General features: G+C 38.0%; 6 protein-coding genes and 1 long non-coding RNA gene across 14 annotated transcripts; 3 read left to right on the plus strand and 4 right to left on the minus strand.

The window, feature by feature from the left end:
- Positions 1-15,170: 15,170 nt before the first annotated feature.
- On the minus strand, positions 15,171-62,848 carry LOC139117250 (heat shock cognate 71 kDa protein-like). Of its 2 annotated transcripts, none has more exons than XM_070680195.1 (10): positions 62,700-62,848; positions 30,799-31,018; positions 29,887-30,092; positions 29,344-29,496; positions 27,648-27,925; positions 26,863-27,140; positions 26,389-26,627; positions 17,803-17,965; positions 16,874-17,106; positions 15,171-16,563 (listed from the first exon to the last, which is right to left on the minus strand). In XM_070680195.1, the coding sequence occupies exons 2-10, from the start codon at positions 31,004-31,006 to the stop codon at positions 16,360-16,362; spliced, it is 1,962 nt and encodes a 653-aa protein (XP_070536296.1). In that variant the 5' UTR covers positions 31,007-31,018; positions 62,700-62,848; the 3' UTR covers positions 15,171-16,359. The 2 variants fall into 2 exon arrangements, with proteins under 2 accessions (XP_070536296.1, XP_070536295.1); XM_070680194.1 differs by lacking the exon at positions 62,700-62,848 and adding an exon at positions 32,426-32,618.
- LOC139117251 (uncharacterized) lies at positions 38,160-73,490 on the plus strand. 7 transcript variants are annotated; one of them, XR_011548483.1, is made up of 10 exons: positions 38,160-38,337; positions 45,839-45,911; positions 46,229-46,369; positions 52,358-53,112; positions 53,654-53,847; positions 65,017-65,763; positions 66,380-66,551; positions 68,376-69,297; positions 69,763-69,924; positions 72,706-73,490. XR_011548483.1 is itself a non-coding variant. In XM_070680197.1 (5 exons), the coding sequence occupies exons 2-4, from the start codon at positions 53,750-53,752 to the stop codon at positions 65,142-65,144; spliced, it is 387 nt and encodes a 128-aa protein (XP_070536298.1). In that variant the 5' UTR covers positions 52,961-53,112; positions 53,678-53,749; the 3' UTR covers positions 65,145-65,763; positions 66,380-66,516. The 7 variants fall into 7 exon arrangements, 4 of the variants coding, with proteins under 4 accessions (XP_070536298.1, XP_070536297.1, XP_070536299.1 ...); XR_011548485.1 differs by lacking the exons at positions 65,017-65,763; positions 66,380-66,551; XR_011548484.1 differs by lacking the exons at positions 53,654-53,847; positions 65,017-65,763.
- Positions 47,183-69,663, minus strand: LOC139117254 (heat shock cognate 71 kDa protein-like). Its single transcript, XM_070680201.1, has 9 exons — positions 69,456-69,663; positions 68,635-68,840; positions 68,085-68,237; positions 66,257-66,534; positions 52,807-53,084; positions 52,324-52,562; positions 51,190-51,352; positions 49,993-50,225; positions 47,183-47,441 (listed from the first exon to the last, which is right to left on the minus strand). The coding sequence occupies exons 1-9, from the start codon at positions 69,661-69,663 to the stop codon at positions 47,238-47,240; spliced, it is 1,962 nt and encodes a 653-aa protein (XP_070536302.1). The 3' UTR covers positions 47,183-47,237.
- Positions 73,491-84,335: 10,845 nt separating the features above from the next.
- Positions 84,336-111,533, plus strand: LOC139117255 (zygotic DNA replication licensing factor mcm6-like). Its single transcript, XM_070680202.1, has 18 exons — positions 84,336-84,732; positions 85,057-85,200; positions 95,112-95,222; positions 95,603-95,765; positions 96,298-96,437; positions 96,579-96,691; positions 97,205-97,350; positions 97,770-97,920; positions 98,286-98,427; positions 103,682-103,823; positions 104,790-104,897; positions 106,461-106,616; positions 106,825-106,953; positions 107,150-107,311; positions 107,439-107,550; positions 108,470-108,634; positions 109,719-109,864; positions 110,590-111,533. Exons 1-18 carry the CDS (start codon positions 84,641-84,643, stop codon positions 110,716-110,718), a joined length of 2,451 nt encoding a protein of 816 aa, XP_070536303.1. The 5' UTR covers positions 84,336-84,640; the 3' UTR covers positions 110,719-111,533.
- On the plus strand, positions 86,200-90,428 carry LOC139117256 (uncharacterized). The gene is made up of 5 exons (XM_070680203.1): positions 86,200-86,538; positions 87,195-87,399; positions 87,931-88,088; positions 88,623-88,730; positions 89,213-90,428. Exons 1-5 carry the CDS (start codon positions 86,478-86,480, stop codon positions 89,314-89,316), a joined length of 636 nt encoding a protein of 211 aa, XP_070536304.1. The 5' UTR covers positions 86,200-86,477; the 3' UTR covers positions 89,317-90,428.
- Positions 90,349-94,018, minus strand: LOC139117257 (uncharacterized). The gene is made up of 4 exons (XM_070680204.1): positions 93,000-94,018; positions 91,508-91,631; positions 91,138-91,242; positions 90,349-90,544 (listed from the first exon to the last, which is right to left on the minus strand). The coding sequence occupies exons 1-4, from the start codon at positions 93,059-93,061 to the stop codon at positions 90,488-90,490; spliced, it is 348 nt and encodes a 115-aa protein (XP_070536305.1). The 5' UTR covers positions 93,062-94,018; the 3' UTR covers positions 90,349-90,487.
- Positions 111,534-125,936: 14,403 nt separating the features above from the next.
- On the minus strand, positions 125,937-130,715 carry LOC139117258 (uncharacterized). Its single transcript, XR_011548486.1, has 2 exons — positions 130,503-130,715; positions 125,937-126,508 (listed from the first exon to the last, which is right to left on the minus strand). It is a non-coding gene; the product is annotated as an uncharacterized lncRNA (long non-coding RNA).
- Between the last annotated feature and the right edge of the window lie 13,464 nt (positions 130,716-144,179).

The raw sequence follows: 144,179 nt of genomic DNA on the forward strand, positions 1-144,179 counted from the left end.
CTTATAGGTTTGGTCATGTCCGTGCGTGTGTGTGTCCGTGCGTCCGTCCGTCCGTTCACGCAGATATCTCAGAGATGCAAGAAGCGATTTCATTCAAACTTGGTACAAGGATTACTTCATATGTCATACAGATGCACGTCGATTTGTTTTGTGATACGATCCAATATGGCCGCCAGGCGGCCATTTTATTACGATTTTTTCATGTACAGAGCCATAACTCAGACATGTTTCAACCGATTTTATTCAAAGTTTGTACAAGGACATTGACCAATGTCATAGATATGCACGTCAATTTGTTTTGTGATACGATCCAATATCGCTGCTGTGTGGCCATTTTGTTACGATTTTTTCATATACAGAGGCATAACCCAGGCATATCTCAACCGATTTTATTCAAAGTTGGTACAAGGACATTGACCTATGTCATACATATGTACGTTGATTTGTTATGTGATACGATCCAATATGGCCGCTAGGCAGCCATTTTATTACGATTTTTTCATGTACAGAGCAATAACTCAGGCATGTTTCAACCGATTTTATTCAAACTTGGTACAAGCACATTGACCAATGTCATAGATAAGCACACTAATTTGTTTTGTGATACGATCCAATATGGCCGCCAGGCGGCCATTTTGTAACGATTTTTTCATGTACAGAGCCATAACTCAGGCATGTATCAACCGATTTTATTCAAAGTTGGTACAAGGAGATTGACTAATGTCATACATATGCATGTCAATTTGTTATGTGATACAATCCAATATGGCTGCCTTGCGGCCGTTTGTTACGATTTTTTCATATACATAGGCATAACTCTGGCATGTTTCGACTGATTTTATTCAAAGTTGGTACAAGGACATTGACCTATGTCATACATATGTACGTTGATTTGTTATGTGATACGATCCAATATGGCTGCTAGGCAGCCATTTTATTACGATGTTTTCATGTACAGAGCCATAACTCAGACATGTTTCAACCGATTTTATTCAAAGTTGGTACAAGGAGATTGACTAATGTCATACATATGCATGTCAATTTGTTATGTGATACGATCCAATATGGCTGCCTTGCGGCCATTTTGTTACGATTTTTTCATGTACAGAGCCATAATACTCTCAGGCATATCTCAACCGATTTTATTCAAAGTTGGTACAAGGACATTAACCTATGTCATACATATGTATGTCAATTTGTTTCATGATATGATCCAATATGGCTGCATGGCAGCCATTTTGTTACAATTTTTTCGTGTCCTTAGCCAAAACTTGGGCATGTCTCAACTAATTTTATTCACCGATTTTATTCAAACTTAGTACAAGGACATTGACCTATGTCATACATATGCACATTGATTTGTTTTATGATACAATCCAATATGGCCGCCGTGTGGCCATTTTTTCCGATTTTTTCATGTCCGGAACCATAACTCAGACATTTTTCAAGCAAATTTATTCAAAGTTGGTACAAGGATATTGACTTATTTATGCATATGTATGTCGATTGGTTTCACGAGATGATCCAATATGGCCACATGGTAGCAATTTTGTTATGGTTGTTTCATGTCGAGAGCCATAACTCTGGCAAGTCTCAACTGATCTTATTCAAAGTTGGTACATGTACATTGACTTATGTCATACATATACATGTTGATTTTTTAAACAGATGGATCAAATATCGCTGCATGGCGGTGATTTTGTTACAATTTTCAAATGTACAGAGCCATAACTCAGACATATTTCCACCAGTATCATTCAAAGTTAGTACAAGGACATTGACCTATTTCATACATATGCTCGTCAATTTGTTCACGTCATGTAGCAGTAACATGTCAATATTGAAGTTTTGTAAGTAGGCTGATATGTCAAGAAATACGTACTGCATCAAATTCATGAAACTTTATACAGATGTTAACTGATGTTAAGCTCACATTGCTTTAACATTGAAAAAGACATTTATCAGTGTCATTTTAACTAATTTGTAATTGCATAAGTAATGAACTTTCCTAATTAGGGTGATAAAGCCACAAATTAATACAATGTCAAATGTGATGAAACTTGATACAGATGTTGATCTCATAGTGTTGTAAATACTGCATCAAACTTTATAAAATATGGTACCAGTGATAATCTGTCAAGTGTTAGAATTGTATGCAAAAATGTTTAGCAACATCCTGTTGATTAATTCCTAGTTTACTCATTTTATTAACTTTAGGATGGTGGCTACACTGGTTTTATGTTTTCATCACCATGGAACTCATTCTTGGCCATTGAGCGCCATCTGTATCAAAGTATTTTTATCACAGACCTAATTAATGAAGAGGACTCTATCCTCTCTGAGGACATGTAATCAAAGTACCCATTAACAAGTGGGGACTGTGTCATCAACGATGACTTGTTCCAACATAAAACTAGCAATATTTGTTCATTTAGACGTTGGATATTTGACATAAATGTACTTGATGAAAATAGGGTGGTTACAAGAGATTTGATTTTCGAGTTTCACTTATACAAATTTCACTATACATTGTACTCTATGAATAGACTACAATGAGAAATGGGGAGGCACCGTGGGACACTGGTTAGGGTGCCGGACTCACTATCGGAGGATGGTTAGTTCGAGACCCGGTAGGTCCAGGGTAACGGACTCACTGTCAAAGCACTTCACTTATGGGTACCTCATCCTGTAATTTTATTCGTCTCTTGGATGAGTAATATATAAAAAAACTATATAATGTATTAACATTACTCAGCTACCTAAATTTGTGCTTTAATTTGTATGTGTTTGACAATTGATACAAATGTTCTTGATTAGGATAGGGTGTTTCAAAGTGCAGATTTGAACAACAAATATTGGAAATTAACTCAAAAATATCAATTCACCTCTCATGGTAGTCTAGTCCCCAACACATCGTGTTATATCTGTTCATTTATAGGTCAATGTTTTTCAATAGTTATGTTGCTATACCGTTCTTGACAAACAATAATATTGCTCTCTCTACAGTTACAAGCGAAACTGTAACTTAAGGTAAACATTACAATAATTGTCCCTTTTAATGTTGCATAGCCAATTGTACTGTAAGTAGTTGATAGAATTATTTATTGTGAAATGTGATCATTTTTTTTAAATTACTTGAAAAAAAACTTACATAAAAGGGATAAAAAGTGAAGGCTAAGAAGTATATTTTTAATTTCAAAGGTCAAATGAGAAATTATATTTAAATTAAGACATTATTGATATGTAATGTGACACGCAGGGGAGGGTCACTTTCTTCCGCTTGGAAATTTGGGAGAGTTACTATTTTTGCACAAACGCTTTTGAAGGGTCACTACTTTTCCCGTAGCGTCGTTTTGAAAAACACTGGCCTCACCCGCCCCCACCCCCCCCCAACCCCGTAGTTTCTGTCCAGTCCCTAGGGTATATTATCTTTTGCATCAAGCTCCATTTCCACTGCTGGTTTAGAATTGAAGCGAAATCCCCGGTTTCCCGGATACCCCATATACAGACCACTCTGTCTTATCATTGTGGGTAGCCCTTCTGTTTGTGCTGACCGCAACAAAAATGGCAACACCAGTAAATTTATGATGATGCTTATCTTTGGCACAGACCGTGCACATTAGCGTTTCAATCCTGGTAGACATACCTGAACAAAATTTGACCATATTGAAGTTACGATTAACAATTTGAACATGTGAAACTTCATATCGGGCAAACTTCAGATGGGGCTGCTTGGTTAGTCAGCGAAAATCTTCGTGTAGCTGACATCTCTAGTTATTTGGATATCACTGGTTTTGTGCGTTGGTGTAAGTTTTGTAATTTTTACCAGTCAACGTAAGTTCGCAAATTAGTATATTGCTGGTACATTAACAATGGCAGTGATGGAAGCGACTCACCCGAACCAGGGATACACTACCAACGGACGAGATGTCTCATGATCGTGAGTGGCTCCACTATTCATTTTTCACAGGTCACAAACAACAGGGGGCCAGTAAGTTTACAAATGCAATGTTGATCTGCATTCTCAATCATTGCTTATTATTCACAACAGTTTGTCACCCTATAGCTTGTAGCTTTAATATCACTTTTTTTTCGGGTGTTTTTGTAGACATTTAACATGGGTGCCAGCCTCATTGGTGAGGTCAGTTTGCGTTTAGAAGTTGCGAGATCACCGCTCACGTGACTTTAGTGACATGCAGCACTGAGCCTCGTCCATCACTTATACGGCAGGAAAAGGACGGTTTCTGGGTAGTTATGTCGGAAAACGCTAGAAAAAACGGTGATAGTTTGTTGAATTTTGAACGAATTTCTGGTTGTAGGTCCCTAATAACCAAGCTGTCGACGAATGGTGGTAATTTGTAATTTGGATGGAAAATTTTCGAAATGTCGTAGGACAAAGTTGCGAAAAGCGTGTTGTCGGGCGGATTGTGGACGTTTGTCTACGGAGATTCCCATAACTGTGGTGGAGGGGTTAAAAGTCGTAAAAGTCAAAACCAGCCCGTAAAAGGCAGAAACCTCGTCCGAAAACACCACACCCTATGGACCCACAGCTACCAAAGATGCTAGTATAGTCGCTGGTTTGAATGTGCTCCATATTTCATCAATGACCTCACAGCTGCCGCCATTGCCTACGCTTTCCAAAAGTGGCAGATTGTCAAAATTTGAGGTTTATAGCAATAAGTTATTACGGTATGAAAAGTGCACAGTCACGAGACGAAGAAATACGCATTTTTTTACCATTTACTCTGCTGGTACAGTTATCATTGTCGCAGGCGGTAGTGCTGGAGGCAAACTCGCCCGAGCCGACATATACAATACCGACGGATGCTCTGTCTCGAGGTCGTGAATGGTTTTACTGCTCATTTTACATACATTAGCCTGGAAAGCTACAGTGACCAAGTAATGAATTTCTGTTCGTGATGATGATCTACGTTCCCAACCAGTGCTATTTATAGCACTTTTTCAACTTTTCTGCACTTATTATACACCGTTCATATCAGTTTTCAGCCCTCGTGGGCAAACCCGAGCTACATTTTTGAACCTTGTAAATCATGCTCAACAATGGGGACATTGTAACTGGACAAACTGGAGGTAGGGCTGCTCAGTTGTGGGGAGAAAATCAGCGTGGGAAAGACATCTCCAGTTATGTTAGATGTCGTTGGTTTTTGTGCGTGGGCGTACGTTTTACAGTTTCGCTGCTCTTTTCAAGAGGTTATGAAAAGTTAACAGTCCGGTGACTAAGGATTTATAGTGCAATATTTTTAACGAACTGATTTACACTCGTGTAGATATGGAGTGATTAGGCGAACTCACAGAAGCTGGAATGTCATACCCATTGACGCTATATGTCGTCATCTTGGGTGATGTTTACTGATGGTTACAGCCACGAGAACGATGGCTACGCTAGTTTTTAGTAATAATGTTGATTGGCATTTTCAAAAAGCACTGACTGATCCTTTAAGTGTTTCGCCGCTTATCTACATAACTGAATCAGATCAACATTCTCCTACCTGTAGATCATGTTTATAATCTGCAAATTACATTGCAAATATTACATTGGGCAAACGTCAGGCAAGTTTCCTCCGTTCTGGGGCAAAGATCGCTAAGCGTTGAGGTGCTGATCTCCAGTAATCCGACCGTAATGCCCTTCCCTCCACATGTCCTTCACAACAGGAGTACATATGAAAGTCAATCATCAGAAAGCAAAATTTTTTCAGACACTTCAATATTGCTCTTTTTATATCATTTTATCTCAATTTTCACTCTGTCAATGATTAAATTGTCAATATGTCAAAGATAGTATCCTCTGATTACAGTCTCTGTGTCAAAATCAAAACGATTTTATTTTTACCGTATTTTACAAAGAAATCTGCTGAGGGAATTGCTGACAAATTTTGTTTATTGAATTTAAACTTAAATTTGCGAAAATTCACCATCAAAAGTAATATACAAAACTTACAACATATGACGATTATTATGCGCGAGTCTGTACGTCGTGTGTAATCTCGATCGTCAATAATGTACTAGTATAAATCAATATTCCACTCTGAGCTTACAATATCCCAATTATTTCGAAGACACTGAGCCCCTCTTCTTCAATGGAGCCACTGCAACCAATGATCTTGAACTGTCCACTGCAAAGTTCGGAACTCCTTCACATCCTTGCAAGACGAACAGATAATAATGGTACGGAGTTTTTCGTGCATGGCCAAATGCTAGTGTGCCCTCTAGTGGCACCTCACTGTTTTCAGTTTATTCCGTTGTTTATTTTGTCCAGTTTCCCGGTCCAAAATTGTTTTCTTGGTTGCCTCTACACTTTATTGTTTTAGTGCTGCCTTTCTATGCCCTTGACGCGAAAATTACCTATGGTATGGAACTCCTCATTAAAGTGTATAGCTACAGGTTCAGTTTTGTGGTGATTTCTGGTAAGTGAATTGATAGACGGTTCTGTATACGTTTGCAAAGAGTGTCACTTGTTTCTCTTTGTAGATTATTTTCTCATACAAGCTGCATAAAATTGCGTACACCAGGTCGGTGGATTGACAACTGATGTCGTGGCCTATACTGTAATACAAGTTGTCTTATCATCTAAATGTGCTGTTTTCTCCCCTATGTGCACGTGGGCAGATAGTGCACTTCTTGCTGGCACCCTGTGCTGATCACGGGTTTGCGATTGTCCTAAGGTCGCGGTCGTTTCATCGCTCGGGATTTTGTCAGTCTCGATGCTATGTCCCTCCCTTTTCTCCAGGCTACAATTGGCGGTTGTGGAAAAGCTTTTTTACATTTTTCTGATCTGTGAAAGACTTTTATACTTCTGGCGAGGATTTTGGGTACTTGGGTGATGTCCTATTGTACGTCATAGGAAATACCTCACGATTTTTATTGTCCTGCTTGCTTTGATTGTATTGCATGGCAAGTAAATCTGTCTGTCTTTTTGTCAATCTGGCTGATTTGTTTCTGGATATCCATGTTGTTGGATGATTTTTTTTCGTTGTCTCTTTCTTTCTTGACGAGTGTATAAAATAATTTGGAATTAAACGGGCATTAGCCGTTATCTGAGAATTTATTTTGGTTCGGTCATTGCCTTAACTATATCAGAGAATTAGCATACGTTAGCCGGACTGTCTGAAACGTGTCTAATACTGTGCTCATCTCAGGCTGGGAAAAATTGGAAACGTTTCAGCGACACCATTTGTGATGTGCAAACTCAGAGGATGAATACTTTGAGTCCGTTGTGTCTACAGGCAAAGTTAAGTCTTTGTTTTGGTGTTTTAACTGGCTTAATGCGCCCTCGCGCCTCTAAAGTTGTATAAAGAAAAAATGACTTCACACATCATCCGTGTTTTCTTATATGTGTTTCAATGTGTTTGCGTCTAAGTCGTGTTGTGGCTGTTAGTGTGAAAATTAACAACTGGATTTAAAAGTAAGCAATGGCGAGACGTGGACGTTATCGAGCGAATTCTGAGTCAACAGTGACTCTTTGACCCAAAATTTAAATCAGTTGAAAACCAGAAAGCGGTTTCTTCCTCAGTCGCTTCTAGATATAACTAGATATTCTTCTTATATCTATATTGTTTCTACCGGTATGTTGTTGATCTCTTTCAGCGCGGAAGCTAGAATACAGGACAACTAGAATAATTATGTATGGATCGTTTGTGTTCGTTCATTTGTGCCTGAACTTTGGCGTTAGTCAATGTATCGCTGATGTTTGGATTTCTTTGTATGCGATGATCGGCTGTATGGGGAATGAATTACTCAGTGTTTAGTCCTTTTCTATGTGTTTTATAGCTTGTGTTTTTGTGTATGCGCTATATTTGTTGTAAACACAAGTGTATACTTTATTTTGTCGTTTGTTCACTGGTTTTCTAGTTGCATCAAGTTCTTCGTATAGCAAACTTGTTTCAAATGTGATTTGAGACGTTACCCATTGTTTGTAGCCACGTTCGATTAATGTTGCATTAAATCACGGTCCCTCTAGAGGGACTTTTATTACATGTAGTGACTTTAGAGAGATAAAGTCATTTTCATTGTTGCAAGTTCTGATGTACCTTAGTGTTCTGCCTTTGACCGGGCTATAAAGGTATATTTCGGGTGGCATGATGTTCTACGTAGGAACTTCAAAACATTTCAGGGCCAGTCAGGAGCGTCCACACGTAACTTTTTATGCTAGAATTGGATTTGAGCCATTCAGGTGCGTTTTAATGTGCTGTGTGTGAAGAGGGACTTAAAAGCATCGATGAAGATTGCACATATGAGTACCAATTGAATAGGGAACATTTTTTATATATAGTATCATGATTGTTGAATTCATTCATGATAAACACCACAATCATACAACCTTGTAAGTTTGAAACACATAGCTATATTTAGGCAAGAGAGGATGCGGTTGCTACAGCTAAGGATACACTTACAGACAAATATGAGAGGTGTTAAACGAACTTCTCTTTCAAGTGAAAGGTGCAAAATGATCTGACGCCTCCTCTTAACATCACCATAGCTGTTGACAACAAATGCACAATACTAATATCGATGACGCAATAAAATGCCTTTAGTTCTCTTCAAGTAGGAGCATGAGGAGAGTGGATTTTGGAAGACTATAAAGTATGTTACAGTTTACATGTTGAAATAATGCACTGAGTCTTTGTAATAATCATGTCTGATGTCAAGAAATTATCATTCAGCTCGTTCTTTGTGAGTGTCATCCAAGTCCACTGAAATGCAGAACTGCAAGGAAACGCCATTGCTGATTTGACATTTTCTTGATATTTTCATGAAAGACTTGGTACAAGACGCCAGTTTAAATTATTCAAAAACTGGTGTCACTATGTCTGTGCTGGATTATTATATTATAATCAGATGTGGACTAGAAATTCTCCTGTGTTTTGGTATATAAGTTTAGTCAAGATCTAGATCCAGATCAAGATAGACATCCCTAATGAAGAAAGATCATTAAATATGCAAATTAGTAATTACTTGAAATAAAACGCTAAATGACTTTCAATAATGTTATATCACAGTATCTTTAATGTACATAGCAAGTTTCGTCAATTTGATCAAGTCTATTCAGATATACATCCTTGATAAGGAAAGTTCATTATGCCTTAATATAATATTGTTCACGGCTGACATATCCTACAAGTGACCAGCATTTGTAGCCAATCTCATCAAAGTGTGTGCAGCCGTTCTAAATGTATATACGTATTTTTTAGGAATCATTACTTATGCAAATGAGCAAAAATATGCAAGTCAAATTCACCAAAAACTAGCCATTTGCAAACTGAATACCATACCAGGTTCGATTCTGATCCGTTGAGCCGTTTCTGAGATATCTCGCCAGCAGACAGACAGACACACAGACACACAGACATCACTGCGACATGAGCCTTCTTGTGAACACGTGAACCAGAAAGGCAAGATTGTCGTTTTCTGAGTGCTTTCAATGATTTAAGGGAGCCGTCATTATTTACGGAGGAATGTGAGGGGGGGTCACTCAAAATATTGAAAACTTCAAGCGGGTGGCTAAAAATGTGTAGAAATGACATAAGAAGGTCGCAGATTTTCCATTCCTGCGTATTCTTTGGTCTTCAATCACTGGCAAACTGAGAACTGTTTTTCACAAAATGTACTGTCATTTTTTGGTTGTTGAATATTGTGACTCAAACACTGATCATGCAAAAAGTTTAATAAAAATATTAGTGTTCAATGTCATTTTTAAACAGTTTTACCGAGTGCAAAATAAATTGAAACACCTCTCAGTTTGCACCATTACACATATCAATTTCTCAAAATTTTCGATACGAGGGGGGAACTTCGTGCTCTCCCCTTTGGGGTGACAGATCTACTTAGTAAAAAACAAATTAAAAACACCTCTCAGATTGCAACAGTGCAGACTGCACCATTGCACACATCAATTTTTCAAAATATCCATGCAAGAGAGGGAACAGCCCCTTGTAACGCTTTACTCCTCAGCCTCTCGCGTGTCCCCCCCCCCCCCAGTACTTTCAAATTCTGCCCAGTTACTTGGTGAAAACTGTCATAATACCCAATCTGGTTATACAATCCACCACTCAACGCCAATGTTGGAAAATATGAGATCCCACCCATCTATGGTGACATCCTGAGAGTCAGTGGACAATTCCATGTCCACACTTAACACATTTTCTGTGACAATGAAACGTTTTCACACCTCAAGTTTGTTCACAGCTCCAGCTGTTTAAATGCCTGCATTTGGATCTTTCTGTCAGATCAAGTGTCGACACTGATGAAGAACAAGCGATTTGTTCGAAACATGTCTGTTTTGCTAATTCACAGTGGAAGAAGAGAACTGTTCTGTGTCTTTACTATTGCTGTATTTTTGTAAATTTTACAAATACATGCATTGGTATCGGAACTTTTATAAGGGGGTAAGTTAAAATTTCTAAGTTAGAGAGGAGGGGTTACTCAAATTCATCATGGTTGGCAGTTGAGGTTACAGTCTTGCTTATCATATGAAATGCAGATTTCATAACGGTACACTTTTACTTAGCAAACATCAAGATATTCGGGGCATATATCTCTGGGCGCGGAGAAAAATATGAAACATCCTGATATCTCTGATCTATATGTCTCGTATATTAAAGTCATGCACAGGAAGGGTGTGCTGAAAAATGTCTGATATATTAAAGTAATTTAGAAGAGCATGCTGAAAAATATTGAACATACAGATATCTCTGATATATGTATGCTTGATATGTTAAAGTTGGGCGTGCTGAAAAATGTCTGATTATTAAAGTTACGCGCCCGAAGGGCAACTGAATGATGAAATTTGAGGCTGACACGATGCATTTTAGGCAATGATGAGCCTGATGATGAGCCTGTGTCGAAATTCAAAAACACACTGACCCCCCCCCCCCGCCTATTGGGCATTTCAAAAACATGGTGACCCCCTATCACCAAAGTCAAAAAACAGCGTGACCCCCCCCCCCCCTGAATCCACCGGCCCCCCAGGCCGAAGAAACTGACCAGTCCCTAAGCTCTGACTGGCTCCGTGCGCAAAATGTTATCCAATGGTGCGATGAGTGGCACATGAACCAGAACTACAAAGTCACCTGTCACATTGCAATGGCATACGACAGCGTTGTGACGATTTGGATAATGTTGTACCGTACGTCATTGATGAAAGACTCACAAAAGACAGTCAAATTTTCCATATAACAAGTGAACGCAGGCCACTTGGAAAATATCAACAATTTTTCCTGATGGATATCTTGTCCAGAGTAGAAGTTGAAATATCGGCAGTGAAACTCGCCACGGAGTTCGTGTTAATGGCACAGAATAATGCATATAGCAACGAAGTAGAATAGTCACCAAATAGTTAAAATAATCATTCAATGTTTCCGCTGAGAATTTAATGCATTTTGTGGTCATGTGAGAATAGAATCTCACAACCAATGACCTGGCATCAGATTTCTCACACTCCTTGGGGATAGTTTTGTCTCGTTCTCACCTGCTAATCTCGTGAGACAAAATACCCCCAACTCCTGTGTGAGAAATTGATCCTGAGTCCTCGGGGGTGTGAGACCACTGTTCCTTGTCTGCTCTTCTTTGTTTACATTACCAAAGCTTGCACTATATGTAAATATTATTTTTGCATCTGATCAGTCATCTAATGCAAGATATTGTTTCTATACTCTGCGGATGAGCTGTGAAAAGCAGCGCGACATGAGTATGTGTCTTTTGTGACAGATCCATACCCAATATACTTGTAAACAATACATTTACCTTGATGATATAGAGAAGAGAGGCAATTAGTTGGAATATTGGTGTTTTTGCGAGGTATACCCTGGTAACTAATATACCTTGATTTGATGGTACATCATGTTCCCGTAGGAGTAGGGTACTCCCATAAAATAGTTCACGGGTATTAACCCCCCCCCCCCACACACACACAACACACACTACCAATAAAAATAGCGTCAATGACACTGTAGCTCCCATCCTGGACTATTTAGTGTTTGTTCTCTGGTCAGATATTTGAACATGTGTGAAAGGGATAAAGTGCATGAAGTGAAAATACTTAAATGAAATGTACTGGAGACAGTGAAATATGTTTAATGTAATTATTCAGAATATAAAATGGAAAAAATACAGAATTAGATATATCGAATACTGTGATACAACCATTAACTCAACAAGTCATTTACAATGACATAGTCCCCACTTGTAATAGGAGTATTAGTCTTGATGGGGCAGGAAAATGTGGTCATTAAGAAGTATCACTGGAGTGTATATGTTGAGATCTATGGGCACATAGGTCTATGTCGTTGTTCCCAATTTGAAACACATGAGGCATGTCTAAGTTATGGTTCTAAATCGGGAAAAAAGATCAGACCTCTAGCAGTATTGGCCAGCCAAGAAATACATATGCGCATTATAAATGAGGTACAAGATGTGACATCTTAAGGTCTAATATCCTATCAAAATTGGAGGGTATAGAACTTGTGGTTACTGAAATATGCATATATATGTATAATCAAGGTCAAAGGTCATCAAGGTCACATGAAATTATATTGCTAATTAATCCCTATATGCCAAAAAATCAGATCTCTAGCTCTATTCGCTTGCCCAGAATTAGATGTTTAATGAGGTAAAGCGTGTGTTGTCATAAGGTCTCCCATCCTACTAAATACAAAGGACATAGCACTTGTGGTTACTTATTTATTGACATAAACATATATTTTAGGTAAAAGGTCATCGAAATCACATGACATTTGGTCAAAAAATTTCTCTCCTATAGTTATCCCTATATACCAAAAATCAGACATCCAGCTCTTGGCTCGCTCAAAATTAGATATGTGCATAATTAATGATGTACAATATGTGGCGTCATAAGGTGTCCAATCATACCAAACATGAAGGCTGTAGCACTTGTGGTTACCGAGTTATGGAAAAATATGTATATTTGAGGTCAAAGGTCACCGAGGTCACGTGACATTTTGTCAAAAAAATTGTTTTGCTAAGTTATCCCTATATACCAAAAATCAGACCTCTACCTCTATTGGCTCGCTCAAAATTAGATATGCGCATAATTAATGAGGTACAATATGTGGCGTCATAAGGTGTCCCATCATACCATACATGAAGGCTGTAGCACTTGTGGTTACTGAGTTATGGACAAATATGTATATTTGAGGTCAAAGGTCACCGAGGTCACGTGACATTTTGTCAAAAAAATTGTATTGCTAAGTTATCCCTATATACCAAAAATCAGACCTCCAGCTCTATTGGCTCGCTCAAAATTAGATATGCGCATAATTAATGAGGTACAATATGTGGCGTCATAAGGTGTCCCATCATACCATACATGAAGGCTGTAGCACTTGTGGTTACCTAGTTATGGACAAATATGTATATTTGAGGTCAAAGGTCACCGAGGTCACGTGACATTTTGTCAAAAAAATTGTTTTGCTAAGTTATCTCTAGCTCTATTGGCTAGCTCAAAATTAGATATGTGCATAATTAATGAGGTACACTTTGTTGCATCATAGCTGTCCCATCATACCATACATGAAGGGTGGTAGCACTTGTGGTTGCTGAGTTATGGACAAATATGTATATTTGAGATCAAAGGTCATCAAGGTCACATGACATTTTGTCAAAATATCCGAGATATCTGCGTGAACGGATGGACTCACGGATGGACGAACAGACGGACATGACCCAATCTTTAAGCTCACTGGACTTCATCCGTGGAGACTAAAAATTGTGTCACTGCATCCTTTTTGCAATATGAATATGATGAGAAACTAAATTTTTATTTTTCGTGGCCTTATACATGGGAGTCTATGGAGATCTGCCTTATACATGGGAGTCTATGGACGTGTAAACTAAAAATATGCAAATTTCACCACGATTTGCCCAAATTTGGGAAAGGTCACTCCTATGCACTTCCATACCAAGTTTCAAATCAATCAGACTTGTGGTTTCAGAGCAGGAGATTTTTTGACCAAAATAGGGAGAAAATTACAAAAAAATTCATGAAAAATAGCAAGTCCAAGATACTGACCCAAGATGTGCACAATCATTTCATGTCAGCCAAAAGTACTTACATGCTAATTTTTCATGTAATCTGCTCAGTGGTTATTGAGTTTTTTCAATTTGACTGTTTTTACATTTTTTCACTTAATTTGCATATTTTTGGCAATGACAACTTCATTTGAACAAAATCTCATCTACAGCCCATCATCCATGTACACACCAAATATCAAGATGAAATGTACAGCGGTTTTGGAGTTTTTGATGTTGACAGACAGACATACAGACATACAGACATACAGACATACAGACATACAGACATACATACATACAGACATTTCCCTAGCCTATAAGAATAGCTTCCATTGCCATATATACATATGGCTATGGGAGCTAAAAAAAATCTGAAAGGAGCAAACATTTTATCGGGTAAGAGTCGTGGGTTAATGACATAGGAAATGTCCAATATGGAAGACCTTCACCCAATTTGTCGAGAAGTCTCTAACAATGGGTCTTATTTCTGGAAATCCACGAGTTTGAAATGCTTGAATATATTTGGAGTAAACCTCTTTTCCCCTTTTCCAGGCGATGTTGACCCTAGAGTAAAGTCCACGTAAATTTATGGGAATACCTGGAACTGACAAGGCGACCTTTTAAGGTATTATACAACTTAACATGTATGTTCTTCATAGTCGACACTTCAAATACATTTTCTCGGTCTCCTTCGTAAGTCATTTTAGTTCACCTGAATGTTGCTGCAGTAGACAGCGCCCTCTACTGGCAGAAACTGCAAGTGGACAACAATCAGAACAATGGAAAGAGTAAAAGTTATCAAACTAGACATGTTATGTGGAAAGACTACCCTTTCAGGTAATTTGTTTCTTTTTTATTCTGCCGGATATTCTTCAGTCGGAATATTGACTACATTACGACAAATTTTAAACTATTTCAGTACTGTTGGCTGACAACTAGTGGATTAATGACCACATTCACTGGAAGAAAATATGGGGAGAGTCAATGCTTAGTATTTGTCAATGCAGGTATGGAACATGATATTTCACTTTTCATTTTTCGCCTCTACCACATTAACACCCTTCAGATGAATGCTATATTTTCAGCGAAAAGTGTGCTCAACACAAACACGTTCACAACACACAAGCTTTTCAACATATTTCTTTATTGGCTTTCAAATATTACAGTGTTTGCAGTACTGTGAAATACAAAGATACCAGATGCTTGCATGCTTTTCTGATATAAATATGCTTCTGTGGTACAAAAAGTCTATTACTTGCCTAGATGCATTCACATTTAGCACAAGTGAGGGTTTTCTTCGATGCAAGGACCTTAACTTTGGCATGCAAATATCGGTTGTTTGTCATTGAACTTCTGCTAAGCAACTAGCTGTAGAGTACATGTACACATTCATTGACCATAACATGGCTTTGTATGCTGCATGGCCAAACACGATGGAATTCTGGAAATGGCAAATGGATGTATGATAACAGAACTGGAACAATTATTGCTGCACGGACAGTAACATTACAATAGTGGATGTTTTGTCATGGATATTTTTTCATCAAAATCAGTGTTTTTCTTTCACTGATAATATATGTTCATCAGCTGCATACGATGTAATACAAGTTTCAATTGCGTGTAACTTACAGATAGGCTATCAATTGAGTAGTTTTGTAACAAAACACTTATCAAAAAATGCTCTTGTAAGTAGTCTAGAAAAAGATGTTATACTCAATGGTTGTAAACTGTAAAACGTTGTCCATGTATTTTCGTCTAGGTGTAAAAACAATGGGAGGGGGCTGGCTTCTAAAATACGGAATGGACATAATCATATAAGTATATATTGCTGCCATGATACAAAAGGGACCACAATCCTAAAGTTTGGTTCTGTAGCATGCTTACAAGCACTGTTTACTGTTGTGCTCCTTGTTTTCCCATCCAGTGTTTCTACTGGTCCCACAAAAATACTTCAACATTTTCCACAACTTGCAGCCACTGAATATTCTTAAGTATGGACGTTTAGGAAATAATTTCATAGCATCACTGCAGGCTGCAGTTTGTGTTTCTGTGTACAGCTGCTTCATGGAATTAAAGCTGGAAATGACAAGGTCACATTTTGACGTTTTTGTAAAAAACAAAGCAAATGTGGTAATTTTCAACACTTTGACTACTTTGAGTCTCTGGAAATTGCTGTAACTCTATTTCCTTTTGTAAATTACTAATTGAATAGTTTATCAATCTCATAACATAAGGCTCGCTTTGATCTAGTTACTACTACTGTGAGCTGGAAACGGACATCTCTCGGGTATCAGAGGATGTATTTTTCATATTTTAGTCAACTTCTTCAATTGTTGGGCCGGCACTGCCACCTTCATTGGCACCAGCGTTAGCGCCACTGAAGTCGCCAGGCATACCGCCAGGCATACCACCTGGCATTCCCTGGCCACCTGTAGCCTGGTATAGCTTAGTGATGATGGGTTTGCATATGCCTTCAATTTCTTTGAGCCTGTCTTCATATTCATCCTTTTCTGCAGTCTGTGGGAGGGAATCAGAAATGCATGTTATTTGCTTGTCCTGAATATACGTCTTTTCCAAACATAAATGTAACAACAAATTTGGTCAATCATCTCGCCATAGCTATCAGTGGGGTCATACTAACATTGTGTACTCTTGATGAATTTTGTTGCGTCCTGAAGCTGTAACGAAGCTGAGCCCAGTGGCAACATCATCCATGATTGTTGATATATATGTAACTCTAAGCCTGTTAATTCAGTAAGTCACTGCACTCCCTTTACTGTCACTATGCACCTTAGATTATCACGTGACCTGTGAAAAATTCACATACCTGGTTGCTGTCTAGCCAAGTGATGACTTCTTGACACTTTTCAATTATCTTTGTCTTATCTTCTTCGCTGATCTTGTCTTTCAGCTTCTCGTCTTCAACAGTGTTCTTCATGTTGAAACAATAGCTTTCAAGATTGTTCTTGGCTGAAATTCTGTCCCTTTGAGCTTCATCTTCGTTCTTGTACTTCTCGGCATCCTGCACCATGCGTTCAATCTCTTCCTTGGACAGACGTCCTGTAAGACGATAGCAGTGTAATTGAAAGTCATTGGTATTATACAACGTCCATGCCACAATATATATTATAGCCCAAACATGGGACTATGTGCTCGAGGGTAGGTGACCATTTGCCCGACGTAAGGAGGGCAAATGGTCTCCTGCCCTGAGGGTACATAGTCCCTTGTTTGGGCTATAATGTTTTTATTACATGCCTCTCTTACTCAGTTTGCACCAAAAATATTTACGTTTATTGGCAAATTATAGTCAAATGCTTTATTTTCATTTTAGACGAAAAACGGTTAAAAATAGAACAATTTTCATCATCGAATGGCGCATTGATATAAACTACTGTTATGTGGTTTATCAATATTTTTATGCGAAATTTTCCAAAAACTGGATTTTCTGTGCAAAACATGAAATTTCGAGACTTTTACATCCAAAAGTTTTCAAGTTGAAAATAGTTCCGGTTCACTTTCAGTCCAGTGATGACTATGCGGCCCGCGACGTCATCGGCGAGTTTACCATTGAATCCTATGGAGCGCGCGACGTTCGATATACGAGGCATGTAATAATGTCCTTTGCCTGCATCAACACATACTATGTGCTAAAATGATACCAAGGAAAAAAAATATTTTTCTGCAACAAAATATACAAGAGGTTAAACAGATCAGAGTAAACCAAAGCAGACTGCCTAAAGGCTTACAAATACTCACCTTTTTCATTCGTGATGGTGATCTTATTTCCTTTGCCTGTGCTCTTGTCTACAGCAGACACATTCAGGATACCGTTGGCATCTACGTCAAATGTTACTTTGATCTGCGGTACACCACGGGGTGCTGGAGGGATACCAGTCAGTTCAAATTTTCCCAAAATATTCTGTTAGGAATAAGAAACAAGGTTTCTGTAATAAGTTGGCACGAAAGAAACTAGTCTTGTGACCTGGAACGTCAATTCTGCAATAGCATATTCTCAAGGCATTGGTTTACCAGAGGGTTCATACATTCACATCACCCAAATTACAGGATGTGAGTGATTTTTGAGGACTTTTTAAGTTTCAAAATATCATTTTCCGTACCGTACCAAATCGTTTTATGATTTCATCACTTATCACCTAATCAATTTTTGATAACGGGGGGGGTGGTTATCAGTTTCCGAGGACTTTCCAGGAGGTTTTAAATTCAAGGACTATCCAGAAGTGTCACACCTTGTTATGTCTTACTCTGTGAGAATTTATATTTACATATCACCCATATCCATACCACTATGGACTCTCTACTCTTCATTTGTAAGCCTTGAATTGCAATTTCACGAATTTTTTGTAAGAGAAATGATTCCCTCAGAAAGATATTTCAAGAACGACATGCAAAATGTGGTGATTATTTCACACACTAGGCAGACACTCAGAGGAAATAGATGACGAGTGTAGCTTGAACAATAACTTTTATTTAGCAGTGCAGTGTATGACATCATCCACAGTATTATTACTATGTTTATTATTCTGAATCCCCTGTTGTAACAAGCAGCCACACCTATAATGAATTAAACTAGGTATACCAGACCAAAATTTTAAAATCAGAATTGCAATAAATATTCTTTATTAACAGCAGAACTGTGCAAGGGATGGTTAAAATTGAAAACCTGATGAAAATTGCTTGATCGGTTCAGTTGTTATGAGCCTCTAAAGGTTGCTCAAAAAGCCTACATCAACCGTCATAGGTGAAAAAATATGAAATATTGAATAAATTCCAATATTTGGAATGATTTTTTTCAATAATTTGTACTTCCAAAACAAATTATGTAGTCCTTTGAGGAGAAAAGGAATATATTCACAGAGAAAAAGTGTTCCTGACACTATAACTTGGCCTCTGTACTGGAAAAACTAGGTTAAAAATGGCAATTTTTACCAAAATTCTGACTGAAGTAAGGCTCAAAATAGTTATTTTAGACAAATTGCAAGTTTCAAGGGTGGATTAATACAGAAAATCAATACATCATGAAGTTTTTTTTGGTAAAGTTACAAAATATGACAACTTTCTAATTTGTTTATAGTATAATGATTTCAAATGTTTGCTTTGATGTAGAAAAAATTGGGTCATAAACATTTAAATATTGCTATTTTTGGTTTAAAATCTTGAAAAATTCAGATCCGCCCTAATTAAATATGCAAAACCAACGTAGTTTTGGTTCTCAATGTCATATCACCGTGAAATTTTGGCAGTCAATGTTTTTAAGGAAACTCTATACATTAATAAAAGTGACTTGTAAATTTATGCAAAAACCACTGGTTTCCATGGCAACAGTGCAACGTTTTGCATATACAGTACAAAGCTTTACTTCTTTATGATCTGTCGTTGGAACACTAATTTTAACATGAAGGAAATAGGTGATTTCAACGAGCTCACTATTATTGCCAATGTTTATGTAATTGCATTTATGTCTCAAAATGATGGTTTTAATGTTATCATCAATTCAAGGGACAGTCACTGTGACTTCTGCTGATATTTATGAAGTATTTTTGTTCAGCAGTGTGAAGTACAATTTTGGGTTCTGTTCCCTTAAGTATGTTGAAATGCCCAGTATTTGGCTTGTAAATCATGCCTGTAAACGTATACACTGCTGAATTTTAGTCTGCTCTAAAATTCAAAAATTGTTACACAATAACAGTGTAATTTACATTATGAACACACTGTTTTGACAAGCTACAAACTTGGCATTTCAACAAACTTAACAAGTAGAACAACAAACTGTAGTTTGCACACTGAACAAAAATATTGAAATATACACTGAGGGAAATCTGTAAAAGTTACAGCTAACGTCCCTTTTACCGCTACATTACTTTTTCACAGTTACTATGTTTTTGTGTGTACAACTTACAAGTAGGCCAATATGTGGCTGCATGGCCATGAATTTGTATATAACTGTATATCATATTCTGAGAGTGAACAATCTATTTCAAACTTTAGAAGTTTTATGTATACAGAACTACCTTTTGAAAATCTAAAAATCTGAAGGCTAATTGGCAAATTATACATCATTATTCACTTGAATAAATTTGAAATTTTAAACTGAAACATGTAGATTTCTTATTTACATATTTACCTGACAGTTTTACATGGCAGCACATTCAGAAATACTTTTGACAGAATTTTTTATACAGGCCTGACACATGACCCACTTCTGGAACATGCCATATGCGGCCACCAGCAGTTGGTATCAGTGATATTTTGCACAGAACAAATTTTCTGCTGATAGGAGCTACATCATCTGGAGAGGGCCATTTAAATTTATCATGGGTTGTATAGGAACAGGGATGCATGAATTTGACAATCAAGTTTTCATTCTCTGTATTCATGATCTGTCCTGGAAACCAGACGTCTTTTCCACTGCCATCCTTCTCATATGCCACCGCAATGAAATCTCCACTTGCACACTGTATTTCACACTGTTCCTGCTCTGTCTCACTGTCACTATCTCTTTCAAGTCTACGTCGTTTTGTTTTGCTTTCTTTCTTCTTTTTCTTTTGTCTTTTCTTCATGTTCTGCTGTCCTGTCTCATGTGTCCTTGCAGTCTTTGTATTACTTGTGCTGCCGTGTTGTGCTTTTCCTGCTGTCACTTCTGCCTTGTCTAAGAAACACTGCTTGATATCCTCAAAGTGTGCCTTCCTTCTGGGATCTTGGAAATTCCATTCTGGGGTCTTTTGTGTATAGGTATCTGTTGTTGTATTGTTCAAAATGATCTTTTTCAGGTTCTCTGTGAGTGTAGCGCTGCTGTATGCCTTGCCATCTTTACTTGCTTGGAATAATTCCTTATTTCCTTTCACCTGTAGCACTTTATGGTAATATTTTATTCTGTTAGCAGAATATCACGTTTTCCACTTTCATTACTGATGTTTGACAGCATACGCTCTACGTCTGTGTCTGATCTGCATGGTCCATTGTGTGCATGAACTTTATCTATCAATATCTGCCTTTCTTCTATCTTTCTTTGTTCTGCCATTTTGTTCTTCTGTGCATGTTGTTGGATGATTTTCTGTTTCTTTTCCTTTACATTTTGGACATACTCTTGATGTTTTGACCTCACAAGTTTACCATACTTGCGTGCTTCTGTCATTAGAGCTGACTTATTTCTGTACTCTTATCTTTCAACCATTCCATAGTTTTGTTCTTTTTTATCATGATCACACTTGAATGATGTCTGGTACTGGCATTAGGCTTCTGATGTTTTGAATAATCATAGTCACCGAAGTCATTTTCACAATCAAATTATCCTTTTTGGTATGTGCAGTGCAAGCAGAGAGCAAAGGTGAACTTTCCTGTCCATATTTCCCACCAGGGAGATATTCCTGCAGCTGTTTGACAGTGACAGAGAGACTTGCTGCACAGATAAGTTCAAGAACTTCTCTAGTCAGCTCACTGCTTTCAGCATCAGATGTTGCAAATAGGCTGTCAGATACTTCATCATCTTTGGCCTGGAAATCGGGGAATAATATCTCATCCATTGACAAGAGTGTAGATGCATCATTGGTCCATTGCTGCAACTTGTCTCTCAAAGGTATGATGTACTCGTAAAGCTTGGTCACAGGTACCTTACTCTTGATCAACAACCAGAGTGGTGTAGTGACCTTACGGCTGAAGATTCCAAGTGCTCTCAATCCACAGAGTAAAGCTTTACTATTTATGTCTGCTTTAACAGATGTCAGAAGTCGATTCCCTTTGGTGAGATAGCCTTCACTAAAAAACTCCTGTATATCTTTTGCATGATGATATAGCACTGCTGCTCCCTCAAACAGACAGTTGAATCGATTACCACGGTAACTGAGGACTTCTGATTTTTTTTCCTTTAGCTCCATGGAACTCAACCACTCAGATCGACATCCATTCTTTTGGTCTCCACGTTGACCCAAGACTTTGGATGCGGTTCTCAGCAAACGGTGTCGGCTGATTCTGTACAGGACCACATTTTGAACTCTGGTAGCCCATCTCTCCCCAGTTTCCCATACACTTTCTCAAGGCAAGGTTGCAGCTGTTTCAATGCTGTTTCACACTGTGTGCTGAGGCCTAGAAGAAAATGGGCTGAGCAATAGAAGTAATTTAGATGAGCATTACGTTCATCTAGGTCAGGAACAAACTGCTGCCGCCATTCATCTAGCTTGTTATGGTACGCTTTCATGATACTTGATCTGTCTGATACAACATTGGTTAGTTTCCTCACCAGTTCTTTCATTGCACCCTGACTGTCTGTTTCATTTGCATATTCTGAAAGTTCCTCCATCAGTTTTATTGTTGTATCCAAGACAGTCTGTGAATTTTCCTCTGCCACATCCAAATATCCCAGAGTGAGACTCTCTCCACTGTCCAATGTGACCTCAAAGTCTAGCACTTTATCTCCATCGCGAGATGTTCCATCAGTGTGCATGTCATAATGCTTTGATTGCATTATTTTTTCACTGACATGTTTTTGGCCAGGTAGTGAGCTTCGTCTGCAATGTTAGTGGTGGTTGTTCTTTTCGGTAGATCTTTCTTGTCAATCTTAGCATGGTGGATGGTTCTTGATACAATTTCAATGACGTCAGGAATTTTACTTGAACCAATCTGTTTTCCCTGAAGCTCCATCACACAGGTTCGAAGATCATCACTGAAAGGTGCATTGGTACAGTCATTTGTCCTCAGATATACAACTCCCTCATTAGCATTGTCAAGCTGACTGGTTAAAACATTGATGTTGTCTTATAGTGCTTTTACTTTCTCTGTTAGACTTGCAATAGTTGATGTATTTTCTTTTATGACATTTTTGTATGAGATTGAAGATTTCTTGTGTTGTTCCACTGTTGTTTGTAGTAGTTTTTATCATGCTTTAGATCGTTAACAACTTTCTGATAATCTTCTTTCAGCTGACCTTCTCTTATTTCACTTTTTTTCATGGTTGGGTTGGCAAGACATAACTTTGCTTTCAATTTTCCAATTTTTGCATCTGCTTTAGTACATTATTACACTTTACTTCCCTCTGTTTGATTTCTTTATCCCATCGTTTTAGTCGCCTGTTGTAGTTGTTTTCTTTCACTGATTTCATTTGTTTTTGAGTGAGTATGAGTCGTTGTGACAGCTCATTGTACTTGTTTTTCAGTTTGTTGTACTTGATTGAATACACAGTCTCAGTTTGCAGCTCACTATATAGAGATTCTAACTCTGCTACAATTTCTTTTCTAGCTTCCAACTGTTCCACTGCCACTTTCAGTTGTACATCAAGTTCTGCTACTCTGCATTTCAGCTCTCTCTTTTCTTTTTCAAGTACTTTGTTTTTCACTGTAGCTACTCTCAGCTCTTCACAAAGTTGTTGTTGTTGTTGTTTTTGTTGTTGTTGTTGTTTCTGTGGATTTTTATTTCGTTCCTCTTGTGATATATTTTTAACGTAAAGTTCATGTTTGAATGTTGTTGCTGTTACTCTGTTTGTCTTGTTCATCTGTGCATGCTTGTAGGCTGTTACACCCCACATCTGTCGGAGACACTGTGGTGAAATGCCATTTAGAGCTGGAAGGAGTTTGCTGGCCCACTCAGTTGCATTTATCCATGTAAAAAGTCCCTTTAAGATCAGTGACCTCAATTCAATAACTGCCCCATTAGTGAGCCTATCTGTCATGTCATCAAGGCCGTTGAGAGTATACAATGATGGTAAAGTAATCCCCAGATCACAGCAGTATTCACCAATAAAATCTCCGGTGTTACACTGGTACAGCTCTGACATTGACTTATTTAAGTACTCTATTTGTTGTTGTCTGTTCATTTTCTTTAATTCTCTTTCTTGCTTTCTCTTCATGTTTGACAAACGTTTAGGTTCTTTTGGTAAATTTGTTGCTCCCATTTGTTTCAAACAATCATATAGAGTTACAAAACTTCCTGCTTCCATCGACAGAAGAAGAAAAATTGCCGTTTGTGATTTTTTTCCCATCTGCAATGAAAATGAATAAAACCATATTACTATATTTTCTTAACTTTTATTAAAGTTTGCCATGATATTTCCTGAATTCCTGTGAGATCTAGGACAAAAAATTGACAGAGCTAAACTTCTAAAGTCAAGCATCTTACAATTTGGGTTTAGTGGGCAGGCTAAGTTGTTTGTACATAAACAAACTCAAATTTTGTTTCTGTCATTTTCTTGCAGAATTATTTTGTTGAAATTAAATACAGTAACTAAAATATAAATTTTAAATATGAAAAATTAAACAAAGAGTTGACATCAGAAGAGCAAGCAAAACAAAGGCCGGTGTCAACTAGAAAGACAGAACTTATTTTTTTTTATTGAAAAATTGGGCATAGGTTTCCCCTGCATGGGCACCTGGCCCATGGCAGCTGCTGTTCAGCAGATTAAACCCAGACAATCAGCATCAACTCAAGAAAAAATTTATGAAATATTAGAAAAAAATTTTGAGGGGCAAAATGGAAATGTACTTTACTCAAAAATTTAACGTTTACCTGAATTTATTGCTTCAAAAACCAAATGTCAAAATAACGGGATTACTTCTCATCCAACATGATGCTCAAATTACAGTATACAGCTCAGAGCAAAAAATCACAGCCGTTCACAATTATTTTTAGAATAGAAATATATTTCAGTAATTTACAAGAAAAATATAGTATTTATTGAGAAAAATATCAACAAACTTACCATTCTGTGAGAATCTTGCCAAAATCTCACCGATATTTCCACCAGTCAAGCCAGAAAGCTCGAGTGCCAAGTCTCGGGTAGCGCTAGCGTCCATAGTTACAGATGTCGTCAACAAGACTCAAAGTTCGCGCGGTTCAGCAGCACTCTCAACAAAACAAATCACCTACCGCTATTGAGTCTCTGATTCATCCACATTTATTTCAAATTCAATAAATAGACGAGGTCTCAGTCAACATATCAATGTAATTTTCTCCCCATTAAAATCTTTAGAAATGTCCAAAATGTGCTCACAAATTTTTCAAATGAAGATTTTTACAAGATTTAGTCAGAATTTGCAGACGAAAATGGTACCATTCGAAAGACAATTTCATAGCGAAAAATACCCGGAACACTTTCTTTGTCTAGCTGCGCAGACTCAGCAGCGACACCCGATGATTTATGGGTAAGGTCATAAAACAGCTGGAGGTCAAATTGCGTCTTTCGAGGTCAGTGCTCAGAGCTCACGCTGAGGCAATTTTACGATGGCCATTTCTTCATTTTGTTACGTAAAATTTCGAAATAAAGACAAGTAAGTGACACTAAGGTATCTTTTTACTCGGATTAGCACCTTTTTAGCCTCATTTTCTTGGAAAAAACCAACATTTTTTATCTCTAAATATGGTCGATCTCCGTAGTCACATACGCGTTCAGTAGCCATTGTATGGCCGTCTGGTATACCTAATTAAACGTACTAACACCCACATCAGCTTTACTATCACTTAACCCTTTGAGCCAACTGCAATTTTTCCCCTAAATATCAGGCCATTTTATCAATTTTTATGAATTTTTTCTGTAATTTTTTCCATGATTTTGGACCAAATGGACATAAATATTCAAGGGCTGCACTTTTTGACCCAAATTTTGTGAAAAATCTGAAAAAAGAATACCGTCAAGGGCTGTGTGTTCTGATTTGCTTTGAATTGTCTATTCAAGAAATATTTAAACCAGAAACAAGAATGACAAACAAATATGAGCTAAAAAGTAAATAAGGTCTGAAACTTTAGGTACTGGAGGTCAACTTTAGGAACAGGCTTAGCAGAGGAATGTTTCAACACAGTCCTTCATGGTTTCAGCAGGTCTGCCAATATGTATCAGTTCATGAACAATGACAGGAAATGACTCAAGGTCAGTGGAGTAGCCTGTTTAAGTCACTGCCACCACTCCTACACATAAAAGGTACATTGCATACAAATAGGTTAGGGATTACAGAATCTCCAACTCGGATGTGTGGGTTGCTTCAGTTAATGCCACCACTCCTACAAATTTGCAGGATTTCCCCTTTTTCTTACCTCATTTACACATTTTTGACACAGACATGTTCATTTGGACAACGTCACATCTCAACCCCTGGGTCTACCTGTACACCAGATATTGTGATGATAGGTGTGGCGGACATACATCCGCACACACATACAAACATACATACATACAGACGCCATTGACTCACCACATAAGCTCTTTTAGGTATTTATATACATACATGAGCTAAAAATTGTCTAGATCTGAAAGAAATTGTTGGCGTTGTGTAGTATAAATGCAACAGAAAGCAACTTTGGCACTCAATGGGTTAAAGCAAGTTGTGTAGATCAGATACTTACATTGTCTTTTGTCATTGCACGTTCCCCTTCATAGACCTGGATGAGCACACCTGGTTGGTTGTCGGAGTAGGTTGTAAATACCTGGGTCTGCTTTGTCGGGACAGTGGTGTTACGTTTAATCAAGGCTGTCATCACGCCACCGGCAGTCTCAATACCAAGGGACAGAGGAGCCACGTCAAGAAGTAGAAGATCGGAGACTTCCTCCGATTTGTCTCCAGAGAGAATTGCAGCCTGGACAGCTGTAAGAAATTGGATCAAATTAAATGTAGGCCGTTCATTTAGGACGTCGCCATGAAAATTAAACCTCACAACTGTACACACAAAGTGATTTTGCATCAGGTGAAAAGGATTTTTGCTGATAGAGGAGTTGACTAACATAGTTGCTCATACACTACAGAGTGGACTTGAGACAAATCACAACTTTATAATTATACACACCGTTTTGGTAAGAACTTTTCACGAAAATCTACATACCAGCACCATACGCAACAGCTTCGTCAGGGTTGATGCTCTTATTCAAGTCCTTGCCGTTGAAGAAATCTTGCAAGATCTTCTGAATTTTAGGGATACGAGTAGAGCCGCCCACAAGTACAAGGTCATGGATGTTTGACTTGTCTAGCTTGGAATCTCTTAGAGCTTTCTCGACTGGTGTGAGTGTACTACGGAACAGGTCTGCGTTTTGTTCCTCAAAACGGGCACGAGTGATCGAGGTGTAGAAATCAATTCCTTCAAATAGCGAATCGATTTCGATGCTGGATGGCGAGAAGAAATTGCAAATTGGTAAGTTTGTAACAGAACACTTGTATAAACAATCTAAGAATGCATCTGCTGGTCAAATCTTAATGATTTTCTGTTGTGAAAGGCTCTTTGAAATTACCTTATTTGCTGCGGACAAAATATTAAAAAGCAGACAGGAAGCAATTTCAGAGCACATTGGTTTTATCAGCTTTCAACAGTGTTAACTTACAGAACTTTCATACATGAAGCATTCATTTCATTTATTGTTAAAACAAAAGGGACGGCAAAGTGAACACTGAGGGCGAGCGGCATTCCCTAATATTATCATTAACAATTGTTAAAACAGAAAGATTACACTGGAAGATGAGAACAAAGACCATAAGAAATATAATTTGCCATTACTTATGACACTGCTATGTCATGGATAACAAATTTGTATGGCTAGAAATGTAAACAAATAAGTTTGTATATCATACGCACTTATAATTGATATGTGAAAGAAAATACATGTAAATACTAACCTTGCTTGAGTTGAAGATGACAGTGTCCTCTTTGCACGTTCACAAGCAGTTCTAAGACGTCTAAGTGCACGCTTACTTCCTGTGATATCCTTCTTGTGTTTGCGTTTGAACTCATTCACAAAGTGGTTGACCATCCGACTGTCAAAGTCTTCACCCCCCAAGTGAGTGTCACCGGCTGTGGACTTGACCTCAAAGATGCCATCCTCAATGGTCAAGATGGACACATCAAAAGTACCACCGCCAAGGTCAAAGATTAGGACGTTACGCTCAGCACCAACCTGTTTGGCAAAGCAGTGAGTATTAACTTTGTCAGTCTCTCTTGGATATGTGGTTTTACATTACTATCAAGGTAAATGACTAGACATTACTCGAACAACAAACTGTGGGTGTCCAGTGATGAGCACATTTCTGATTGATTTTTTAATCACTGGAAATTTCTGTGAGTTGGCACTTTACCAATATGCATCAAACAGAACTTTATGATGTCTATGGTGAGTCAAGGAAGAATGCACCATGGTGCCATATACTCTGATCTACTTCTTGTTTGGGCTAATTTTAAAGATCTTTGCGTAAGAAAAATTTTCAGTCTTAGTGTTTCAAAATCATTAACTTTTTTCCCCCATAGAGTTAACACAGGGATGTTGGCCATTTTGAAATCAGACATCAGTGAATGTTAGGTAATTTGTTTCTCTAGTACCCAGCTTTGCATGTTGACCCCTGATTTTTTATTCTTGATTAGGAAAGTTTTGCGCAAAAGTTTAAGCCTTTCACTTAAGGAGTGAGTACTACCTAATTAATAATGATAATATTACTAATATTTTATTGCTAGACGCATTAAAATAAAATGGAAATTGAATATGAAAACCAGAAAAAAAATATTATAATAAAACTGAGACTTAAAAATGCAAGAGATTAAGAAAATGAACAGCAGAATAAGACATGAAAATCATCAAAGGGTGAGACATGCAAGAAAAGCATAAACGATAGATGCTACGAAGGCATTAAAAAAACAACTATACATGCTGTTTAAATAAAACAAACCAAGAATTTGCTTCTTCACAATAGCAGGTATGTCTCAAAGATAAAGACACAAAATTTCTGAATGTTGCCGCATAATTCTATTTTCTCCATGGAAAACGCAGAGAAAATAAACCGAATGCATTCAGCAGTTTCATATAGACACACAGATTTTACCATACATTGGAGAAATCATCATGCATGATAATTTTCAGCATGTGTCATGTTCATGCTTGCCTTTCTTCCTAAGTGGAAAGAAGCTTCACGTAGCAGCTTAGTCACTTACTTAATAGCATGAAATGAATTACAAACAGAAACTCACGTAACTGAATATAAGTTTAAAGGCAAGTCAAATCAAGATGCAGCTACATTTTGTGGTATTCTTTTGTTATATCAGTAGTTTATTGAAAGAACCAGAAGCAAACATTTCACTATTCTTCCTAAAAATACATGCAAGTTTGACCATAGAGGGCGCTGTTCAATCAACTTTCCAGAATCATCAGCAAAATCAGTTATTAATATGTTAATGAAAATATCCAAAAAGTTTTGCATGAAAGGTGCAAGCATGTCACCCCACATGCAGTAGTGGCATATGTGCATTTCTAATGTCCTAGTGCTTACTTTGCTTAACTTTTGTCATAGCTTTGTCTTCCTAAAATCTTACACCTGTTCAACTTACCTTTTTGTCAAGACCATATGCAATAGCTGCAGCTGTGGGCTCGTTGATAATACGGAGCACATTCATGCCGGAGATTGTACCAGCATCTTTGGTGGCTTGACGTTGAGAATCATTGAAATAGGCTGGGACAGTTACTACAGCATTATTGACTTTCTGTGGTAAGAAAAATTAACATAAATTATATTACCAATGAAATTAATGACAAGTGATCTGTTCAAGAAATTATTTCTTATAATTACATTGGACTCATACTGATAATAGGTCTTTTTATTTTCTAATGTACAGTGCTTGGTCGGAATACTATTGCAATACTTGCTACGCCAAAGGGAATTTTCATAGGACAAGGAAAATAAGTTTACATGTTCGCCAGTCTTACCAAATACAATTGATTCTACCTGTAGGGGAATCAGAATAGATATCAACTGGATATCTATTTCATTCATTGCCTTTCCATCAGGTGGGGCAAGGGTTTGAGTTAAGGTTTTGCTAAATGTGCATGTCTGGGCCGTAACTGTTCAAGAGCTATTATAATCCTCTTTGTACCTTTCCAAGATATGCTTCGGCAATTTCCTTCATCTTGAGGAGAACCATGGAACTGATTTCTTCTGGGTAGAAGGTTTTCTCTTCTGCTTTGTACTCCACTTGGATCTTGGGCTTGCCTCCATCATTAGTCACTTTAAATGGCCACAGTTTCATGTCCTGTTGGACAACTGATTCTTCAAACCGACGACCAATTAAACGCTTGGCATCTGAAGACAAAAAAGTTTTGTTTTTTTATGGCAAATAACAGAATCTGTGAAGGTCAAGGAAGTCTTTGTTAGACACACGGTAAAAGAAACTTAAAATTTAAGAATACTTTTTACAAATTGTAAAAGGACTACTTTCCAAGACATCATTTTTACAATTGATCATTTTTTATATCATTTTACATAACATTTTCAGGATATGACAACTGATAATCTTGTCAATTTTGAAAATTTTGGGTGGATGATCAGTATTCCAGGAAGTTGGTTTCATTTTTTAGCCCTTTTCCAGAACTTTCCAGGAGGCTTTTAAAATTCAGGGACTTTTAAATGACTTTTTGGAAGTGAACAAACATCACTAAAATCTTTGCTAATCTTTTTAGAAAAATAGTGCCTACAAAATATGACTTTTGATGAATTTTGTTCCAGATTTTGCATCATATTCCTGCACCAGAACTTTGCAGTGTTACAGTGTTTTCATATGCTGAATAAAGGTCAGAGGTCAACAGTGATGCCATAGTTTAAAAGAACATTCAGACATGCTGCTGAATAAGGTCAGAGGTCAACACTGGCAGGTCATAGTTCACCAGAAAGAACTTCTTTCATTTTCACTATACAAATATTAAAGTCATGAAGTAATGACTAATCCTACTTTCTCTCATTAAAAATGTGAATGTTGAAGTCAGAGGTCACCTTAACATTAATAACCTACCAAACACAGTATTGTTTGGATTCATAGCAACTTGGTTCTTGGCAGCGTCTCCGATGAGACGTTCTGTATCTGTGAAAGCCACATAGCTGGGAGTTGTACGGTTTCCTTGGTCGTTGGCTATGATTTCGACTTTGCCATGCTGGAATACACCAACGCAGGAGTATGTTGTACCCAAATCAATACCAACTGCTGGTCCTTTGGCGGCCATGTTTTCTTTTATCTAGAAGAAGCAGAGTAGTGATAGGTAACATGTAATCCTGATGACAGTCCATGTCATTTTTTAGCATCTTTCACATTTAATCTCTTGATTTCATATTTACAGGAACACTGCTGGTATAAAGAGCTACTGCACATTTGCCATGGATTTTAATATCATAGAGTTCAAATGCCTGACAATGGTTTTAACTGTCCCAGTCATACTGTACAGATCAAAATGTCAGTTGTCCGCCACTTGGGAGGGCTTCTTGTGTAAGTTTCAAGGTAGGACGTTGAGATTTAAAGGACCTACACGTGAGGTTGGCAATTTAATCTTTCTTGCGTAATCTTTCTTGAGATTTAGCTCAATTTCCATTCATTCATTAATCCACATTCATTGATAATATTATCATATTCTTTGGTTCTTTTTCAAAGTTTATTTAACTAATGTTAGAGTTCTGGTAGACTTATGGTATTCATTTGATGAACACACTGTCTGTCGTTCTTGACTTTAATATGACAATTTCTGGTGGGTTTTTTTCTGATCACACTTCCCGTTGACATACCGCATTGTCCTTACCCAGTCTGCTGAGTCGAAGTCTAATCTTGTGTTAACTTGTCGAAAAAGTGCGAGATGACAACAGAAAATCATGAATGGGAGGTATGTAAGAAAATTCTGCTTATTTAGACCTGTAATACGCCCCCTTCGAAATTCTAGACTACTGGCCAAAACCATGGTAGTCCAGAATATTTATATAAGGCCGGCCTTGCCCAAAATTTAATTAATAGCCGAAACTGCGTCAACATGTAAAGTTGATAATTAATCTTTGAATGTTTGAACGGGAAATTTGTCACGAGGTTGGCAACGCCACTAGGAGGAGTAGGACATCAGATTGACTTCCGACGATTGCTCCAGACTGAAGTCGAATTGAAGTCGCTACTCTACATGGCAGGGCAATACCGGCTATAGGCTTCCTGTGGTGGGAGGCCTATAGCTGGAATACACAGCCCTGCCATACAGAGCTCAAGTCAACGTATCCTAAGCTACATGTTACATGTAACTACACGCCAAGCTTTCACTTCAGTTTAAATTGACTAATCAGTTTTTCGGCGAAATTTGGTGATACAATGGTAAAAGTTCGACTGACGACATCATCACTCCATGGGCCCGTTCTATACCAAAATGAATTCCTCTTTACACATGCTCTCTTTTCAGCCAAATGTCTCTGAAACAATTGGACAAGAAAATTGATCAAACATTTTTTACTCGTTTTGCGCTTTAACAGGAATCCCAGCATGCTGCAGCACGTGTACATACCGGATTACCGCCATGTACCGGTACGAGATAGAGGTCCTCGAAGAAAGCCGGTCTTTCTTGAAGATCGCCAATTCCTTTTACATTTTGATAATCGTGAAAGAAAGTGTGACTTACCTGAATTTGAAGGAGTTAAAAAAGAGTTTCTAAATCACAGAAATGCGGGGCAAATATCCTAATTTTTGACCTTGTTCTTCTAGAATTGGGTAGTTCGGGAAGCTCTCGTGTCCTGACTAACCTTTAATATATTATTTCCATGACGTAAAAATTAAACGGGCCTATCAGCAGGCGAGTTTGAGTTGGTCACATGCTTTCGAAATTTCTCGAACACTTCTCACGTGAGACCCTCGCACCAATCAGTGTATGTATATTGTGCGCCCTAGCAGCCGGCTGGCAAATATACACAAGCGTAAGCGTATACATATCCTTTGTTCAATCGTGCCAGCACGACGCGTCAACGAGCTTCCGACTATATTGAACTGTGGCTACGCGCAGAGGTCATTACTACATCATACATGTGCCATTTCCGCACTCATGGAAGCGTTCCACCAGATATTCTTTGATTCAGCATTTGCTTTGTAGCATCACCAAAACAGAATGTAGGCCTATATCGTGCCGGTCATATTGCTGACTTAATCATTCACGGCCCCTCCACAAAATACATGTAGGCCTATTTGTGGATGTACCGCGCGTAAATACACTGTTGGTCGAGACATAATTTCTAAAATGACTGAAAGTAACAGAGCTGCATTGCGCTAAAGCACTGTCCGAACATTAGGCCGATAAGTATGGCGAGAGTGTGTCCGGCTTTGCCTCTTGAATTGGGAGCACAGTCACCTGTGTTCTATTCCGCTCTGCGCCAACGAGCCCTACAGACATGTGTACATGCATGTACATAGGCCTGATGTACACACGTCTATTGGGCGAATAGGCGCTAGGCGCAGAGCGGACTAGGACACAGGTGACTGTGGTTGGGAGGCGGCGTAGCCAAAGCCGGACACTCGCCATAGGGCTATGTCCGAACATAGCCCTGCCAGGCTCATCTTCGCTTGCCAAAGGTCTCTTGTCCGTGCAGCTGGATGCTCCCCGAAATCAGACGGACCCCTGCGAGCGGACCACTGCAGAAAAATTCTATAATACTTACTGTATTAGCATGGATTAATGCCTGTATTTTAGTATATAGCCTACAGATGAATACAGTCAAGAATCCATTTCTTGTATTCAGCAAGCCTGTATTCATGTGGATGCATGTGAATTCACTGTATTATACTATAATACAGACAACTCATTGACGATGTTGCCAGGCAGTGCTAGGTTGGAACACTGACGGCGAAGGGTAGGCTACTATGTCCTAGGCCCATACATCGAGAGAAAAATCCTAGAGTAGGCCTATATATATATATTATCTTTTCAAGCCAGAATTCCAATTTGCTGTTGTAATATATAGTAGAAAAAACACCCCAGAAATGGGTAAATCCGGTATTCCATTGCACTCGGCTTTGACCAATGCACTCAGAGCTCCTTGTGGTTTACCCATTGCTTGTGAGTGTGTTTTCCCTTCAACTACAGGGAATAGGGTAATACTGGTTAATGTTATTGCTTACAGTGTAAGCTTAGTTTTTTGTTTTTACTGGGTGGTGAAAAATGATTAACGTTTCGCTGACTCATTTCTACTGTTAACCTTCTAATTATCTGAAAAAGAAAATAATAAAGCCTTTAAACTCCTTAATAACTGAAAAAAGAAAGTAAGGCTTTGATGATGTGCCCAGAATTTTGATATTACACTGGCGCTAGCGCCGTGTAACTCTTCTTGATTATAAGGTCTATATATTAGCTATATTAGCACTATAATTAGCTCTTTCATTTTCAGCAAACAAAATAAATGGAGCTGCACCACATAAGGCATTAAACGAAAGTGTAAAAAATGATTTTTTTTTTTTATTTTATTTATTCATTTTTTTTATTTTATTACTCATCCGACAGGCGAACCGGGCCAATTACAGGATGTGGTACCCGCTACCCAACGGAGCAATGAGGAGTAAAGTGCCTTGGTCAAGGGCACACACTAACACTACAGTGCACCATGCTAGAGTCTCGAACTCACCATCGTCTGACATCGACTCTGGTCCGTTACTCTGGACCTTGCGGCTACCGGGTTTCGAACTCACCATCTTCTGATAGTGAATTCGGTACCGTAACCACTGGTCAACGGTACCTAGGGAAGTGTTAGGGTTAGGGTACTCTCGTGCCTGAGGGTGCACGGGCAATGATGACCGACCATCCAGCCTTCAAGTTGAAAGCATTGAAGCTAACCGACCTAGCTGTATGATATCCACCCTCACTGCCTGACACGCATGAGCTGAGTCCTATTGTCAGTATGCATATAGTTTCAACGCGGTCGAGTTCAAGGACTTTGTCTACGAAGACACGATGATCCACTTTAGGAAGTCATAACACCATAGCCAAACAGCTCTGTACATTGCCGCATACTCTAATATCATGATGTATTAAAGGATTCATTAACTTACCAACAAAATACCATGGTCTCATGTTTTTGATTCCTGTTATTAAGCCATATGTTTTTAAATTGTCAGTTCGATTCCAGTTCTTTTTGATGGATTTAGTCGATTAGATGCACGAGCTTACATATATAATAAATGCGGCGGTCATATCTGAGTTGCAACCCGAAAGTTGTTCTGTAAAATCTATAGGTTGTGCATTCAAGAGGTTGGAAAATAGGAGCAAACTGTACTGCAGCAAGATAATCGATGAAGGACAAGGTAATTTCAAAATAAGTCATTATGGACTCATTCTGTGAACGCTATACTGTTTAGTGACTAATCTATTTCTTATGCGAAAGGCATCGCCAATACAGATTTCATTACAATTTGCATCAGGTCCAAATTTTTGTAACAGTGTATCGCATATGGTGACCGTTGTGCACGGAATTAACTTGAACTTTTAGAACAGTACGTAAAATGTTTCAGGGAATATTTGATCTTTTCTGGCTGAAAGCAGAGCTGAAGTGGTGCAAAGTTGACCAGTATTTCAACATATTTCAAGTAATAGTCAACACAAACTACTCTTCAAATCGAACAAAATTCATGAAAAAAGCTAAAAGAAGAGCGACTTCGTCCCTTTAAAGTGGAGTAATTTGATGGCCATTCATGTTTTGAAACATATTCCTTTGACACAGACTCAACATTCATACGAAATGATCTTCAAGTATTGCATTGTCAAAGTAACAAGTCAACATCTGAATCTATCATTTATAATAGAGGCATTAAGGAATATTTCCCATCTTAGATGACAAAGAACCTCCCTCATACTATACATTTTCAAAAAGCAGAGATTCTAACGTTTAGTATGGTAGTAGTTTACTCGAAGGATGGAGTGTGTATATTTAGTGTAAAACACCTCAATTTTGGTATTAATAATAAAAATTAATTTACGTCAAAAACTTGACACTATATTCTGAAATGTAACATTTCACTTGAAAGAAGAGTATATGTAGAAAAAAACAACTATTTTACTTTTCATTGTCTATATTCATTCTAAAATGGCATGGGTTGAAAGACTGACACTCAAAAAATTACAGTGTCTCTCACTAAAAATGTAAGAACTTTATGCTCAACAAAACAGTGGGTTTTTATATAGCATTTAAAGAACATAATGTGAAAATTTCAGAAAATTTGACCAAGCCAAAGTGGAGGTAAATTCAGAAACCTTGATATTGGGAGCAAAAGAAGCAAGGAAATCGGATGATTTGCATACATTAGCATAAATTAACACTTCTTTATCATGCAACAAACGACTGCTTGACAAGCTAAAATTTTAATCTTGGGGTTAACAAATTAATCAAAATATAGTGAATGTATGCAATAAAAAGGCTATTTTGAACAAAATACACTGTGTTGGGTGCAGCGCCCCCCTAATGTAGATCGATGTTACCAATAATATCTACACCAATATTGAAATTAAGAAACTTACAAGAATTGTTTTCATCGCTCTAATAAAAGGCATTCGACACGGTTCGTCACGATCTCTTACTCAACAAATTGAAACGCATCTTTGTCAACAATAATGCATTACATTGGTTTCAGAACTATCTCTCAGACCGCTCTTAGAACAAGTTTTATCAGCTTTCTGATAACTTCTTCTTTGCTCTTCATATTTTATATCAATGATCTTCCAGCTACGGTAGCAAAGTATAAAATTGCTTTGACGCTGCCATTATAGCTTCTGGTGAATCCGTTAGTTAGATCAGTAAACTAGGGGAAGTTGGAAAATTGCTATATACGAATAGATTGACATATAATATACAGAAGACACAATGGATGCACACATCATGATATCAAAAAAGCTGGATTACCCATAATAAAAATGTATGATGATTTAGTTGAACGGGTTGACTGCTTCAAATATCCAGGGGTCTTTTTCACGAATTTCTTATTACTGGAATATATTACGTTTTGTCATGGTTGAACAAAAAGATTTCTGCACGTCTCGGTATATGTGACGTCGCATCAGACCGAATATCGGCAATATATCGTTCATTTTTGATTTCTTGAAATGCTTCCCATTTTCTCTTCAATTTTATAGCCCCTAATGCAAAATACAGCATAACGATGCTATGCATTACATTTAACACTGGTTCTCCCTGGAAATCAGTACATTTTACTCGGTAGCTAACCAGTATAAATATATAAACAAATCAATCAATCAATCAATAGTGCCAATGAAGGCAAGGCCTTACATTTGAGCATTTTTAATTTTCATTCGCCAGATCGTTGCACACACCGTTACAAAAAAACAAAACATTGTACATAACAAACTTTATGTCGAATTCGAAGTAGAGGACCACCTACATTCAAGTTATTTGACAAATATTTCAAAACTTATTTGACATCGATGCAACTATGATTTTTTACATCATGATAGTCTGTATGCTTTCAAAGCATTTCTCGTTCAAACTGACTCACCTTTTATCACATGTCAGTAAAATCTTACGTGTTGATCCCCGTATGTACCATCACATCACGAGAATTGCTGGTGATCAAATTAATACTCGTACTGATGATGCGCGCCCGGAAACCTGCACGGAAAAAGGATATTACTGCTGAAAGTCGACTCCCGTTGCGTTGTAAAAAATTACTGATGGAATATAACATGCTGATAGTCGTTCTGCCCGGAAAAGTCCCATTCGAAGTCCCGCAAACGCGAAAACTTGAGCGACTAAACGACTGCATGCTCTAAACCATTGCAATACACTAAAAAGATACGCTTTTATGTTATCAAATACTTTGTGTCACAAAGACACTGATTGAAATCTAAATCTGAAGACTCATGCTTTACAGAGGGAGCTGTTCTGGCGACCTTTGTTCAAAGTTCAAAAAGCAATGGAATATTTAGAAATTCAGCTACTCTTGATGGGATCACAGTTTCCCTCCAATCCTTTTTTATGCAATTAAAATGCTACCTTGTATTTCACTAATAAGATGATAAACAAATCTGAGGATTTCTTATTTATTTATTTATTTTGCAATAAATGATACATAAAACACCATAAAATGAACAAATTTGTCCACGGATTACACAGAAAAGTCTAAAGACATTTCCACTGTGGTCCATATTGACAAAAGACTAACAAAACAATGGAAAAAAATACAAAGTGAGAAATCCGACAACAGAGAATAAAACAAGCACTTCCAAAAGATAACTAAAACCATAGACAGTAGAGTGGGGGAGACGGACGCGTCTCTGCTGGAAAGAACAAAGGGATTTAAAATATGCAGTGGCTGACCTTTGTTGCTAACGGTGGCGCTCTACATGTGGAGCCCCTAAGTTAATTATCATAATTTAGCGTCATCCGCAATATTGGATTGTAACTTGACAAGCTCTCTAGTCAATTGGACCCAACGGCGCGCCGATTGGACCCAAGTCAATGGACCCCACGCCGATTGGACCCAAGTCAATTGGACCCCACGCCGATTGGACCCAAGACAATTGGACCTCGTGATTGATCACAGGTTTTTACCAAATCATGAACTCATACAATCTTTTCGAATATCTCTGCACACTTAGCACCTTAGTAGTTTTAAGTCTGAAGTTCGCTAGCAATTCACGAATTCTTACATGTAGATATGACCGCGGTGCATCGGCCTTGCCGAGCTCGTCACGAAACGTACAGAGCATGGAGTTACTGTACACCTCACTGTTCAGCGCTGCGGGCCGGCCGCGTTGTCGTCTCCGAGTGGTGGCATTGTATCAATCACTCTCAAAGTGAATTTCATTGCATAATTCTTAAGACCAGTGCCTCTTAAATCGAAATAACAACCTATGCAATACAATCTGTAAGCTCGTAGAATTGGGGCACAACATCCGCTCTGCAGCCACTGTGACTTTTTGCTTTCATTCTATGACAAGGTCGCCATCTTGGACAATACCATTTACTCACAGGGGTCTATCGCTCTCTCGCGCCTGTGCCATCATGTTATTTGGCTTACACCAATTAACCTTCACCGACCCGAATCGACATGAGACGAATTTTGGACAGCTAATATCTCTATATCTGTTTAATCAACATTTGTAAGTCAGGCCTCCCCAGGGCCCTGTTATGATAGTGTGTCAAATGTCAGAGCATAGTGTAAGATCGTTCACAGCACAAGCAGAGCTTGGTGAAGCATAGCAAAATGTGAAATAAGTTGATGAAAAAAATTTCAAGCAATTTTTCAAGCTCTATACATTGATGATGTGATTTTTTTCACTAATGCATTACCATGGTGATTCAACACTGCCTCCATTGTTTTGGCAATACTATTCCAATTACATGCAAATCTTAACGATTCCAATCCCATCATCAGAGAGCATTACGGGTTTTCTTGGAAACCCAATCATATGATTCAGATCTCCACATCTTCGCTATTTTGAGTAGGCTGTATTAAAATCAGAAATGAATTTAAGGCAAAATCTATCTCAAGCTGACCAAATTTTTTCATTTTGAAATTTGTCATAATTAGAGCAGCATTGCCATGGTGGTATTTCATTGAGCTTTAATCAATTGAAAATTCAACTGTCAGCACAAAACAAACATAACAACAAAGACAAGCACAACAACTCATGTCACTATAGAAAACGAACAAACAATAAATAAAGTATTAAGACAACTGTGTCATTTTTATTTCATTGCAAAGTCAATGAACAACTCAAAAGACAATTATTTACATGTATGTAAAATGATAGTTGAAAGATCACTTCATGCTAAGGCTCAATGTCAACTTGTTTAATTTCAACGTGAATATAATCAGTATTTTCATTTATTCAAAAGCAACTGAAAATAAAAAAATACTCATCAAATAGTCATATACTGGTACATGTAAATTTTGCACATTTGCATGTTTATAATTGAAAAACTATCATATTTCCAGCTTCATTACCAGGAATAAGAAGTCACATAATGATAAACATTTTGTGGAAAACAGTCAGACATTCTAATTTCAAGTCAAAAAATTGCTTACTGAGTTTTTTGTAATAACCAACAGTAAGAAAATTTGAATTGCATACTTAAAATATATATTCAAAACATCTAGTACAGTTTACAAAGCAAGTTTTAGCTCAAGCTAAATGAAAGCTGCCCCATTGGATTTCAGTGAGGGCTGCCATATTTGAAATATAAGTTGGTGGATGGTGGCAGAGACAATACCAGGTATACCAGTAACTAATCAAAAAAGAAATCTCACAGTAAAACTGGTTCTGTTGACCTGTCTGCAGTTGAACCCTGGACGTAACAATAACATATAAAGTGCATGGACATAAAATAACCTTGTCGTACAACAATCTAGCATATTTTTCCAAATCAATTAAAATTGTGAAGAATGGTGTGCTTAAAACTACATTTTCAAAATTTTACAACTTGTCTGTGAATTTGTTTACACATGGGAGACATGGTAGAGTTCACTGAGGAAATATGTCCGGGGATACAAATCAAAATGTAACATTGGGAATCAACAGTACTGTGAGTGGCAGCATTTTGTCACTTTCATGTTTTACTTAAAAAAATCTTTTCATCCAAAGACATCAAATGGTGCTCCACAAACTGGCTACAACTCTTGTGCTTTTGATAACATTTTAAAAATGAGACTGAAGTTTCTTGACTGTATTGACTATATATTCATATTTGTTATTTCATTTTTTATTATTTCATTTGGAGTTGGCAAGGTTTATAACTTGGGTTGGGTTTGAAGTTTTTGAGGTAATATATAGATCAATGCGGTCTTCAGATGGTTGGTCCATTCAGCTTACTGCACGCTCTAAGTACTTGGATGTAGATATCTCCTTCTCTGTATATCTCTGCCACAGGCTGAACAGACGTCCTTGCAGACTGTTGTACGACTTCCTTTGGTATCGGCACAGTTTTCCTTCTTTCACAAGCTTCACGTTCAGTATGTCAGACGGGCTTCCTGGTGGAGGAGAGGGACCAATAAGTATAGTGGGAGGTTGCTGCGTCCTGCTTTAGAGAACATTCTGCGATGCCAGCCTTCTACATCATTGTTTGTCCTGATGGGATTCATGAATATACTCCATGATGAAGGTGGCCAAGTGCTGCTTTGAATCCAGGTTGATCTTATGTATGTTATGAAAGGGTGCAGGTCCTGTGTTGCCCTTTCTGCCAGGGTTTGAAAAGTCTCTTCGATATGCTCATAAGGCAAGAAGGGGAGAGCCATTAGTTGCTTAAGGAAGCTGTGCGTGGCACCATTCTCCATGAATGGGACTTACAATCCAAGCTGTTGCACCTTGCCCCCACAGAGCTTGTGTCCAGTGAAAACAACAGCCTTGGATGCAAGTCCCAGGAAAAATGGCACGCATCGCCTTTCATAAGCCAATCTCGAAATCCATTCATTATACACTTCTCAACCTGGCAGGTAGACAGCAGTCTCTTTGTGGCTTTTAAAATCTTGTAATCTTGTTTTTCTCTCCTTGACATGAGAGCAATAAACATCAGGGGTACTTGTTTGATATTTCCATCTGGACCTTTGATGAAAGTGTGGATTGAGGACATCTGTTGAAATGGCTTATGAACAATCTTAAAGGTGGCATCCATATACCATGATTTGGCTCGGCTCAGGACCTCTGCTTGTTCTGGTGAGAAAAAAATTAGGTGACGGGCTCCATCCATGGTAATGTCCTTTTGGAGGAAATCTGGCAGAATGAAAGATTCAGCAACCTCAAAGTTTAGGTCTTTTGGTTCTTCTGGTCTGAGTTTTTGGCGAAGTCGATTTGCTACACGGATGAGATTTGACTGCACAGGTTTGCTTTCTGGTGGTTTTTCTGGGTCAGCGTCATCAACGATGATTTTTTCAACAATGTCACTTGCAGAAGAGAAAAGGTTGTCACGCGCAGTCTTCTTTACTTTGGCTGTCATCTGTATTTTTGCTGTGATGCCTGGCTGTCCTGGATGGTTGTGGCTATGGAGTCCAGGGAAAAATGAGACTCCATCCTGCACCACTGAAGCTGGACATCTCAGAAGTTTGTTCGTTCTTACTCGACATCGCCATGTTGTCTTGCTTGACTTCTTGTCGCTCTTTGCATTGTATACATATCCAAAATTGTCAACCAGCACATATCATTGCCACGTTCTGATGCACCGATGACAATTTCATACATGATAGTAGTTTCTTCTCCCATCTGTGGTAAAGGCTGTGGTAGAATGTCATCCATAAGTGTTTCTTCCTGGGGGTGTTGAGGCTGAAGATATGGATTGTCATTAGTGAATGAGATGTCTTGGTCGTCTGGGTTGTTGGCTTCTTCAGTGTCTTGGAATAGGTGAGATGTTTCTGAAGGTGCGTAATTGTTGACAGGCGATGACTGGTGATGATCAGGAGATGCTTCTATGGATAATCGGCTGCTCTCAGCAATTGGCTCTGTCAGACTGGTTGGTGGTGGGGCACTGCACTTGGCACATGCCATGAAAAGTTGGCCATGCCACCCTTCACCAATTGCCGATACTGGGTGTTATTGATTCCAGAGTTGCAGAGTCTGTGTTGCCATCTGAAAAAGAAAAATGGCATGAATATGCTTAGAGTGATGCAATGATGTCAGCACATTATTTGAAATAAGTATGTGATATAAAAGTGTTTGATTTTTGGTAGTTTTCATTGTGTGTTTGGAAGTGTGAATCACTTTACTTTTCATATCTTGTACATCTATATCATGTGTTCAAAAATGGTTGAAAAATGAAAGTTCACATTTGGACAAAAATGTTGTTCTAGTCATGTATGCCATATATCATTTTTAGACTTGAAAAGCTGGAGACTGATAACACTTTGTTGAAAATTTAAAACTGTATCAGTTACGATACATAAGTACAGAAATGCATTTTTAAAGAATCACATGACTTCAAAATACATTACAAAGAATGCAGAAATATTGTAAGGTCTTAAAAACAGGGTATTTTAACACTGAATCATATTTTAAGGCAAAACTTTTGTAATTGTATTTCAAACTTCTCAATTTTTTAATGTCTTTTTTGCTTTGTAAAAACCATACACTGCTTCGGTAGCTAATTGATGGCAGAACAATAAAGGTCCATACAACATCGCAATATTGAAAACGATTATTATGATGATTAATGAGGGATTACTATGCTATCAGTTTCATTCCTTTTTTGTAAATCATATTAAAATGTTCATGATATTTGGATCGATTGATCACGATATTGGATCACCAGCATTTGTAGCCAATCTCATCAAAGTGTGTGCAGCCGTTCTAAATGTATAATTATACGTATTTTTTAGGAATCATTACTCATGCAAATGAGCAAAAATATGCAAGTCAAATTCACCAAAAACCAGCCAATTCTTGCCATTTGCAAACTGAATACCATACCAGGTTTGATTCTGATCCGATGAGCCGTTTCTGAGATATCTCGCCAGCAGACAGACAGACAGACTGACACGCAGACATCACTGCGACATTAGCCCTCTTGTGAACACGTGAGCTACAAAGGCAAGATTGTCGTTCATCTCAGCTTTAGTATAAAAGTTCATGGTAAAAACGCTGACAAAGACGTTTTCTTAGTACTTTTAATGATTTAAGGGAGCCGTCATTATTTACGGAAGAATGTGAGGGGTGTCACTCAAGATATTGAAAACTTCAAGGGGGTAGCTAAAAATGTGAAGAAATGACATAAGAAGGTTGCAGATTTTCCATTCCTGCATATTCTTTGGTCTTCAATCACTGGCAAACTGAGAACTGTTTTTCACAAAATGTACTGTCATTTTTTGGTTGTTGAATATTGTGACTCAAACACTGATCATGCAAAAATATAATAAAAATATCAGTGTTCAATGCCATTTTCAAACAGTTTTACCAAGCGAAACATTTCTCAGATTGCACCATTACACACATCAATTTCTCAAAACTTTTGACACGAGAGGGAGAACACCCCTCACGTGCTCTCCCCTTTGGAGTAACAGATTTACTTAGTAAAAGACAAATTAAAAACACCTCTCAGATTGCACCAGTGCAGACTGTACATGTACCATTGCACAGGTCAATTTTTCAAAATATTCCATGCAAGATAGGGAACAGCCCCCTGTGACGCTTTCCCCCTCAGCCTCTTGCGTGTTCCCTTCCCCCCCCACCCCACTTTCAAATGCTACCCAGTCAGTTGATGAAAACTCTATCATAATACCCATCTAAACTGAACAATACTATAGGCTGGATACAGGTTATAGCGTGAACTTTTATATCTGTATTCTGTTGTCACTCTGAATTTCATTTTGTTGGTTTCACCCTTTTCAACCGTCGTGAGATAACCAATAATAATCTAGCAAGGATTTGTAAGGTCTTTACTATTGCTGTATTTTGTAAATTGTACAAATACATGTATTTGTATTTACCTTTTCTAAAGGGGGGTCAGTCAAAATTTCTGAGTTAGAGAGGAGGGGTTACTAAAATTCATCATGGCTGGCAAGCGAGGTTAGAGTTTCCAATGAAATTCCTCCAACTCCCCTCCCCGGCCGTAAATAATGACGGCTCCCGTATATAGCATCATCCAGCTACATTGCAGGTTCAACCACGCTTTTTCTTCATAATATATTTGAAAGTACACTGCAGATGAACATTCCGTAAATCTGCGCTGACAGTGATTAAACTGTCTTTCTCTTATTCGACTTTCTACTTCTTTGAGCGTTAATATTTGTCATAAGGTAATGTGGACTGCAAAATATCTAAACGGTAGGTTTTTCCATACTAAATATCTTTTTTAAAAATCGAAAGACCATTTCTCACATTCCTTATTGCTGGGAGTGCGGGGCCTGGGCGCAGGATTGTGGGAAAAATCAATCCTACACGCTAAGAAATATTCCCATACTGAGTTGTGCATGTACGAAACTTCGAAAGCGGTATGTTATTAATAAGCTCTGACAGGCTTCGTGCGCAAAATGTTATCCAATGGTGCGATGAGTGGCACATGGACCAGAACTACAAAGTCACCTGTCACAGTGCAATAGCATAAGACAGCGTTGTCACTATTTGGATAATGTTGTACATCATTTATGAAATACTCACAAAAGACAGTCAAATTTTCCATATAACAAGTGAACGCAGACCACTTGGAAAATATCACCAACTTTTCCTGATGGATATCTTGTCCAGAGTAGAAATTGAAATATCAGCAGTGAAACTCGCCACGTAGTTTGTGGTAATGGCACAGAATAATGCATATAGCCACATAGTAGAATAGTCACCAAAACAGGTAAAATAATCATTCAATGTTTCCAGTGTGAATTTAACGTATTTTGTGGTCATGTGAGAAAAGAATCTCACACACCAATGACCTGGCATCAGATTTCCCATACTCCTTGGGGATATTTTGTCTCCTACTCACCTGCTAATCCCGTGAGACAAAATACCACCAACTCCAGTGTGAGATTCGAAATCTGATCCTATGATTCCGACTGCTCCTTGTCTGCTCTTCTTTATTTACATCATAAAGCTTGTACATGTATGATATGTAAATATCATTTTTGCTTCTCAGCAGTCATCTAAAGCAAGATATTGTTTGTATACTCTGCGGATGATCTGTGAAAAGCAGCGTGACATGAGCATGTGTCTTTTGTGACAGATCCATACCCAAAGGTAGACTTGTGAACAATTCATTTACCTTGATGATATAGAGAAGAGAGGCAAGGTTGGAATATTGTTGTTTTTGCGTTGTAGGCCTGGTAACTGATATACCTTCATTTGATGGTACATCATGTTCCCATAGGAGTGGGGGTATGCCAGGTACTGCCATAAAAAAAGTGCACGGGTATTAACACCCCCCCAACCCCCATGAAAGAACTCTGAAAGGAGCCAACTTTTTATCGGGTAAAAGAGCCTTGAGTCAATGACATAGGAAATGACCAGTATAGAAGACGTTCACCCTATTTTGTCGAGAAGTCTCTAACAATAAGTCTTGTTTCTGGAAATCCACGAGTTTGAAAGGCTTTAATATATTTGGAGTAAACCTCTTTTCCCCTTTTCCAGGCGATGTTGACCCGAGAGTAAAGTCCACGTAAATTTATGGGAATACCTGGAACTGACAAGGCGACCTTTTAAGGTATTAATTATGCAACTTAACATGTATGTTCTTCGCATAGTCGACATCAAAATGTTGTACCATCGACACTTCAAATACATTTGCTCGGTCTCCTTCATGGAGTCCATTATTTCACTGAATGTTGTCTGCAATAGACAGCGCCCTCTACTTGCAGAAACTGCAGATGGAGAACAATGTACCTTATCCACAAATGATTCATTGAATTTGTCATTCAAAGCAAAATCAGAACAATGGAATGAGTGAAAGTTATCAAACTAGACATGTAATGTGGGAACACTACCCTTTAGATAATGTATGTTTCTTTTTTATTATGCCAGATATTCTTCAGTGGGAATGTTGACTACATTATGGCAAATTTTAAACTATTTCAGTGCTGTTGGCTGACAACTTGTGGATTAATGACTGCATTCACCGGAAGAAAATATCGGAGAGTCAATGCTTGGTATTTCTCAACATAGGTATGGAACATGGTATTTCACTTTGCATTCTACCACATTAAAATCCTTCAGGTGAATGCTGTACTTTAACAAATAGTGTGCTCAACACAATCACATTCAAAAGCACAACACACAAGCTTTTCAATGGATTTCTTTATTGGCTTTCAAATATTACAGTGTTTGCAGTACTGTGAAATACAAAGATAGCACATATTTGCATGCTCTTCTGATATAAATATGCTTCCGTGTTACAAAAAAGTCTATTACTTGTCTTGATGCATTCACATTTAGCACAAGTAAGGGTTTTCTTCGATGCTAGGACCTTAACTTTAATAAAGGTGTAGGTGTAAAAACAGTGGGGGGGGGGGGGGCAACTTATCTTCTAAAATAGGGGGTGGGCATAAGCATACAAGTATATATTGCTGCCATGATACAAAAGGGACAACGGAATCCTGAAGTTTTGTGTTTGTAGCATGTTTTATACCGGTACATTGCACTGTATAATGTTGTGCTCCTCCTTTCCCATCCAGCCATTTCTACCAGTCCCACAAAAATACTTCAACATTTTCCACAACTTGCAGCCACTGAATATTCTTAGGTATGGACGTTTAGGAAATAATTTCATAGCATCACTACAGGCTGAAGTTTGTGTTTCTGTGTACAGCTGCTTGATGGAATTAAAGCTTGAAATGACAAGGTCACACTGTGATGTTTTTATAAAATCAATATAATGCAAAAGCGGTAATTTTCAACACTTTGACTACTTTTGTAAATTACTAATTACATAGTTTATCAATCTCATGACATTAGGCTTGCTTTGAACTAGTTACTACTCTGTGAGCTTGAAACAGGCATCTCTATGATATTAGAGGATGTATTTTTTTGAGTTTTAGTCAACTTCTTTAACTGTTGGGCCGGCACTGCCACCTTCATTGGCACCAGCGTTAGCGCCACTGAAGTTGCCAGGCATACCGCCAGGCATACCACCTGGCATTCCCTGGCCACCTGTAGCCTGGTATAGCTTAGTGATGATGGGTTTGCATAGGCCTTCAATTTCTTTGAGCCTGTCTTCATATTCATCCTTTTCTGCAGTCTGTGGGAGGGAATTAGAAACGCATGTTATTTGCTTGTCCTGAATATACACAATGTACGTCTTTTCCAAACACAAATGTAACAACAAATTTGGTCGATAATTTCACCACAGCTGTCAATGGCATTATGGGAAGGCTCCATTAACTTGGATGGTACCTGAAACCCGAATTGCTGCCTGTCAACTCGCTGACAAACAGACGACTTTTAATCCCCAAAGGTGTTAATGTTCCAATTTGTTGCGTTTATCTTATCCAGCTGGTGCTATGATAGGAACGTCAGGGCTGTAACGACTCACTCAATACCACGGGCACACACAAATGCTTGCACATGGAACTATGTTGACAGGAAAAAGTGAACCACCCACTTTTCAATGCAAGTAATCTAGTTTCTTCTTTAAATGAGGCTCTAAACTAAGTTTTAGAAATATGGTTAAACAAAATATCGTTCTTCGTTCACTTTCATTCAAGTTTCCTATTTTCGGACGCTTCACTTCAGTAACGTGCATTGATCATATATGCAAATGTGATCAGAACAGCATGTTCAGCATGTTCCACGTGTCCAGCTTTTTCATACACATGCAAACAACGTAACGTGTCCTTACTCCAAGAGCTGTGCATATCCTGTGACATCTCCGATAAAAAGAACGAAATCAATGAATTGCTAGCCAGAAACCGTTTGTAACAGTATGGCCACTCTTACATATAAGAAAGGAGCAATGGTAGAGGCAGTTGACGAGGCCGGCCGGTGGACGGTAGCACGAGTAATTGACTGTGACACAGAGCCAGAAGACAATGGAAAAATTTCAGTGCCACTTTCCCAGGGTGGAGTAGAAAATTCAATATGACTGTTTCTCCCAAAGTCAAAAGACAAAGTCCTACTCTTACGCAGAAAATCAAAGTTTTCAAGCGTAGACTTTCCCTTCCGCGTAACCACGGCCCCTCCACAAAACGCGATGTCGATCGACTTGAATATTGACACTATGATCGACCATGGATGGATTGACGTGGCGTTTCAAAAGTATGAAAAATGAGACTCAGGAACTTTTGGTTGCTTTACATTTGATCAAAAACCTACCAAACCCATCAGACAAGGCCCTACTCTTACGCAGAAAACCAAAGCTCTCAAGCGTCGACTTTCTCTTCCCCGTTTGACTTTCTTCTCTTTCGCGTTTGAGAGAAACAAACATCGGCTTTATTCAGAAATGGTCGGCTATTCGTGGGCGTAACGTCAGTCCAATGGTAAGCTACACCTGATGTGAACGTCAGAATAATTCGGGCTGTAGTCGGGAAAGCAAGGTTGACCTCGAGAGCGATACCCAGTACAGTACACATTCGCAGATCGCGGTACTACAGGCTGATACTAGATAGCAACAAGTTCACCGCGTAAATGCAAATACTGTAATTGCTAGACTACATATAGCCACATCGGCACTTCTGAAATGTTATCTCCGGCTTGCAAGACAACAAAAATATCAAAATATTATTATCAAAACCAGAATTTTGGGGCTAGAGAGTGAAACATTGCTGAAAAGTAGCCGGCCAAAATACGGAAGTAGCCAGTCAATTTGGCCAACTTCCGGCTAAAAGTGAACACGCTGCAAACAGAGAGGCTTGTTGCGATGGACAAGTAGCCTTTGGCTTTTTGACCAGAAAAATAAGTGAGTGTTCATTGATAATTCAAAGACTGGATCCGTTGACACCAAAGTTTGCTCGTAACTTTCATTGCATTGCATGCACCTTTCCGCAATGCCACTCATTGAGTCTGAACTGAAATTGAAAGAGTACGTTTTAGTAAAAGTCCTGTTTTGTTGTGCTGATTTTCACTACCATACTTTCTTTTATAGGGTTATAAACATTTATACAAAGAAAAAAATCTTCAGTTTGTCTCCTTTCGATCGTACAGAGATATTGTGTGAAGGAAAACTTTAGTTCAAAGGGCAATGATCTTTGTGAACGTATCCCTCAACCAGCTTAAATAGCTTTTCGTGTGCAAAATCAGCGTACGTTAATTAACTGCTGGTATTGTTAAACAGCATTTTATTGAAAGGGATTCTATAGTACCATTGTTTTTGTAAACTCTTCATGCAATTTTATGAACTAAATGATGACCTCAAAGTAACAGCAAGTGCTCTACGGCATTAACTGCTGCGGAAATCCTGAAAGCCGGACAAGAACTGTCATCAAGTTAGGCGCCGACCGGCGTGGGCCATGCTAAAAGTAGTTCCGGCAGTGCTAATGTTTTGTTTACACTAAAAGATAATCTGTTTGCATATGTTGACATAGAGATTAATCCTCTGATAACCAAATCAGGTTAGTCGGGTACTTCTAAGTTAATGGAGCGTTCCCCTAATGGGGGTCATACTAACATATTGTGTACTCTTGACAAATTTTGTTGTTTCCTAAAGCTATAACGAAGCTGAGTCCAGTGACAATAACATCCATGATTGTTGATATATATGTAACTCTAAGGTGTTAATTTATTAAGTCACTGCGCTCCCTTTATTGTCACTATGCACCTTAGATTATCACATGACCTGTGAAAAATTCACATACCTGGTTGCTGTCTAGCCAACTGATGACTTCTTGACACTTTTCAATTATCTTTGTCTTATCTTCTTCGCTGATCTTGTCTTTCAGCTTCTCATCTTCAACAGTGTTCTTCATGTTGAAACAATAGCTCTCCAGATTGTTCTTGGCTGAAATTCTCTCCCTTTGAGCTTCATCTTCGTTCTTGTACTTCTCGGCATCCTGCACCATGCGTTCAATCTCTTCCTTGGACAGACATCCTGTAAGACAATAGCAGTGTAATTCAAAGTAATCTTTACGGCCCTGAAATGGCTTTTGCGGCCCGAGGTCGTACGGCAGAAGGGTCTGAGCGTGCGAGGGCCCGTACACCGTACGACCAAGGGCCGCAAAAGCCGTATCAGGGCCGTAAAGGTTTTATCATATACCTTATGGAATGATAAATATATAGTTTACATAATATTCAACATTGTTTAGGAGATAAAAATGCGTGCGATATCAGAAATTCATCGCCATTTGTGTCAGTTTTTCATAAATACGATGGCCGCTTTCCGTCGCAGATTGACATACACAATGACGTCATTTGTTTACCTGCAGAATTCTAGAACGCGCAATGCAACATCCGTACTATTACGTGACCAACAGAGATCCAGGTTGAAATCGAGGTGTATGAAGGACAAAAGCGTGATGTCAGTTTCTTGCAATTTATAATGAACAGGCACACACTTAGTATACACAGGATTTCACTAGAATTTAGAAATAAAAGCCGATGTCACCGGCGCGGCTCCACTGTCGCCACGCGCAACTACGATCTGAGCGAGCAGACGTTTTCCTAATCTCGCGCTGGCTTTGTGTACGAATGGAACGTTTGCGGATAGCAACGCGCGTAGTAACCAGAATTGAGGTAGTTCAGAAATGCATGCGATTGCCCATATTTGGGCACCGGGCCGGGGCGTGATACGTAAAAAAAATGCACGGATCTGAGGGCGCTTTCTCCCATAGCTTTACGCAGGCACTTGAATGTAGGTTATGATAATCATTAGTATTGCACAACGTCCATGTCACAATGTCCTTTGCCTGCATCGAAACATACTATATGCGAAAATGACACCGAGAGAAAACAATCACAAATATTTTTCTGCAACAGAAAATACAAGAAGTGTAATAGATCAGAGTAGATACTTTAATAGACCAAAGCAGACTACTCAATGGCTCATGAATACTCACTTTTGTCATTCGTGATGGTGATCTTACTTTCTTTGCCAGTGCTCTTGTCTACAGCAGACACATTCAGGATACCGTTGGCGTCTACATCAAATGTGACTTCAATCTGCGGCACACCGCGGGGTGCTGGGGGGATACCAGTCAGTTCAAATTTTCCCATAATATTCTGTTAGAAATAAGAAATGAGGTTCACACAGTAAGTTGAGGCTAAAGAAACTAATCTTGCTAACTTGAACGTCAATTCTATAATAGCATGTTCTCAAGGCATTGGTTTACCAGAGGGTTCATACTACCACCTCACCCAAAATTACGGGACATCAGTGATTTTCAAGGACTTTTTAAGGTCAAAAATACCATTTTCCAGATATAATTTTATGTACCTTAAATCATTTTGTGATTTCATGACTTATCTAGTCATTTTTGATAGGGGGGGGGGGGGGGGGAGATTATCAGTTTCCTAGCACTTTCGAGGCAGCTTTAAAATTAAAGACTTTCCAGAAGTGTCACACCTTGTTATGCCTTATCCTGTAAGAATTAATATTTACAAATCTCCCATTTTCATACCACTATGGACTCTCTACCCTCCATTTGTAAGCCATGAACTGCAATTTTACAAATTTCTTTTTGAGAGAAATGATTCCCTCAGAAAGATATTTCAAGGACGACATGTAAAAAGTGGTGATTCATCTTACACACTAGGCAGACACTCATTAGGAAATAAGATGACAAGTGTAACTTGAACAATAACTTTTATTTAGCGGTGTAGCGTATGACATCACGGTATTATTACCATGTTCATTATTTCTGAATCCCCTGTTGTAACAAGCAGCCATACCTCTAATAAATTACCAACACCTGCATCTGCTTCATCATCACTTAACCCTTAGGCACTGTCATTTTTCCCCCAAAATAAATTTTATCAATTTTTATGAATTTTTCTGTATTTTTTCCATGATTTTGGACCAAATGCACATAAATTTTTATGGGCTGCACTTTTTGACCAAAATTTTTGGAAAAATATGAGCTAAAAATTGTCTAGATCTGAAAGAAATTGTTGGCATTGTATAGTATAAATGCAACAGAAAGCGACTTTGGCACTCAAAGGGTTAAAGCAAGTTGTGTAGATCAGCCACTTACATTGTCTTTTGTCATTGCACGTTCCCCTTCATAGACCTGGATGAGCACGCCTGGTTTGTTGTCGGAGTAGGTAGTAAATACCTTGGTCTGCTTTGTCGGGACAGTGGTGTTACGTTTAATCAAGGCTGTCATCACACCACCAGCAGTCTCAATACCAAGGGACAGAGGAGCCACCTCTAGAAGTAGAAGATCAGAGACTTCTTCCGATTTGTCTCCAGAGAGAATTGCAGCCTGGACAGCTGTAAGAAATTGGATCACATTAAATGTCTTGTTATACATTTAGGATATGGCCTTGACAATTCAACTTCACAGTTGTACACAAAAAGTGATTTTGCATCAGGTGAAAAGGATTATTGCTGATAGCGGAGTTGACTCCCGCCTCTAAACAGTTGCTTATACACTACAGAGTGGACTGGAGGCAAATCACAACTTTTTTACTATATACAGCTTTTTGGTAAGTACTTTTCACGAAAATCTACATACCAGCACCATACGCAACAGCTTCATCTGGGTTGATGCTCTTATTCAAGTCCTTGCCGTTGAAGAAATCTTGCAAGATCTTCTGAATTTTTGGGATACGAGTAGAGCCGCCCACAAGCACAAGGTCATGGATGTTTGACTTGTCTAGCTTGGAATCTCTCAGAGCTTTCTCGACTGGTGTGAGTGTACTACGGAACAGGTCTGCGTTTTGTTCCTCAAAACGAGCACGGGTGATGGAGGTGTAGAAATCAATTCCTTCAAACAGTGAATCGATTTCGATGCTGGATGGCGAGAAGAAATTGCAAATTGGTAAGTTTGTGATCAACAGTAAACACTTGCCTAAACAATCCAAGGTGACGGTCAAGACCAATGATGATTTGCCTTTGTGAAAGTCTCTCTAGACCAATGATGATTCGCCTTTGTGAAAGTCTCTTTCAAATTACCTTATTAGCTGCGGACAAATCTTACCTAGCAAACAACAAGCAAATTTCAGAGCATGATTTTCAACAGTGTTAATTTACAGAAGTTTAAGTAAGACATGAAGCATTCCACTCAGGTCATTATTAAAACAAAAGAAACAGCGAAGTGAACACTGAGGGCAAGACACTTGTTAAAACAAAGGTAACACACTGAAAGATGAAAACAAGGACCTAAAAGAAATATTTGTCACCCTAACCCTAACATTACTGATGACATTACTATGGCATGGATAACAAATTTGTATGACTGGAAAAGTAAATGACAAAGTTTGTATATAACATACTTATGTTTGATACATGAAGGAAACTACATGTAAATACTAACCTTGCTTGAGTTGAAGATGACAGTGTCCTCTTTGCACGTTTACAAGCCGTTCTAAGACTCATTCACAAAGTGGTTGACCATACGACTGTCAAAGTCTTCACCCCCCAAGTGAGTGTCACCGGCTGTGGACTTGACCTCAAAGATGCCATCCTCGATGGTCAAGATGGACACATCAAAAGTACCACCGCCAAGGTCAAAGATTAGGACGTTACGCTCATCACCAACCTGTTTGGCAAAGCAGTGAGTATTAACTTTGTTAGTCTCTCATAGAAATGTGGTTTCACATTACCAGCAAGGTAAATGACAAGACATTACTCGATCAACAAACTGTGGGTGTGGCCAGTGATGAGTAAATTTCTGAACTCACAAAGTTGATTGTTTAATCTCTGGAAATTTCTATTAGTTGGCACTTTACCAGCATATGTAATATGCATCAAACAGAATCCCTTGAAATTTCTATTAGTTGACTCGCCTCGGTGCCATACTCTGATCTTCTTCTTGAGCGAGCTAATTTTAAAGATTTTGGCGTAAGAAATATTTTCAGTCTTAGCGTTTCGAAATCATAAACTTTTTCCCCCATAGAGGTAACACAGGAATGGTGGCCATTTTGAAATCAGGCATCAGTGAATGTCAGGTAATTTATTTCTCTAATACCTAGCTTTGCATGTTGACCCCTGATTTTCATTCTGATTTGGTAAAAAGTATGATTGAAAGTTTCATTAGGAAAGTTTTGAGCAAAAGCTTAAGCCTTTCACTTTCGGAGTGAGTACTACCTTAATAATGATAATATTACTAATACTTTATTGCTAAATGCATTAACATAAAATGGAAATTGAATATGAAAACCAGAAAAAAAATAAAATATTATAATAACACTGAGACTTAAAAATGCAAGAGATTAAGAAAATGAACAGCAGAATAAGACATGAAAATCATCAAAGGGTGAGACAAGTAAGAAAAGCATCCTTTTTTGTGAAAATGGTTGCGACGTCTTTTTGTTTCGACAGTTGGGAGAGCAACATTCCTCTCAGTAGAAATTAGAAATATGCCAATAGTTCAAAATTTTATAACGAGAAAATCGCGCCGGTGTCTGCTCTGCCCGGTTAGGAAACGTGAGCTTATTGTTTTGTAAATTCCATGCGAACACAGAGGGAACGTGATGCGGGTAATGCACGTACAGTTTAGAATGATGCCGTGATTTACAATGCAAACACAATGTTGACCTAGCATTTGTTTTTCAATCTGTACTGGAGCCAATCATAGAGCATATATAATTTGTCTCGATCAACTGAACTTTTATTGGCGGACTGCTCATGAAGTGAGTGAAGTGCAGTCGAAGTCCAGGTCGAAATCAATCTCGATTGAAAAGTATCGATATTTCACAGCACAAATTCATGTCAGTATAGCTTCTTAAAATCATTGCGATTAATTGTTATTAGGTAATTATAAACTTATGCAATAAATTTAAAGAAACCAAAATTGAAAATGATAGAATAGTTTCCATGAAATTGAAAAAAATTAAACAACCATGAACGTGCTTTTTTCGAATCAGCAACTACTTTTTCTGTTGATAAACCCAATCACGTTGAAAAACAGCGTGCTGCTGGCCTGTCTATCGTCGTTATTATAGTAGTTCAACGGACAGTACAGTCACCACCGGAGAACGACAAATGCTCGTTTCCACATATCAGAGAACGCGATATTCAACTGTTTGACTGAAGTTCACGCATTTCATTACTTGTACAAAATTCGACCGTCGCGATTTTAGAATGACGTCTTCAGTCAGCGTGGCCTCAGATTCACATCTGTTTTAGGTACTCGCCTCCATGGTATTCGCGAAGCCAAAACAAGTCGCTTTTAGAATTGTTCAAGTTTCTTGTCAAAATCGATTTATTTCAGTTTTTCGCCAACTTTTTATCTTTCTATTAGGAAATCGTTTTAGATACCAGATATTGTCAGGTGTTATATTTAGTTTAGCCTAACGATGGGTTCTAACCTGGCACAACACAAAGTTAGCTTGGCACTGGTGCTTCTGAGGTCGGAAACCGCGTTCATGTAGCTGTCCGTTTTTAGCCCCATGCCATGTTCAAGGCGGACTGTGGTCGTACTTCAACATGCAGTACGGAACGTAAAAGCTAACGTCGCAACACGGCGTCTGAATGAATTCGTCTTTGTCGGTATGTACCACATTGTAATTCATTGTCACGTGTCTCTCTCCGGGCAGGAAGCTGAAAACGCAGTGACGATTGCGCAACCAAAAGAGAGGAAAACACGATGTCATCGGACTTGGCATGCAAAATCACATAATTTTACGAAGTATATACGCAGCCAGCCATTTCTTCGCTTGATAATCAAATTTTAAGGTGGTTGGAAAGGCTATTTTTGCACCAATTCTTTTCTCAGAGTTAATGTCAAGTTTCAAGTGTTGGAATCAAGATATTTAGTTCAAATTTTCAGGATAACTCCCTAGTTAATATTTTCTCCAAAGAATATAAAAATTGTATATTTGCAGCCATGATTTTGAAATATGACACCAGTAAATATTAAAATTTAATTTTTCATATTTTTTTACATATTTGAATTTAATAATAATTGGATAGTATTAATACTACCAAATTAGTTATAAATATGTTGACACTATTTATTGTAAGATTTGTACGGCAGGATTTGTAAATAAAATTTGTTTTTATGATTTTACATGGGTTTATATATCAAAAAATTATTAAAAATTCTTTCAAATTTCAAAATGTGATTTTTCAAAAAGTACTTCAAATACAGGAAAATTGTGCCGTACAAATCTTATCTGTAACCTTGTTAATAGGCTGTAAAAATTCCATGTCCATATCTCATTTCAAAGTTGGATTAAATTGGTATACAATTATGTAGGAAAACTGTTATTCTGTCAAAAATGTTGAAAACAAGCCATATTTGCACCCCTCTTTTGAAGTCATAGAGCAGTTTTTTTGGTTAATCTCACTTTTGACACCTCTTGACACTCAAAGAATCTAAAAATGCATTTACAATAGCAGTCACTCACTCTGAATGCCAGCACCGCCTTGTCAAACTTTCCTGAAAAACAGCAAATAGTGACTTTCCCTTTTCAAACATTTTATTAACAGCTAGGGGACCTCTACCATAGTTAATACACTAAGGACTCCCCAACTTCTTCTTTTTTGGTCAGTTTTTCAGATTTTTTAACAGGCTATAACTCTGCAATGCCTTTGTGCCCAAATGTCTAGTTTTTTTATTCCACAGAGAATGTTGACTACTTTTATATTTGATAGTTTTGTTGAAATTATAACTGACGCTCTAGCCTTTCCAACCACCTTAACTGGTACACAACAGTGCACAGTTAATACGCTAGTTTGTATTTAGCTAGAAGATTATCCCCAGATTTAGCTCGGAATGACAGTTGTGTAAATAAAGCCTAACGCTTACGCCGCGAACTGGCCGTTTCAGTGTTCATTTTCTTCCAATTTTCACGTCATGTATTATTTCATTCATACCACAAATTCAGACAATTGTGTAAAAAGTCCTGTACTTCATTATGGGCAGGGAATTTCCACCGAAAATGTGAGCAAACCGGAATTTTAGCTGACTTTGTGCGACTCCAAGGGTCGCATACACATTTCTGCGATTTACTCTGTTCCGTTTTTGGCAATGTATCGCAACTTCTGGAGAGTGTAACTTGGCGCCGCGTTGACGGATTAGCCTTATCTTTGCACAGGTTGTAGTTAATGACTGTTTCTACAAAACCGTGTCTCAGAATTCCGATAATGTTCCAAAAACAAAAGATATCGTGACAAACGTGGACAAAAGCCGTTAATTTATTCAGAATCCACCACTTCTCACTTTCAAGGCTAATTGTGCAAAAACAAAGCGGAGTGTCAAAAATCCAAGACACGGTTTTTTACACACCTTACCCTGCTATCGATTGCAGTAAACGGCTTACCAATGGCCATCACCCTCTCATACTTACACTTTTTTAAGTGAAAAAACGCAAAAACACACATTTTTGAGCAAAACATACACACGCAAACAGGTTTTGAAATATTCTTTCAATATTTAATCTTCAATTGTCGAGCTACCCAAACATATACTACATGTCGGGTTAAAGATTCATTTTAATGGTGAAAAATCAGATTAAAGAAAAGTGTCTGCGAATGTGGGTCTCCCCCTTAAGAGTTACTTGTCAAATCGTCAGCAAACAGTCTCCATCGGTAACAAGTCATCCTCGTACAAGCCAATCAAATGTGGAGTCCCACAAGGGTCAATTTTAGGGCCTATTCTTTTCTTGTTGTACATAAATGATATTGTGAACTCAACTAGTAACCTTCATTTTAGACTGTTTGCTGATGACACCAACTTATTTAAATATCTAAACAACTCAGTTATAGACATCAATGATATAGATATTGATTTTCAGAAGGTTTGTAAGTGGTGCAATGCCAATAAGTTAACTATAAACTCAGATAAGACAAATTATATGATAATTAAGTCAGCTAGGAAATCTGTAAATACTGTTGGAAAGTTGAGTGACGGATCCCCAATTCAAGGCGTCTTATCAACCAACTACTTAGGAGTTTCCATAGATCACCACATGACGTGGAAAACACATATTGATAAAGTTAGCAAATCCATCGCGCCCCTTGTAGGTGTTATCTCACAAATCCGTCATTTTGTTCCCAGATCAACTCTCATCCTACTTTACAACTCAATGATTCTTCCTCGAATTTGCTACTGCATTGAAATATGGGGAAACACATACTCAACTTTTCTCCAACCCATTCTCATTTTACAAAAAAAGTTGGTACGACTTATCACCTTTTCAGATTTCCGTACTCATACTGTCCCCCTTTTCCAGAAACTCAACATTCTTGACATCAACAAGCAATGTAAATTAAATACTTGCCTATTAATTTTTGACTTAAAGAAAAATCGCTTTGTTCATGATGAATATCACTACCTCGACAGATTGCCCCACAATTACCCAACACAGCTTGCAAGGAACGACAATTTCTACATCCCTAAAGTAAACCTCTCTATAACTCAGCACAGTCTCAAATACGCTGCAACCAAGCATTGGAATTCGCTACCTGACTCATTGAAAAAAATTGATAATAGGACCTCATTTAAGTTACAATTGAAGCAATATCTTCTTTCTACTTGATCAGTTTTTCATTCTGTTCTGTCACCTTACTTTCACCATTTTGATGTATATTTATTTATTTCGTATTTAAATTTCAATGTCAGCCTGATGCAAATGCAACGCATTTTACTCATAGTTTCGTTTTGGGGCGACAAGCTCGACTAGTTCTAAAGAACTATTTTTGTGGCTCCAGCCAGGATCAGGTTCTTTCTTGAGTTGAAAAGGAAACATTGTGAATGTTTTGTCGTTTCTGGCAAATAAAGATTATTATTATTATTATTATTATTATTATTATTATTATTAAGATGTGCTTCGGCAATTTCCTTCATCTTGAAGAGAACCATGGAACTGATTTCTTCTGGGTAGAAGGTTTTCTCTTCTGCTTTGTACTCAAGATTATTATTATTATTATTATTATTATTATTATTAAGATGTGCTTCGGCAATTTCCTTCATCTTGAAGAGAACCATGGAACTGATTTCTTCTGGGTAGAAGGTTTTCTCTTCTGCTTTGTACTCAAGATTATTATTATTATTATTATTATTATTATTATTAAGATGTGCTTCGGCAATTTCCTTCATCTTGAAGAGAACCATGGAACTGATTTCTTCTGGGTAGAAGGTTTTCTCTTCTGCTTTGTACTCAAGATTATTATTATTATTATTATTATTATTATTAAGATGTGCTTCGGCAATTTCCTTCATCTTGAAGAGAACCATGGAACTGATTTCTTCTGGGTAGAAGGTTTTCTCTTCTGCTTTGTACTCCACTTTGATCTTGGGTTTACCTCCATCATTGATAACTGTAAATGGCCACAGTTTCATGTCCTGTTGGACTACTGATTCTTCAAACCGACGACCAATTAAACGCTTGGCATCTGAAGATGAAAGAGTTTGTTTCTTATGGCAAATGACAGAATCTATGAAGATCACTGAAGTCTTTGTTAGAGGCAGGGTCAAGACAGTAAAAGACACGTAAAATTTACACTGGCGCACGAGTTATTGGAACACTAAATTAGGTAATTACCCAGCAACTTGGCTGAGTACTTTGCTATTTGACCTGGTGTTTACCTAAACAAGGGTGTTTTATGGTCTGAAGACTGATAAGATATCCAGCACACTCAGCAGGCAGCTCCTCCACTAAGTAAACTGATATGCCTACACTGCAAAAAAACATTTTTGACTTGCAGCTGCATGTAGTTGATGGGAGAGTTTTGAAGGGCCGGAAAAGTGTAAAACATGATTTGCCGCTGTCATTTTGTGTCCTGTTTTTGTATATGCATGTTATTACCAGTTTTTAATCACAATTACATACATTGAAGAAACACTGACTGTCAGAGCAACCATCCAATCATATGTCAAAAATGGACTGTTCCATCAACGTCGGTGGTGGGCTCATGGAAGGTGGTAAATTTGACGAGTTTTGTAACTCTAGATTTACAAGGGATGCTGCGATGGTTTCAATTCCAAATAACATACAGAGGCAAAACCTGTCAGGTTCAGGCCCAGGACACAAAATGAGTATAATAGATTGTGATACATCATAATATTTATTCCCCCTTTTCACTATTTTCCCAAGAACTTGATGCCAATTGAAAATGGGTTGTTCCTGTGAAGGCATATCAGTTTACTCAGTGGAGGAGCTGCCTGCTGAGTTTGGTGGATATCTTGTCAGTCTTCAGACAATAAAACAGACTCTTGTTTAGGTAAATGCCAGGTCAAATTGTAAAGTGCTCAGCTAAGTTGCTGGGTAATTACCTAATTTGGTGTTCCGATAACTCGTGCCCTCGCTGTAAAGGAATTTTTTCAGGAATTTTCACGGACTACTTTCCAAGACATTTTTACAATTGATCATTTTTTATTTCATTTTACATAACATTTTTAGAATATAACGACTAATCATCTTGTCAATTTTGAAAATTTGGAGTGGATTACCAGTTTTCCAGACGTTGGTTTCATTTTTTAGGCCTTTTCCAGAAAATTCGAGAACTTTTAAATGACATTTTTGGAAGTGAACAAAGATTACTAAAATCTTTGCAAATCTTTTTAGAAAAATACTGCCCACAAAATGTGACTTTTGATGAATTTTGTTCCAGATTTTGCATGTTATTCTGACCTGCACCAGAACTTTGCAGTGTTACAGTGTTTTCATATGCTGAATAAAGGTCAGAGGTCAACAGAGATGCCATATCTTTCAGACATGCTGCTGAATATTAAAAGTCAGAGGTCAACACTGTCAGGTCATAGTTCACCAGAAAGAACTTCTTTCATTTTCACTATACAAATATTAAAGTCATGAAGTAATAACTAATCCTAATTCGTTAAAAATGTGAATGTCAAAGGTCATCTTAACATTAATAACCTACCGAAACACAGTATTGTTTGGGTTCATAGCAACTTGGTTCTTGGCAGCATCTCCGATGAGACGCTCTGTATCTGTGAAAGCCACATAGCTGGGAGTTGTACGGTTTCCCTGGTCATTGGCTATGATTTCGACTTTGCCATGCTGGAATACACCAACGCAGGAGTATGTTGTACCCAAATCAATACCAACTGCTGGTCCTTTGTCGGCCATGTTTTCTTTATCTAGAAGAAGCAGAGTAGTGGTAGGTAACATTGATGTAATCCTGATGACAGCCCACATTTTCACATTTAATCTCTTGATTTCATATTTACAGGAACACTGCTGGTATAAAGAGCTACTGCACATTTGTCATGGATTTTAATATCATAGAGTTCAAATGCCTGACAACGGTTTTAACTGTCCCACTCATACTGTACAGATCAAAATGTCAGGAGTTGTCCGCCACTTGGGAGAGCTTCTTGTGTAAGTTTCAAGGTAGGACATTGAGATTTAAAGGACCAACACGTGAGGTTGGCAATTTAATCTTTCTTGCGTAATCTTTCTTGAGATTTCCCTCAAATTTCCATTCATTAATCTACCGTCATTTATCAGATATATAACTCTTTGGTTCTTTTTCAAAGTTTATTTAACTAATGTTAGAGTTCTGGTAGACTTATGGTATTCATTTGATGAACACACTGTCTGTCGTTCTTGACTTTAATATGACAATTTCTGGTGGGTTTTTTTCTGATCACACTTCCCTTGACATACCGCATTGTCCTTACCCAGTCTGCTGAGTTGAAATCTAATCTTATGTTTAACTTGTTGAAAAAGTGCCCGATGACAACAGAAAATTATTAATGGGAGGTATATAAAAAATTCCTGCTTATTTAGACCTGTGATACGCCCCTTGGAAATTCTAAACTTCTTGCCAAAACCATGGTATTCGAGAATATTTATATAAGGCCGGCCAACAACTGCGTCAACATTTAAAGTTGATAATTAATCTTGAATGTTTGAACGGGAAATTTGTCACGAGGTTGGCAACGCCACTAGGAGGAGTAGGACATCAGATTGACTTCCTGACGATCGCTCGCCACCAGACTGAAATCAAATTGAAGCCGCTGCTCTGTATGGTAGGGCGGTGTTACCGGATAGGCCTCCTGTTGTGGGAGGCCTATAGCCGGTAACACACAGCCCTGCCATACAGAGCTCAAGTCAACGTATCCTAACTGCATGTTACATAGAACTATACGCCAAGCTTTCACTTCAGTTTAATTTAAATTTACCAATCAATTTTTCGGCGAAATTTGGTGATACAATGGTAAAAGTTCAACTGACGACATCATCACTATACCTAAATGAAGTCCTCTTTACACATGCTCTCTTTTCAGCCAAACGTCTCCTAAACAACTGGACAAGAAATTTGATCGAACATTTCTTACTCGTTTTGCGCTTTAACAGAATCGCCCAGCACGTGTACATACCGGATTACCGCCATGTACGGTACAAGATAGAGTCCTCGAAGAAAGCTGGTCTTTCTTGAAGATCGCCAATTTCCTTTTACATTTTGATAATCGTGAAAGAAAGAGTGACTTACCTGAATGTAAAGGGGTTAAAAAAGGTTTCTAAATCACAGAAATGCTGGGCAAATATCCTAATTTTTGACCTTATTCTTCTAGCACTGAGCACGTTTGAAGCTCTCGTGTCCTGACTAACCTTTAATATGGTATATATTCCATGACGTACAAATAAACGGGCCTATCAGAAGGCGAGTTTGAGTTCATCACATGCTTTCGAAATTTCTCGAACAGTCTTCACGTGATTCCCTCAGACCAATCAGTGCATATGTTGTGCACCCTAGCAGCCGGTTAGCAAACACAAGTCTATACATATCCTTTGTTCAATGGTGTGAAGAACTTCCGAGCATTTCGAATTGTGGCTACGCGCAGAGGTCATTACTACATGTGCCATTTCCACACTCATGTATCATGGAAGCGTATCCAGATATTCTTTAATTCAGCATTTTCTTTGAAGCATCACCAAGACACAATATGTATATCGTAGTACCGGTTATATTGATGACGTAAATACAGTGATTATATGAACATTGGCCCGATGAGTACATGGTGAGAGTGTCCGGCTTTGGCTACGCTACCTCCGGAGTCGGGAAGTGGCGTAACCAAAGTCGGTACTCTGACCTTACTTATAGGGCTATGTCCGATCATAGCCCTGCCAGGCAGTGCTAGGTTGGAACACGGTCGTTGATACACTGTGCAGGATCCTGTGTAGCATAAACAGGAGCCTGCCTAACCATAAGCGACTGTGGGTTGGGCGCTCGAGCCGCCTCATTGAAAGAAATTATTGTATCTTTTTAAGCCAGAATTCCACAGTTGTAAGCTTAATATAGGCCTAAGTGGCGAAGCCATCTCAGAAATGGGCAAATCCAGTATTCCACTCGGTTTTGATCATTGCATACAATCAGGGCTCCTTGTGGTTTACCCGTTGCTTCTGTGTTTTCCCTTCAACCACAGGGATTATAAAGGGTAAGCTTAATATGGGTGTTCAATGTTATCGTGTTTTGTTTTTCATGTTGTTAGGCCTACTGGGTGATGAAAATTGATGAACAAAAGCGTTTTTGTTTCTTTGATTCATTTCTACTGTTAACCCTCTAAACATCTGAAAAAAAAATGATGTGAGGCCTTTTAACTTCTTTTAACTAAATGAAAAAGAAAATAAGGTTTTGAGGTGCCAAGATGATTATAAAGCACGGGTATCCGGTGGACACCGGCACTGTCCCTGTGTAGTATCTTCTCGGCAGCTCAAATCCTTGGAAGCTATATAGTCATTATTATTTTAGAGTTATTTAGAAGGTACCAGTAGTAATCAATGAACAAAAATAAAATACTAAAAACACACGTGTTCTTCCATTTAGTATCAAATAACAACACAAACCCTGTCATACCGACAGTTCCAAATTACTTGAGCTCGGTGAAAGACTTTTAGTGAAAACAATTTGTTTTTAATCAAAGTAAGTCGAGGTAAGAATACAGTTCAGTCATTGCGCAGTGTACCTTCCTAACAACAAATCACCTGTTAGCTGTCTCTTAACTGTGGTGTTTTCGGACGGGATTTCTTCTCTTTACGGGCTGGTTTTACGTGGTGGCGGGTTAACATAAAAGTCAAAACCTGCCCGTAAAAGTTTCAGTTTCCTAGCACTTTCGAGGCAGCTTTAAAATTCAAAGACTTTCCAGAAGCATTGCACCTTGTTATGCCTTATCCTGTGAGAAATAATATTACAAATCTCCCATATTCATACCACTATGGACTCTCTAATCTTAATTGTAAGCCATGAACTGCAATTTCACAAATTTTTTTGAGAGAAATAATTCCCTCAGAAAGATATTTCAAGGACGACATGCAAAAAGTGGTGATTCATCTTACACACTTGACAGACACTCAAGATGACGACTGTAGCTTGAACAATAACTTTTATTTAGCAATGCAGTGTACGACATCATCCACGGTATTATTACCATGTTTATTATTTCTGAATCCGATGTTGTAACAAGCAGCCATACCTCTAATAAATTACTAACACCCACATCTGCTTCATCATCACTTAACCCTTAGGCACTGTCATTTTTCCGCAAAATAAATTTTATCAATTTTTATGAATTTTTCTGTATTTTTCCCATGATTTTGGACCAAATGCACATAAATTTTTATGGGCTGCACTTTTTGACCAAAATTTTGGGAAAAATCTGAGAAAAAAATTGTCTAGATCTGAAAGAAATTGTTGGCATTGTATAGTATAAATGCAACGAAAATCGACTTTGGCACTCAAAGGGTTAAAGACAATTTGTGTAGACCAGATACTTACATTGTCTTCTGTCATTGCACGTTCTCCTTCATAGACCTGGATGAGCACGCCTGGTTGGTTGTCGGAGTAGGTTGTAAATACCTGGGTCTGCTTAGTCGGGACAGTGGTGTTACGTTTAATCAAGACAGTCATCACACCACCAGCAGTCTCAATACCAAGTGACAGAGGAGCCACGTCCAAAGGCAGAAGATCAGAGATTTCTATCGATTTGTCTCCAGAGAGAATTGCAGCCTGGACAGCTGTAAGAAATTGATCAAATTAAATGTCTTGTTATACATTTAGGATGTGGCCTTGACAATCAACTTCATAGTTGTACACAAAAAGTGATTTTGCACAGGTGAAAAGGATTATTGCTGACAGCGGAGTTGACTCCCACCTCTGCAGGGGCTTATACACTACAGAGTGACTGGAGGCAAATCACAACTTTTAATTATATACATCTTTTTGGTAAGTACTTTTCACGAAAATCTCCGTACCTCACCATATGCAACAGCTTCGTCAGGGTTGATGCTCTTATTCAAGTCCTTGCCGTTGAAGAAATCTTGTAAGATCTTCTGAATTTTAGGGATACGAGTAGAGCCACCCACAAGCACAAGGTCATGGATGTTTGATTTGTCAAGCTTGGAATCTCTCAGAGCTTTCTCGACTGGTGTGAGTGTACTACGGAACAGGTCTGCGTTTTGTTCCTCAAAACGAGCACGGGTGATGGAGGTGTAGAAATCAATTCCTTCAAACAGTGAATCAATTTCGATGCTGGATGGTGAGAAGAAATTGCAAATTGGTAAGTTTGTAATCAACAGTAAGCACTTGCACAAACAATCCAAGGTGACGGTCAAGACCAATGATGATTTGCCTTTGTGAAAGTCTCTCTAGACCAATGATGATTCGCCTTTGTGAAAGTCTCTTTCAAATTACCTTATTAGCTGCGGACAAATCTTACCTAGCAAACAACAAGCAAATTTCAGAGCATGATTTTCAACAGTGTTAATTTACAGAAGTTTAAGTAAGACATGAAGCATTCCACTCAGGTCATTATTAAAACAAAAGAAACAGCGAAGTGAACACTGAGGGCAAGACACTTGTTAAAACAAAGGTAACACTGAAAGATGAAAACAAGGACCTAAAAGAAATATTTGTCACCCTAACCCTAACATTACTGATGACATTACTATGGCATGGATAACAAATTTGTATGACTGGAAAAGTAAATGACAAAGTTTGTATATAACATACTTATGTTTGATACATGAAGGAAACTACATGTAAATACTAACCTTGCTTGAGTTGAAGATGACAGTGTCCTCTTTGCACGTTCACAAGCAGTTCTAAGACGTCTAAGTGCACGCTTACTTCCCGTAATATCCTTCTTGTGTTTGCGTTTGAACTCATTCACGAAGTGGTTGACCATACGACTGTCAAAGTCTTCCCCTCCCAAGTGAGTGTCACCAGCCGTGGACTTGACCTCAAAGATGCCGTCTTCAATTGTCAAGATGGACACATCAAAAGTACCACCGCCAAGGTCAAAGATTAGGACGTTACGCTCAGCACCAACCTGTTTGGCAAAGCAAGGTAAATGACAAGACATTACTCAAACAACAAACTGTGGGTGTGGCCAGTGATGAGTAAATTTCTGAACTCATAAAGTTGATTGTTTAATCTCTGGAAATTCTATTAGTTGGCACTTTACCAGCATATGTAATATGCATCAAACAGAATACCTGGAAATTTCTATTAGTTGGCTCGCCTCGGTGCCATACTCTGATCTTCTTCTTGAGCGAGCTAATTTTAAAGATTTGGCGTATGAAAATTTTCAGTCTTAGTGTTTCGAAATTATTAACTTTTTCCCCATAGAGTTAACACAGGGCTGTTGGCCATTTTGAAATCAGGCATCAGTGAATGTCAGGTAATTTGTTTCTCTAGTACCCAGCTTTGCATGTTGACCCCTGATTTTTATTCTGATTTGGTAAAAAGTATGATTGAAAGTTTCATTTAGGAAAGTTTTGAGCAAAAGTTTAAGCCTTTCACTTTCGGAGTGAGTACTACCTTAATAATGATAATATTACTAATACTTTATTGCTAAATGCATTAACATAAAATGGAAATTGAATATGAAAACCAGAAAAAAAATAAAATATTATAATAACACTGAGACTTAAAAATGCAAGAGATTAAGAAAATGAACAGCAGAATAAGACATGAAAATCATCAAAGGGTGAGACAAGTAAGAAAAGCATAAACGATAGATGCTACGAAGGCATTAAAAAAACAACTATACATGCTGTTTAAATAAAACAAACCAAGAATTTGCTTCTTCACAATTGCAGGTATGTCTCAAAGATAAAGACACAAAATTTCTGAATGTTGCTGCATAATTCTATTTTCTCCATGGTAAATGCACAGAGAAAATAAACTGAACACATTCAGCAGTTTCATATAGACACACAGATTTTACCATACATTGGAGAAATCATCATGCATGATAATTTTCAGCATGTGTCATGTTCATGCTTGCCTTTCTTCCTAAGTGGAAAGAAGCTTTACGTAGCAGCTTAGTCACTTACGTAATATAGCATGAATGAATTACAAAATGGAAGAAACTTACATAACTGAATATAACACTGTTTAAAAGCAAGTCAAATCAAGATGGATCTACATTTTCTGATACTCTTTTGTTATCAGTTTATTAAAGAACCATATGCAAACATTTCACAATTGTTCCTGAAAAACATGTGCAAGCTTTGCCATAGAGGGCGCTGTTCAGTCAACTTTCCAAAAATCCTAGGCTAATGTGCCGCGCTGAATAAGATCTGACCCAATTGGGTAGTTGAATCTTACCAATATAATGAAAACAATACAAATAGACTCCCTAAGTGGCTGTGAATAGTGAAAATGAACCAATCAGAGAAAGAGCTTATTCAAGCTGCACATCAGCAGAAAATCCTTAGTAAACTCCATTATTAATATGTTAATGACACAAAAGGTGCAAGCATGTCACCCAAAATGCATTTGTGGCAGATTTGCATTTCTAATATCCTAGTGCATACTTTGCTTTACTTTTGTCAAAATTTTGTTTTCATACAATCTTACACCTGTTCAACTTACCTTTTTGTCAAGACCATATGCAATAGCTGCAGCTGTGGGCTCGTTGATAATACGGAGCACATTCATGCCAGAGATTGTACCAGCATCTTTGGTGGCTTGACGTTGAGAATCATTGAAATAGGCTGGGACAGTTACTACAGCATTATTGACTTTCTGTGGTAAGAAAAATTAACATAAATTAACATAATTATATCACCAATGAAACTAATGACAAGTGATATGTTCAAGAAATTGTTTCTTATAATTAAATTGGACTACTGATAACAGGTCTTTTTCTTTTCTAATATACAGAGCTTGGGTGGAATACTATCGCCATATTTGCTATGCCAAAGGGAATTTTCATAGGAGTGCCGGAAGTAAGTTTACATGTTTGCCAGTCTTACCAAATACAACGGATTCTACTTGTAGGGGAATCAGAATAGATATCAACAGGATATTTGTTTCATTCATTGCCTTCCCACCAGGTGGGGCAAGGGTTTGAGTTAAGGTTTTGCTAAATGTGCATGTCTGGGCCGTAACTGTTCAAAAGCCATTATAATACTCTCTTTACCTTTCCAAGATATGCTTCGGCAATTTCCTTCATCTTGAGGAGAACCATGGAACTGATTTCTTCTGGGTAGAAGGTTTTCGTTTCTGCTTTGTACTCCACTTTGATCTTGGGTTTACCTCCTTCATTAGTCACTGTAAATGGCCACAGTTTCATGTCCTGTTGGACAACTGATTCTTCAAACCGACGACCAATTAAACGCTTGGCATCTGAAGATGAAAGAGTTTGTTTCTTATGGTAAATAACAGAATCTATGAAGATTCACGGACTACTTTCCAAGACATTTTTACAATTGATCATTTTTTATTTCATTTTACATAACATTTTTAGGATATAACGACTAATCATCTTGTCAATTTTGAAAATTTGGAGTGGATTACCAGTTTTCCAGACGTTGGTTTCATTTTTTAGGCCTTTTCCAGAAAATTCGAGAACTTTTAAATGACATTTTTGGAAGTGAACAAAGATTACTAAAATCTTTGCAAATCTTTTTAGAAAAATACTGCCCACAAAATGTGACTTTTGATGAATTTTGTTCCAGATTTTGCATCATATTCCTGCACCAGAACTTTGCAGTGTTACAGTGTTTTCATATGCTGAATAAAGGTCAGAGGTCAACAGTGATGCCATAGTTTAAAAGAACTTTCAGACATGCTGCTGAATAAGGTCAGAGGTCAACACTGTCAGGTCATAGTTCACCAGAAAGAACTTCTTTCGTTTTCACTATACAAATATTGAAGTCATGAAGTTATGACTAATCCTACTTTCCCTCTCCTAATATGTGAATGTCGAAGTAAGAGGTCACCTTAACATTAATAACCTACCAAACACAGTATTGTTTGGGTTCATAGCAACTTGGTTCTTGGCAGCATCTCCGATGAGACGCTCTGTATCTGTGAAAGCCACATAGCTGGGAGTTGTACGGTTTCCCTGGTCATTGGCTATGATTTCAACTTTACCATGCTGGAATACGCCAACACAGGAGTATGTTGTACCCAAATCAATACCAACTGCTGGTCCTTTGGCGGCCATGTTTTCTTTTTCTAGAAGAAGCAGAGTAGTGGTAGGTAACATGTAATCCTGATGACAGCCCACATTTTCACATTTAATCTCTTGATTTCATATGTACAGGAACACTGCTGGTATAAAGAGCTACTGCAAATTTGTCATGGGTTTTAATATCAAAGAGTTCAAATGCCTGACAACGGTGTTAACTGTCACAGTCATACTGTACAGATCAAAATGTCAGAAGTTGTCCACCACTTGGGGAGGGCTTCTTGTGTAAGTTTCAAGGTAGGACATTGAGATTTAAAGGACCAACACGTGAGGTTGGAAATGTATTCTTCTTACGTAATCTTTCTTGAGATTTACCTCAAATTTCCATTCATTAATCCACCGTAATATATATAACTGTTTGGTTCTTTTTCGAAGTTTATTTAACTAATGTTAGAGTTCTGGTAGACTTATGGTATTCATTTGATGAACACACTGTTTGTTGTTCTTGACTTTAATATGACAATATTGGGTTTGTTTTTTTCCGATCACACTTCCCGTTGACATACCGCATTGTCGGTACCAAGTCTGCTGAGTTGAAATCTAATCTCATGTTTAACTTGTTGAAAAAGTGCTTGATGACAACAGAAAATCATTAATGGAAGGTATGTAAAAAATCCTGCTTATTTAGACCTGTAATACGCCCCCTTCGAAATTCTAGACTACTGGCCAAAACCATGGTAGTCCAGAATATTTATATAAGGCCGGCCTTGCCCACACATTAGACGAAACTGCGTCAACATGTAAAGTTGATAATTAATCTTTGAATGTTTGAACGGGAAATTTGTCACGAGGTTGGCAACGCCACTAGGAGGAGTAGGACATCAGATTGACTTCCCGACGATTGCTCGCCACCAGACTGAAATCAAATTGAAGCCGCTGCTCTGTATGGTAGGGCGGTGTTACCGGCTATAGGCCTTCTGTGGCGGGAGGCCTATAGCCGGTAACACACAGCCCTGCCATACAGAGCTCAAGTCAACATATCCTAAGCTACATGTTACATGTAACTACACGCCAAGCTTTCACTTCAGTTTAAATTGACTAATCAGTTTTTCGGCGAAATTTGGTGATACAATGGTAAAAGTTCGACTGACGACATCATCACTATACCTAAATGAAGTCCTCTTTACAAATGCTCTCTTTTCAGCGAAATGTCTCCTAAAACAATTGGACAAGAAAATTGATCAAACATTTTTTACTCGTTTTGCGCTTTAACAGGAATCGCCCAGCACGTGTACATACCGGATTACCGCCATGTACCGGTACGAGATAGAGTCCTCGAAGCTTAGAAAGCTGGTCTTTCTTGAAGATCGTCAATTTCCTTTTTTCATTTTGATAATCGTGAAAGAAAGAGTGACTTACCTGAATGTCAAGGGGTTAAAAAAGGTTTCTAAATCACAGAAATGCTGGGCAAATATCCTAATTTTTGACCTTATTCTTCTAGCACTGAGCACGTTTGAAGCTCTCGTGTCCTGACTAACCTTTAATATGGTATATATTCCATGACGTACAAATAAACGGGCCTATCAGAAGGCGAGTTTGAGTTCATCACATGCTTTCGAAATTTCTCGAACAGTCTTCACGTGATTCCCTCGGACCAATCAGTGCATATGTTGTGCACCCTAGCAGCCGGTTAGCAAACACAAGCCTATACATATCCTTTGTTCAATGGTGTGACGAACTTCCGAGCATTTCGAATTGTGGCTACGCGCAGAGGTCCTTACTAGGCTACATGTGCCATTTCCACACTCATGTATCATGGAAGCTTATCCAGATATTCTTTAATTCAGCATTTTCTTTGTAGCATCACAAAGACACAATATGTATATCGTACCGGTTGTATTGATGACGTTAAATACAGTGATTATATGAACATTGTCCCGATGAGTACATGGCGAGAGTGTCCGGCTTACTATACGCTGCCTCCGGAGTCGGGAAGTGGCGTAACCAAAGTCGGTCACTCTCTGGCCTTACTTGTAGGGCTATGTCCAATCATAGCCCTGCCAGGCAGTGCTAGGTTGGAACACGGTCGTTGATGTGCAGGATCCTGTGTATCATAAACAGGAGCCTACCGTAGCTAACCATAAGCGACTGTGGGTTGGGCGCTCGAGCCGCCTCATCGAGAGAAAAATCATATAGGCTACTGTATCGTTTTAAGCCAGAATTCCACAGTTCTAGCGTAAGTGGTGAAGCCACCTCAGAAATGACTAAATCCAGTATTCCACTCTGTTTTGACCATTGCATGCATTCAGAGCTCCTTGTGGTATACCCGTTGCTTGTGTGTGTTTTCCCTTCAACCACAGGGATTATAAAGGGTAAGCTTAATATGGGTGTTCAATGTTATCGTGTTTTGTTTTTTCATGTTGTTAGGCCTACTGCAGGGGTGATGAACATTGATGAACAAAAGCGTTTTCGTTTCTTTGATTCATTTCTACTGTTAACTTTCTAAATATCTGAAAAAAAAATGATGTGAGGCCTTTTAACTTCTTTTAACTAAATGAAAAAGAAAATAAGGTTTTGAGGTGCCAAGATGATATAAAGCACGAGTATCCGTGGACACCGGCACTGTCCCTGTGTAGTATCTTCTCGGCATCTCAAATCCTTGGAAGCTATATAATCATTTTATTTAAGAGTTACTAGTGGAAATGAATGAACAAAAAATAAAATACTAAAATACACGTGTTCTTCCATTTAGTATCAAATAACAACACAAACCCTGTCATACCGACAGTTCCAAATTACTTGAGCTCGGTGAAAGACTTTTAGTGAAAACAATTTGTTTTTAATCAAAGTAAGTCGAGGTAAGATAAGTAAGTTCAGTCACTTTCCTAACAACAAATCACCTGTTAGCTGTGGGTCCTTAGCTGTGGTTTTTCGGACGGGATTTCTGCCCTTTACGGGCGGTTTTATGTGGTGGGGGTTAACGTAAAAGTCAAAACCTGCCCGTAAAAGGCAGAAAACACCACAGCTAAGGACCCACAGCTAATCACCTGTACGACGACGTTGTTCTTTTATTTTCAGCAAACGGAATAAATGGCGATGCACCACGTTGTAACCGTAACCGACCACCCAGCCTTCAAGTTTAAAGCATGGAAGCTAAGGCAACCTAGCTGTCCGAGTAGCTCTCACTGCCAGATACGCACGCAAGTGGCATAATGAGCTGAGTCCTATGTATATAGTTCAACGCGGTCGCGGTCAAGGACAACGTCGAAGACACGATGACCCACTTTGTGCAGTCATAACACCGTAGCCGAACAGCTCTGTACATTGCCGCGTACTCTTTGTTACAATGTATTAAAGGATTAATTTACTCACCAACAAAATACCATCCAATCTGGTGTTGTTTTATTCCTGGTATTAGGCCATATTGTTTATGAAATTGTTTATGAAAATGTTTCACGGAATATTTGATCTTGTCTGGCTGAAAGCAGAGCTGAAGTTTTGCAAAGTTGACCATTATTTCAACATAATTTAAGTAATCAACACAGTACAAACTACTTTTCATATCGAACAAAACTCATGAAAAAAGCTAAAACAAGACTTTGTCCCTTTTAAGTGGAGTCATTTGGGTGGCCTTTCCAGAGTGTTTTGAAACATTCCTTTGACATGAAGACTCAAAATTCATACAAAACGATCTTCAAGTATTACATTATCAACAGAAACAATTCAACATCCGAATCGGAAGAATAGAGTTTCCTACAAAGCTAAAGAAAGCTATGAGAAGCCGCTATTTTTTAAAGCAGAGAAACACTTTCAGCACCCTTCTGTGAATGCCAAGAAATCTAGTAGCCTGTGTGTGTGTATATATATATATATATATATATATATATATATATATATATATATATATATATATATATATATATATATATATATATATATATATATATATATATATATATAATATATATATATATATATATATATGTATATATATGCTATTGGGATTTCTAGAGATCTAAACGTTTATAAATGATACATGAGTCTCAAATTCACTGTATGCGCTATTCATATTGTGGAAGGAATGTAGTTGCTATCTTGAAATTAGCAGATTTGTAGTGTAACATGCTTTGAAATGGCAAAATCAATAATGAAATAAAGTCGTGTTAAAACATTCAAGTAGGTCTTTTTGAAGGCCATTGCTCGTGCCTAACCCCTGAAAGTTGTTGAAACTGAAAAACAGGAGTTTCAGAAACATTCAATGGACATATTCAATTGTGACTCTTTTGTTAATATCAATAAATCTAATTTAATAGACTAAGCTGTGTGCGTGTGTGTCCATGTGTGTGTGTATATATATGTATATCATATATATGTATATTGTGTATGTATTGTGTATATATATATATATATATATATATATATATATATATATATATATACACACATATATGCATGCTATGGCATGCTTGAGATTTCTAGAGTTCCAAACGTGTAAGCGATACGTGGGCTCAGATTCACAGTATGCGCTATTCTATTGTGGAAGAAATGCGCAGTTTCTATTTGAAATTAGCATGTTTGTCGTGTAACATGCTTTGAAACACAAAATCAATAATGAAATAAACATATTAGAACATTTAAGTAGGTCTTTCTGAAGGCCATTGCTCGTGCCTAACCCTTGAAAGTTCATGAAAAACAGGAATTTCAGAAACATTAATATTAGGGTTGGTAGAGGAACCTCAAGTATACAAAACAAGTTTTGTTTAGAAGTCTCTGATAAACCTGACTAATAATTGTAAAGAACAAGAAAAGAAAAGGACAAGCAAAATCGAGTGGTCCAGTATTCTTTAGACCAGTAACTGCAAACAAATAATACTGCTGCTGAATACATGTAAATCAAACAAGAAAAACACTCGGGGATGACCTCTTTATCATCCCTACTTTACAGCAACAATGAAGTCATCACCATGTGCAACAACTTTGTGTATCAGCGACTTTATATCAATATGATTGTGGCTATAAGTAAATTGATATCCTCAGTCTTAGGGTGTCTGAAATTGGTGTGTATACCGCATCCTGATCTGTCTTATAGAAATTTTCTTCAGCAATATCACCGTATTCAATACGGTCTAATTAAACCTTTGAGCGCCAAAGTCAATTTTATTAGCTCCCATAGCCATATGTATATATGGCAATGGAAGCTATTCTTATAGGCTAGGGAAATGTCTGTATGTCTGTATGTCCTGTCCGTCAACATCAAAAACTCCAAAACCGCTGTACATTTCATCTTGATATTTGGTGTGTACATGGATGATGGGCTGTAGATGAGATTTTGTTCAAATGAAGTTGTCATTGCCAAAAATATGCAAATTAAGTGAAAAAATGTAAAAACAGTCAAAATTGAAAAAACTCAATAACCACTGAGCAGATTACATGAAAAATTAGCATGTAAGTACTTTGGGCTGACATGAAATGATTGTGCACATCTTGGGTCAGTATCTTGGACTTGCTATTTTTCATGAATTTTTTTGTAATTTTCTCCCATTTTTGGTCAAAAAATCTCCTGCTCTGAAACCACAAGTCCGATTGATTTGAAACTTGGTATGGAAGTGCATAGGAGTGACCTTTCCCAAATTTGGGCAAATCGTGGTGAAATTTGCATATTTTTAGTTTACACGTCCATAGACTCCCATGTATAAGGCAGATCTCCATAGACTCCCATGTATAAGGCCACGAAAAATAAAAATTAGTTTCTCATCGTATTCATATTGCAAAAAGGATGCAGTGACACAATTTTTAGTCCCACGGATGAAGTCCAGTGAGCTTATAGATTGGGTCATGTCCGTCTGTTCGTCCATCCGTGAGTCCATCCGTTCACGCAGATATCTCGGATATTTGACAAAATGTCATGTGACCTTGATGACCTTTGATCTCAAATATACATATTTGTCCATAACTCAGTAACCACAAGTGCTACCACCCTTCATATATGGTATGATGGACAGCTTATGACGCCACATATTGTACCTCATTAATTATGCACATATCTAATTTTGAGCGAGCCAATAGAGCTAGAGGTCTGATTTTTGGTATATAGGGATAACTTAGCAAAACAATTTTTTTGACAAAATGTCACGTGACCTTGGTGACCTTTGACCTCAAATATACATATTTGTCCATAAATCAGTAACCACAAGTGCTACAGCCTTCATGTATGGTATGATGGGACACCTTATGACGCCACATATTGTACCTCATTAATTATGCGCATATCTAATTTTGAGCGAGCCAATAGAGCTAGAGGTCTGATTTTTGGTATATAGGGATAACTTAGCAAAACAATTTTTTTGACAAAATGTCACGTGACCTCGGTGACCTTTGACCTCAAATATACATATTTGTCCATAACTCAGTAACCACAAGTGCTACAGCCTTCATGTATGGTATGATGGTACACCTTATGACGCCACATATTTTACCTCATTAATTATGTGCATATCTAATTTTGAGCGAGCCAATAGAGCTAGAGGTCTGATTTTTGGTATATAGGGATAACTTAGCAATACAATTTTTTTGACAAAATGTCACGTGACCTCGGTGACCTTTGACCTCAAATATACATATTTGTCATAACTCAGTAACAACAAGTGCTACAGCCTTCATGTATGGTATGATGGGACACCTTATGACGCCACATATTGTACCTCATTAATTATGCGCATATCTAATTTTGAGCGAACCAATAGAGCTAGAGGTCTGATTTTTGGTATATAGGGATAACTTAGCAAAACAATTTTTTTGACAAAATGTCACGTGACCTCGGTGACCTTTGACCTCAAATATACATATTTTTCCATAACTCGGTAACCACAAGTGCTACACCCTTCATGTTTGGTATGATTGGACACCTTATGACGCCACATACTGTACCTCAATAATTATGCGCATATCTCATTCTGAGCGAGCCAATAGAGCTGGATGTCTGATTTTTGGTATATAGGGATAACTATAGGAGAAAAATTTTTTGACCAAATGTCATGTGACCTCGATGACCTTTTACCTAAAATATATGTTTATGTCAATAAATAAGTAACCACAAGTGCTATGTCCTTTGTATTTAGTAGGATGGGAGACCTTATGACAACACACGCTTTACCTCATTAATTATGTACACATCTAATTCTGGGCAAGCGAATAGAGCTAGAGATCTGATTTTTTGGCATATAGGGATTAATTAGCAATATAATTTTTTTTTCAAAATGTCATGTGACCTCGATGACCTTTGACCTTGATTATACATATATATGCATATTTCAGTAACCACAAGTTCTATACCCTCCAATTTTGATAGGATATTAGACCTTAAGATGTCACATCTTGTACCTCATTTATAATGCGCATATGTATTTCTTGGCTGGCCAATACTGCTAGAGGTCTGATCTTTTTTCCCGATTTAGAACCATAACTTAGACATGCCTCATGTGTTTCAAATTGGGAACAACGACATAGACCTATGTGCCCATAGATCTCAACATATACACTCCAGTGATACTTCTTAATGACCACATTTTCCTGCCCCATCAAGACTAATACTCCTATTACAAGTGGGGACTATGTCATTGTAAATGACTTGTTGAGTTAATGGTTGTATCACAGTATTCGATATATCTAATTCTGTATTTTTTCCATTTTATATTCTGAATAATTACATTAAACATATTTCACTGTCTCCAGTACATTTCATTTAAGTATTTTCACTTCATGCACTTTATCCCTTTCACACATGTTCAAATATCTGACCAGAGAACAAACACTAAATAGTCCAGGATGGGAGCTACAGTGTCATTGACGCTATTTTTGTCTATATCAAATATACACTGGTCAATTTTTTCAATTTTTGCTAAAATTTTGATAAAAATCTGAAGCCAATAAAATGTGACGTTCATTTGGTCCAAAATTGTCAAAAAATCACAGAAAAATTCACAAAATTGGTAAAATGTTGCACACTAAAAATTTGGTGGGAAAAATTGCAGCGCTGAAAGGGTTAATCATTGACAAAAATAAACACTGTAAACGCAAAAATACTAATATTTCATTATTTTCTATTATTAAATGTCACATTTCCCCATTTTAAATGGCTAAGTTTACAATAGTGTATTTTGTTTGTGCGATTCATAATATTATGTTTTGATTTTATTGGTTTATTATCCTTTCATTATAAACTATTTTATTTATTTAGTAAATTAAAAGTTTATTTCAATCATCATGTAGTATATCAATGTTCATATTGTATGTACAGCATCGATCTCACCCTACTAGTAGTTAAGATTGTTCAGTAATCAAATTTCCTATCTTTGACACATGACATAATCTTCATTTCGCTCGACAGAAACAGTAACAGAGTAGAATCACCGCCATGCATCGTGACACAGGTGACATTTTGCCGTCAGGAACTCATGCCGACTTCGCACTCCGCACCAACGTATTCGGCGCTGTTATGTTACAAGGGCAAATGCATTTAGGTTTAGACTCGGTCCTGGTCTATGAATGAAAATAATTTTGCGATTCCGATGTAGCAGACAACTTGCGACGGAATTATCACCAGCAGATTCAGGAGATTCTGAAACTCATATACAGCCGATCGCGCTCACTTCACGCATGCGCAAATACACCATAAGATCAGATTCGTACTGCGATCATCTCACTCAGAGCGTTTTACACACAAAAAAGTGTCATCAATGCTATAACCTGCTGAAATGACTTAATTTCACATGATCACCGACTTGAACCAAAGCTTCAGGTTGAGTACGCAGTCGATCGCAATAGGAACTGAAAAGCTTGTCTGCGAAAATTTAAAGTAGCTTGCCAAAAAAAACTGACATCAAAGTATAAATAGGAAAGGAGGAATGCATGGGAATATGGGACCAGACTCGATTATAGCATATAGCTATTTTCTGGATCCATATTTGCCTTTTGCTTATTTTAGTTTTTGTCATTTTGAACTTGTAAGTCAAAGATTTCTAAAAAGGCAAGAAACATGAATGAAAATGAATGAAAAAAAAAGGCGCACATCAAAAAGGGAAAGAAATAACTTCGCAAGCGAGAGGAAAAATATTCCTCGGATTTTTTGGGTAAAGATATACAGCAGCGGCGAGCGAACTTTTTTACATTATTTACGACACAGAATAAAAAGTATCTCATCAGTTACGCTGTTATACCGATGACGTCACGGTGGAGTCTATCCTTAATAATAGAGGCATTTCGTATACAGGTATGTGTTGACTGAACAAAATCTGAGCATTTCCACATTCCTCTCTAAGAAAAAATTGAAAACGCTCAAAAATATGCACAGCGCTAACAAAAATGCCCAAAAAAATAAATCAATTGCAGAATTCTTTAAAGGTGGAGCTGCTATTGCCAACACAGTTTTTTTTCAAAGGAATATTTTTCGTTGAAGATGACAGGAAACCCCCTGATTTATGTATTTTCAGAAAGCAGACTGAATCTGAAGTTTAGTATGGTCGCAATTTAAGTCAAAAACTTGACACTTTTCTGAAATGTAATATTTCACTTGAAAGAAGAGTATATGTAGAAAAAACAGTATTTTATTTTGCATTATGGTATCGGGTTGAAAGACTGACACTCAAAAAACGTGATTAAAAAATGATTATCAAAATTAAAATGTCCCTTATTAAAAATGTAAGACTTTCATACCAAACAAAATAGCGTTTTATGTTGCATTTAAGGAACATAATATGAAATTTTAAGAAAGGTTGGCCCAGCCAAAGTGGAGGTAAATTCTTTGGAAATCTTGAAATGGGAGAAAAAAGAAGCCAGGAAAATGGGATGATTTGCATATATTACATAAATTAACACTTCTTTATCATGCAACTCACGACTACTTGACAAGCTAAACGGTGACCCAACCAATATTTTAATCTTCGGTTAACAAATTAATTAAAATTGAATGAATATATGCAATAGACAGATTACTTTGAGCAAAATCCGCTGTGTAGGGTGCAGCGCCCATTAACGTCGGTAGATCGATGTTACCAATCATCTATTGACAATAAGAAACTTCGTAATTGTTTTCTTCGATCTAAAAAAGGCATTCGACAAGGTTCGTCACAATCTCTTACTCAACAATTGAAACGCATCGCTGTCAACAAAATGCATTACATATATATTGGTTTCAGAACTATCTCTCAGACCGCTCTCAACAAGTTAAGTCACCAAGTTCTGATAACTTCTTCTGGGGTACCCCAAGCAGGGCTCGAAATTAGCGGTAGTCCCGCGTCCACAGACTACCAACTTTTCCCTTGGGCTACCAAAACGAATGAATGGTAGCCCACACGGACTACCAAAGCCTGGGACATGAAATACTTAGTGGGCGACATGATGCTGATCGCTGTGAGATGACCGACGCTCATACAGTTAACCCAGCTGGACACAGAAAATCATGTCGACTTTGTTGCGACAAACTTTCAACAAAATATCATTATCTGAACTGGTGTACTTGGATAAGAGGCTCGGGAAATGATGGCCAATGAAAATTCATTTTCATAGTTATTTAATCACAATTTATCAATCACAATTAAACACAAATTATTCAACTGCAAAGAAAAAGCTGTCGGGCCATACACAAATTTCGCAATGATATGTTGGGGAATATAGTCAAATTGCCACGAAAGTATAAGGAACACGACTGTACCAAGTTGTCATCCTGAAATCATAGCCACTCTATTTTTAGCAATGTTATGTTTACACATGCTGAGTGAAAGTTGTCATTGCGAACATCAAAATTTGCATATAAGCTCTGCGTATGTGTGAATAGGTCGTCAAACTTTGAGGCGTCATCGTTATCCACTGCAATTATACCGTTCTCCTAAGGCTATGATCTGCAGGTATGGATGTCAAATGACTATAAATTCACTTACTGGATAGAATCATGCGAAATAAATCGTTCATTGTCTAGATATAAACAAAAATATCCTTTACAAAAAACCCCTCTTCATTCATGCATGGGCTACCAAACCTTGTCGCTGGGCTACCAACTTCAAAAAAAGGTAGCCCAATGCATCTACCGGGGAAAAAAGTTAATTTCGAGCCCTGCCAAGGTTCAATATTTGGCCCTTTGCTTTTCATACTTTACATTAAAGATCTTCCAGCTACAGTAACAAAGTATAAATTGCTTTGACGCTGTCATTATAGCTTCTGGTGAATCCGTTAGTTAGATCAGTAAACTTGGGAAAGTTAGAAAATGTCTAGATACCAATAGGTTGACACTTAAATCCAAAAACGCAGGAATGTTTTTTTGGCTCACATCATAATATCAAAAAGTTGGATCATCCATAATAAAAACGTATGATCAGGTAGTTGATTGGGTTGATTGCTTCAAATATTCAGGGGTCTTTTCACGAATTTCTTAACTAGAATATATTACGTTTGTCATGGTTGAACAAAAAGATTTCTGTACGTCTCGGTATGTGTGAAGTGGAATCGGACCGAAATATCGGCACTGACATCGTTCATATTCTTGATTTCTTGAAATGCCGCAGGCTTCCCATTTTCTCTTCAATTTTATAGCCCTTTTAATAATGCAAAATACAGCATAAACGATGCTTTGCATTACATTTAACACTGGTTCTCCCTGGAAATCAGTACATTTTGACTTGGAGAGCTAAACAGTAAAATAAATAAATAAATAAATAAATAAATAAATAAATAAAAAAAAGTGTCCTGAAGGCAAGGCTTAACATTTGAATATTTTTAATTTTCATTCGCAAGATCGTTAAATACCTGCACACACCGCTACAGTAAAAAAAGTTTGAAAAAAGTTTAGAATCGACACAACTATGCTTTTTTACATCATGATAGTCTGCATGCTTTCGATGCATTTCTCGTTCAAACTGACTCACCTTTTATCACATTTCAGTAACGACTAACGTGTTGATCCCCGAATGTTCATCACATCACAACGAATGCTTGTGATCAAATTGATACTCGTACTCGTACTAATTTAGCTCCTCCTGGGATAAAAACTGAGTTATTGCGCTGCCAGAACGTGTATTTTCTCGCAAGGTTTACAAGCTTTGTAAGACTTGAAGGAGAAGAATGCGTCCTGAACGCATTTATATGATGATAAGGTATTTTTAATTCTGATATTTCTCTTCCTTTTCTTTTCTTTTTAGGTAAATTGATAATTTTTCAGACACGCTGTTTTGTAATTTAGTTCATTCGCTCGACATATTAACAGTTATGTAATTATATTCTTTTATTTGCCACTTTGTTTAAATAAATTTATCTTTTTCAAAAAAAAATGTTTAACAAACATAAAAAGCAACAGGTGCAGTTGCAAAGCTGAACAGTTGATGAGAACAAATTAAAGGTCTATCGGTAAGAGCTCTATTGAAAGAATTAAGTTTTCGAACAAGATGTTGCAAAACTTTGGGATAGGGTTTGGAAATTGTAGTGCAGGTACAGAAAACAGAAAAATGGTAATAGAAAAGTTTACAAATTACCTTACGATCTTGAATACTATAAATCTGTCTTAAATCCAAGACGATAATAGCTGATACGCAAGCTGCATCAAAATAAACTATTGGCGTAGTGATTTGCGAGTGTGCATATTGGCTTGCCAATGTCTTGTCCGAGGAGCGGGAGACTATAGTCTAGCCTACCTACCCGTGCGAGCCGACGATGGCAAGTGTGTGGATTGTTGTATAGGTACCAAGGTGTACTGAGATTCAAGGCTAATATTTTGATTTTGTTGCATGTAACTATGGTCCACAGTAGAACTCCCCCTTCCTACCTCCGTGTCACCCGGGTAGAAGCGAGGCACATTCTTGGGACAGGTGCCGCCAACTAAGCTGTTCGTGCAAAAATGTGTTCGTGCGCAGTTTTTCAGCGGGCGAGCAAATTTCAAAACTAATCGGCGGGGGGAAAACGATATTTAGTGAGGGCGGGGAAGAAATTTCATTTTTTTTCAGTGGGCGGGGAGAACATTTTTGGCTGTAGGTACCGGGAAATACGTATAGAGGGAGGGGAAAGCCGTGGTTGATAAAACTTGAGGGGAGATTAAGCGCCTAACTTAGAGGGGAGCAACGTTCCAAGGAATGCTTCTAGCTGCTCGCACAGTTTTGCATTGTTCTGGGGTTGCCTAGAGGGCATCTAGTGGGCAACGGGGAATTTCAGTAGTGGGGAGAGGGCAGCGGGGAGCTTGAATTGTTGTGGGGAGTGGAGAGCGGGCACACCATAGATACTGAAGGGCATTTGGCATCAAAATTCAGCGGGAGGGCATATTTTCCGTGCTTGCCAGTGGGAGGGCATGCAGTTACAAACAGCTCTACTTTCCCCTCAAAATTTTAGAACGAGGTCAAAAATAAGTAAAATTAGTAAGCTTATATCAGACTTCAAAACACGTTTTTTGATGATTTTGCGAAATTGATGAAATCTACCAGTTGGCGGCACCCGTTGGGAATACATGACAGCCTTCGCAACGTAGTAGCCCGGCGTAATAGATACCGAGGATGCTTCCAAAGAAAAGGTGTATGGGTATGTGCCGCCCGAATAGGTCACTTTTTTCACGAAAAAAATCCCTACACACGGGTCGATTTTTCATCCGAAAAACCCTAAACATGGGATGATAATAAAGCAAATGTCCTGTTCTTTAAGGAAAATCTTCACATGCAATAGAATATAGGTGAAAATTTCCCAAAGTTGTCAAGGAAATCCCTAATAATGGGTCATATTTTTGGAATATACATGGGTACATATTTCAACTCGGGTACGAAAATATCAGGACTACTCCCCCTCCCCCCCCCCCCCCCCCCAGTGTTGCGTACAGAAGTCATGTCCGATCTTTCTGAACGAGTGGTTATGATGGCCACAGTATCTTGAGGCTCGATACCACGTCAAAGGCCCTTTATGCTTGCAGGGGCCTGCTCCGTGTATGGAGTCAGGAAGAGCGACAGTGATACTGACTATACTTAGTTATACTTCGCTGTGCATCATTAAAAAAATTGAAGAAGATTTGAAGGTGGTTTTCCTCAGTGTGTCCGATATCTAGCTCTTGTTTAGAATCCACACTTATGTCGTTTTGAGATCGAAATGAGAGCAACTAGACTAAAGGATTCTTGATTTATATACCCCGTATCAGTGTTTTTCCCCTCTATCGAGTTCCGGTAACATCCCCGGTTATAAGCTTATACCGCGAATCACAGTGTTCCTTCATTTCAACCCACAAGGCTATACAAAACAGATTGCCGCTACTATATTTATTTACATAATTAATTAATTAATTAATCATTCAATGAAGAAGCTAATTAGTGAATAATAATACAATAATTAGGAGAAGAAGAAGAAGAGTAAGAAGAAGAAGGTGGAGAAGAAGATGAGGAAGAAGACGACGACGACACTGACGACGACGACGACAAAGAAGCGAAGAAATATTGTTTTGCAGTGTTTGAAAAAGTCACCACAATTCAAAATGTACAGAACAAAGAAAAGGTATACAGTAAGGCATACTATGTAGATTACAAATGTAGATTGCCATAAAAGATCGTTAAACTATGTCATTTCTATCGAATGATATTATCAACATAAAGTGATATACAGTAAAGTAACTTCAAAACTTTAAAAGACTAGGGACCGCAATCGACCATGAGGGCGCAGTGAGGGGCAGAGCGCCGCCACACTGTAACCTTTGACCTGAACAGCGATACTGATATCATTTGGTTTGATTTAATGTGTAATTTCCGAATGACTCAGTTAATAACTTAAAGAACATGAAAATTTTATAGTTTTATTCTTGTTTTGTATTTACTTTCCCTCTCAATTGTGAGCTGAATTTTGACAGTTTCACGTAGAAGTGGGAATCGATACACCAATTAGAATAGCGCAAACATGTCACATGACGCAAGTGGCGGGAAAACTCTATCCTGAGAACAAAACACTGCCGAGCTGAATGATATAGATCTACAGTGTGGCACTTTAAATTTTCGGTAATTTTTCAGGCATGGATGTTGCTGATCAGCGAACAGGCACTACTCAAGTGAAAGATGACTTGGCAGATCGTTGTCAAAAATTGTTTCAGGACTTTCTTGAAGAGTAAGTTGGTTCATGTTTTGTTTTGTATCATCCAACTTCACACATGTGACGTGCACGTTGTGTGTCATTTAAATGGCTGTAGCATGGCGCGGCGACATACAGAATGCATGAGCAGCATGTAACATTATGTATCATTGTATGATCCATTGCTTGGTTTCTGAAGGGTTACCAAATTCTATGAGGAAGTTTGCGCGATTACTTTTTTTACTCGGCGGTGAATGGCATCCTTCTCACTTGATAAAATATTTCGATTATATTGTTTATGTCAACGGTCAATTACCGGGGTCGAAGTTAGTGGTTCACGTTTTTGGCATTGTTCTCCAGATTCACAGTCGACGGAGAAGTAAAATACTTATCAGATGTACAAGAGTTGATTCGACCTGAAAGAAACACTCTTACAGTCAGTTTTGAAGACATCCAGAACCACAACCAACAGTTGGCTACCACTATACAGGAAGAATACTACAGGTATGCTGCCATTGTACTACCATATCAACCCCCTGCATGTCTGTCCCAGGGGGGGGGGGGGTTATAAGCTTACTTTTAGTTCAGTATAACCATGGATCTATTTTTTACATCCATGGTATAACTATAATCAGACTTTCTTTTGGTCAAAGTATGCTGAGTTTATGTCGATACGAACTTGCAAGTCAAACTCTACAAGTACAACAAGTTGTACTTAATTTAAGGTATAGACACACGTTTAATGCATTTTTACAGAGATTTTGGTTTTATTTCAAATTGGAGTCCGTACCATATGACCTTTACATGTGGGAAAATGTCGAGACAATATTGTATTAAGAATGCTTAAGAAACTAATAAAAACTGATTTTTTTTCGAACTACGCGTACTGTTATATTCGGTTGTCTTAACTGTGTACGGATTAGTTAGGATAGCGACGCAAGGTCAACAGATTATGTTAATTTTTCTTGTCCGACGCGCATGCGCATACTTTCCAGTGTCCTGTGTGCGTGACAATAATAATGGCTGCCGTAGTGAGACGCGCGAAACGTAAACGTGGTCGAAAGAAGAAAGTGAGTAAGGTCATGGACCAGACTACCAGATCAAAGCTTAGATTGTCAGACTTAGGTTCGTATTATAACAACGTGGCAGACGAGATGTCGGACACGAGTCTTTCATCCGACGAGGAGGACGTCATCAGTGCGGACACACGTAATCACGGCCAAGGTAAAGACTCTGTCGCTTCGCAGCGTAAAATCAACCTTGTTGAAGAGAAAGCAGACAGTGATGAAATGTTAAGAATTTTTGACGTAAGAACGTTGAACTCCATCATCAATCCGCGTCACTTTGTAACGTCTGCAAAGTCGGACGCCTTTCTCTGCAGGAATTGTCAACTTATGGCTGGGGCAGTCATTTTACCATGATCTGCTCAAATACCGAGTGCAACTCCCCTCAAGTGGTTTTTCCGTCTTCAGCGAAAAACGGCCGACATTTTCAATCAACAGAAAGATGGTACTTGGTCTACGAGCGATCGGAAGAGGGAGACGGGCAGCCATGAAATTTAATTCGTATCTCGGTCTCCCACCACCCGTATCACCAACGCCGTTCAAAGAACATGAGCAGACACTAGCAAGTTACAGCGAAAAGTTGACCGAGCAACACATGCAACAGGCTGTGGCGGAAGTCCGACAGGTGGTGCTGGGGGTATCAGACAAAGATGTTGACGATGGAGGGAATGACAATGGACAGGAAATTGTCGATGTTGCAGTTTCTGTTGACGGGTCATGGGCGTCAAGGGCTTTTCTTCCCTTTATGGCTTTGTCAGTGTGATTTCAATTGACACCGGTAAGTTTTTAATAAAATATCAACGAAAGTTTTTAGGGGCCTTGATATGCCCCAGTCAGTATTGGGGCGTTAGATGCATATGTAATAAAGCAAACCAACTACAGTTGCCAGTGCGGTACACCTTTCGTGAAAGCTTTTTATGCATAATAAAAATGGTGCGACTGATATCAGTGTTGAGAGAAGCATTACATAAGTGAATGACATCGATTGAGAAAGTCAGACGACATTAAATTTTAAGTGTTAACTTTTCATATTTTTGTGGTCCTGGGAATATATTAACTTTCAAAGGTTTTTTTGAAGGGCTTGAAAACATGTTTGCTATTGATATGTATACTTATGTATGCCCGTTTGAAATATTGTGGGACAGACATTTTATTGACTGCTGTAAAGGAAAGAGTTTGTAAAAAAGGAAAGCCACACTTGCTTGATAGTCCTATCCAAGTGAATAATATTATTTCACAAAGATACTGCTTTCCAAATCTTTCTTTTTGTCCTGTAATCACTCATGAGCAGTGAATTTATTTGGGTGACTGATATGGCTACTACAAGTAAAATTGACAACTTCAGGTAAGAAGTGATAACTCAGTGTCTGTCTTTTCCATAAAAGTCTGTACAATATAATTTTATGACATCCAAATTCTGCAATTTTTCTCCAGGAAAGGTGTTGGATCGACACATCAGTTGCTCGTACTGCCGAGAATGCCAAGCAATGGAGAACCAACCCAGGGACTTTAACTACATGAAATGGTTCATTGAACATGAGCCAGAATGTAAAATGAATCATCAGGGTTCAGCAAAAAGCATGGAGGCAGCGGGTGCATCAATATTGTTTGAGAGATCTAAAGAAAAGCACAAGTTGAGGTATGATAAATGATATAGGCTAATGTGCCAGCCCTATATTACATCATTCTACTGATGTGCAGAGTGCTCGGAAGGTTATATCTGATTGGTCGATTATCACTATTCATAGCAATTTAGGGATTGTATTTTTATTATTCAACTATATTGGTCACATTCAGCCAACCTGTTTGATAACTACACACAGCTTCCGAGATGCTGCACATCAGCAGAATGATGTAATGTTGGGCTGGACTGGAATCACATTGATTTTCAGACATTCTGTTGATTTGTCTCCGACAAATGAAACCAGACTAACTCTTATATTATCACAGCATTTATCCATATTGTAACAAAATGATATCTGACAAGTTTATTTTGCATAAAAATAAAGTAGTTGCAGTCCATGCAGTCTTGTACTCCTTCAGTCAAAATGTCATTGACTTTTTTGCTCCAATGTTCATTTCAGCTATTGTCTTAAGATTGTTTGCATTTAGACACAGAAAAACAATTATCTGACAAGGCATATGTTCTTTATATTATTTTACAAAACAGGTACAGTCAATTTATAGGAGATGGAGACAGCGCAGCGTACCAGTCTGTTAAAGATGTGTATGCCAGTGACAATATTATTGTCCAAAAGGAAGACTGTGTTGGTCACATTCAGAAGAGAATGGGCACCCACCTGAGAAAACTGGTTGATAAATATAAAGGTAAGTATTTGCCAACTACTAAAAGGTCAATACTGTAGTTATACTCTTTAGGACGGGGACCTAAACTCATGTTTTCAAACAAGAGTTTTGCTGTTTGCCCACCTTGCAAGACGAAAAAGCCCTGGTAATTTTAACATTTCAACTGTAAAATACTGGCAATGCCAGACGGCATACTGGCCAACTGCATCATGAAGGGGAAGAGAAATCTTCATACAGATAGCAAGTTTTTTACCCCTTGGAAAAACTAATGGGTGAAAATTAGCATGGGCCCTTACAAGATATAACCTCAGTTACAATTATTTGTGTGCAAATAGGGGTGGTCCCTTCGTATAGATTTTGACTGTCACCCAGGATGAGTGTTTTTATGTCTTGGAGAATCTTTCTGCGTTTTTGTATACCATGTTTTTGAACATGCCTTCTTAATATTGTGGTTCCAATTAAAATATTAAAGTTACCATATTTTTATAATATCACATTATAGTTTGCAGAGAAAAAAAAAATTTCTGACATTTTGTATTTGTCTTTCTTCATTAGGTGGTAAGCTAGAGGATGGCAAAGGTTTGACAGGCCGGAATAGACTCACAAACCAAATGATCAACGCATTTCAAGTGTTCTATGGTATTGCCTTGAGAAATAATAAAGGTAAGAGCAATTTAGAATGTATCACTTTTAAGGGTTTTTTATTAGTAAAACTATTCATAGTTGTAGAAGTGTAGTATCATATTGCTATGAGGGCAGTTTCTTTGATGTCTTCAGCAATCTTATGATACCTAGAAAATGGAAGTTTAGGCCAGCTTTACCTTTACTTTGGGTTGTGTACAATGAAAAAAATAAGTGCCATCTCCTCGGACGATAAAGACTAAGGGATGGGTGACTTTCATAAATTAGCAGGGGCTCTAGAAACCTTTGCTTGCTTGACTTTACCATGGCCTTTTAACACCCACTGTACATGAATGAATATTGTATGAAGACCATATTGACAGCAGAATCTTTGATAGACCTATATTCATAATGGAGAATGGAGTTTGGATTTGAGAGTTTTTCAGTAAAATGTGATAAGTAGAAATGAACCAGTGCATTTTTGTTTTTCAAACATAATCACAAATGACTTTCTGTTTTTTCAGGCAATGTGGAAGAAATGAGCAGGCAGACGAGGGCCATTTTACTGCACTACGCAAGTACTCATGATGAGCCCCGCCATGAGTATTGTCCAAAGGAGAGCTGGTAGTTGGTGCAAGTGGCAAAAGGATAAAGTGTCTGGCAAACAGACATACAGACCTCTCCTACATCCACTTGCACCAGCCGTTGTCAAGGCTGTAGAACCAGTTATTGACAAGTTATCAAATGAGAATCTTCTCCGTGGAGCACAGCTGGGTTACACGCAAAACCAAAATGAAAGTTTACACAATGTAATGTGGAGCTTTGTGCCGAAAGACAAGACCCATGGTCTAGATGAAGTCACTCTCGGAATAAACATGGCAGTGGCTTTCTTCAATGGTGGTATGTCAAAATACAGCGCTGACCTGTGCCGGAGCAGCACTTTGGGTATTAACTCTTCCATGACAGCAGCATGGCTACAGATAGACAATATCAGAGTTCGGGATGCATTGTATAAAGCCTCAACTCCAGTGAAGCGGAGGAGAAAGAAGAACAAACGACAGCGTTTGCAGAAACTGGACAAGTTTCAGTATTCCGAAGGATGCACATACCAGCCAGGTGCCTTTGACAGTGCTGTTGTGCAAAAGGCCTCGGGAAGGAGGTGTACTAAATGTCTGCAACTGATGAAGGGACATAAACGATCTCAGTGTAGCTGAACAATATTGAATATACATCAGTGGACAGTTACTGAGTCAGTGAAGTGAAGGGACAGAGACTTTATGTCGCGAGTCTTGTCAACTGGAAAACCATCAGTATATTTTTGTCTATTTGACTGGGTGCTACTTTTCTCCCTTGTTTCATTCAAAGTATTCTTTATGCCTGTAACTCAGTTATAAAAGTTTTTCAAGTTTCTACCTCCTTCTTTAACGGAATTTTTATTGAAATTTTTCAAATTTGTTATTGACATGAAGTGAAGTGATTGACAGGTACTTCATCTATTTTCACCAAGACATGGGGGATATATCCAACTTGGTGGAATAATTTCTTATACCAGCAGAATAAATCACATTGTATCTGTAGTACTGTCACTTTACACCTTTTCAGGAGTGGCTTCTCCTCTCCGTGGAGCACAGCTAAGTTAGATGCAAAACCAAAATGAAAGTTGACATTTATTTATTTATTTATTTATTACAAACTATGACAAAAACATCTCAATAAAAATGTTTTTTCATTACCTAAAGAACAAAGTATAATAAATAATTCAAGTGGCTGGGTTCAAACACTGGTCACCAATTCCTTGTTTATAAGTTCGGTGTTACTGCTTCTACAAATTGCTTCATCGTTACTTGGAAAGCTTCCTGAAATGTACAGCAGAACATAAAGAGAAAATAACGCAAATGTTTACAAGTAAAAATGCCACTACATGCACTTTTTTCTTTCAGTTTTATTGAAAGCAGTGTACATGTATGTACTTTTGCCATTGTCTCAATAAAGTATGAGCAGTTTTTGATCAATGTGATGAAAATAAAGTGTTTGAAAGTGCTTTTTACCATTCCACTTGTACATACATGCATAGGTTTATGCCTTTCACAAGTACTAACACTATAGATATATTTGAAGATCTTGGTTCATACAACAAAAAAGACAGCTTGGCAAGACTTGTTACTTTGTATGTCGCCCTGTGGTTGCAAAATAAGTCTAAACTGGGCAAAAACATTGAATTCTGGGACTTCATAAATTCAATGTTCTTAAAAGTCTTGCAGCTGTGAATGTCAAGTCATAGAGCCAAAGTTCAAACATTGTTCATTTCTGTAAACATACAGTTTGGTGAAGACGATTTTCATATCCACTGTATTGTAGAAAATGAAATAACGCCAAACTATACCAAAAGATATAAAAACAGGCTAGCATCAACTTTGAAGGCATTACCAGGTCTGACACTAATTCTTACCTTCCATATTTCACCTTTAATATTCCTTGGTAATAGGCATCTCAAATATTTCAGAATCATAGGAGGGAATGCATAGTGATCCCCTGGTTGTCCAATCTCTTTAGCCTGAAGAAAGCAAATTGCATTTTCAGTATACACATGTAAAATTTCAAACATTAAGTTTGGTAAAATAGGCTACGTGGCTGTAGTCATAGAGCTCCGTGGTACAGTGGACCTATAGTTGCAGCTTCTCACTTGTTTGGAATCATAGTCTGGTCTGCCCCCCCCCCCCCCCCCCCAACCCAGAACTGTTTATTTGGGCAGAAGTGCTTGTGCTCACCGAAACTTACATGTTATACAATAATATTTTAGGAATAAATTGCATACTTACATAGAGAGAATACGCCCAATTACAATATAAAATCCATCGAATTCTCTTCTGGTTTATTCCTCTTTTTTTCCTTTCTTGCACCATTTGTTCCACATCTCTGCAGAATGCTTCACCTTGGTCTGAACTAAGGATAAAAGAGACAAAAGCGTCATTCTGTGACATGTTGGGAGACTTGTGAGGAAATAATTGACTCGAACTACAACAAAATCCCCGCGAATATATGCCATTATATTCTCTTGGGTTGCCAATCAGTGTGAGTGGCTAAACAAGCGTCTACGGTACATTGAATTCTAGTTGAACTATAAATTGAGAAAGTTTAGAAGAAAGAACGTGACATTTAGTGCGTAGTGGAACTTCCGCAAACGCGTCTACACAATATGCATGAATCACGTGTGTGGAGGGACACTGTGGTTTGAACAAAGGGAAAGTTTTGCTATAAATAACTCGTTGCTATGCGACAGGGGGTACGGGGAGATTGTGTCGTCGATGTTCTCCCTAATCAACGTGCAATTATTCACCCCGCCAGTTTTGTTTGTTGACTGCCAAAATATTTGTCGACGGTCTCTCGTTATTCACCCGGTGTTATGTTCACGTCACATTAGCCGTCCCTCGTCGCTACTCCGACATTTGTCTGATTAACTCCCTGTAACGCTGACCAAATTATTATAGAACATACTACCCACTCCACATTAAAGAATCACCAAACTTGGATACTTTCATTTTAAGGAAACTGAAATCGGTACAGTCCACGGGAACAGCTCAGTGCGCACTATACTGGACAAGGTCTGTGTTTGAGTCGACAAATGTACTAGCACAGGTTTCAACTCAATATCCAGGCGAACCGCGAAATCGTCAGCAGCTCAGCTTGTGTTCGCACTGTGCTAGTGACGCGTATAACGTGATCAGGGAAACTTGCGGAATAAACCTTGCCGCCATTAAAACCACGATTACTCTACAAGGATAACCTTGTTCACACACAACTGAGATGCAAGCACGAACGAGAACAAGAAATTCAAAAAAGCTGAATATACCATGACAACGTGAAAGAAACACAGAATAGAACACGATAAACCACGCTCACACGGGACGACACACTGCCTTGTGTATGCGTATTCAGCGTGGAAAGGTCAGGACAAGGTTATTCGCCTGGCATCGTATACATAACGTTTGGTCGAGAACGGAGCTAAGTCGTTGACGGGGAGTTCAGCTAACCGACAGACAAAAAGGTTTACACATAGAAATAGCTCTTTTTCTGTAGCAATCTCAAAAGCCAATGCGCTTTTGAAATGACACCATACACCGTATTGTACCTACTGCATGGGTGAAATTACGAATACTGTTACTCAGTTCTGACACAATAATGCAGGAAAATGACGTAACTGTCTCATCAAGATGCCTAACAAAGGAACGTATGCCTACGTCCATTTCTAACTGAACAAGTTGCTTGTTGTAACAAGCCCAGAATTTGCGAGCAAGAAAAATGTACACTTACCCACATTCATGAAAATGCTCGATGACAGAGCTTTTGATGGAGTCCAGTGTTATCTGCTTCATGCTGTGTCGAGAAAGCTGGTTGATTATCAGATTCTCTCCCCCGAGGTAAGTTCTACAACGTGAAAGTCAGCGATAGAGTCTGTCTACCACAGTACGCTCATTCCGATGCGAAGGCCGGCGATAAGTGAACAAATTTGTGAAAGAAACCGGTGGACGTGTCAAGCGATGAGTATGCATAAATTTTCATCTTCGAGAAGAAGTTCAACAGGCGCACGGGCCGAATGACAAACTTGAATGGTCACCGCCATGGCTTCCGTGACGCCGCGATGTCGAAATGCGTCCACCGAGACTCGCTAACGTAAAATATCTCAATTCACCTCCGACGGGTGTAAAATATACTTCTAAACTGAAGAGAAACGGATTGATAGAGCTTGACAACCGTTTACAGTTACGGTAACAAGCTTATTAGACTCTTATTTGAGGTAAAACAGATTAGCCGTAGCAGTGTTTGCTATGTAAATAAACCGCCCTCATTACTCGTACGTCTGAACAGTTTGTGTCAGTTTCTCCCGATTTTCTCGCCATTTATGATCTTCGGAAGGGTATTTGATGTAAAATACAAAACATCTAGTCTCCTGCTTGATGCAAGTTCGTGAACATGAAATAGAATCGCCAGGAAAGTCATATCAACGATCGATTTTTGTACGTATAGGGGAGTTTACACAATTCTTTGATTATCTCTCTTCCGATTTTGGCCTGACAAGCATAACTTCAAAAGAAATTAGGTTGGAGTAGGGTGCACAGATCGGTCTGATTTTTTACCAGGTCACAGTAGCAATACATATCTGTAAAACGGTGTCTCAGATTTTCGGTAAAATTGACAGAACAAGAGAAATTCTTGCTGAAGTGAACGAAACCCGGTAATTTATTCAAAAACCCAGAGTTGTTACTTTCACACCTTATTGTGCTGAAACAAAAGGGAATAGAAAAAATCTGGGACACCGTTTTTTCCCCAGACTACTCTATTGTTTATTTCTGTTAAAAGATCTCAAGTCGCCATAGTCCTGTAGTACCTAATTTTTTTTAGGTAAAAAAACTCAAAAACGCATATTTTTGAGATTAATGGTCACAAACACTGTGATTTCGGAAATAAACATATTTTTCATAATGTTGAGATATAGGGCTAACAGAAAATATATAATGTGTGGGGTCTAAAGTGAAATTTATTGAGAAAACGTGAGTTTAAAATAAGTATTATCTAACGTGTGTCTCCACCTTAAAACTTGAAAGGACATGTATAATAGTTTGTTCAATGCCCGTCAGTAGTTTATGTGTGGATGTTAATTTTTTGATCTACTAAAAGTTGCAAAACACAACATGGTGGTATAGCGCACTAGTGCCTCCATGATCAAAACATGGAGGTAGTACTAGCGCCCCATGATCAAAGTCACAACTTAACATCACCATTGTTCCTTTATATACTTTTCTTGCTTTTTTGTGGTGTGATAAAGGAGGTATTCTTATAGTGGTGAAAAAAAAATAAGATTATATTTATGGAAGCTGCTACTGCGATAGCTACAGGAGATAAACGCAATATCAATATTCATCCTATTTTATGAAAACAGACGTGTTTGTTATAAGGGGCAGTCCTCAATCCCTGGTTCTCATAATAATTCTTGCTATTATTGAGTTTTTACCACGGTGTCAACCCTGTGTTTTCCTTTGACATTTTTACCAGGTGGGTCAATCTGCTTTAAGATAAAGCCGCTAAGCAACCTGCCCCTTTAAATGTAAAGCTAGAATTGGATAGGGAACAATGGATCATTGATCCAGTGCTACAACTGTCCAAATCAATACAGACAGTCATTACGATATGTGACAACGGAACACTTGTCATTTACAGTGATGGCACACATTCTACAGCAAGTGTCAAGATAGCTTTTCCTTGGCGAGGTGACGGCATGTTACAATTCTGTTCCCATTGTGCCAGTAAAAGCTTGAAGCTTTCTTAAAAGTCACATTTTACATTTTTTAGATAGATAATGAGCAGTAACCCAGCTCTTTTTAATCACACTTCATAATGTTTGATTTATGATCTGTTCGAAATCAGGGTATACCCATATCTGTGCCGAGCAGTCTGTAATTTTGCCAGAGATCGTGGACAAGTACCTCCCAATAAAGAATTTTATGTGGCATTTGAAGAAGTACCAACCAGGCACAAGTGAGTAGAGTTCACCTTATCAGTTCAGCACTGTAGCATGTGGCGACTATTGTAAGTCCAAAGAATGATCCCTTACTGTAGAAGATCAAAATGTCAGAGATGTTGAGCTGACTGATGTTGCGGATAAAGATTTACATCCACAACACTGTTGCGTGTTTTCAGTGTGTTTCCTTAGTCTATTATAAGAGCATGCTGGAAAACTATATAACTGTTGTTTAGCTACAAATGGTATCATACCGGTAGTTGTATAATTTGCTTTCCACAGGAAAATCAAATCTTTGAAGTCTTTCCAAACATGAATTTCAGATGATAGAAAATTGCATGAGTTGGATATTCCAAAGCAGATTTTCATATCTGGCTTTGTTAATCTATCATTACAGAGTTCGTGAGTTGACCACTGCTAAGATTGGTACTCTGGTACGCATAAGTGGCCAGGTTGTACGAACACACCCAGTGCATCCTGAGTTAGTGAGTGGTACTTTCGTCTGCCTAGACTGCCAGTCCGTCATCAAAGATGTTGAGCAACAGTTTAAATACACACAGGTTTGTAGATTAATGCCACATTTCTGATTTCCTTTCAGCAAACTGTTGTACCATGGTCAAGTTCATCATGTAACTATTCTATATCCACTTCACAAAATGCTGTTGACAATGTTTGGAAAGTTTTAAAATATCTGTGATGAAAAAATAAAGAATTCCAAGATTCATAATGTGTTACAGAAAATGATAGTTTTGAGTTTATAGAATGCTTCTTTCTCTGCAGATCTGTTGCACTTGTACTGTAGTGAGGCGGGTTTTCAGTCTCCAGAACTATAAGATTTCTTTAAAGTTCTTTCGTGGTTTCTCTAGAGATGTACATTTTCAGAGAAACAGATGTGCAAGCATGTTTCTGCCCACATCTTTCAAATCTTGTAATATTTCAATGGCTTTTCTGATATCATCCTTTGTCCAATACTTCTTGATAAATTTGCATTTCGTAATTAATGGATTATAGTGTCTTAATCATGGCACATTCCCATTGCTGCCTTCAGTGGACTTCATGCATCAAAGTCTCTTCTTTCATCCACATTTCCAGCCAACAATATGCCGGAACCCGGTTTGTGCCAACCGGAGTCGTTTCATGCTCGATGTCAACAAGTCCCGCTTTGTAGATTTTCAAAAGGTGCGAATTCAGGAGACCCAAGCTGAGCTACCGAGGGGCAGCATTCCGAGGAGGTATGTGGCGCATCAAAAGCAGCAGCAACGGGTTTTTTTGTTTAATTACTTGCTTTTATACTCCTGAAAATACTCTCTCTTCCTTTTAAGTTTTCCACAGTGCATTCCAGTGATATGACACAATTTGTGAACTTCTTTCAGCGTTGAAGTAGTCCTGCGTGCGGAGGCTGTTGAAATGCCCCAGGCTGGTGATAAGTGTGATTTCACTGGCACACTGATTGTTGTTCCGGATGTCTCTCAGTTGTCAACGCCGGGTATGTAGCCACATCTAAGTATGTATGATAGAGTCGTTCTGTTCTGAGGAATCAATACTCTGCCATAGTACCAATGTGGAGAAGTCTTCATAAGATTTTTGAACACATGAAGTCAAGAGCTACCATACCTTTACAGCAGCAACATGAAAAATGTGCACTGCCTGACAATTGATATAGTATCCAAACTGTTAAACATAATATGTGCGTAGTAGATATTGTTTGGAAGATTTCAAAGTGTTTGTGTCAGAAATACTACTTGAAAATGGACAGTTGCACCCAAAAATACTCTTAGAAAAGCCGTAAGTTTTCAGTCACTGTGAATTTGTAGATCTTGTGAAATGATGAGAAAGTGTACAAAGATCTACTATCTCCCCTGACTTTCCCACCCATTCCCCAAATAACAATGTGGACAAAGTGGCTGAACTAGCCGACAGCCATCAGAAGAAAGACCAAATACTGTTTGAAGTCTCATTATATCATTAATTATGTCTCAACCATATGTCCACATTTTAGGTTCCAGGGCAGAAACGTCAGCCAAGGTGCGGGGCAATGAGGGATATGAGACAGAGGGGATGAGGGGCCTGAAAGCACTCGGAGTTCGTGACCTCAACTATCGCCTTGCATTCCTGGCTTGTAACGTTGAACCCACCAATCCTAAGGTAAGCATATCAATGTGTCCATTTTGTTGGCATTCCTTGTATATATATTTTCCAGATAGGTGATAGATCTACCGGCAGCTGACGATCATGGAGTCCTGTAAGAGAGTGCAGAAAAAGTTTTTTTTATCAGCATTTGTTGATTTTTTGTTGCTTTAAAAAATCTGTTAGAGGTCAGTATGAAATACTCTATGAAAATTTAATCAAAAAAATTTATACCAAGATTTCCTTTCATATACATGTAAGAATGTGCCTCTCAGGATTGACATATAGCAGATGACATACAGCAGAGTCTGTTGAACGAACCCAACATGGACAAGCTGAGGTGCTAGAAACCAAAGCTAACAAAGATTTTGGCTAGTAATTCATTAGAATTTTGCCCTTGTACATCATTACTCAAATCTTTTTTTTCCCCGCCATAGTTTGGTGGCAAGGACATGAGAGGCGATGATCTGACGGCGGAGAGCATCAAGAAACAGATGACGGAACAAGAATGGCAGAAAGTCTATGAAATGAGTCGAGATAAAAATCTGTACCATAACCTGATACAGAGTCTGTTTCCAACCATTCACGGTAGGAAGATTTTGCAATTTTATGATCCACTATCCATAGCCTACTTGTATACTTCTATTAATACAAAATAGAAAGATTTCTAAGTTTACTATGTCATCTGCTCTGCATAAATAGTAATCTTTGCAACATCACTGGTCTTTGTTTTGGTATACTTTTCTTATCGTCAACTGAGGTAGTAATATTTTCAGACCTTCTCAAGGATGTTGAAGGAGATCGTAAGATTCATGTCATATTGGAGGTTTTCTATCAGATGGTGAAATGCAAGTTTTGTGAGGGGAGAGGTGAAGGAAGAAGTCTGAGAGTTGGGTTTTGAGGCATACACATTTAGTTGTCCATTTCAACTCTGATTCTTGTTAACTTTGCAGGTAATGATGAGGTCAAGAGAGGCATCTTGTTGATGTTGTTTGGTGGTGTTCCCAAGACGACAACTGAGGGTACCAGTCTCCGTGGTGACATCAATGTCTGCGTGATTGGGGATCCAAGTACAGCCAAAAGCCAGCTCCTCAAGTGAGTAATCTGGCAGCAATACACCCCTAAATTTAGATTTAATGGAGTAGGTCATTCAATAACTCAATACAAATTTCTGGTACACATAAATTGGTGCATTTTTCCTCAACTTTTTTTACATGGCAATTAAGGATACTTTATGAAACAAATATTGCCATGTTTTGTTTATGCTTTGTGCACTCAGTCAATATTGCAGCCAGTTTGCTGTACAGATATACCGTAATAAAAAGGTCTGACTAACATTCCATCGCTCCCAAGTCGTGAAAATTGGCAGTAACTTTTCAAACTCTATCGTTCTAAACACCGGTACACCCCAGGGTTGTAACCTGTCACCGATACTCTATTCTTTGTTTACACATGATTGTGCTGTGAGTTCTGAGGAGAACAATTTCATAGTAAAATTCGCCGATGACACCACCCTTGGCGGTTTTATTGAATCTGATGAATCATTATATAGGAAACAAGTGGACGATACAGTTAAATGGTGTTCCAATAACAACTTGGAACTGAATGTCAAGAAAACAAAGGAAATAATAGTGGACTTTCGTAAAAATCCATCAGAAATTACGCCTCTTACTATAAATGGTACCGAAGTGGAAATAGTTCAATTTTTCAAATTTCTTGGTGTCTACTTATCTGCTGACTTGAAATGGGAAACCAATACTGATTTCATAGTTAAGAAAAGCCAGCAACGCTTATTCTTTCTGCGGAGGTTGAAGAGTTTTCGTGTTAGTCAGAACTTGTTGATTAGGTTCTATCGCGGAGTGATTGAGAGTGTCTTGACATTCGCAATCACTGTCTGGTATGGCAATATCACAATGAATGAACGGAAACGACTCAACCGGATCGTCAGTACCGCCAGTAAAATTATTGGTTGTAATCTTCCATCGCTAGACAGTCTTTACGAGGACCGTGTTCTCAAAAGTCTGTCTCCATTGTCAATGATCAGTACCACCCTGCACACAATTTGTTTCAACTTATGCGTTCTGGTGAACGTTACCGTTCAATCAAGTCAAGTTCTAATCGGTCCCTAAACAGTTTTTACCCTACAGCAATTCGCATGTTAAATGAATGTAAATCGAGTACTGTGAGAGCTCACACATCTCGTCTCTCATAGTTCCTACACTTGTACTTCTGAAGTCGGAGCTTTTATTCTAACATGTTTATTTTTAACTCTGTTTCTTTTTATTCCCTGTTTTTTTTTTGGTTTTTTTTGTTTTTTTTGTTTTTTTATCTCACTGTCTGTCCTTTTGTTTTCGCAAAACCAAGATGTATTTCATTGTATGTGCAATTGCGTATATATATGACAATAAATTATTATTATTGTACTTGGGCCTCAGCCCAAGTACATTTGTTTTCATTCCGTGGGAAAAAACTGTAAGGTATAACCATTTCTGGCTGAGACCAGGGAGGGCAAAATGTATTGGCTTCATCTTTCTTGGCATAATAAATAGCGTAATGATGTTAACTGAATGGAAGTGCTGCTCTCAGCCAGTCTTGAATAAGTGAGATGTGAATATAAATGCTTCTCTATCTGAGTTTTTGCCACAAATCTTCTGAATATAATCAAAATGTGCATCGAAATGCAACAATTAATGCACCCTCCGTTTCCTAGGCGATGGCACGACCCTTGCTACACCCACTGGACGGGCCAAAGTGGAAGGGGGGTAATTTCGGTTTGGTCGAACAGGAGGGCTCGAGACCAGAATTTAACATTTAAACTTGAAACATGTTTAATCACTGACAAGATGTGGATTAGTGTTAATCAAAGAGAAAGTTTGAAAAGGAAAGGTTTTATATCCCGGACACAATGAAAAACATTACGACTGGAAACTGTACCCCCGGTTGAGAATAGTAATGCCCACAGCGATGGAGAACACTTATCCTTGAGCTGAGAAAACCAGACCATCATTTCGAAATAGAGCTGCAGATTCGAGAAGCTCGTTAAAAATAGCTAGGTACACCCCATAAAGGGGTGGTTTCGAGTCTTGAGGGCAAATTTCGCCTCCTTCATTTAGAAATCGTACGTTTGTTTTCCAGGGGAACACATCATTTGACACAAAATTTGCATGAAAAGGGGTCGCCAGTAAGCACGTGGTCAAATCTGGCATAAGAAACAATATGAAATGTTGGGTAAAGCCAGTCCAAAATAAACTGATTTGAACTTTTGTGTTTTGTAATTTATACCACTGCAGTAACATGACTTTTTTTTGACAACATCACACAATGTAATACGTTTTGAAACTGAATACTCCGACGTATTCTGTGTCCCCTTTGCTAAAAAATACGGTATGCCGATTACCATGTAAGGAGATGATGACGTCAAGACAGATTTGTAGTGCGTTTGGTCTTGGATGGTGCACGAAGTTTTGTCGAGGTAGCTTGTGTATTTATTTCCTAAATGGGAGATATTAGGGTCGATCTAAAAGAAGGCCGAAAAATGTTATGATACTCTAAGCGAGCTGAACTCCAATGCAAATGGTTGGATAATTTGGAGGATGTCTAGACTGATCTCGTCTCATTAAGATTATTTGGCGGTCAGTATTGAATTTCAACTGCGTCACAAGTTTGCGTCGAACGGTCAACGAACGATATTTTAGAAATCTGGAGACATGGCACATCGCAGTTTTATTTTAGATTTATATTTTACAAAAGATGTAAGAAGCAATGATTTTGTTGAAAATTCTGAAAAAAATATAGGAAGATTTGATCGCGAACACATTTTCACTTGGGGGTCATCTAGCCCTGCGTACGATGCTGTGTGTTCCGCTACAGCTAACCGCCCCGCTCACCACAGCCCTGCAAAGACCCGTACGTTGGGTCGGTGACTTCAAATCCATTTTGGGACTTGACGTAAAAAGCCAAATTACTGCCGAAATTCAGCGTTCTTGGGCCCAAGTCGTATCCCAGCCTACCTCAGCTACTCGATCGCTTCCAAAAATGACAGTCTTTTATTCACTTCTCGTAAATAACCGTCGATGTCGGCAACTCTCTCGCTGGCCCTGCGTACGATGCTGTGTGTTAGCTGTAGCACATAGCATCGTACGCAGGGCTAGGGGTCAACATGGGGTCGCAGCCATGTTGCCTCAAAACTTATTTCTGTCTGCACTCAAAACTCAAAATGTCGCATATGAACCTGAAAAATCGATGTAATTTTGTCAAACTTCGGCGAAATTTCAGCCTATAGACAAAATTTCATCTAGGTAAGGTAAATTTATTGAAATTTGATCGACAAATAATCCTGAGCTTGAACGTGACAGCTCGCCTTCTCCGGGAAGTCATGCACCCGGCCAGCTGCCCATATGGCCGGGTGCATGAGATTGTTTTCAAGCGACGGCGGCAGACCGTACGGGGCTCTGGATATGAACCTACCGCCGGTGTAGCTGTAATAACTGTTGCGTTGTTTTTAATCACCATGGACGAAGTCCGAGGGGACTTATAGGTTTGGTCATGTCCGTCCGTCCGTCCGTCCGTTCACGCCTAGTACCCAACCCCATACAGATGCACGTCGATTTGTTTCACAATGCTATCAAATTTGGCCGTGTTAGAGGACTTTTTAGTTTACACCTCCATAGACTCCCATGTATAAGGCAGTTCTCCATAGACTCGCATGTATGATGCCAAGAAAAATAAAAATTTAGTTTCTCATCGTATTCATATTGCCTAAAGGATGCAGTGACACAGTTTTTTTGTCCCCACGGATAAAGTCCAGGGGGCTTATAGATTGGCTCATATCCGTCCGTGAGTCCATCAGTGAGTCCATCGGTTCACGCAGATATCTCAGACATTTTGACAAAATATCATGTGACCTTGGTGACCTTTGACCTGAAATATACATTATTGTCCATAACTCAATAACCACAAGTGCTAAACCTTTCATATTTGGTATGATGGGACACCTTATGACGCCACATATTGTACCCCATTAATTATGTGCATATCTAATTATGAGCGAGCCAATAGAGCAAGAGGTCTGATTTCTGGTACTAGTATATAGGGATAAGTTAACAATATAATTTGTTTGACAAAACTTCACGTGACCTCAATGACCTTTGACCTCAAATATACATATTTGTCCACAACTCAGTAACCACAAGTGCTACACCCTTCATATTTGGTATGAAAGGACACCTTATGACACCATATATTGTACCTCATTAATTATGTGCATATCTTATTTTGAGCGAGCCAATAGAGCTAGAGGTCTGATTTTTGGTATATAGGAATAACTTAGCAATACAATTATTATGACAAAATGTGACGTGACCTCAATGACCTTTGACCACAAATATATATATTTGTCCACAACTCAGTAACCACAAGTGCTACATCCTTCATATTTGGTATGATAAGACACCTTATGACACCACATATTGTACCTCATTAATTATGCGCATATATAATTTTGAGCGCGCCAATAGAGCTGGAGGTCTGATTTTTGGTATATAGGAATAACTTAGCAATACAATTATTTTGACAAAATGTCACGTGACCTCGATGACCTTTGACCTCAAATATATATATTTGTCCACAACTCAGTAACCACAAGGGGCCGACTCGCAGCGATTTCGAAGCTGTTATCCAATTGGGTGGCTGAATCTTACCAATATAATGAAAACAATACAAATAGACTCCCTAAGTGGCTGTGAATAGTGACAATCGACCAGTCAGATATAACCTTGCAAACACGCTGCGAGTCAGCCGACCACAAGTGCTACACCCTTCATAAATGGTATGATGGGACACCTTATGACACCACATATGGTACCTTATTAATTATGTGCATATCTAATTCTGAGCAAGCCAATAGAGCTGGATGTCCGATTTTTGGTATATAGGGATAACTATAGGGTAGAAATCTAAATATGCCCATCTAAATATTAGACATCTACCATCGAGAACAAAAGAAATTTGCTGTAATTTGAATATTTAAGGAGTTTAAGCAATTCCTGCTATAATAAAGAACCCCTGCCTCAAACTCCACAAAGTTGCTAGACATATTTTGCCGTTGTCATGCCATTGCTTCGTTTAATAACCAGTTAATCAAATGCCTCATTGACAGGAGGAAATTCAAGACCATATTTGAATAGTAGTATATATTGTCCTCAAAATTACTCTATCACGGCCCAAGTACTCATTGCCTTCAGCAATACTGCCTTGTTATTATTATTATTATATTATTATTATTCAGAAACTTAAAAACTGACTAGAAGACTTAACAATCATTTCTTCTATCATATCCACCTCCATGTAGAGCTGTTGAAGAGTTCAGTCCCCGTGCTGTGTACACCAGTGGTAAAGCCAGCAGTGCTGCTGGTCTGACAGCTGCTGTAGTCAAGGATGAGGAATCCTATGAGTTTGTCATTGAAGCTGGCGCCCTCATGCTGGCAGATAATGTAAGTCACTGCATTTAACATGGTTTTTTGCAAAAATCATGAAGTGAATTTTCTTTTGCATTTCGGCTTCAAGAGCTTCACACTTCCATGTTTTCAATAGAAGAAGAAATATTGTGTAATATTTAGGAAGTTACGTAAATCTCAAATTTATTTCACAAGAGAATGCGTCTCAATTAATGTGATTCGACTTTCAGTTTTAGGCTCACCTTAAGAACACTGGGCCCGATTGTTGATTTGAAAAGTGTAAGTTTTGTTAGGGGGCCCTTCCAGAGCTTTTGGAACCAAATGGACCACCTATGATTATGTAAACCTTTAAAACTACTCTGCGTTGAGTAAGCAAGACTGGTTCTAGGTTCAACTCCTCACACTTCAGGTATTCAATGATACATTGCTCTTACAACACAGCTTGTACCCACAGCTAGTATAAGTATTGTGTATCTTGATAAGAGAGAAAAGGGCAGTGCTTGAAGGCAAAAAAAAAGAACCACAAGAAAATATGAATCATGTCTGTGTCATACCATGGTACTATTTAAAAAATATATGGAAAGAAAGACAGTGGAGGTTTTGGAAAGGTAAAGCAAGCTTATAAGTTTGTGTTTGCTGATAAATATGGAGGAGGAGAGAAGTGAGTGTGGTAGTTAGGCCAAAGTAATTAAATTCTTTGTTTTGCGTCCCCATCCGCTTATGTTTGTAAGGTTTCATGAAAAACACACACAATGTATTTGAATAGGAAATTTTAGGACATGACCGCTTAGCTTTTCTGAACTAAAATTTTGTTACAATTTTTTATTTGCTGCAATCAATTACATTGTGTTAATTTTCTTGTGTGTGTTTTTCAGCCGCCTAGACGCGTACCTTTTCCCAGTTTGAGTGGACCGCAAAACAAAGAATTTAATTACTTTGGCGTTAGTGATTTGCACACAAAGACATCACTTTATTTCACTTGATGGATTGATTGATTGACAGGGTGTGTGCTGCATTGACGAGTTTGACAAAATGGACATCAAGGATCAGGTAGCCATTCACGAAGCCATGGAACAGCAAACCATATCTATCACAAAGGCTGGAATCAAGGTAAAGTACGGTATACGTCGACAATTTGGGTCAAGTCCTTGAAATGACCAATCAACAGGACAACCATTCATCCATTTTCTTGCCATTTGCATCTGTCATAGTTATGTGAAGTTAAATAATCAGGCATGGAATTGAAAGACTGAAACTTTTACCCAAGCTTTCCTTAAGGTAGTATGCTCCTCGAAAGTGAAAGACTTAAACTTTTGCTCTAACTTTCCTCTAGGAATCTTTCAATCATTCTCTTTCAAGAGCAAAAATAAAAATTAGGGGTCACCGTGCAAATTTTGGTACCAGAGAAACAAATTACCCAAGATTTACCGATATTAAAAATTCAAAATGACCGCCATCCCTGTGTTAACTCTATGGAGAAAAATAAAAATTTTCGAATTTCGAAAAACTAAGCCGGTGAAAAGTTTTCTTACACCAAGAGCTTTAAAATGAACCCCCACATGTGGTATATCAGAAGAGATAAGTAAAAGTTTGAGAGTCCGAATGTCTGTCCCCGAGGTGCGTTCTACCTTAAGGGAATTTACATTGGTTTGTGTTGAATCATTGGCAATACAGGAATTGAGGAGTTTCCAGCACTTAACAGGTGCAACTATCTTCTAGCGGTAATTGCAGTTAATAATATAGAAATCAACTCGATAAAAGTTGAAAAATTGTGTGGAAAGAGATCAAAACAACACACATCCAACTAACTGGCAAGAAAGCATGCATCATTTGCAAGTGTGGTTTGTGCAGATCCGGTTGTTTTTTGACTTCTGTCTGGACAATGTTTCAGCTTTCGCAGATTTCATTTCCGTGTGATCAACTGATATTACAACTTGACGATAATTACATCTGTCAGTGTCGACAACTCTTCAATTTAGTCTGTCTAGTCCCAATATTGCCAACGGTTCTATGCAAACCACTGTAAACTGCGTTGCCTTTCTGAATCATGAATAAAAGTTAGGGTTCACACTTCAAAATTTGGTACAAGAGAAACAAATTACTCAATATTTACGGACTCCTGAAATTTAAAAGGGCTGCCACCCCTGTGTTAAGTCTATGGGGATGGGGGAATAAAATTTCCTTTTTTCACAAACCTATTAAGCTGGTTAAAACTTCATTTACTCCATGAACTTCAAAATGAGCTCCCACAAGTGCCAGAGCAAGATTATTGCAAGGGGGATGAGAGTTGGAATATTTGTCCCCGAGGAGCATTCTACCTTAAAATTAACAAAGCATAACATGTTCTGTCTCATGTTTAAGAATCTCTAAAGCACTCATGCAAAAATAATTTTCTCTGCATTTTTATCGCTGAGAGAAACGTATGTATTTGGGGTTCCAATGACACGACATGACAGTGATACTTGATGACACAGTTGTGTGTCAAAGTGATCAAGGTACCTGGATTTCACAGTATGAATGAAAATCCATGAATCATGGTGTGACCTGTAAAATGTGAATTCCGCTTGAAATGATCAGATGGCAGTAGAAAACAGAAACTTATGAGGAATTCTCGGAAAGTTCTGTTCTCAAATGCAATAATAATAAATCATGCTTTGATTTTCTTTTTGCCAGGCAACTTTAAATGCCAGAACATCAATCCTGGCCGCAGCCAATCCTGTCAGCGGACGCTATGACAAATCCAAACCCCTGAAGCAAAACATCAATCTATCAGCCCCAATCATGTCCAGATTTGATCTGTTCTTCATCCTCGTCGACGAATGCAATGAGGTAGGTATTGATGCACCGTCTGCCCCATGTTGAAAATTAGTTTTGTCCTCACTGCACAGATCAAACCACTCTGTTTTGAACAGGCGTCATAGGCCAATACTGTGTCTTGAAAAAGCTTTTTGATACTTCGCTGTTTTGGTACCTCGCTATATTTTTCTCCAGTTCTTCAGTTGTACACAGGAAAATCTCTTTTGTCTCTTTGTTCCAGGTCACAGACTACGCCATCGCCAGACGCATTGTTGATTTGCATAGTCATGATGTAGCATCTGTTGAGAGAATGTACTCCATCGAAGATATGCAACGTTACATGATGTTTGCTCGTCAGTTCAGACCAAAGGTACATGTCCTGTCTTTTTTTCTACCCCTTCATGTAACTAAATGGTTTGAATTACTAGTCTATATCTATGAATATTATGCCAGCCCTTCTGACAACATTGCTGTAATCCAATATCAAGATCATGGATCAGTGCATTTGACGGCGAAGTATTCACAGTACCTGTCAACCCCTTAAGCTATTTCACTTTGGTTTGTAGATCAGCAAAGAGGCCCAGGACTTCATGGTTGAAGAATACCGCCGACTGCGTCAACGTGACACCAATGGCATAACACAGTCATCTTGGCGTATCACAGTACGCCAACTTGAAAGCATGATTCGGTTGTCTGAATCCATGGCCAGAATGTATTGCCAGGACGAGGTGAGTGCATTTTGTCAAGGAATGGTCAAAATTACTCTGCACTGTGGACATTTTAAAACTTTTTGTTTCTTGCCTTTCACAATGCGATCGTGTAGCGCTTTCTCATTTCATTGCATTTGGCTTTCAGGTCCAACCGAAACATGTGAAAGAGGCCTTCCGACTCTTGAATAAATCAATCGTCCGTGTGGAAACTCCTGTCATCAACTTTGAAGAGGAGGAAGAAGACCAACCTGTTGAGGGTATGGAATATCTGTTTATTGTTGGGGGGGTGGGGGACAGAGTTTTTGTCTGTGTGTGAATATTTGAGAAGTGTGTGAAAGGACATTTTATCATGGTGTGTTTCAGTACAGTACCTTTCTTGCATTATAGGAAGTACATGTATGTATGTGGGAGGTGGATGTTTCGGCTAGCAGATGATCTTTTGAGCCACATGCAGGGGAATATGAGATATTTCTTTGAATGCTGTTTTGAGCATATAAAAGGATCCATATATGTACATATATACTGTGGAGGATTTATATGTCTAGATTTTAAATGACTGCAGAAAAACAAGTTTACTAAGATTTTTCCATACAATGCACGTCAAACAATTTGTTTACATTGTGTACACTTCGACACTGCTTCTCATCAACATTACCTTGGTTGAACTGTTTTCTGTGGAGTGTAAATCTTCATATGACTGTTGTATACATTGCTGTAGAGTACTTTCACTGCATCTGCATTAAATTAATGTAGTCTGCACCTTGAGAGTGAAAAATAAAATCAGGAGTCACCCGCAAAGTTTGGTACTAAAGAAACAAATTACCAACTTTACTGGTACATGTATTTGGAATTCAATATGGCTGCCGTCCTTGTGTTAACTATATGAGGAAAAATAAAATTTTTGACTTTTGAAAAACTAAAACCGTGAAAATTTTCTTACTACAAGATGTTTAAATTTAGCCCCCACAAGTGGCTGATCAGAAAATAATTTTAAAACTTTTAAAACTTTTCGAGTCCCCAAGACACATTCTACATTGTACCTTAAAGTTGAGACTTACTAATCGTGACATTCATTTATTGTAGTAATGCATTATCAAATGTTACCACATGATGACATGACTGTAACTTTGTTATGCTATTTGGAAGTATTGATTGATGTGACTAAAATTTCAACAGAAAATGGAGAAGTGGAACAAATGGAGACAGATGAGGCACCCAAGTCACCAGAGAAACAAGAGAGCGAGGGTCAAAGGAAAGGACTGCGTATGACCTTTGAAGAGTACAAAACTAAAAGTAATCTACTGATTCTCTATATGAGAAAACAGGAGGAATTGCTGGAAGGTGAGATTGATGTAGATATCTCAGGTTGTCCCTTTTCACTTCAATAGTTTGGCCCAAACCTTTTGTTGTAAATGGTAGTTGTGGACCTGTCTACAGGGCAAATGGGGTGAACAGATTAACCATTTCACCATCAGGCTATGGCATTTTGAAGGGTTAGATGGACTTCTTGATATCATTATGGCACTAAAAATGTTTAGGTGCTATTGCAACTTTGCATCCACAATAGTCTGCAATAAAGTTTTCTCAGTGAACAGGCATCTAACAACACTCACTGGTAAACTTGATAATACTTATGTCCTTGAAAATGACCAACTCTTGAAAGTGAAAAATCTATCAGCCTTTTTAAACCATGTTTGTTTTTAATATGAAGTGATTGTTGGTTAGGTCATTCATGTAGAATTACATTGCTTTTTAAGGGTGATTTTTGGTATCTTTCTTGTGTGTAAAACCCTGTTGCATTGCAAAAGTACACAAAAAAGGTATTTTACACTCTACACTACCCCTGCTTCTTCCTTCATTGATGTACAATCCTATACAAGAAATTACATGACTGAAATATCAGGGAGGCTCGTCCTTGGACAGAAAAGCAGCAATTGCTCATTCTACAGATAAAAAAATATTGTTCAAATTATGTGTGTACCACATGTCCCCTAAAGCTACAATGTTTCTATGTGTACTTATGTACACTTTAGCAACTGTTCAGTCTGATGTATGCCATGATGAATAAATTTACTCCCTAGTGGACTGATAAAGTGTAAATACGTCTACTGGTATTGAAAAGTACAAATGTTAAGTGGTTGGCCCTACACTTTAAACATCATGCATGGAGACATGTAGCTTTAAACAAATGAACTCAGAATTCTCTGTTACTGTAGAAAATCTTATAAATTACATGTACTGTTGGAAGTTTCAAGAAATACAGAGATCAGTTCAAAGGAGTTCAGAAATGTTAAAAGTTTACAGCACAGTGATAGTATTCCGATAGTTATTGTATTTCAATAATAGTTTTGAGGATGGTTTCTCTGAGTTGATCCAGAATGTCACACTTAACCTTTCTGTCATTTGTATCCTTCTTGAAACACAGCGTCAGGAGAGGACTCTGATGGGATCCGTCGCAGTGCACTGGTAGAGTGGTACCTTAAAGAGATGGAGAGTGACATTGAAACTGAAGAACAACTGCTCCAGGAAAAAATGAAGGTTGAGAAAGTCATCGACCGGCTTGTGACCCATGTAAGTCAAATACCAGCAAGGGAGGGCAGTTGTCAATCATTTTCTGTCTGTTGTTAAAAGGGGTCATGTTGTGGCAATCTCATCTGGACAGCTTGGCCGATCTAAAATTTACATATTTGCTGAAAGTGTACTTCAAATAGTGACAAGAGTTAGTGACTTCCAGTTGGCCCAAGGCTTGTGCCTTCATGAAAAAAAAGACATCTTCAAAGGAGGGCCTACAAACATTGTATAGCAATTCAACTCACACATCAGATTTAATCCATTAGATCAAGCGTACATTCAAAAAGCACCATAAACATAAACCACTGTTCATGAGAGCTTTGCTGTGACGAATGTTTTTTATGGTGGCTGCAAGCCTAGGCCCCAGTGAAAATCTCCAATAATTGTCGCTATTCCAAGTAAACTTTCAGTGATTTCAGTTAAACTTTAAAATGTCACTGCTATCTAAAAGGAATATGATGATAATTTGTAGAAGTTAGGGATGTCTCTGATAGTTGTAGGTAAGAGACATTCTGCTCTTGTATATTGCATGAAAATTATTTCTGGCATATATACATATTACATGCAAACATGTGCGTTACTAATCCAAAATCATACTAAGAATATGAAAAACTGGTGATACAAATTTGTTCTGACCGACAAACCTGACAAGTAATGCGTGTGTATTTTCAAAGTAAAATGGACTGATTTACTCCAAGTTTCACATCCTTTTTCCACCTGGTCAGGACCAAGTTTTGATTGAGTTGGCCAAGACTGGTTTGAAGAAGAGAAAAGATGACGCAGAGTCGGAGGAAGCCGTGGAGGAGGAAGATCCATACCTGGTTGTACATCCAAACTATGTGATTGAGATGTAGAGGAGTTTTTACTGAGACCTGATGATGATGACCTTCTGACCCCATGGTGACCCACTTACCCAAACTGAACTGACCTCACCACTGAAACAGACCATATGGAAAAGTAAATCAGACCCTTCAAAACTTTTATGTATGCTTTTGAAATTCTAACTTGTAAATGCCTCATATCTCAACTACAACTTTTGTTGATAATACTTCTTTTTAAAAGCTTATCTAGGAAGTCAAAGAAAAATGTACATTTATTTGCATGTTGATGAAAGTCACTTTCATCGATTCAGAATGACCGCTGAGGAAGCCATTTTGAGAGACCAGTGATTTTGATACGCCTATGATAAAAATAAAATTAGGAATAATTCTTTGTGACGGTTACTCAGAAGACGCTATCACACTGCATAATTCATTAGCAAATAGAGACTTCATTCTCATGCAGCTTGTGTCTCTCCCGGACGACAAAACAGATTAAATGAGGTTTCCGGCCTCACTTTCCTGGTTGTACTGATCCGGTCAGTTCACGGACAACTGGATTTATTTTAGTAAATACCTTCAAAAATGTTAATATTTATATCTTTGCTGTCAACCGTAGTGCTGTGTTGTTTGATGTGTTGATTTTAGAGATACATAGCTAATCAAACAAAAATATAAAATTATGATAGTGCTTCTATTTTGTATCAAAGCTGGTACAAAATTTTGGTTCAAAAAGTGAGAATACTTTGAAAGAATTTTTGGGATGTAGATTTCTAGAATTGTTGTGTGTCACTGCCCATATTACTGAATTTACACACAAAATTTACGAAATAAAATTTTGTTTTCACCATGCAAGATTCCTTAATCCTATCATTTGTACAAAATGGATATGTATGGCTTGTGTAAATGTATTGTGTGTTTGGCATCTACATGAGATTTTAAAGTTAGATGGGGGTAAGCAGTAGAAAACTGAAAATTTAAGGCAGACTGTATGGTTAATGTTATACTCAAGAATAAAGCTACGAATTGTGTTCTACAGAGTAGGTAAGCCCAAGACATTACATGATGGCAGTACAAACAAATCCAGGGGTACAAACATGTCGAAATACACAATTCTATGCAAGTTTGCGCATGTGGTTTTGTTTGTACCCATGGTCCATTCAAATTCTGGGTTTAACCTTTTGGTGGTTTCAAATTAGATGCAAGAGTGCACACACCAGTGATGTGTCTAATAATAATATTTATTTCTTGAAAAAACGCTTTCCATGTATACACATCTCAAAGCGCTGTACATAACTTGATAAAAAGTGAAAAGGTATTTAAAATGTTGTATGATATAAAAAGTCATTCGGTGAATAAAAAAGTTTTAAGGTTTGATTTAAAAATGTTAAAATTCTCACTGCAACGGAGTAAAATGGGCAGCCTGTTCCACAACCGTGGAGCACTTGTAGAAAATGATGTCTCCATAAAAAGCCGTGTAAACGATAGGCTGATAAAGTGTATAAGCCCCATCTGTAAAAGAGCGAAGATGGAAAGCTCTCTTAGGTACGAAGGAGCCATATTATTTAAAACTTTGTAAGTCAAACAAATTATTTTAAATTCAACCCGTTTCTATATAGGGAGCCAGTGCAATCTCTTAAGTAATGGTGAAACATGTTCTGTTTTCTTTGTTTTAGTGATTAATCGTGCAGCGGCATTCTGAATAGCCTGTAACTTATTAATTTGATAATTTGGCAGACCATAAAGAAGACTGTTACAGTAGTCAAGCCTTGAAGTAACAAAAGCATGGACTAATTTTTCTGTTGATCCCTGGTCTAAAATATTTCGGATTTTACTAATCCTCCATAAAGCAAAAGACGCTGATTTACACAAATTTGCAACATGGTATGTCATGGTCATTGAAGCATCAAATGTGACACCAAGGTCATACACTGTAGATGATGAATGCACACTGACACCCCCGACTTGTACATCGCACTCTCGTGGTTGGTTACCATTTCTAAAACCATTGCCACATGGTTCCATCGCTTGAGTATGGTAATCATAAAGAAAAGCTGTGGCTTTATATATTGCAACAGCATAGAATATGGACATTGTTTCCAGAATAGATTTTGCATGATTTTTCTTCACATCCCTCCATTGCTCCAAAGAAAGAAGACTTCATGGATATAGAGGCAAAACAGGACACAGACTCAGTATATGTAATACTTGGGCCAAAGTTTCATTGCACAACAAGATTTAGTGTGTAGCACAACTTTAAACTTCCATAAATTTAAAGTCTTTTGCACAATATAAGTAGTTGTGGAAGATAATGGAGAAATGGTTCTTAGACTGAAGTGCTAAGATCACATGCCTTTGAGATTTGGTGACAAGAAAGCAGAACACCAGTTCGCGAGATAAGGAGACAGGGCGTTTTCATCGCTGTAACGATGTCGGCCCGGCCGACATCGTTGCCACACTTCAAACAGTGGAGGCGCTCTCACTTCCGTTTCACTTCTGCTCTTGTCAGTCTCTTGCTACATACGCCTGAATATGAACGTATCCATATAATGTTAAAGGGACAAAGTCGGCCATTTCTCCATGAAGTTTGTTTAATGCAACATACTACTTATATTGTTTGACATGTTGAAAGATAATGAATGGGTGACCATGCATATATTTGACCCCGGTTTTAGACACGATACATGAAACCATGATGACAATGAATTAATGGTCGTGACCATTAAATTATTTTTGCCATGGCTTCATTACAAATTAGTAAAATCACTGCTAAAATGTAAAATGAAGGCCATATACTCAACGTTTTATATCACTTCGAATGTTAATCAAACGTTGTAGTTTATCTTTTAGGTAAAATTCGTATTGAAATTACTGGACAAGCCCACTACTGAAAAATTCATCCATGCATTCGTTACCTCCAGACTCGACTATTGTAACAGTTTGTTCTATGGTATTTCAAATGACCAACTAAATCTTCTGCAGTCTGTTCATAATGCAGCAGCCCGTCTAGTCACAGATACACATAAATATGACCACAACACTCCTGTTTTATTGATTTACACACTGGTTACCTGTGAAAGCGCGTATTAGTTAATAACTTCTTTAAGATTGTTAGTGGCGATGCACCGCTTTATTTGAAATATTCAATTGACCTGTATGTAACGACAAGAGATCTACGATTTTCTAAGAAATTGCGTGTAACTCCTCCTCACGGCTATTTTAATAAGTCTTATGGTCACAGAGCTTTTTCGGTACGTACTCCTTTTCTGTGAATGCACTGCCGTCAGAAATTCGTTGCACCAGAAATGTTACATCTTTAACAACAGCAACTTTATTGTCTTCAGGCCTTCAGCCCATAACATCAATACAGATAAAGAATTACATAACATAAACAGATTACACCACTACGTAAATAATACCAAGGCTTCTTTCCCTAATTCAAAAGCTTGATAGGTAAACTTTGCTAAATTACATATAATTTTACTCATGAAGAGTTTCGTTACATTTCGTAGACCTGGGTTTCTAATTGCCCAATTCGGTAGAAACTGAATCTGTAGATTGTCAGTGGTAAAGATTACATTCGAATAGAAAATGAAATTCACCATCAATAGAAAGAGTAGGCCTATCACAGATTTCACACGAACGTTCTGATCGCACTAAGTATTTAGTACAACTTGAACAAGTTTCAATCATAGTTTGTGACTGGAACAACGTAACTGGGACTGTGACAGTGCCTTTCGATATCTATTGATTTTAATATAAAGAAAATAATTCTTAAAAGATGGCTTGTGTTTGATTTGACGAAATAAGTGTAAACGACGTATTCGAGACATCCTCCCACCATTCATGTTGCCAGTTGTTTTTGACTCTGTTCATAAAGGTGATAAAATTTTCTTGTTTATTACCAACACCTTGGCTTACCCACGCATGACCGAAGCCATACCTTAAGAGTATATTTCGTAAATATGTCACCAAGTTAGTTTTTCCCTTTTTGATCTCCAACGACTAAAAGCGAGTAAGAATGCGTAGCAATTCTACTATTCGGCATAGACAGAAGTTTCACCCTCCATTCGATGCATCTAACATATGTAAAAATAAATAGAGGGGTTCCTAATTCTCCAAGTACGGCAACAGCGGGAATGTTACGTTTTACACCAAGGAAACGTTTACAACATTAGTGTACAGTCTCAATACATGTATACATTTGATATCCCCATAACTCAGCATCATACAGCAAAATCGGAAGTATCATTATGTCAAATTATGTCCCATTTCTCTCCGAACTTTTTGGTAAAGCGATTATGAATACGGATTTCTTTTGTTTGGTCTGCTAGATTTTGGTGGCCTTAAACGAATCATTACGTCCAGAAAATACAATGCCAAGATATTTATAATACGATACAACATCAACCTTTTCCCCTTTATAAAACCATTGTTCTGTCTTTTTCAATATCCCACCATTTCTGAAGATTTTTGTTTGTGCAAGATTTACTTTGATTTTCCATTTATCAGCAAACAAATTGGGTAAAATTAGAAGTCTTTGTAGGCCTACTACTGTATCAGCAAATAGAGTTATTCATCCGCATATCCATATAGCAGAAGAAAGATATCTTACAATTCTTGTGTTATCTGAACGTCCATGTGACCCGCGTTTTCAACAATACTTTGTAGTTCATTTATGAAAGCAGCGAACAAAAAGGGGGTAAGGATACATCTCTGTCTTACTCCCATTAGACAATCAAAGTTTTCTGTGATATGCTGACCTGTTCTACTAACATCATTATATATGCTATTAAAAGCATTTTACCTTGTACATCATTTGTAGGAGTAACGTAAATAACAGCGTATTGTTTACGGTATGAAATGCTTTAACAAAGTCAACAAAAACACAATAAAATCTTCCTCCGTTCCTGCAAAGATATTTCTTGACTATGGAATATAAAGTAAAAATATTATATAAGGTTGAATATCCTTTTTTGAAACCTGTTTGGCACTCTGACAGTTTTCCTTCTGCCTTGGCCCATTCGTTAATATTTCATTCAAAATAATGGTAAATAATTTGCTAAAGTTGCTTAAGGCACTGTTTGCGATCCCTGGGATCGTCTTTGTTCTAGTCTGTGAGAGGATTATGGAGGTTTGATAGCCTTTTATTTTCTTTTGAAATTGTAATCTTTGGGTAAATTTTCTGATGAGACAATCTGATGCCAACAAAGGCCTTTAAAAGCGTGATACCTGTATAATTATTTACATTTAAGTGTCTCCTGAATTATAAAGTGGATCGATAACACCCGTAGTCCACTCCCCTGGAAAACTACCGGCATTAAAGATTAAATGAAAAGTCTAACAAGGTATGATAGGAGGACATCCTCAGTAGCTTTGAAAATTCAGCCGGCATTCAATCAAAACCCGTGTTTTCCTGGCTTTAAGTGACTGAATAGCTTTGTGAATTTTGTCTGCTGTGATGACACCATCTAATATTGAGTTATATTCACTATAGGTGTCGTCCATAGATAAATCAGGGGCTATAGTGTCATCCGACAAAGATTGAAATACTTTTTTAATACTCAAACCACTGATTTACCGAGATTTCAGAGCTTAAACACTTTGTACTCAATGATTTAAACTTATCACTATAGGAAAAAATTGCGAGAAAGTGACGCTTGACCGGTGAGCTGCGAGAATGCACTCTTTGGTGAGAATAAAGTATGACAACAGATTCTCACCAGTGAAACTGTAAGTTCTCACCAAGTACGGTGAGAATGGTAATTTTCACGATGAGAATGTATAATACTCATCATTTACTGGTGAGAATCAAGCAGACTCGCTGTTCACCGGTGAGAATTAACCAGACTCGCCGTTCATCGGTGAGAATCAACCAGACTCGCTGTTAACTGGTAAAGTGAACAGCGAGTCTGGCTGATTCTCACCAGTGAACAGCGAGACTCAGTCTACTTGATTCTCACCAGTGAATGGTGAGTCTGGTTGATTCTCACCGAGGGATGGTGAGTCTGGTTGATTCTCACTGGTGAATGATAAGTATGATATATTCTCACCATGCTTGGTGAGAATTTCCAGTCTCACCGTTGAGAATATGTTATCATACTTTATTCTCACTATGGAGTGTATTTCTCGCAGCTCAAGTTCTCACTGACTGCGGTGAGAATAACAAGAGACTCTCACCAATTGCGAGAAAGCGTCATTTTCTCGCTCCAGTCTCGCAATGTTTTCCTACAGTGTATCCCACAATGTTTTGCTATATCTACCTTACTTCAGTAATGACAAGTTAATGTTATCGTGATACTCTTGTTTCTTTTGCATTCAGAAAGCTTTGAATTTACGTTTACTTTCTATGTAATTAGAAAGATCAGACTCTGTATTTCGTAAACGAAAGTTACGAAGATTTTTGTTTTTCACAGACTTCAGCTGTTGACACCACAGGTCAAACCAGCCATGGGGCATGTGTACTGATGAATATTGATGAATTTCGTTGTTCGTATTTCATTTCTTCAGCAGCAGACACATAATTATACGGCTAGAAATATCAGAAATATCAAACGCAAAACGTACATTATCCCACATTTGTGAGGCATTTATGCGCTCAATAAAAATATCCTTCAGTTAATTTTCATTTAAATTTGACAGCATTTCGTGTACCCTCATATTCATTTACAGAGGGATTTTGAAGACTCTATGGAATACACATATTCACTTCAATGTTGATGTACAATCGGTAAAATGATCAGACAGATGAATATCAATAACTGAAAAATATGTTACAGCTCTAAATAAATCAGTAGAGATGATTAAATAATCAACAGTGCTGCACCCATTATTTGAGATACATGTATACTCTCCAGGAATGTCTGGTTCGAAACTTCCATTTACGATATGAATATCAAATATTTTACAAAGTGATAAAAAAGACTTACCAAAGTTATTGATGACTTAATTTATCTTTTGATTGGCGTGGAAAGGTAATCGTATCACAGAAATATGATTCCAATGGTAAATAATCAATAGAATCATCTAAAATATTGCAATCCTCAGAAGAGGTTCTTGCATTAAATCTCCTGTTAAAATTTCATTTACATCAGGATAATCAGACAATATATCTGACATTCACTCTTCGAGGAGCACTATTCCGTTTACGTCAAGTAAACTATGGTATATAGTCGAGTATTCTAGTGCAGTGTAAACACAAAGTAAACAATATCTGTAGATGATTTAGAATGAAAGAAATCATTGTGAAACAGTAGTACAATTACATCTTGCAAATTGCATTTCAATTGAGTGACACCGTCTACAATATTATTACTAACATAGACAGCACCTCCCCTGCCCTGCGCCCTCGTTTACATCGTTTTACCTTTGGCATATTAAAACCAACGTAACCAGGAATACATAGCATTTCATCAGATCCACTAAGCTCTCTACCAATCCAAGGATATTGTGATTTGCAATTGTTGATTGAAACTCATCTGCGAAAACCTTAGCCCTCGAATTTTAAGTGTCAGTGTCTTCAAAACATTAGTCGAAATATCAACAGCAGTATAAGAATGGTTTTCACAGATACAAGTTTTAGAGAAGACATCCTTATCATTTTTAGCTCACATTTGGTATACCATATGTGGTTATCGTATAAGCTGAATCAGTTCATTTGCATCTGATTTGCATGTCTGTAGATTTGTGGTATGTGCGGATGTATGTCCGTCACACACAAAGCTCCCATACCGCCAAATCTACCGTCTCAGTATTTGGTGTACAGGTAGATGTAGGGGTTGAGATGTGAATTTGTTCAAATGAACACATCAGTGTCAAAAATGTGCAAATGAGGTAAGAAAAAGTGAAATCCTGCAAATGTGCAGGCCAGTAAGAACAGGCCAACTCCACTGATCTTGAATCATTTCCTGTCATTGTTTATGAACTGTTACATATTAACAGACCTGATGAAACCATAGACAGTAGAGGGGCGAAGACCGTCTATACTCAAACTAAGAGGGGCTTGTTTCTGCTATGCATGTTGCTAAAGTTGACCTCCAGTACCTAAAGTTTCAGACCTTAATTACTTTTGTCATTCCTGTTTTTCTGGTTTAAATATTTCTTGTTGTTTTTCTGGTTATACTGTGCAGAAATCATTGTCATAACAATCTGAACAGATAGAAACAACATTTATTGTTGATCATTGGTAACCCATACTGGTATATACCAATTCTGATCAAATTTGAGCGACACCGTATAATTGCGGTATTTTTTATTTTATTACACTTTAGACCTTGGCCTAGACCTATTTTGATCTACCTTTTGGTTTGATATCATCGTTGACATTGTATCATACACAAACACTTTACCTTCGATAATAATTCTATCATATAAAGAAAGCCTACATCGTTGGTTGTTTTGCCGGGCTTGTCTAACAAATTTCGATAAGTTCTTTCTAATGTTACGAACACGGATATAGAAATCTTCAGCAACAGGGTATTGTGTTTTAGAGTATTCGCATTTCCGTGCAGCTGTTAACACCTGTTCCTTCTGTTTAAAACTTGTACACTTGGCAATGATTGGTCGCGGAAGGGAAGGGGTATTAAGCCGATGAGGACGTTCAAAGTCCACACCGTCAATGTTATATTCGTCTTTCAGTAGGGCTTCCACTTTCTCCTCACTATCATCCCAGCTTTCTTAGCGTTTGCAGGCTCAGGAACTCCATAAACAATGAAATCATTGCGTTTTGATTGCGATGTAGTACAGTCGGCTTCAGATTCGAGTTTAAACATCGTGTTCGTAGTTGTTCAGTTTCATACCTGAGTAATTTAACATGTTCACATTTCCGCTGTAGCTCTGACCTGACCTCTATCATTCAGCTTCAATTTTCCTATTTTGTTATTTATTTCATCAGAAAGGGATTCTATTTGACCGGAGATAGACAATTTCATAGTACCAAGTTCATCCATTATATCTTTTATTGTATCATCATTTTCCGGTTTTGCCGCTGTCAGTGTTCAATTCTTCAAGTGATATCGAGCGACTGCACAGTTCTTGCACCCTGGTAGACATTGTCTCTGAAATGCTTAGTTGACTATGGCCCGGGATTAGATTCTATATCGCCACTTAGAATGAGTAATTATCGGAAACAACACATATAAGGCACACGTGAGGGCGTCAGGTAGTTCAATAGAGTGTTTGAAGTATGAATATATTGAAGAAACTCCAAAAACAACACTTAAATTTGAAAAGATACAGGGGCATGACTTTTGCAACTATAATGGCCCATTCTCTCAAAAACAATAAAATCTGTCTCCGAAGCCAACCTTTGTCAACATCCCTGTCATATATATTCTAGGTAAGTTCAATAGAGTGTTTGGAGTATGAATTTATTGAAGAAACTCCAAAAACAACACTCTAATTTGAAAAGAGACTGGGGCATGGCTTTTGCAACTATAATGCCCCATTCTCTCAAAAACAATAAAATCTGTCTCCGAAGCCCACCTTCGTCAACACTCCTGTCATTTGTTACTTACATAAGTTCATTAGAGTGTTTGAAGTATTAATATATTGAAGAAACTCCAAAAAACACTCTAATTTGAAAAAAGACTGGGGCATGGCTTTTGCAACTATAATGCCCCATTCTCTCAAAAACAATAAAATCTGTCTCCGAAGCCATCTTTGTCAACATTCCTCATTTGTTACCTACATAAGTTCATTAGAGTGTTTGAAGTATGAATTTATTGAAGAAACTCCAAAAAACACACTCTAATTTGAAAAAAGACTGGGGCATGGCTTTTGCAACTATAATGCCCCATTCTCTCAAAAACAATAAAATCTGTCTCCGAAGCCCACCTTTGTCAACATTCCTGTCATATATATTCTAGATAAGTTCTTAGAGTGTTTGAAGTATGAATATATTGAAGAAACTCCAAAAACAACACTATAATTTAAAATGAGACAAGGGCATGGCTTTTGCAACTATAATGCCCCATTCTCTCAAAAACAATAAAATCAGTATCCAAAGCCAACCTTTGTTAACATTCCTGTCATTTGTATCCTAGATATTAAGTTCAATAAAGTGTTTGAACTAAGAATACATTGAATAAAATCCAAAACCAACACTCTAATTTGAAAAGAGAGAGGGGCATGGCTTTTGCAACTATAATGCCCCATTCTCTCAAAAACAATAAAATCTACCTCCGAAGCCAACCTTTGTCAACATCCCTGTCATATATATTCTAGATAAGTTCAATAGAGTGTTTGAAGTATGAATTTATTGAAGAAACTCCAAAAACAACACTCTAATTTGAAAAGGGACTGGGGCATGGCTTTTGCAACTATAATGCCCCATTCTCTCAAAAACAATAAAATCTGCCTCCGAAGCCACCTTTGTCAACATCCCTGTCATATATATTCTAGATAAGTTCAATAGAGTGTTTGAAGTATGAATTTATTGAAGAAACTCCAAAAATAACACTCTACTAATTTGAAAAGAGGCAGGACCATGGCTTTTGCAACTATAATGCCCCATTCTCTCAAAAACAATAAAATCAGTCTACGAAGCCAACCTTTGTCAACATTCCTGTCATTTGTATCCTAGATAAGTTCAATAGAGTGTTTGAAGTAAGAATATATTGAATAAAATCCAAAACCAACACTCTAATTTGAAAAGAGACAGGGCCATGGCTTTTGCAACTATAATAGCCCATTCTCTCAAAAACAATAAAATCTGTCTCCAGTGCAAACCTTTGTCAACACTCCTGTCATTTGTTACCAACGTAAGTTCATTAGAGTGTTTGAAGTATGAATATATTGAAGAAATTCCAAAAACAACACTTTAATTTGAAAAGAGACAGGGGTATGGCTCTTGCAACTGTAGTGGCCCAGTCTCTCAAAAACAATAAAATCTGTCTCCAAGCCCACTTTTGTCAACATTCATTTGTATCGTATAGACAAGTTCAATAGAGTGTTCGAAGTAAGAATATATTGAAGAAAATCCAAACAGAATCGCCCATTCTCTCAAAAACAATAAAATCAGTCTCCGAAGTTAACCTTTGTCAACATTCCTCTAATTTTTATCAGAATGGTGATCTTGGACCTGTTTCCAGGGAACTGTGGGTGAACAGGCTAATCTCTAGAATGTGAATGTCAAAGTCTGTATATTGACTCAAGGATGTTTACTGAAGATTGAAGTGAGCAGATATGAGATAATATGACAAATGCCTAGGGTCGTCTCAAATGTGAGAATCTAAAATATGAAATATGCTATTTTTTATCGCTTTTGATGCCTAAAAGAGCATGGAAATGTCTGATACTTCCATTCAGTGCATCCTGCATGTTTCTAGCATTCATCTAACACTCATTTCTATTCCATAATTCATAAACAGTCCAAAGTGCAGTATGGTGTACCTTCCAAAAATACACATATGGAAGGCCCCTAAAATAAATTAGTAGAAAAAGGGTCAACAATTTCCCATATCTATCTAACCGCTGATTCGTTTGGCACCATTTTGAGGAATCGGAACCTTGAACATGGTCCTAACATCTGTACCAAATATCAACACAGTCTGTTCAGCAGTGTTTGACTTCTTGTCGTTTACGGACAATTTTCACTCTCCGACATCCACTCAACCCCATCACAATAACTTGATGACCTACGGTCATTATGTTAAAAATTATCAAATGTTACCGCTTCTCTCCCCCTACCGCGCAGAACAGCACTCTGAGAATCGATGTAGCACAACGTTATAGCAAGGTCTCATGGCATTTGAGGAGGGACCCTGGTTATACCTCAGGTACGTGGAGTTGCCGTGTAGTAGTTTCTCTATCACGGTCCCTCCACAAATGTGGGGACCGTAAGCGTGTCTCTAAGCGTACACGGCAACTCCACTTGCCTGTGGGCTATACATTACACTTGCGGTCCGGTGTTAAAGATCGTATACAGTTTTTGATTCATGACGTGCAGCTGCTTGGGTAACATTTCGTACACTGAAAAATTGTAACATAACGTGATTCGACAGGATCCTGAGGCTGAAGAATCAATCAAACGCAGGGAGCGTCGCCTACTACATATACGTCCTCTCAAACGTAGGCAGCATGGCAATAATCTGCGCATGCGCCATGCAACACTTTAGCCCTGGGCATTATCTTTGCGACCAATGAAAACGGCCTGTCTCCTTATCTCGGGAACTGCCTCTATCCAAGAAATGGCACCATTCCCTTGCTTGCCCAAGAGAGATTCTGGGAGGTAACCCATCTGCAGATGTTGAATTTTGAGTAAGTCATAGACTAAGTTCCTGTCTGTCCTGTTGATAAATTGTTCAAAACAGGTGGGGAAAGTCAAGAGCAGCAATGGCTATCTTTACAAACTTGCTGGATGTGAATTGAAATTATGCTTTGCGCAGAACAATAAGAAACCTCTTTTACCGCTTACCCTTGTAAGAACAGCTGGAGTTTTCACACCGCCTTATCATAAATCTGCATTGTTAAGTATTTAATTGCATGCCTTAGCTTACCATATTGTTTTCTCAGGGCTTCATCAATTTAGGTGTACCATGCAAATCAAAAAAGTGAATGGAGAGACGAGGAAATTTTCAGACTAATGTGGCAGGTGTACATAAAAACAACATAAATACAAATGGCACTATTGAGGGCGCTAAGTTCAACACTTCCTATATGTGCACTTCATCTAGCACCAACGTAAAATAAATTGTGGCAAAGATTTTTTTTATTTGTTAGAAAACACAAATAGCAAAAGTCTAAAGACAAGGAATTGGTGGTCACAACAATGCAATATCCAACTTATTGTATCACATCCTTTGTGGAATACACAGAATTCAGTTTTGTGTGAAGGGATTATGATCACCCTTCATGTGAAACTTATACGCTAGTATCTTCATAAATGAATGAATACTTTCTATAAGATGAAGAGCAAAGTTGCTGACTATGAAGTTAAATTTTCAATCCTGCTGAGACTTTGATAAGGTAAAGCTCACACTTAACTTATTTGTAAGGTTGAATTACAATACTTAATTCTTTCTTTCACTTCCTTTTCTCTTCATTCTCTGTATTTTTATATTCATTTCAATATTTACATGTATGTACTTGAAGACATGGCATTCCATGTTGATGATGGGTAACTTGCAGCAAATCCTTATCATTGCAGGAAACTAACCTTTCTGAATGCCTCAGGGCTTTACTCTGGCTTACATTTAATTTAATGAATATTCATGAAATCTCATTGCAACAGGGATGATATGTTGCTCAGCATGAATACACTTGCAAGCATAAATTGAAAATGTTTTGCTTTCTCAGATAGACAATATAACCAGCACACTTAAAGGTAAGGACTCAATCCCAGGGGTCAAATTTGTTCTAGTCAGTGAGAAGATAATGGAGGTATCAGCCTTTTGTTTTCAATTGAAATAGTAATCTGGTCAGTAAATTTCCTGGCAAGACAATCTGAGGCCTGATCCAGGCATTTAATGAAGTCGCTGGTGTTGACCTTTCCTTAGAAAACATTGATGTAGCCTATTAAAGCTCCAAGTAATTCAACCTGTGAAGAGATGAGCTTTTCAAAGGGTTGAATGTCCCTTTCTCATGTCCTTGAGAGGTTCAGTTCAAGATATGACATGTAAAGGGTTATTGACCTAATGATGATATGGACATGTTTCTTGATGTGTGGTTTTCATTACATTGTTAATTTTCAGGCTGCAGGTAGAGTGTCCCTCAGGGACAGATAATTGCACTGTCAATTTTTGCAAGTGCCTTTCTGATCTTCCACTTGGGTGGGCTCCTTTTGCAGCTCTTTGAGTATTAAAATAAAATTTTTTATCAGATTACCGGTAGTTTTGAGAAAATAGAAAATCTGAATTTTTCCGAAAGAGTTAAAACAGGGATGGCTGCCATTTTGAATTTCAAATATTGGTAATAGGTACACGTTTCTCTGGTACCAAAATTTGCACAGTGACCCCTTGATTTTTGTGTAACATTTTAAAAAGAGAATGGCTGAAAGCTGCCGTGAGAAAAATTGAGCAAAAGTTTGTCTTTCATTTTTGAGGCGAGAACTACTTTAAGTTGTCATGTTGCTTTTCACAGATAGTTGTTACCTTATCATCTTTATGGTTCTGTCGCATAGCAGTGTACATCTCACACTGTTATTCCAAAGGGGCATCCATTATTACGATGGCCCTACACAAAGTATACTTTGACTGGCTCAGAGTACTCACTACATGTATATGTGGATACATAACATACACATATCACATCAAACAAGCACGCAAAATACGCGCAGGTCATGTCATTATCATGTGCACAGGTGACATGAAAATTCGCACATAATACATACACAAAGATAATCAAAATAAATTCAATGTTGAACATTCCCCAAAAACGTTCAATATCCAGGTGAAGTTACATCTCATACTCTAAATTTTGTGGTATCAGAAAATCTTCCACATCTTTGGGGAAAAGCAAGTTTTAGGAATGATAATATCTTGACATTTATGGTTAGAACCATTTCAGTAATGCCACCGAGATGGTTTTTTCAAATTTAACTAATTTTGTACCAAGAGAGTGAAAAAAAATGTTGCTAAACCTTGAAATATGTTTAGAATAGGGGGGGGGGGGGTTTATCCGAACTACACCTGAGCAATTTTCTTGTTTACAAACAATGTATTTCATGCACAATATCTAGATGCATCACGGCTATATAGCTGCAACATTTCAATTTTACTTTTACATGCTACATTATCACAAACATGTTTTCACTTTTGTCAATCACCAACATACTTTGAAAACAGTGTTTACATTGGTCATATGAATCCCATACAACCTTTGAGACTCATTCCAGCGACCCCCTCCCCCTCCCTCTAAGTTGTATTAAGGGATGAATGATGTAGATCTATCCTTACAGTTCAGTCAATTCAACAGCTATCTGTGCAAATTTTGAGTGCATTTGCCCTTTGTACTCACAAGATAATACTCCAGAGAATTGTGGCCCTAGCGGCTTTGAGGCAGCTAGATGGTCACATGACTACATTTGATCTATGCGTGCTCATCATTTTCTGAGGAGCTATAAAACCACCAGGAAATCATTGTAGATTTTCTGACACAACAAAAATTATCTGGGATATTAACCGAGAGATTGTGCAGCCTTGCAGTTGAAAAGCAAGAATTTATCATGCCGGCTTTTTTGCAGTTTCCACAAAGACTTCATCATATCTGAATCCTGTAAAAGACTATTTTGCAAAGATAACCATTCAATAAAAAAGCACTTTTCAAAATTTCTTTATTGGTTATACATAATCATGTAATCATAATCGACTTTACATAGGATTCTTTCTTTGAATATACAAATGCACAGATATTTAATGTAATATGACTATTATTACAAAATTCCACACCAAACAAGATACTCATTCACATGGCTTCAGACCTACTTAAAAATATCAAAAAAAGAAGAAGAAAGGTACAGGGTCAGCTCTGAGCCATTTTAATATCTCAGTTCTCACTAGCACTACAAAAAATTCTTCCACGAAGCAGGTGTCTTCAGGGTCATCTTTTGAGAAAAGTCCATATCTCTTCATCTGAAGAGATCTGATATTAGTAAAAGCAACTTGGCATTGACCTTGATAAAGTATAGTCTTCTTTTCATCAGGAAAGGAAACTGTCTCATCCACAGAATGAGACCTTTTCAGTCTTTTGTTTCAGGGTCATTTTTCTTGTCTGAAAAGCTCCACCGCCTTGGTCAATAGATGACTTTGCTTCTGCTACGACTTGGAATCTTTGGTGTCAAATTCATCCAGGAAAGTCTCCTGCTTCACTGCAAACATAGAGTAGCCATCTGAGTGCAAAGGTCAAGGGTCATTACCATGGCAATTGGTACTATACATGTGAAATCTCTTTGCTGAGGACTGTGGACATACTAGTAAGTGCATGATTCAGAAGAGTGCTAACATAGCTGCTTTCACTGCTGTGTCTGTGTTTTAAGGTACCCTATGCTCACCACAGAACCTAGCCATTTATGATCACACAAATTGTCCTCGTTTCAAACAACAGCAAGGTGATATACTCCCGTACTGGATGCTGGATCTGCCGTAATTGTTACAAACACCATGAAAAATAGGGCATTTTCACTGACCCCTGCACATTACCTTTACATCCTGGTATTTTGTGAGCTATTTGCAAGTAAAACGTCCAATTTTGTTGCATGGAAATGCAAACTTCAGTACAAAATTCAGTGAAGATGGTCATTGTTACAGTGTTCAATCAAACTTATGAATTTACACTAACAATTATACCAAACTCTGAGGTCTTCATAGATTAATGATAACAACCATTCATGACTAGACTGGAGTAATTTGCAGCGAGTGACAAATTATGAAATATGTCCTAAAAGTTCAGAAATATGAAGCTTGCATTTCATTTGGAAGCTGTTCTCAAGTGATATTTATGTTTGTGCAGCATTGAATTTCTTTCCTCAGGCCATGTGGTTTGTTCTGATTGTAATGATCTATGTACTAGTATGCTGCTGTGACATCTATGATTCAGCCAAATTGTACAGGTGGGGTGGGGGTGGGTGTAATAATAGGAACATGTCATTGTTTTAGGATATCAGTGCCACAGTATCATATTTTCAATATTTCAATATGAATACACAAGTCTTTCTCAAATTAGAGATATTTGAAAGCTGTATAAAAACATATAACTTGCTCAAGGTTGTCTGATTTTGTTGGAGTCATTGACAAGAATCGTGCTACCTTTTTGTGATGATATCTTAATAAAGCAACTAATTGGCATTTTGAAGCCACAAAAACATTTCCTGAACATTTTTTCCCATGTGAACAACCAAACTACGTCATTCTACTGCTATTTCTTTCGTCACAAGTACCAAAACAAAGTTGTTTTTGTCTGATGAAACCTGTCTTGGTAGTGTTTGTGCATTCCAGAAAAGCACCTTATACGCATTGATCTGAGAGGTGCCGCCACCTCAGCCCTGGTAAATTTCGTCAATTTTACAAAATCATAACAAACAACTTTTAAAGGATGATATACTGATTGTACATATTTCTGACTTGACCTAAAAGTTGGAGGGGAAAGTAGAGCTATTTGTAACTGCCCTCCCACTGGCATATACGGAAAACATCATGCCCTCCCACTGAACTACATGTATGATTTTAGTGCACATGTACTGCCCTCCAATATCTATGGTCTGCCCGCTCCCCACAACAGTTCAAGCTCCCCACTGCCCTCTCCCCACCACTGAAAGTTCCCCATTGCCCACCAGATGTACATATACATTTCATTTCAGCAACTGTTTAATCTATCTCCATGTGTGTGTTCATTTACAGCAGGGGTACAACATTCAAATAAATACCAAGATTAACGCAAATAAATGTGCAAGCAAAAATGGTATCATTTTAACCTTTGAACATTGCTGCCCTCTAGCTTCTCAGTTAGGTGCTTTAATTTTTCCTGAAGTTCTATCAACCATGGCATTCCCATCCCTCTACCTATTTTCCAGTACCCACTGCCAGAAATTTTCTCCCCTCCAACTTCAGAAACTGAAATTTCTTCCCTGGCCACTGTCAACATTTACTCTTTCTCCAAGCTCGCTGATTACTTTTTCACATTTGCCTGACCACTGAAAATCTGCGCAAAAACACCTTTTTGCATAAGCAGCTTCATTGGCGGCTCAGCACCTGGTCTGATTACGAAAGGCTGTTCATGTTGCTCAAAGATGTCTGCTTCATCCTTCCAGTAGCGCCGTGTTGGCATTTTGAAGCCACAAGAGGATGGCTAAATTGGTCATTCCTACCGCTATGTTTGAATTCTTTCATGGCAAATTTGACAGACAAACAAAACAAAAAAGGCGAGTAGTTTGTTAATGTCTAAACAATCTTCTAAAGAGAATTCACAGTTCTGTTGAGTAACTGCTACTGGAGAGCTAGGCAAAAATAATTGTTTCTAGTCATTGCTTTTGTCAAAAACCAGGGTGACAACAAAGTCTGTTTTTCATGGATTTCCAAACATGTATTTATCAATTCATATTCATGAGTCTTATTGAATTCAGATTATTTAAATATTGAGGGAAGAGGCAGTTTGTGTAAAGCACAGTCTTGCAACTTGGGCACTTCAATTTTTTCATCATTGAGCTCTTGCTTTACTCAAATAAAGTGTGTGGTTTTCTTTCTGTAATGTGCAGTCACATTGGACAGACATTGCTGGGCTGGCTACTTCTGTTTGATTACTCACTAATAGTATACTCAGTCAGTTTTGGGAAAGTTATTTATATGATAATCTTTCTTGCAAGCTCAGCTTGAATATGCCAAAAATAACGGAGAGAACAATCAAACAGACCACACGCTAAACACTTAAAACAGTAAAACACATCAACCATGTTGATCAATTTTTGCCTCTGGCAGTTGATAACAGTTTCAGAAGACTTTGCTCCAAACAAATTTTTTGTTCCTTACTGGCAAAAGATACAGCACATCAGTGATAGAGGGACCATGCTTCTGTGTAACTGTTGATTTTGGTCGCAATGCAAACCAGAAAGCCACTTTACATTTTGACAAGGAAATCACAGACCTTCAGTCATGGCAAAGTATCAACATCAACACATCTCTGTCCCTCTGCACAACAAATACAAAAGTTAAAAAACCTGTAAAGAGGTTCTGCAGCTTCTACCAAACCACAGTCCGTGGATAGAGGGACTGTGCTTGTACTCAACACTTTCAAATTTTCAAATTAATCCTGCTCTACAGGAGCAATTATCATTCAATTTCAGTAAAAAGTGGAGATTTTGGCTAAACCTACAGATTTTTCACCCCAATACCAGCAGAATACCAAGCAAGATGCAATAAGATTCTACTGAGCCTTAATGTTAAATCCCTTTCTAGCTGCATGGTTCAATATACAAATCTAATTTTTTTTATTATACAACTTCTCTATCGGCTAGAGAAGCTAGGTCAACATCTGTTATGAAATGTTGCGGTTACAGGTCTCTCTTAATCTTTGCAGAAAATTAAATTTCCTACGGTGATTAAAACTTTCTTTGGCGAACCGAACCCTTTCCTGCAGGAGAGTGTCACTTCCCTACTGCAAAGACAGTAAAAAGCGGTACTGAGCCATTATCCATTTCCCATTTCTGCAAGCTATGCTTTCCCCTGTGATTGTGAAGCACTTTCCAGAGGGAATTATGACCTTTTTGCATGCAAGCCATTTTTTTGCACAGCCACATGTATGCAGTTAACAACACAACCAGACTTTGAGGTCTCTAGTCCATTTAGGCCTAGAGTGAAATACGTAAATGGCTTCTGGCATGATACTGTTGCCAAATCTTCGAACAACCATGGAGCTCTTCACTTCATTTGTAGCTCCATGGAGCAATCCCCCTACAGGCAATGCAATCTCTGTATTAAAGGTGCGAACAGAACGGGTATACAAACTCATACCCTAGCTACGATTGGAGTTGGAAGAAACCAATGATACACAACTGAATCTTTCAGTCTAACTACGAGAAATTGAGTCATACTTCTATGAGGTTGTGTTAAAATACTGTTTCTAGTAGGTTGGGCATGGAGGTGGAAGTTGACATGATCAACGCGCAACGTCACTCGCCTTATAGACACGAGTCAAAACACGTGGGTGCTCTTATGGCGATCTACAATAACGGTAAAACTCAACCAGCACAAGCACAACTGATTCCGGTTTATCGTTGAGAAATCGAAATATTTCAATTTATCCAGACAGTGTTTAGGATGCTGCAACGCTGCAGCCTGTATATTATTACGCAAGAGCAGCCGAGCACAAACAAAATCGAAGTTAAAGGATACACACTCCAACAACCGCTGCTGCTATTAAACAGCCCACTGCAGCATTTCTCTTCAGATATCTCGCCCGTAGCCTTTTCCCAATGAGCTCTCTGTGTCGTTTTGTCATCTGTTGCACAAATTCCATGTCATCTCGACTGATATTATCGCTAGAAAAGTCAACTCGTTTCATAAAATCATTACCCTTTGGGTCCGCCATATTGAATGCTGTATGTTTTACGCATGCGCTTTAACTACAGGTTGATTTTGCGTTGGATCTTCCTTGCCGTGAGATCTGATGAAGATTTGTGAGATCGCAACATTGACTCTTCAAAAGCTATTTCCCTTATTGGTTCAATGTTCTACTATCTTTATTTGGAAAAACGATCCGGCATTTTAACTTTTACGCGTAAAACAAAAGAAATAACAGTGCCAAAGATCTGTATTTTTTTTTTTTTTTTATTTTTTTTGTCGCATATAGGCCTAAGCTTAAAGATTGTGTTGAAGTTGAGTGGAGTCATGGAAGTCAGTGTAATAGGCCTACAAGTTTATGCGTCATTATGTTTCCTCTAAGTTTTTGAAATATCCTAGAGACTTCGTTTCAACATTATATTAAAAATGAAAAATTTGTAGGCAACAGTTGGAATCAAATACTTTCCTGGTTGTTGGTTTGACACTAAAACATAGTCTCGGTTTACCCAGACTGCAGTGGGGCTTCTACTTCCGCCCGCCCACACAGAAGTAGAGCCCCACTGCAGTCTGGGTAAACCGAGACTAACTGAAACATGGACTCGTTACTTCAGTTTGGGTTTCATAAGTCATTGTTGTCAAAGTTGGACACATTCACTTCTGTTCTTACAAAGTGCGTGCAGACTGACAGCTGTAAATAATGTAAATGTATACTGAGACTGTGCTTGTTTAGCAGCTCGTTCATTTTTTTAAAGCCAGGTTATATACATATACTAGAGAAAAAGAGGAAATCCGAATGAGGGCGCTGTAGGCCAACACGGGCGTGCTGCTCGGGATGTTCAGAACAGCATTTACGGTTATTTAATAAGTATGCTGTTCACAGTAATAATAGTTGTATTTATTTATTTATTTAATTATTTATTTATTTATTATTTATTTATTTATTTATTTATTTATTTATTTATTTTATTTTTGTTTCACTTTCGAAAAAGACAGTATATAAGCTTATGTAGGCCTAATTCAAACATTTTTACTGGGGCTAATAAGTTCAAATTTATTTATTCGAATTCATTCCTCTTCAGTAAAATTGAAGTTTAAGCTTAACACCCTGCGCATTAGATATTCTCGTTTGCTCTGTAGTTATGATGAGGAAAATTGTGCCCTATATCTATAACTCATGTATGGTTTTACGAAAAAAATGTGTGTTCAATAGTTTTTACTACTACTAGTAGTAAAGAGTATATGATGAGTTTGATGTTTTTGGAGCAAAACTTAAAATTATATGACCTAGGTCTTTATGTAAATCAAGGTTTGAGTACCCGAGAGATAAAACAGAGTCGTGTCATTTCTTAGTTTAAAAGATTCGCTTGCCCCTTGTGACTCGAGTCAGGGAAAGGTGAAAGTATTCCGTTATGTATGTGTTTTGCCTCATGCATGTCGTCCTCTCCGTAGATTGCCCCCCCCCCTTCCCCACCCAATCAACCCAAGGTGCTACAGTTCCACGTAGGAGGATGAGAGGCTAGGACCAGTTCCAAGTTCTTATGATTGACGCATTGTGAAAATTAAGCACATTTCCGTACACATCTGTCACACTTTAGAGAGACTTTGTTCTTTATCGATGATAATAATAATGAAGATTTTATCATTGCTTGATATTTTATTTTGTCTTTGGTCACTCTGTACTTTTGCTTTCTTATATAATCGACCATAGTGTATTTTCATTTTTAACAGTATGATGAAAATGAATGAGTTGAAGTCACCTTAGTTATACTGCTAATCAAAGTGCATGGACTGAGAGACACGACTGTTACAACGCTTCAACCCAAAAAATGATTTAATATCGAACGGATTGTACCGCGGGATTTTTTCTTTGGGATGAATTTAATCAAGTTCTCAAACTGTAAGTACTGTTTTCAGTCACCACCTAAACACATACAATCGTTTTAAAAAACTGAGCATAACATGGTCGATGAGAGCAAATTTTAAGGAACTGCGCCTGTCAGAACTGCGCCTGTGCGACCTTCTTGTTTACAAACAACGCATTTCATGTACTATATCTAGATACATCATGTCAACATTACTGCAACATTTTTGCTCTACGATATATATACACAATGATAAGCATGCGCATGTTATAACTTTCTTCAATCGCCGGCGTGCCTTGGATACAGTGTTTACTTTGGTTGTGTGGATCTTGTAAGACCTTTGAGAGCCGTTCCGAAGAACCTCTCCCTATTAACATTGCCAATTTGAATGGGTCCAGGTATTTTCTGGTCAGTTTTTATTATATATATAAAAAATGGCTACCTGGTTGAATAATAAAACACGAACTAATTATCACTTGATTCGTGATCCGCAGCTTGAGTACTTTGTTGTTTATGTGCATGCCCGTGTAAAGTTAAATGTAAATAGCACGATTCCAGCGTCGGACAAAGAGCAAACCTTTTGTCTGTATCGTGATTTTCAGTGAATATATTTAGCATACAGTGTTTTTGACATATTTGAAGAGACATTTTGTGTTTTTCAAGATATTAATTGCATTCTGGCGTCGAATTCCCAGTCTTCTGGATATATTTCTGGGTTTGTGTATTATTTGACATGACCGATTCGTGCAAGAAATTTATGACGTTGCTTCGCAAAAATTTTGAGTCCTGGCAGGAGTTGAATAAGATACGACCATTGAGTTGTACGGATGCCTTCAGGGGATCGTTGTCGTCAATCTAATTAAACAGTCCTTCTGAACAACTAAGGGGCCGTTTACGAGGTGACGCTATTCCCTGTCGTACGGCACGTTTCATTGACAAAGATAGAACAGGTTTTACGAAGGCACGTACCGTTTAAGGAACATAGCTGTACGTAGTCCATATGCTCTGTCAGAACGTATATGTCGAAATCCCGCAATATTTGATATAAGAACGTGAAACAATTTAAGTTTTGCGTGGAATTGTGAAATCAGTAGATTGAAAATTGGTGTCTTTAATGTAAACCTCAATTCTGTAGAGGTTGCGCGGTAGTTTGTGCTATTTTGAAACAATGCCATGGAAGGCCTGACTAAATAGGCATATAACCACTCATGATCTTGAAAATCTCACGATTCATTGAAAGCTGAAGGTAAACTGTAAGGTTAAACGAGTTTTCAGAAAGTTTATTTTATCAAATGTGGACTTGGCTCGAATTCTTTATCAGATTAATCTCCGAGATGCAAATTACTTTAATACAGGTAAACATCAAACGACTAAATAAATGTTCGAGACTGATTGCCATCGGACAAGTGCTCTTGAATAAATTTAACATCTATATGAGCATAGATTGTGACGGAATTTTGAAAATGGGCCTTTAACGTTCAGGCGTTTTTGCGTTCCGTGAATCTTTCCCGTTGATGGGAGTTAGATCTGATTTGACTGTTTGATATAACTTCAGTGGATAAGTGTGAGATTTATTAACGAAAGCAGAAGCAAAGTTGTTAGAAGTCAATTAAACAGACGATCAGTTTGTGTGTGACTGATTTCTGATCACTATCAACGAGGCGTAACTGACGTAATCCTACTTCTCATCAGTGCCGATATACTTTAAATCATTTTCCATTTTGTTGCTCGACAGTATTGCCCTGCCTCGCAGATTTCAATATCACTAGGCAGCTGCACTCATCGATTATCTTGAGGTTGCCTTGGCGTCCAGACCAGTGGTCACCGATAACTTCATGGTGTTGCAATTTCTAAACATCCAGCTATGAGATAAACAGACCTTTCCAAAAATCAACGACAAAATACTGGCCAAGGACTGGGGCAGTGGAATGTAGTCCTTGGTTTGAGTGCAGCGAAGCCTTTGGGATTAAGTGCACTATGGCTGAAGGGAGATTCTAGTTTTCTTAGTTTTTCAGTTACATGACGTGCAATTTAAACGCCAAAAATAGTGTCCTATTTATGCTCTAAATGGGAAATTTAGGGAACGGTCACAATTAAAGGCAGGGGGCAGAATTCACATTTTATGTGAATCATCAGATTCATATCGACATTTATATCGACTGTCATATATAAATGCACACATGTGTCCAGTTTTGATGTGGGAAAAGCCTACAGACAACCATGTACAGTGACTAAATGACACCTTTATAAAATTTGTTATACCGAAATATGCCTTTAATCATCGTACTTAAGTCATGTAGATTTATTTTTGAAATTAGAAATTTAAAGCGGCTAATTTCATATATTTGTACAGCCTTTATAGCTCCTGCTGTGTGTGTGGTTCATATACACATACACACATATCATCTCTCCCTCCCCTCCCTCCCTTCCCCATCTCTCTCTCTCTCTCTCTCTCTCTCTCTCTCTCTCTCTCTCTCTCTCTCTCTCTCTCTCTCTCTCTCTCTCTCTCTCCTCTCTCTCTCCCTCTGTATGTATGTATGTTGTATGTATGTATGTATGTATGTATGTATGTATGTATGTATGTTTATGTATGTATGTATGTATGTATGTATGTATTACGACAGACAGACAGACAGACAGATAGATAGATAGATAGATAGATAGATAGATAGATAGATAGATAGATAGATAGATAGATAGATAGATAGATAGATAGATACAAGTATACATAGATACATAGATACATAGATAGATGGATAAGTGTTTACTGGATCAGTTGGCACCAGTCGGCTCTGCATTTGTATATTGTTGGGTGAGGGGGGGTTGGCAATTTTTCTAACCAAAAGAGGGGGCTCTGAGATTTATGGTAAAAGTTTGTGGGGCTGCGAAAAAAAATTGACGAAATCTCTTCTCTTGCGACATCCCCCCTGTTAATTATGAGCGTTCCCTTATTATCGGTTGTCTTTCTCGTGGTACCGTATAGAACACCGATACGGTATGGTCCACATGCATTCTTGAGAAACAGTTTGCATTACACTGCTTACAATGATGAGTCCAACTATTCATGGCTGTACATTTGGACCCTTGACAAATTCCATGCCGTTGAATGACATTTCACTCTGCGTCTGCGCATACAAACGACTTTCACTCGTACGTACCGTATGCTCCTGTGATTACCGTACCCAGAACGACAGAGGACAGACGTCAGAACCCCTGTCTCTCATTATAACATGACGTTGAAGGAGCCATTAAGATCTCATTATCTCTGTTTCAGTACGAGATCCTCAAATTAAAGTGACTAACTACAGTCGATCGGCGCTTGACGTGGCGAGGGTGGAAAATGTACTGTGTCTTCGCGCTCTTTTAAATGAATTCTCATCCTTCATTCGTTGTTGCTATGGCCGTAAAGGCAGAATCATAATTCCCAGGTAGAAACATTTACTTTAACAGTCCACTGGGACGCCATTGTGCGTGCAAATTGTGACATGAATGCATTTTAACAAACTTTTTTGTCACTTTGAAAGGGTGTTCCGTCCACGATACGCTAATCTCTGACGACAGTCGGTTATGATGAACTTTCGCGACATATTTGACCCCGTGCAAAGAGTTCCAGTCCACACAAGATATACTAAGATACAAAGTTAAATTGTTGTTGAACTGTTTTAGGCTGAACTGACGACATTTTCTTCCGTCCACTTTATAACAAATGCACATCTGAACAGTGAAAATATCTATTTTATCTGTACATTTGTTTGGCATCTGTAGAATTATTCGCTGTTAGCTATTGATAGCTAGTCGTCGAGCAAACTCTATGTACACAAAAGATCATCCAAGTTGGACAGTCGCCAATATGTTATGTCTGCTTTTTGTACAGCACACACAAGTTGACTGAAGTTAATTAGGGACCGTCTCATGCAGGGGAGGACTCCATTCAATGGTGAACTTCACTTTCGCACTTTTATTTTGTGATAACAAGTTCGTTGTGTTTAAATATAACCAAAAAAACTGCACACTCGTGGCAACAAATGTTACAGTAAGTGTTCCTAGCTCGTTCGTGTCCCAAATACAATTTACCGACAGTAACTTTGTATCCCAAACCTTTCCTTCATCAAATTACAAAGACAAAAGTATCCTTTTAAATGTGTTAGAAGTGTCTGCCTGCTCTCCATACCTGGTCATTACACTCTCTCTGTATTGACGAAACAGTACTGAATACTGCAGTCTTCACGAGACGATAATTCTCAGTATATTGTTCTCTCAGGCAGACATGAACATTTCGCACTTTTAAATTTCGTTTAGAGGGGGGGGGGGTTTGATCTAAACGAAGGAATTTCGTTTCTTGAACTTATGCGACAACACTACGGGTAGACAAAATTAAATGCAATGTATGCAGACAGATGCCAATCAGTGTCTTTATTAAAAGCACAGATAAACAGTGAGTGCAATTAATGGATGCGGTCACTCAGACGATTGTGACAGACCAAGAGGAACATAGACAGTCTATGTTTCTCCGTGGACAGACAGACTGTAAGTTCAGTCTTTAGATCTCATAAACTCGATAAGTAATTTGGCAACTCTATCAAAACACTGAAAAGACTCGATTCTTTTAATCTTCTATGTTATCTACACAACTTGTGTATTGTACAAAAAAAGTTAACGAACGATGTACGCAACTGTCCAGCTTACATGATCTTCCCTGTATTCACTTTCATTCGATTGTGACATAAACGTTTGCAGCAGGAGTTTTAAATGTACATTATACTTCACAGATAATAATCGAAAATAAAACTGGGCTTTGCTTTTAAAATTGTGGCAAAAAGGCTTAGACTTTTGATATTTCTTTTATCTGTTACGGTTTTTGTAAGGCTTCATGCGGGTTATCATCGTTATTAGTAACGTTGCCAGAACGAGTCGTGCAACCATCGACCCCCAAAGGTAACGTACGCCTCGAAAGTGAAAGACTTGAACTTAAATTTGCTCAAACTTTCCTGGAGGAACCTTTCAACCTTTTTTACTAAAATCAATAAGGAAAGTCATGTAAACTCTGGTACCAGAGAAACAAATTACCGTAAGTTAGCGCTATTTGAAATTCAAAAAATGGCCACATATTCTGTGTCAATTCAGAAGCCAAAAAATAAAATTTTCGATTTTAAAAAACCCAAGATGTTAATGTTTCATGATGCCAAGAGCTTTAAAATGAGCCCTCGCCCAGTGGAAGATCAGAACAGTATTTGAAAAAAATGGGCGTCAAAATCTCTGTCCCCGAAGCGTATTCCTATCTTAAAAGTTGTAGGTCTACTAGCAGTCCCTACAATGAAAGGACTGTGATCTACTAAATTCTTTGGTTATCAGTTCAAAATAGAATACTACAATGAACATATAGATGCTTCTGATGTACACGAACAGGTCTCGGTTTCCGAATTCAGTACACAAACTGGCATTTTGTATACTTTTGATATTTTCCAAGAAACCCTTTACGTGGAGGTTGGAAAGCAAAACATGCTGTCTCCGACTCATGACCCGAAAGGCGAAATATCCGTGCCACAAAGAATGCAAATAGAGCCGCTGCCGTACACACCTTGCCAAAACAGGAGTCGTCTTAGGAAATTCGCTTATTGACACATTTAAACAGTGTGGTACTTCAAAAGCAGAACTTGGCTTTTTAGCCTTTGTATGCAACCTAACCTCGATTATAGAGACTCGAGGAGAATGGGACTTAGCAAAACTGTCATCGGTATTACCCCCCCCCCCGATTTTTACGAACAATTCGTCTGAGCCTGTCCAAAACAAGTTTCGACTCGATACTGAGAGAAAAAAACTACCGGTAAAAATATGTTTACTGGTGTAGTCTCCTATCGGACGTTTTTGTACCCAAATACTGCAACAGGCATTAATCTTAAGGAGGTATTCGGTTTTTACTCCATACCTTACCTTTATTACGGTGGTGCAATACAGACTTAGATCTAGAATATTTTAAGAGGGACCATAGATATACAAATAAGGCTCACATGACTTCTAGGTCCAAAATGTCTTACCTGCATGTGCGCTAAACTTAGTAATACTCGTAAACTTTCCAAAGCGCGCTGCTTGATTTCAATAGATGCAACGAAAATTTCTTGCCGAATTCTTGCAGTAAAGTCGACGAAAATCTGTCAATACTTACTTGCCCATAGAAAACGACATTGGGACATTAACGTACAAAAAAACAGATAATATTCTGCAGGTCTTGATCCGTAAAAATACGATTACAGTTCCGTCCGTGTTAGACTGCAAAATTCTTTGTGTATTGTTTTAGCATGGTTGGCGTCCATCTTATACTTTGTCAGAGATCAATCGCAGTAAAACGCCGGGTAACTCTCCAATAGCGTATACCTTTGTACATAATTGATTCGTAATAATAACATTAGCTCATTTGAAGTACGTGTGTGATGTTTCTGTGAAAAAGGAGACGATTGCAAACAAAGAGTAGGAGGTGGATTTAGACGTACATTAAATTTTTCGGATGAACTAGTGACATTTGATTTGATACAGGCTGACCAACATATTCGTGTCAGTGCAGGTGTGTGCCCACATCTCCATGTCCGTGAAATGTGGCACGGAAATTCGGAGCATGTAGCATTTGATATGCAAAGCTGCTAAATTTTGACGTAGTAAGAATTCTCCACTATAATTGCCTATCGTACCGTAATTACGGTATTTCTGTTGCGTCGTTGGTGATTAAAGAACCGCGCCCCCACCAGTTTTCTGGCATAAAATTCTGTGCTCAATGCTCATTAGACATAAGAACCCATTTGTTTAATTAAGACGTAATTCAATCTTTAATCTATACATTCTCTGTGCCATACCAACGTCCGTAATAACTGACGTTTTCTTATGCGATTGCAGTGTCATTACTCTGTGCAGTGTTTCTTCAAGAGGTCGAAAAAATGCTCGAAACAGTTGCGTTGAAGACGACATCTTCAAGACGACTAAGTGTCGACTGGAGTTAAAAATCTCCCCTCAGGACACTGAAGGTTACCATTTGTGTATCAGATGAGGACATTTCTATCCTGAATTTCAAAATATGCGTTCAAAAACTTGCAAAGTACTTTCGCTTGATGGGAAATTTCCTCCCCCCTCAAAATGCGTACTTAGCAAATCGATAACATATGATGTAAGCGAAGGGCCTGGGGCTACCGATCCAAATATTTGGCGACTCGAGTTTGTAGAATCGATTGCTGCAAATCACACAGGCTTTCGCAATTATAACAGCGAATGGTCGATACATTTGATATCATTGATTTAAAAATAACTTGAAGTGGGGGAAACGATTGCTATGTACAATATACTTGCGCCGCGGCTAGTGCTAGGCACAGCTGTCCGGTTCAATATTTCACTCATTTTCCATACCCCGGGGGGTGTGTGCAAGCCTTGGATTTTCCCCGGAGTTATAATTTCACGCATGTCTGATTTTATTTGTCAACACATACGTCACGACGGAAATTCGGAAAACGTCATATGAACCCCTAGCCAATCGTAGCGAAAGACTGTACCCGTCTGTAGCGATTGATGCACATTGAAATGAATCCCCGGATGTACGTTCTGATATAATTATGTTTTAAAGACTCCATAATGACGCTCGAATCTATTTATTTGATTTCCATTTTAGAAAATGTCTTTTTATTTATAAAGCAAAGAACGGCTAAGTTATTGTTGAAAAGATGCTACAGAAAGAAAGATGAGTCATTCGTTACCAAGTAACGTCTGTGGACGTACATGCTTGAAGATTACCTGTTTCCGTCTCGACAATATTTTCAGAAATTGTTCTAACTTCCGTCGGTAGATAAAGATAATGAGCAGATTTTTGCATGATGGTGTACAAGCATACGATAAATAAAGGATAAGAAAGACAGACAGACAGACAGACAGACAGACAGACAGATAGATAGATAGATAGATAAGTAGATAGATAGATAGATAGATAGATAGATAGATAGATAGATAGATAGATAGATAGATAGATAGATAGATAGATAGATAGATAGATAGATAGATAGATAGATAGATAGATAGATAGATAGATAGATAGATAGATAGATAGATAGATAGATAGATAGATAGATAGGTAGGTAGAGAAAGCAAGTCTCGCACAGGAACAAGCTTTAAGGAAGTCTTAGACATTGATAGATCGAGACGTGCTGTTCAAAGAAGCATTGGTGATTATATGGGAATATTTATTCGAGTATTGAACTATTTGCGATATACGGCTTAGATAAAGAAATGCACACGTCTCGTATTTTCATATGCTCGGCGACTATATAGCCTCACTAGCCAGACTGTATAGATCACGAGGGAGATGCTCGTTGGAAATTGACGGCCTACAATTACCACAGATGACTCCCAACGTCTGATTCAAGTCAACTCAAAATACAGCACAGAAATAAGGAGGGGTCTTGTTGAGTCATTTTGACGTCACCACCGTTGGCAATATCTGTTCACGTACCCATGTATGGTGATTATTTGATTAGGATAAGTGGCATGTCAATTAGGGAAATCAGTTACACACTGTTCACTAGTGATAACACACCTCAATGTGTTACTGTTTGTGTCCTGTTCGTCGCTACCTATCAGTGAATCCATTGCATAATCAAGTTGTGTCCTTCAAAATACTGAGAGCCGCAAACGACATGGAATGGGGTCGGCGGAATTTTAGAATGAAACTCCTGTTTTTTTTATCTTCTTAGCTGCGGAAAATGCGCCGATTTACCGAACGTTAACTTCGTAGACGTAACGCTTAAACAGTTAGCTTTTTGTGAGCTTTATCTCTCAGCAAATCGCGTAACTTTTAAAGGAGAACAAAAGATTGAAAAATACAAATGTAGATAGGAAGTCAATGTCAACAGGCATTGACGAGAGACCCAGGGATTGGAGTCTGCCACTTTAAAGCCCAGTTAGTTAAAGGTATACAGTCACCTGTAACCTAAATATGTCCATATATGGTCAAAGGGGCATTCCTTGGTATTCAAAATGCCCATGTGAGGGCGCTGTTTATAAAAAGCGGCCACCCGCTTAAAATCTGAGATTGGTTAGATTTTCTCTTTCCATGGTAACTGTGGCAAAATTAGAACAGGTGAGAGTATACCTTTAATATACAATAGCGTGCCCCGTCCGTGCGCGCGTCCGTGAACACCTATTACTGTAAAATGGACGGTGCTAAGCCAAGTTTTGAAGAATTGGTGTCTTTCATACGACGGATATATCAGATAGAGAACTTCATTGCAAAAAAGAATAACAAGATGACAGTGCACTTGGAAAAGTGGTCTCCTATATTATTATTTGTGCGATAATTGATGTATTCACAGAGAAAAACTCGTACACTAGCATAAAGAATTGTAACATTTTAAGGAAAATACCCAATAAAATTCTTTAAATATAAAAAAGCCCCGTTGGTTGATATATTTCTTCTATTTTACGTTATTATTGTTCTATAGCTGGGGTTTTCCTATTCTACCCTGAACTGCTGGTTATGTCAAACATTATTGTTGGCAATCGAACATAAGGTAGAATGCGCCTCAGGTACAGATATCTGGACTCACAAACTTTTACAATTCTTTTCTGATCTACTACTTGTGGTGGGGGACTCTCTTTAAAGCTCTTGCTGTAAGAAAAATGTTCACCGTCTTAGTTTTTCGAGAATAAACGACTTCCTGTTTCCCCTATGATAGAGTTAACACAGGGATGGAAGCCATTTTGAATTTGACTTATTAGGTATATAAGTATTAGGAAACTAGTTTCTCTAGAACGAAAGTGTGCATGGTAGCTCCTGCTTTTTATTCTTGACTTGATGAAAGAATATAGTTAAAAGTTTCATTGAGGAAAGTTTGAGCAAAAGTTTAAGGCATATTGAACTCGCTGCGTCGTGTCTGCAATGTTAATGTTTTATACTAAAACATAAGTCATGGGACAGAAGAGGACATGTTCCTGTTGACAAAACAAAAACATGATGAATTATCATTAAATGCTACGGCAATTGCTAATTTAATCAAGAAATTTCATGAGTAGAGATTTTTACATTCAGAACAAAGCAATTACACCTAACACAGAACGAATGACATATTGTAAAATCTGTTCAAAATCTAAAACTCACTTTCTTAGTGTTATTTTCTTCATAACAGAAACAAAAATCTGGATGATATGAACATTGGCACATACTTTCGAAATGTTTTATTGGCTGTAGCATAGACCCTCCAGAAAAACAGGGGTCTATGCTGTAGCATAGACCTATGGCTGTAGGTATATATGGCAAACATCAAAACGTAACTGCCACAAAGGACTCATTCAGAACATATTAGGCAAATTAGAGGGGAAAAATGTCAAATGCTTTTTTAAATAACAATGCATATAGAACATGGATTTGACCTCTTTAAATTGGTTTTACGTTAGTTTTTTGTTAGCGAATCGTCAGTGACGTACCGTGCGATGTATAAAAGGATTCTGGGAATTTCGAGGAAAGGAAGGAGTGGGACCTATCGGAGAATAGTTAATGTCAGATGTACGAATGCAAGCTACAAATGACCAATTCGACAGATTACACGGAATAATGTCACATGTTTGCAACATTTCTCGTCACAGAAGAAGTTCAAAGTCAAGTACACATTTTGGCAATGTTCGAGTTAATCAGATGTGTCATAGCACACAATAAGACGAAAACTAGAGCATTTTAGTATACTCAGCCACCATGCGCCTTGTGCTATCACTGATAACTTACGTTTCGCACTTTTGTCTTCAATCCGCACATTGGTTAAAATATAAGCTTTAAATATCAACAACCGGCACGCCTAGATATATTTAGTAAAATACCGTTTTCATATGACCTCCAAATGACCCTACATCCTGTTATTAACATAATTATTTTAAGAGATTAGGTAATTTTAGAAAATGGAAGCATTTTAACTCCTTTTGGAAAGTTGCAGGATGTCATGGTGCCAAACAAGCATGTGTTACTAAATATTTACCAATTCGTGAATTAAAGGGCCTAACATTTCTGCTATTGTACAACACTAATTTTATCTAGAGAAAAACGTTATGTGTTATAGGATTATTGGGTAAGCAAAAGGTGAATTTTTCAGGGTAATGAATACGGTATTTGTCGGCACATACAAACGATGAAAAGGCCTGTCTCAGTGGCTGCATCCGAATCCCCGTAAATGCAATCTAATTTTGACAACACGAACCTTAACGGACATCCTTCCGTTGTTAGGAAACACGTTCTTTTCTCTCATCCGAAAACTCATCCGAAAACTGACGAAGCAAAGGCTTGACATACCACGAATATCATCCCGTAAACAAGCACATACCACGAATATAGTCCCGTAAACAAGCCAAGCGCCATGCCGCCATTGAAGCTGCGCCGCTACTTTAGACTTTCTATCATCAATCATCAAGTAATTTTAATACAACAATACCATAAGCAAGTAAACAGAGTGTTAAAAGCGGGGTTTGAACAGCAAATAAATGATGGTGGCGTCCATTTTTATTTCACCCCTTTACCTATTGTTGAGAGAGACTTAGTATCAGACGGACAAAGAAATCAAACGCGGAACGCGTCTTAACATTTCGTCGTGCCATTTCTTGTGACAGTTGGAACATTTTCTCTTTCCAAACTAAG

The sequence above is a fragment of the Ptychodera flava genome, chromosome 18, assembly GCF_041260155.1.
Source record: "Ptychodera flava strain L36383 chromosome 18, AS_Pfla_20210202, whole genome shotgun sequence".
Taxonomy (NCBI): domain Eukaryota; kingdom Metazoa; phylum Hemichordata; class Enteropneusta; family Ptychoderidae; genus Ptychodera; species Ptychodera flava.

Bases quoted from the DNA above. Each gene is read 5' to 3' on its own strand.
- LOC139117250 (XM_070680195.1), bottom strand. From the start codon at position 31,006: ATGGCCGCCAAAGGACCAGCAGTTGGTATTGATTTGGGTACAACATAC. The intron at 29,497-29,886 runs GTACAAAGAGGA...TTCTTACCACAG, and splicing joins CCGAAGCATATCTTGGAAAG to AAAGTCAATAATGCTGTAGT. The intron at 27,141-27,647 runs GTTAGTATTTAC...CTCGCCATCCAG, and splicing joins TCATCTTCAACTCAAGCAAG to CATCGAAATCGATTCGCTAT.
- LOC139117255 (XM_070680202.1), top strand. From the start codon at position 84,641: ATGGATGTTGCTGATCAGCGAACAGGCACTACTCAAGTGAAAGATGAC. The intron at 85,201-95,111 runs GTATGCTGCCAT...GTTCGAAATCAG, and splicing joins ATACAGGAAGAATACTACAG to GGTATACCCATATCTGTGCC. The intron at 107,312-107,438 runs GTGAGTGCATTT...TTTGGCTTTCAG, and splicing joins GAATGTATTGCCAGGACGAG to GTCCAACCGAAACATGTGAA.
- LOC139117257 (XM_070680204.1), bottom strand. From the start codon at position 93,061: ATGAAGCAGATAACACTGGACTCCATCAAAAGCTCTGTCATCGAGCAT. The intron at 91,632-92,999 runs GTAAGTGTACAT...TTTTATCCTTAG, and splicing joins GAGCATTTTCATGAATGTGG to TTCAGACCAAGGTGAAGCAT. The intron at 90,545-91,137 runs GTAAGAATTAGT...TGTACATTTCAG, and splicing joins TTAAAGGTGAAATATGGAAG to GAAGCTTTCCAAGTAACGAT.
- LOC139117254 (XM_070680201.1), bottom strand. From the start codon at position 69,663: ATGGCCGCCAAAGGACCAGCAGTTGGTATTGATTTGGGTACAACATAC. The intron at 52,563-52,806 runs GTATGTAGATTT...AATTTCTTACAG, and splicing joins AGCTGTTGCGTATGGTGCTG to CTGTCCAGGCTGCAATTCTC. The intron at 50,226-51,189 runs GTGAGTATTCAT...ATTGTCTTACAG, and splicing joins CACCATCACGAATGACAAAA to GATGTCTGTCCAAGGAAGAG.
- LOC139117251 (XM_070680197.1), top strand. From the start codon at position 53,750: ATGCCATCCTCGATGGTCAAGATGGACACATCAAAAGTACCACCGCCA. The intron at 53,848-61,433 runs GTGAGTATTAAC...TCATATTTACAG, and splicing joins CCAACCTGTTTGGCAAAGCA to GAACACTGCTGGTATAAAGA. The intron at 61,595-65,016 runs GTAGGACATTGA...TCTCCTTCATAG, and splicing joins CTTCTTGTGTAAGTTTCAAG to ACCTGGATGAGCACGCCTGG.
- LOC139117256 (XM_070680203.1), top strand. From the start codon at position 86,478: ATGGGCGTCAAGGGCTTTTCTTCCCTTTATGGCTTTGTCAGTGTGATT. The intron at 86,539-87,194 runs GTAAGTTTTTAA...ATTTTTCTCCAG, and splicing joins TGTGATTTCAATTGACACCG to GAAAGGTGTTGGATCGACAC. The intron at 87,400-87,930 runs GTATGATAAATG...TTTACAAAACAG, and splicing joins AAAGAAAAGCACAAGTTGAG to GTACAGTCAATTTATAGGAG.